At 38.1% G+C, this 107,662-nt stretch overlaps 1 protein-coding gene across 1 annotated transcript; it reads right to left on the bottom strand.

Moving 5' to 3' along the window:
* Positions 1–23,940: 23,940 nt before the first annotated feature.
* AHRR (aryl hydrocarbon receptor repressor) lies at positions 23,941–83,497 on the bottom strand. The gene is made up of 10 exons (XM_010214312.2): positions 83,431–83,497; positions 77,343–77,524; positions 51,610–51,710; positions 33,801–33,890; positions 32,075–32,204; positions 30,577–30,710; positions 29,023–29,222; positions 27,934–28,052; positions 26,876–27,017; positions 23,941–25,057 (listed from the first exon to the last, which is right to left on the bottom strand). The coding sequence occupies exons 1-10, from the start codon at positions 83,490–83,492 to the stop codon at positions 23,941–23,943; spliced, it is 2,277 nt and encodes a 758-aa protein (XP_010212614.2). The 5' UTR covers positions 83,493–83,497.
* Between the last annotated feature and the right edge of the window lie 24,165 nt (positions 83,498–107,662).

Raw genomic sequence — 107,662 nt, forward strand, 5'->3', positions numbered from 1 at the left:
GATATCTCCATTGGCAAAAACTGAGGGAGGGAGAGGCTGCATAGGAAAAGAGCCTGATTTATAAGTACCTGGCCCTACAGAAAGTGGGAAGAAGTCACACAAATCCTCCAGATGAGGTAACGATACTCAGAATTCAGGATTTTACATAGCCCTAGGGGAAAAAAGAAATTGAAAAAAAAAAATAAAACTCACTACTGACAGAGGCAAACAATCCCTTTGCAGAGTTTCACCCTGTAGATGCCTTTTTGCCCCCCTCCTCCCATGAATGCACACTTCAGGCAGCATAATGTGATAAGAGAAATGCTGTGTGTTTGAAATCGGCTAGTACAGAAGTTGGCTATGTCTGTTTGGTAAGAAAAAGGGCATTGGGCAGTGGAGAGAAGTCTGGGAAATCAGCTGAGGAAGTGATACCTGTATGCCAACAGCCGGCCACGTTTGGGGCTGCCACGTGGCAAGCCCCATCCCAAATACCACTGCACAGGTTATACACTGAAGCTCTTCATTTCCAAATTTTGCAAAGATAGATAGCCAAAAAGAGACCAAGAGAAAACAGTGTTGCAGCTTGAACTCTGGCTCATCCCTGTGACTGAAAGGAACTGAGAAAAGAATTGCACTGCAGATAGCAATTGCACAGTAGGAATAAAGAAGACCTGGAGCATATATTGCAAGATACCAGGAGCTTAAAAGAATATGTTTAACTGCAGATAGTAATTGCACGTTAGGAAGAAAGAAGACCTGAAGCACGCATTACAAGATAGCACGAGCTTAAAAGAATATGTCTAAAGCCAGCTATCCATAGTGTCACGTCAACTTAATGTTCAGGAATGTAGGAAAAAGTTAAGTATGAACCACTGATAAACAACATAGACTGACCGATGTTTTATTGTATGTCATTTTGATTAACTAACCTATCCCTAACCATTACACAGAACCCCAGAATGGTTGAGGTTGGAAGGGTCCTCTAGAGATCATCTAGTCCAAACCCCCTGCTGAAGCAGGGACACCTAGAGCATGTGGCACGGGGTCATATTTTATCTGATTCTCCTATAAATCCTAATATAGAAATTAGAAATTTATATTTTTAAATTATATTTATATAGAAATTTATATAAATTATAGAAATTTAAGTCAATTTTTAACAGGTTCATTCTACACAATAGGATTTAAAAGTCTGCATGTATTTCCCATCTGTCTCTATTCATTATCACAAAAGTGAAAACAAGTAAAATAAATAGCTCTGGAGGATTTTTCTCATGGAACAGCACATTAAGCCCAGATAGCAGCATGGCTCTGACATTCTCCTTTCATTCTGCTAAACAGAAATACAGTGTATCAATTTCTAAAAAAAAAATTATATATACACCTACATATATAATAAATTTTTAAAAAACAGTAATCATAAATTAATTGAATTTACCTTAAATTTTTGTGAGGAAATTTGAAATACACCTGTATTTTCAATAAATATTCTTCCTAAATAGAGAACATAGAAGTAAATCTTCCTTTTTTGTGGATGGGAGAAAAGGCTTAAAAGGGTGATTAGCTTTTGCCTGACATCAACATATTTGAAAATATAAAAATGGTTTATCTACAATATACTAGGACATAACAAATGGTAATCGTGGTGATCAGTGGTGCTAAGTCTAGTTGGAGGCCTGTAGCTAGCAGGGTCCCCCAGAGGTCAGTCCTCGGTCCAGTCCTGTTCAATTTATTTATCAATGACCTGGATGAAGGCACAGAGTGCTCCCTCAGCAAGTTTGCTGATGATACCAAACTGGGAGGAGTAGCCGATACCCCAGAGGACTGCGCTGCCATCCAGAGGGACCTGGACAGACTGGACAACTAGTGGGTGATGAAAAACCTCATGCAATTCAACAAGGCCAAGTGCAAGGTCCTGCACCTGGGGAGGAATAACCCCAGACACCAGTACAGGCTGGGGACTGACCTTCTGGAGAGGAGCTCTGCAGAGAGGGACCTGGGTGTCATGGTGGACAACAAGTTGACCATGAGGCAGCAGTGTGCCCTCGTGGCCAAGAAGGCCAGTGGGATCCTGGGGTGCCTTAAGAAGAGCGTCTCCAGCAGGTTGAGGGAGGTGATCCTGCCCCTCTACTCAGCCCTGGTGAGGCCACATCTGGAGTATTGTGTTCAGTTTTGGGCCCCACAGTACAAGACGATGTGGAGCTTCTGGAGAGAGTCCAGCGCAGGGCTACAAGGATGATCAGGGGCCTGGAACATCTGCCCTGTGAGGAGAGACTGAGAGAGCTGGGCCTGTTCAACCTGAAGAAGAGAAGGCTGAGAGGGGATCTGATCAGTGTCTATAAGTACCTCAAGGGAGGCAGTGAGGAGGATAGTGCTGGCCTCTTTTCAGTGGTGGCCACTGATAGAACTAGGGGAAACGGCCAGAAACCGAAGCATCAAAAGTTCCCCATGAACTTAAGGGAAAATTCCTTAACAGTGAGGGTGCCAGAGCACTGGAACAGGCTGCCCAGAGAGGTTGTGGAGTCTCCTTCTCTGGAGATCTTCAAAACCCGCTTGGATGCAGTCCTGTGCCACGTGCTCTGGGTGACCCTGCGTGTGCAGGGGGATTGGACTAGATGACCTCTAGAGGTCCCTTCCAACCTTAAGCATTCTATGATTCTATGATTCTATGAAATGCATTAAAAAAAGCTTACTCAACATATTCCATCATGTGTAAGTTTGTGTTCCATCTAAACCTATTAAACAATTATACCCTACCTCCCTTTTCCCTTGCAAAAGCAAAGAGAGAATTAAACACGCTCTTTCCTGAAAGCCAAGGTGGAGATTCTTGAATCTATTCATAATTCCAAATCAGCTGCTGTTGCTTCTTAATATTTTTCTCTAGTTTCATTGACCAATGTCTGAACACTGAGTTCTGCAAAGGGGAAGCAGAAATACTTTAAAGTTACTTTATTCTTTAAAAACATTTAAATATCTTAAAGTTACATAAAGATACTTTGGTGTCCAAAAAGCAGCTCTGTTGCCCGGCACGCAGTGAGCCAGTAGTCCCACACGCACGAGAGACGTTTGCTCATTTATTTCCGAGTTGCGCAAGGCCAGGTGCTCGGTGGTTTCCTGCAAATTGAGCACCCACTCCTGACTTTCCAAATCACAAACCATCCAATCAACAATAACAACAACAACATAGTATTTGCGCAGTCAGTAATCATCCCTCTAGCACTGATTGATTGGTAATTTTACACATAATTTTGTGTACTCACTGTGCCCGTTCTTACGCATGCTCAGGGGAGGGGTCTTCACCTGAGCAAGGGTCTTTTTCACCTAGGAGTGTGATTTTTAGTACTACAATAAAGGCAGTTCACTTAAGGATACATTCCACTTGTCGCTGTATTTTGTGGTTGGGACACAAAGCCCCTCAAAGGTGGCAGTTAACTCCTTCTGGATGGAGATGTTGATTGAAATGGACTCTGAGCTGAGTATACTGTCGCTGCAGTACACAGCCTGCTCCTTATTTTAAGCAACTAACTTGCTGTTAACAACTTTTGATATAATTCTTTTACATGAGAACTAAACACAAAATTACTCAGAAGGGCTGAATAGTAGAGAGCAGACTGTTTTGCGTGGTGGTCATTGTGGGTGTATCCTTTTTCATAGTCTATTCAAAATACCAACAACATCTTCAAACATCTTACCTGACCTTCTGCATTGCTGGTAATCTCCCTATGAACATCTCCCAGAAAAGTAGTAATTATGTGAACTCCAATTGCCTCTGTAGTCGCACCGCTGTTGCTCAAATGCTAATACGACTTGCCAGGGTGACTCCTCAGAGGAGAGAGCAATGATCCAGAATGCCAGGAGTAAGCTATAACTTGAATTTAATCCAGCAAAACATTTGGACCCAGCCTTATGTTATAGCTGCACTAGCTTTTCTAAGAGCAAAGTCCATAAAAATATAACTTAGAAATTAATGTTGTCTTCAAATGAGCTTGATCAGTAAACAACAACAACTTCACAGATTCACAGCTTTCTACTAGGAAAACTGCAGAAATGTTAAAAAATACCAAATTCTGATCACAATTATTTTACCTATGTACGAAGAATTCTAGAGCTTTCTGTTTCCAAATGGGATTGTGTGGGAGTCATCGAAAGGAGCAGGGACTTAAGGTTTAGGACCAGAAGCCATTTTATTGAGCATCAGAGCAAACTTATATATTCTCCGAATATGTGAGCATACACTGTCCACGCGCTCCCTCCCCCTGCCTCCAGCCAGTTCCTTGACTCTATTGCTATCTGGGTCCAATCCTGCTAACGGACAACAGGTAACCAACCAGAGATCGGTGTGTCCAGCCTGAGTTTTAGGTTTCTCTATCTGCTAATCTGTTATTCCTAACTTTCACAGTTTCTCACTCCTAACTTTCACTGTTCCCACAACTTCCCACAGTTTCTCACGGTTTCTCAGTTTTCCACATCTCCCCGTTTTTTGTTTTCTAGCACCAGGCATAGTTAAGGACCCAAAGCGCAAAAGCCAAGGAGTTGGCTTTGGCTACGCTGTAAAACCTCCCAACAGTTCAGCAAGTTCTTCTTCTTTCCTTCAACAGTGGTGACTAAATTCGCATTCTTCTTTAGAACAGTTGTTATCGTTCTTTCCGCTAAGGCACATATCAATTGTATGAGACATGGCAAATACATACAAGGGATTATGATTACAGTTAGTACTATACATCCCATTACAAATATTCGTTCAAGTCCAGTTCCCCAGGTGTGCCAAGGTTATCCAAACATTCTCTCGAGGTTGAAGTGGTGGTGCTGGCATTGTAGTGATCACTTTGGTTGCAGCAAGTCCATAGAGGATTAGTCCTCTGATGATTGTTGGAACTCTTCCTCGGGATCTTCTGCTCTCTCCACAGCCGTTGGTGTTGATAATGCCGGCTTTATCTAACGCGCTGGTACCCAACGGTTTTGTCTTGCAACATGACTACAAGCATACCCTCGCCCCCAGGTTATTAGAGGTCTTCATTAATTTTACGTAGATCTTGTAGTAATCGCGATTTCCCGCTTTTCTTTTTAATGACAAACATAGGCGTGTTCCACGGGCTGGTGGATGGCCGAAGGTGCCCTTGACGTAGTTGGTCTGCGACAAGTTCGCGAAGGTGGCGCAGCTTCTCCGCACTGATCCACCCACACTGGCTTGTCCGTGAGCCACGTGAGGGCGGCAGTCAGCTGCGCGTCAGTGGCCCGTAGGTAAAATGCAGTGTCCTCACGCGAGCACCCCCCCCCCATCCCCCGCGCTTCGCGTCCCGTTTCCCCCGTTAGGCAAAATTCGCCCATCTCGATGAGTTAAAGAGCGGCATTGATGTGCGTAATGCCTTCCCTTTTCACAGTGGGGCAGGGTCCTGATGCCGCAGGCGGTTTACGGCGCCGCGGACAGTCTCGCTTAAAGTGACCCATTTGTCCGCACACATAGCAAGCCCCGGAACCCGCCGACCGAGTCGCGGCAAGAGACGCATAAGCACCGGCAAGCATCTGCAACGGATCACCCGAGTTATCTTCCATTTCCTGCCCTGCTGCTTCTCCTATATCGAAATCACCGTCCTGCAACGCCTCACGCCTAACCGTTGCCCACGGATTCTCGATTCTTTCCCTTTTACGATCCCCACCCCGCTCCACGGGTGGTGGCACCACAACCTCCTGCAATCCCCCGTCCGGGGGGAGGGGAGGCCGTGTGTGAAGACCCGAGGCTGAGGGGGGGCGGATAAGTATGCATTGGTGGATAGCGGTCCTCCGCAAAGGTGGCAAAGATAGCAAAGATCCGCCTTGAATCGCTTGGAGCGGGTGGGGGAGGTGGGAACCGTGCTCCCTTCTATCCCTGTTTCTGATGTAACTGCATATTCTTGCAATGCCTCACATACAATACGCCACGAGCGCAACAGTGATGATGCTGTGAAATCCCCTCGGGTAGCCCAGTCCCACAAAACATCACCAAACCCGTCCCAAGCTCCGGGATTGCATATTGTTGTCTCACTTAAAGCGTTACAATTGTCTAATCCCCATTTTAAGAGACAGATCAAATCCCCAGTTTGGATATCCTGACCTCTCCCGGACCTATCTAAAACATGCTGCATAGTCTGCAGTAACTTTTCCTGCTCCTTTGTCATGGATCCCCCCATCGTCCTTGACAGCTAGGCTCCCACGTCCCAGTGCCAGAGCTTCCGAGGCTCGCACTCTAACCGCGCCAAAGCTTCCAAGGCCCACAATTCCCAGTACTGGAGCTTCCAGGGCCCGCAATTCCCAGTGCTGGAGCTTCCGAGGCTCGCACTCCCAAGTGCCGGAGCTTCCAAGGCTTGCACTCCCCCGTGGTTCAGAGCTTCGTTACCGTTTATCAGTTGCAGCCACGCAGATGTTGTCCTTCGTCTGTCCTGTCGTCCGTCGTCCTGATCTTCCCTGTTTGCCTATCTCGGTCCCTGTTCGGGTGCCATTTGTGGGAGTCATCAAAAGGAGCAGGAGCTTAAAGGTTTTAGGACCAGAAGCCGTTTTATTTAGCATCAGACCAAATTTATATATTCTCCAAGTATGTGAGCATACACTGTCCACGCGCTGTCCACGCGCTCCCTCCCCCTGCCTTCAGCCAATTCCTTGACTCTATTGCTTTCTGGGTCCAATCCTGCTAATGGACAACAGGTAACCAACCAGAGATCGGTGTGTCCAGACTGTGTTTTAGGTTTCTCTATCTGCTAATCTGTTATTCCTAACTTTCACAGTTTCTCACTCCTAGCTTTCACCGTTCCCACAGCTTCCCACAGTTTCTCACGGTTTCTCAGTTTCCCACAGGATTGTTCTGTAGAAACATAGCAAGAGGAAGATAAAAATTGAAGACTTAATACTGCAGTATTTGTTGCATCATTTTGCAATCTTGTAATCTTTTCAGTCTTCTAGCTGAAAACAAAGATAGTACTGTTGTGTCGCAGCAGTCAACATACAACCTTAACATATAATCTTAAGCCCTCACTAGATAGCAATTAAGCAACGGCTACTAATAAATACAACAAATACTTATTTCCGTTATTGGGAAGAACTTTCACTTCTAAGCCATACAAAGCCATACAGTTACTACAACAACTTTATAGATGTGCATACTAATGGCTGGGAGTATTTAAAAACTCTACGGTATCACAGTGGCGGCTCGATTAAGATCCTTGAATTCTCTTCCTTGAATCTGCTTTGGGCAGCTAGTCACATACACACAAAGAAACGACACCTTCAAGGTCAAACAACAGGTATCTGTTTTGATATGTGCTGCCTGGCCACGCACATCTGAAAAAGAGATGTCTATACTATGCATAGACATCTGAGGCAGTGAAATACCTTTACAAGACAAAACAAATAGTTCTGGATGGCACATTAGAACAAAATAAAGTTGCAATGATCAAAATGAAATAGATAGCAAAAATTTCACTAAGTAATCTAAATCAGGACATCTTTGCACACAGCAATTCATGTTTAGGTAAAGGCTGTAGTTAGAATGGTCTTACCTCTCAAAGAAAACCTTAAAAATCAATGGTTGAGTTGAAACCAAGCCGAAGTATAAAGACAGCTTCTGATATAACTCCCTATACTTAAATATTTCCTACTACAAACGCATCTTTTCAATGGTAAGATAGTAGGAAAGCCAAGAAAAGTCTCTGCTTCAAAAGACATTTGAAGACTAGTGAAACAGGTTGTAAAACAGCTAAACGTAGCAAGCCTGAGATCATGTACATTGCCAAACTGTGTCTTTATCAGAAAGGAAAGTTGTATACATTTTCTGATTCAAGACTGATTCAACTCAGCATGCCCTAAACAAATGTGACATTGCATATTTTCCTTGTGTTCCTGCCAGTCATCACTCAGGGTCACATTATCCAGTTTGTAAATTCTTTGGTAAATCCACACAGGCTGTTCCTGTCACCTCTGTCCTTCATGTGCCAGTAAATTACCTCCATGAGGACTTGCCCCATAATCTTCCCAAGGTCTGGGTCAGCCTGTAGCTATCTGGATTCTCTTTCTTAACTTCCTGAAGACACGCATGACATTTGCTTTCTTCAAGTCATCAGGAAGCTCCCTTCATCACCATGACCTTTCAAAGAATGAAGAGCAGCCAGCTTTCTCAACACCAGATACATTCTATCCTGTCCTGTGATCTTGTACATGTTCAGTTTGTTATTCCTGCTAATCTCATCCTGAACTGATCCTGCTCTACTGCACATAACATTCTCCCCTAAACTTTGCAACTGCACGCAAAGATCCAGGAGCAGAGTTTACCAATAAAGACCAAAGCAAAAAAGAAAAAGTGAAATATCCCAGCCTTCACATGTCTCTCATCATGAGACTATTCGCTCTATTCAGCAGTGGTCCCAAATTTCTCTTTTGCTGCTGTAATACTAGGGGACTGGAGCATCTCTCTTCCGAGGAAAGGCTGAGAGAGCTGGGCTGCTTTATCCAAAGAAGAGAAGACTGAGAGGGGATCTTATTAATGTATACAAATGTCTTAAGGGACAGCATCAAGAAGATGGGGCTATTTTCAGTAGAGCTCAGCAACAGGACAAGAGGGGATGGGCACAAAATGAAACACAGGAAGCTCCACCTGAATATGAGGAAAAATTTATGACTGTGAGGGTGATAGGGTACTGGAAGAGGTTGTCCAGAGGCGTGGTGAAGTTTCCTTCTCTGGAGATATTCACAACCCACCTGGGTGTGATCCTGTGCATCATACTCTAGGTGACTTTGCTTGCAGGAGGGTTGCACTAGATGATCTCCAAAGACCGCTTCCAACCTGGGCCAATCATTCTATGATACTGAGAGAAGCCTTCGCATTGCCCCTACATCCCTTTAACTTCCAGCAAAACTTGGTCTCTCTTAATTCTACCCCAAATACTTGAGCAAAACAAATTGCTTCTTTGTAGTCTGTCTCTGCTTCTACTGTCCGTATGCTTCCTTATTGCATATAAACCTAACTTTGGGTTCCCTGTTAAGATACACTGCTACACTCACCCATTTTCTTGCATTGGTCATTTTTGTACTGTAAAGAGGTTTTCTCGGAAGGGTGATGAGTTCTTTTGGGCTTCTTTGCCTGATTACTAGTTTCCTGAAGAAGCCAAGTTTGTTCTCATGAATTCCAGGATCGTTAGTCTGATACTTGACTTTCTCATTCCCTTGATGATTTTAAATTCTTATCATCTCAGGTTCATTTTAACTAAGGCTGCCATTCACCATTACATTCCAGACCACTTTTGCTTTCTTTGCAGGTAGCAGCAGAACACTTCTTGTTGGCCAGCAGAACACTTCTTGTTGGCCCATGCAACAGCTGCATGAAAAACTGGGCTCAGTTCGCATTGAGATTGGTTGCATCTTGCCTTGATGCTTTCTCAGCAGACGTCAGGGTGGCTAAGTTTCCCTCCAAAAGATGGAACCCTCAGTTGGAAGACTTCTTCCAGTTACAAACCCTCTTCCAGATGGCTGGTTTCAGCCTATCTGATCAAGTGGAGGGACACACAGCTACCATGATATTCATCTTGTTGGCCTTCTCCCGAAGTCCTGACTTACAAGGTCTCAACAACCACCAGACCGTTCAATAGCAAAGCTCTATGCAGTCACAGTGCTCTTGCATACAGACAGGCATTTCCAAGCAACAGTTATAACTTCAAGGACACAATAAATAGATCAATCTGAAAAGCCCCATCTAGAATAAGGAAGTAAATATTTGGGCTTATTTCCAAATTGCAGCTGCTCTATAGAGCAACATTAAAATCAGTTTTTGGAAAGGAAAATACTGGCATAAGCAGAATTCAGAGACTAAATTAGGCTAGAACTTCATATGCTTTAATACTACACTGTGCTTATACGTACCCTTACGCCTCTTAAAAGAGTTTATGATGACCGCAAGCTCATCAACTCTCTATTTTGAGGAACTGGTTACAGAAATTACATTATGATGACATTTTTACTCTGAAGCCCAAAATAAAATGCCCATAATCTTTCTTCTTTAGAGAGTAATGAAATACCAGATTTTTTTTCCTTAATAGAACAAACCAATCTCTTCCAAGTCTCTTATCTATGTATAAAAATGCATAACCATAACCATATCTCAGTTTGGCCAAATATGGGTGCTAGATCTACTTTGTCATATGCGAACTGTTACTTGCTACCAAGTATGATCCTTAATTATATCCTTAAATTCACTCCTGTGTCAGAAGGGAGCTTTGGACTTGGCCCAAGTGGGAGATTATGCTCTGTCACTATGACATTGCATAGAAACATACAGCTGATAGAACAGTAAGCATGAGCTCCTTCTAGATGAATACTTTCTAGAAATTATTATTTTGTAGTGGACTTGACAGTGCCCTTACCATCTAACCAAAGTACAAATTACTGTTGAGGGATATAACACACTTGCCAATTAACTTCACTCTTGATCTTTCCCTCCAGTTTTTCATATCCTGCAGCAATGAGTGGAATTGTTCTTTTTGGTGTTCTGCTTGTATATCTGAGCATCTCTTTCAGTTCTGCTTGAAGTCAGTAGGCAGTGATATCAAATAGTTATTTCCATACAACCTCCTCCTGTCTTGCATTACACAAGGCTGCCTACATGAAATGTGGCATCACTCATTTATGCCAAGAATTCCTAGGATTCTGGATCATCTTTTCCCTGGAATTCTTAATACCTCAGATTCTTCCAAAAGATGACCTCTCAGTACTACACTTTGGGAACTGTACATTAAAGATTCACATGCGAAGAGACGTGTCTGTCCAGATTTGTATAGACCAAGGTAGTTAGATCTTACAGCACATAGACCTGCTCTGCTAAGAAGCTCTTTACAAAGATTCTGACCAATATTGTTCAGAACACTGTGATGAGGACTTACAACATAGTGCTCAATGTTGTAGAAGTTACTCAAAGTTTAGTTTGAACTGAAAATTAATGGGTCAGATTAGAGACTAACAGAGCTCAAAAAGGGTTTTTGCCACCTTGTTTTGAAAACCATCATATCATGAGGTACAGTTCATAGAGGTCATCATATCCATAGGATCATAAAGTGATTTCCTATCCAAAAAAGTACCACTGTGTTAGGAACCTACAACACAATTCATCCTGGTCTGTTCTCTGTTGAACCTAAGTAGTCTATGTAACCTTCACCCATTTCCATTAAACCACCATAACTTCCATAAAGAACAAATTGTAGCACGTGGATTCTTCTTTTAGTTGGCAGTAAGCAGCCCATATGTAGTAACAAGGGATATAACTCAAATCTACTGTATCAAGATGCAATTTTTGTGTATGGGCGTTAGTTTTGCCCTTGCTCATGCCAAAGGACTTGCTAAAGAACCTTACCTTCCACTTTTACCAGTGATTCAGCATTCACTTTACACTTTGTTGACTGAACAGAGATGGAGACAGCTGTATAGATTTTCAGAGAAATTTACTTCCATATTAACATACTTTTTTTTTCCCCATTTACTTAGTCAATTTCTGTAGTTATCTTAAGTATCTCCAGAACCACAAACCAAGAAATTAGTAATGTCTAGGGAACATCATCAGTCTGACAATTCCCTTCTTCTTGCATTTCAAATGCGAGTGGAAGAATCTCTGAAAATAAAATATTTTGTGTTATTACTTAGAATTTTAATGTGTTACATATCACTAAAGCCCTCTGAGTTCATTTACTAATTCAAATCAGACCAAATATCAATTATATTCAAGTAATTCATAAACTTACATGAGGTACTTTGTCTTATAGAACCTTCAATCTAGGAAGAAGAAATAGGTTTGTATTAGATTTTCTGATTAACATTTCAGAATAATAACTGGTCTAGTCTTCACTGGAACTCTGTTCAGAAAATGGGCGTGTGCTTTCATTTTTCCTAGAACAGTGTAACCTACCATTTTATAGGTATATATTTTTGCAGAGGGAATTTACTTGCATATAAGAAAATTCTGAAGTTGAACAAACTAAAAATTGTTAAAGTAAAAGTAGTAAATTTCTGCAATGCTGAATTCAGACTGTTTAAACATTTTCTTAACCTCTCTGGAAAATGAAAAATGTTGCATATTTTTAAAGAATTACAAGTTGTTTCCTACAAAACCATTAGAAAGAAAGAAAACAATATAAATCTCAAAAGCAAAAAGATATCATAATCAGAAAGAAATTTGTCTATCATAACTGGAAATCCACAAAGAATTACAAGATGAGAAACCACAAGTATCTTTGTAGAGGTGAATTCTTCAGGAACAAGTCATCTAACAATGTGTAGAAGAGATGACCTTTACAGTGCTCAGGATAATAAAGGCAAACTTTAAAGAGGTGTGTGCATATAAGATAACCTAAAAATAACAACATAAAATTAAATTGTGTCTAAAATATAATCTTTCATTTCAAAAGAAATAAAAAAGCATACCATCTAGAAAACAACAGCAACAATATGTCACTTAAAACAAACAAACAAACAAAAATCAAAACAAACAACAGAACAACAACCTTTGTATTTACAGAAGCGATATGTTCAAACTGTTTACCTAAAAAAAAAATTACTCAGCATTTTGAGAAGCAGCCTCTTTCTAAGAGCAGCATCAGGGTGCAGAATTTATTTCAGGTTAGTGATACTGACATCACTAACAAAGCTAATCAGTCAACATACGGAGATAAAACTTTTCAGTATTCAGAAGTAGTCTGGATAAATATTTTTGATTAATCCTGCTTTGAGTAGGTGTCCAACAACTCAGTTAACCAAGAACAATACAAAAGCTCTGTACATAAACGCAAGCATTCCTGCAGATCTGACTGATAGAATTTCAAGCCTCATTAGGGCAGCTTCTCTTAAAATAATGCTTTTCAAAGTAAAATTTAATGGGAAACGCAGGCAAATGAGATCAGAATCATTCCACAAATGCAGGAATTCTTCTAACCTTTTTCTTGGCATGTTGTACAGTGACTGCACATCTCCTGATCTTTAAAAATAAGGAGTGGTAGGAAGCTTTTAAGAACCTCTCCTTCATTCCCTACAGATTCTAGATTCTTAGCTTTCTGAACATCTCTGCACTGGAAGTCCAACAGGAAGGGATAAACATACAGTGCTTAGGCAGAATGATGAGGCTTAGGAGAGACAGAGCTATATCCTATATCATAGAATCACTGCACCTTCATTCATTGTTACATCAAAGGGGTCAGAGAAACAGTGTAGGAGGTCATCCACATTCCATTAAGAACAGCTACACATACATGAGAACAATTAATTTAAGAAGATTCATATGCGCAGGTATTCCTTACTATATTCAGCTAAATTCAGCAGTTCAGATTTGTACTGTCTGCTCTTGATCTACTGCTTCACATATTTAATAGGTGCATTAGAATACTATAAAAAAAATAAATAAATAAAACCTACTAGAACAATATAAATACAATACAATAACACCATACAAAGAATGTAACACATTTTAACTCAAAAGTTTCATGTTCTACAGATGATAGAACTTTTAAAATTGCCATAAAAACCTCCCAGATTTAAAAGCCAGCAAGTAAAGTCTACGTATATGGCAATCAAATTCACCACATTGCAGACAACTAACTCTTACAGGGCCTGGCCAAGTTCTTCACCACATTAACAGTCTCTCTCACATACAGGTTTGCTCTACCACAGCTAAACTAGTACCACACAAATTTCTATGAGCATAGTCCTAGTACCACAAGCTCATATTTAGCCTATATTCTCAAAAGATATCAAGAAATTTACTCACTTCACAATAATATGCATTTTTTTTCAGATTCCAGCTTAGCATCTTTGCTTAATTTCTTCGTTTACACTCATCCTGCAAAACTAGATACATAGGAAAATGAAAGTCTACTTCTTGCTTAGGTATTACTTTTCAGGAAACAACTTGGGAGCAGAAAGGAAGGAATTGTTACTTAGACAAATCACATACGGTAAGCTGAATTTTCCAGAGGAAACATAAACTCTTTCATCACTAGAACACTCCGTAAATGTGGCTCTTCATGTTTGCCTTTCTGAAAACACTTCATGGAAGCGCTGAAGACAAAGCACCCGATGCTGGCACCTCCCGCTCTGAGTGGCTGAAGAGGCAGAGGTGCCTCCGCGGTGCCTCTCAGTGGGTGATTCAGCGGGCAAGGAAACCAGCTGGAGCCACGCACATCCTGAGAGAAGTGGACAGCGAGAACACCCAGCCAAAGCTCAAGCCCACCACATCTGGCACCTCCTTCCACCGCTCCTGCTTCCTAAGAGCAAGGTCGCTAAAAGTGAAGCACTGGCAGGAGTGCCCACCTCCCGCATGCAGAGGTGTCTGTCCCAATACACAAAAGGAATTGGTTACTGACCAATAACTGTGTACTAGCCAACCAGAGGCAGAAATGGGGCGAGGTGAATTGTTAAGGTAACTCTCTCAATGAGCTGCCCCTTTTGCGCATGCTCCACCCACCCCCACTTCGTCTCTCTTTCTCCCCTCTCCCTCGTCTCCCTCTTTCTCCTCGTACACCCTCCTCTCACCCTATCTCTCCCCCTTCTTCCCTCCTCTCACTTCTCCTCTCTCTCTTCCCCTCCTCTTCCCCCCTTTCTACCTCTCTTCTCTCCTTTTCCTCCTCTTGTCCCCCCTCCCATCTTCTCTCCTTCCCCTCCTCTCCATCTCTATCTTGTCTCTACCTCATCTGTCTCTCCTTCTCTTCCCCCTCTCTTTCTCCCACTCTCTCCCCGTCTCTTCCTCCCTCCTCCACTCTCCCCTCTCCCCCTTTCTCTCCCCCATATCTCTCCCCCTTTCTACCTTCTCTCACCCTCTGTCCCCCTTTCCACCCTCTCTTTGCCTCTCTCCCTCCCCTTTCCTCCCTCTCCCTCTTCCCCTTCCCCTCCCCTCTTTCTTTTTTCTCCCTTCTCTCCTCCATCCCTCTCCCCTTCTCCCCCATCTCTGCCCTCTCCCTCCGCCCTCTTTCTCTTCTTCCTCTCTCCCCTCCTCTCCCCCTTGTCCCCTTCCCCTTCTCTCCCCTCCTCTCTCCTTCTCCACCCATCTCTCTCCCTCTCTCCTCTTTCTCTCCCTTCCCCTCTCCTCCCCCATCCCCCTTCTCTCCCCATCCCCCTTCTCTCCCCATCCCCCATTTCCCCCTCCCCTCCACCCTTCTCTCCCCCTCTCCTTCCTCTCTCTTGCCCCTCCCTCTCCTCACTCTCCTCTTCCTCCTTCCCCCTGTCTTCTCTTCCCTTCCCCCGCTCCTGTTTCCTTCCTCTACCCTCTCTCCTTTCTCTCTCCTGTCTCTCCCCTGCCACCTCTCTGTCCCTCCCTATCTCCCTCTCCCTCTGACCTCCTCTCCTGCCCATCTTTCCCACTCTCCCCTTGCTCCCCCCCCCACCCCTCCATCCGCCCTCTCCCTCCTCTCTTACCTCTCCCAGCTTTCCCCACTCTCCCTCCACCTCTCTCTCTCTCATGTGCGCTCCCCTTTGCCTCTTATGCTCCCCCTCACCTCTCACCCTCTCTCACCCATATGCCTTGCATCCTGCCTCCTTCCCATGCAATCTCCTCTCAGGAACGCCTCTCACCCACAGTCTCTTGTGTGTGCTCCCCTTCTGTCTCTCTTGCACATCTCTTCTCCCTCTTGGGACCTCTCCTCTGTGTCTTGCGCCCATCCCTTCTCCTCTCTCTTGCATTCATCCCCTCCTTTTGTACCTCTCTCTCACATGCATCCCCCTCCTGAGTGCGGTGCCATGTAGCTCTCCCTCTCTCTCTCTCTCTCTCTCTCACCTGTGTGCCCTCTCTCTCATGCATGTACATGTGCTCCTCTCCTTCTCATGCATGCACCTCCTCTGTCTCCTTCTCTTACATGTCCCTCTCAGAAGCATATGCCCCTTCTCACTTGCCGGTCTCTAGTGTTCCTCTTTCTCTCCCCTTAGGCAGGCTTTTCTCCCCCTTTTGCACTTGCCTCTTTCTCTCCTCCTCTCACCTATAACGTGCCTCTCCCTCTCTTTCTGGTCCTTCTGCCTCTCTCTCACCTCACACACATCTTGCAGCTTTGAATGTGTCTGGTCAGTGAAACATTAACTCCTGCTGGGGAGGATTGAGAAAAAAAATAATCCTGCATGGTTTTAATTTAAATGCAAATATTTATTTTAAAATGTTTTCATTTTACATTTCATACTGATAATAAATGCAAAATATAATTTAGGAAATACAGTTGAAAGCGGACTGAGGAAACAGTACAAAAAAACAAAAAACAAAAAAACAAAGTGCACCTGTTTTAATAAAATTCCAAAATATAAAACCCACATTTTACTATTTCAATTAGCCTGCTATTGATATATTTTGAAGCCTATTATAATTGTTGTATACAAAGCAGCATAGTTGATAGGGGTAGGTTACACATTGTGAAAAGAGCTGTCATTCATTTTGCCCTCTTAGGAGTTGTTTGGTTCACTGCCCCAAAAGTAGCTATTTACAGTAAAAATTTGTGTGCCTGCTATCTGCTTGCATAAATAGATTGCCTAAATTGCATACATAAATGCACACATGCACAAATTGTTGTATTTTCAAATCATATGGATGATTTTATGTTGTTCTCTTCAGAAATGTGACCTTAAAAGCAATTACATCAATAATGTTAGTAGATGGTCAAGCACTTCTTCTATGGTCTTATTTTCAATTTTGTTACTTTGCAAGGGAGCAGGTCTGGCACTTCCAACGGGTGGATTAAAAGCAGATTTTTGAAGTAGATTATGCCCCTTTTCAAGGTTTCAAGGTACTAATACTTTTAATGTACATTTCTGTAACAGTCAGAGTTCTTCCCATGATGTCAGACTAAAACTTCATAGTTGTTCTAATCTCAAAAGCTAAAACAGACTCACTGAAACACTGCATTGTAGTTTTTGCATAATGCTCTCATACCCTTCTTTATAAAATACAAATATTGAAAGTGCACTTGCACAGCAAAAGATTAAGCAAATGTAGAAAAAAAAGAACCAAAAGAGAAAATGGTTTTCTGGATTTTTGACACCAGGTCTAAACACAAAATAATTTGTCAGTACATATTTGCAGAACTAAACTGTTGGTGGTAACTCACTTTCTTGGCAGTACAGCTTCCTTAACAGCATATATTCCACTAGCAAAGTTACTCTTTTTTTTTTTTTTTTTTTAAGTCTAGGTGTAGTTACTCTAATACTTTTTTCAGTACCTCTGTCTTGTTAAAGGGGTGGAGGAAGTGGGGGATTGCACTTTTGCATAACATTGCTCTTTTGGCAACACTTTAAAGTAGAATAGAGGGAGGGCAGACAGTACCATCCTATAAAATTACAGAGGTAGAAAAGGTGCAGTTAAGAAAAAAGAAGAACTCTTAGATAGATTCAACCAACTTTAGGGAAGAAAATGTTCTTCGATTATGTTAAGAGGCTGCTGAGATATATTGAAGAACCCTTTCAGAAAAGGGAAAGTTATTGACTATACAGAGGAAATATCTTTTTATTCATGATGAGAGTAGAAAGGAGATTGAATACTCCTACTGAGAACTGAGATGCCTTTTGCCATTTTCAAGTACTTTTGTAGAATTTTTTTAAAAAATGTCACTGGTTGCCTTGAAATATCCTCATGTTATAATAAGAGAATAATAAGATAAAGAAGGGCAAAAGCAATAGGTAACTTAAAAAAGAAGAGGAAAAGTGGCAGAATGTGAAATTAATATTTCTCTTCTGTGTGAGATGGGAAGCTCAATGAGAACTTTGCCATAATCTATTAATTAGTTAAATACATAATTTGATGACACTAGCTAAGTAGCTGATGTTTAGGTTACATTACATTGCCATGTTTTTACATTTTCCTCATTCTAAGACTTTGGAATAGCATAATTCTGTTAATATAAATATAAAACTGCAAGATTTTATAGTTACACAGCTGTCAGTGGAGCCCTGTAGCATCATCATGTTCAAGATGCAGTGTTAGAACACTTTATGAATGATTTGGCAAAAATGACCATCAGAAGAATAGTTAATGCAGAAGCTGTTTTTATGTTTTTCTTTTCTTTTCTTTTCTTTTCTTTTCTTTTCTTTTCTTTTCTTTTCTTTTCTTTTCTTTTCTTTTCTTTTCTTTTCTTTTCTTTCTTTCCTTTTTCTTCTTCTTTTTCTTTTCTTTTCCCAGTATTTCCAAGACTAACCCCAGGTATGGAATAGGAGCACTTCATGCATCCTAGAATGATATTTTCTGTCTACAACTAACAGAAAGTCAACAACTTAGTGTTGAATAACCTCAAAACTTGTTTTCAAACAATTCTTTTTGGCCTGAAGAACTATACAAATTTACAGGAAAAAAAAAAAAGGATTTTAGGTTACAGAGTTACTGACGATGGATGTCGAAAAAATGTCATAGAATGCATACACCTTGACAGCTGTAGATCTCACAGAGCGATTCTCCCCACTCCACCTCAAAAAAAAATTATCGATGATCTTCTTTTATTTCTCACCAAACTCTCTATGCCAAAAAAGCAAAAACACAGAAAAGGACACTGATCTCTATATGAGTTTTTTGATCAATGATGATTTGTCCAGTACTATTAACTTAAATATACATTTCAAACAAAAAAATTAAATTATATCTAAATTCAAACTATGTTTAAAGAAGCTCAAATTGATCTCTGTTTAATTCTTAATGTAATTTGCATTTGCATAACACTTGAAATATTGTTACATTTTATTTTATCAATGTGCATTCTATATAACCAGAAAAGTTGCTGATCACAGTTACTTACTTCAGATACTAAGGTATCTGAGAAAAATTTTATGGGAGTAAAGCCAATATAAATCTAAAAAAAAATGTTGAATATTAATATTAATCTTGATAATAAGATTATTAATAAGAATGTTAATCTTGAAGAAACATGGTTACTGAAATCAATGGGGAGTACATAGTTCTTGGGGAAAAAAAGTGACAAGATGGTCAAAGAAAACAGAAACAGAAGGAAAAGACATAGTACCTTGTTTTCGGTGGGGTGAGAGTAATGTAGGGAAATGTTTTTTATAAGGACGAGAGCATATTGTCATATACATACCAAGTATAAAAACATATTTATCATTATGGTAGGGACCATGAACATAAACTAGTTACAGCCCTCTTGCAGTGAAGCTGAAAACCTTGCAACTGCCACCTGAGCTTGGCCACCTTGCAAGCTTCATGTTACAGAAGTCTCAGCTGTGCTGTGATTTCACATGACACTTTGCAAGGATTAAAAGGGAGGAAAAGCCTCCAGGCCTCCTAGTGAGAAGTCTTCTACAATGTGGTTTAGTTGTTTGTAGTTTTTAGATTTTTTCCTCAGTGTAATCAGAGAGTCTTTTCTTTCCATTTTGAATATTCAAGACAGCTAACAGAAACAAGGGAGGAGTAAAAAACCGGGGGAAAAAAAAGAAATAGAAGAAAAAAGTCCCCCAAAATTCTATTCTTCCATCATTCTGGGTTAGGATTTTTTAGTGACATCACACTCTTGTGAAGGAAAATGAGTAAGCTATTCTTTTCTCCTCTTCCTAAGGCAATGTATGTATTCATAGAGGAAAATTAGATCTTTTTACTATTTAAGTTGAAATATCGTACATTGTTAAGGCAAATTAATGGCTTTTGTGAAATAAACGGGTGACTTTGTCTTACTTAAATTCCAATATGGCTTCAGCACAAAGGAGTTAAGGAAGGCTTCCAGACAACAGAAGCAGATTTATCCACACCTCAGGTGTGGTGCCCTCAACCTAAATATTTTAAACACTAGGAATATCGATTGCACATGACATGTCAATCTCAACACCACATCTAAGTTCAGCACTAAAGGTCTTACTGTATTTGCTGACACATTCATGTCATACCTCCATACAGAGGAGGCTTGTGTTCTAAGGATTTTAAGAATGCATAATGTATTCTAATGAAGAGCAAATAAAATATATACTTTACACTACCATATTACAATTGGGTAGTGTGAAGTAAGTCTTTCCTGCAGAGAATGTAGGGACAGTCCTTAGATCTCCCACTTCACTTCTTAAATCTGCAAACTGAGGACCAACCAAAACCAGCTCATCCCTTGTATGCTCCTACCCACATTCCAGAATTTCAAAACAATGCTCTATTTTGTTTTCCAAAAATTCTAAAATACATTACTGATACTGTTACATACTGGAGAGATGCCTCAGTTTTTAGCCATAGACTCAACTGCATCCCAGCAAATTCACAGGAAGAAGGAAAATCCTCTCTTTGTACTACACAAGTTTACCTCTCTCTCAGACTGGGGCAGGTTCTCAGGTAAAAACAATGGCTTGCAATGGTGTACTTCATTTGGAGTCATACTTGTACAGTGCTCAGCAGCTGTCCACTTACAGGTAAAATTAGGCCAAATTCTTAAGCGAGCTTCAGTACTGATATTCTCTGTTTTCTGTGGATTAAGTAACTCTTACAGGGAGACACTTTTCAAAGATTTTAGAATTCTTCACCTTCCATGCTGAAAAACAACAACAAAACCCCCTAAAAGCCCAAAATAAGGAGTTAATGCTATTTCAAGCTCTGGAGAATTCACAGCTTAAGAAGTTTGAAAGCTGTACAGAAGTCAAGTAGTACAATGTATCAGGCACACACTGGAAAAAGAAAGGCATTTCCTTTAGCCCGAATACCCTTAGTTTGAATCAGGCAGCATCTGACCAGCTTTTGTGTCTGAATTTTTTTTTAATGTTGTTAAAATAAATATATTGGGAGGCTCCTAAAACAGATTTTGCAGCAGTGCTTGGGGGATGCAAATACCAGCTCATTAAGCATAAAAGCTAAAAACCACTGATTGAAAACATCTTAAATCCTACTTCTAAATGTTTTGAAGTTTTTTTTTGTTTTAATAATGCCAAAACAACAACCATTAGGAAAAAGTAGCAACTTAAAACAACTGCTCTGCCTTTGATGCTGTATGCTGATCGGTTTTCATAGGTTCATTAATGTCTGCAAACGTTTTAAAAAGATTAAATCAGTGATAATTTAACAGAGTAAAATATAATGTCAGATATCAGTCCAGACTCAATCCAGGGTGCACTTTGTGCATTAAAAAAGATGATATCTTTTGGGATATCTATAGGAATTATATCTGTATATTAAAACCAGATAATAAGTTTTTTTTTCCTTTGTTTTTCTCTGTTCTTTCCAAGTGGTGCAATATGCCAAGTGCTTATAAGAAACTGATCCTTGTTCACTTGTAACAGCAGTTAGTGACTGTCCAAAAAGAATAAAAGGTGCCAATCTTTTAATAAACTTATTTCTTAGACAACTGCATGAATATGTGCGATAACTTAGAACAGAAAGAATTCCTTTTTTTTTTTTTTTAATGAGACCTGAGATTAAAAGCTTGGCAGCAAAATATATGGAGTAAATTCAAATATATTGCATAAGATAAGTTACCTTGTATCTTTCTTGGATTCAGACTTTATGGAAACATAAGGAAGCTAACATTTGCCCAGGCAGTAGCCAACAGATGACCTCTTGTTTTAAGGTAAACATTCATTCATCCTCCTAGAAGGAAGTTACATCTCACACAGCTGATCAGTTTCCTTTTTGTACAGAAGCTTCAGCTGCCCTTAGAGAGGTGCATGGTAGTGCTAGACCAGGCCCAGAAACTCTGAGTCAAAGAGTAATTAAATGAACAGCTTTTTAGCAGTCATGTTGGCATGCCCTCCACTTGACCCTCGCCACCTATCCCCATGCTACACTGACTCCACACTACTCTGCTGCGCTAGCACATGTGTGTAGCTGCACAGCAACTGGATTGGAGAACGCAACATGATTCATCACACAACTCTATGAGGTCCTATACTGTCACAGAAGCAGTGATGACATGAAGAAATAAGCACTGCTATTACAAACTATGGCCTAAAAGATGTCTCCATAACAAGTTGGCCTAAATGTCTGCAAGAGTCTAGAAAGAAATACTGCTATTATTTTTGTAAACAAGGCATTAGCAACAGGGAGATTTTGCAACTCCAATGAGTTATGTGGGGCTATATACTATATACAATACAGTAGTATCTGATTTGCTTGCCTAGAACCATTTGTGTGATTGATCTTAACTTTATGTAACATGAACACTGACAGACCAGTGAGGTTCACGCTATCAATCAGCTCCATCTCTGAAAGAGGTCGGATGTTACATTACAGCTACTGGTAGGAGCATTACGAATATGAGGGCTGTCTCAAATAAAAGGCAGCATGTAGCCAACAAAGAGTAGATTCACCTGAAACAGAAACAAGACTTCCTCCTGAGTTAGGTACAATCAGATTAATTAGGACAGATCTGAGCTCTCCACTCTGGCCTTTCCGTGGGGAATTTTTGCAAGACAGTCATCAAAAGGTGCATGTGTAAGTTATCTCAGGCATTTCAGTGTAAAGTGCAGTATTTGAGATTAAACTGTTGGTCATAAGCACTTAACTGACGTGCAGGAGAAGTATATTTTTCTGCCAACTCTAAAGTACAGGCAGGAACCTCTATCAAAGAAAGACAGTTGTGGAGAATAGCAGTCTCCTGGGTGCCATTCCCTCTGCTACCACATAACTACTCCACTGCATGAAACCTATGCTTATCCCATATTTTTACAGCACTAAGGAGAAGTTTATGCAACTTTGCTGGTTTGTAAAGCCATGTTCTCAGTGGTTAGTAGATATAAAAATGAATACATTATGATTATTTATAACATTTTGAAAATGAAAACATTCACTGAACACATTTTTTTAAAAGCACATATACATCTAAGCTTTTAAAGACTGTTTTTATATATGTGAAGGTGATGTGAAATTAAAATAGTGCAATCTTAAAACAAAAGTTAGTGCCTGAGTTTTAAACAGCAAAAATGGAAGTCTTGGGGAGAGTGAGTTCTTAGCAGAAATATAATGCTATCTAGGTACAAAGGAAAACATGGATCTGTTTTCAAAAGAACCAACATGGTTATATCCAGTTGGCTCTCCATGATATTAACTTTTTCACTGGGGACTGAAATTATGAACCTTTTAAAAATACCTAATTTTAGTGTGGGACTTTTGATGTCTGGTGACAGTAACTGGCTGCTATCACTCAAATTAAAAAACACTATCAAATTTTAAAGTGCATTTCCTTTGTAACTGTTACAAATATTATTTCCCCAATTATTTCTTTCTGTTTTTTCTTCTCATGCACATTTAACAACATTTTGTAAATCATTTATAAAAGTGGACAACACCCCATTATTCAGTCTTTCAAACACCAACATGAAAGACTTAAAAATGGGAAAACGTGTACTAAAACCTTACTATTGTCAGGGAAAACAGGGAAAGACTTCAGCACCTGAAATAATGTTCAATAAGTTTTATTAAAATTATTTGATTTTAAATTGATGGTAACATTTCAAAATAAAAAATTGCATCTGGGAAATGTTTGCCTGTTGTGACTAATGCTGAAATAAAGGAGAAGCTGATGCTTCTTATTGGAGAAGTTAAAAGTAATGCAAAGACAACTAAGGAAAATTTTGACTATATAAAAGACCATAAATATATTGTCTTTGCACAGAGGCATCACAGCAGCTTGTGGAGGCAGGAGAGAGAACAAAGGCAAGAAATAGAAATAGCCAGACCTCGTTAAGAAATTTAGATTTACTGTAGACAAGGAGGTTGATATAGGCAAATCAGCAGGTACATCTGTGCAATTACTAATGATTTTTCTGTATTAATTATTATTTTTCTACATCTGAGGTTTTATCTCTCAGTGTTTCTGAAGAGTGCTAAAAAATGGCAGTACACAGGGGTGTGTGAGTAGAGTTGTGTGTATGTGTCTGTATTTCTTACATACGCACACACACATGCAAATACATAAGTAAAACCTTTCCACTGGCTTTTAAATTTTAGTAACTCACTTAACCCAACTAGGAGAGAATCTACAATTTGTTGCCTTAATGTTATAAATATTTCAAATGTAATAAAATCTACTGTAAAAATGTACATTCGGTCGTTTTATGAGGCATAGGACCTGCTAATGTATTTTCAGAGAAGCTCCTATTCACTCCATTCTGTCCATTATCAGACAATGGTGGAGAATCCAGGGGCTCACGCTTTATTGCTTGAACCAAGCAGGGATTTTTGAATTCACATTGCATTTTTAAAATCTCATTATTCTGCTCTTTCTCTTCCACTGAATTTGGGTTACAGAACTGATTGTAGAATTCGGTATGTGGTCGGTCCGGCAAGCTTTCCAAACACGCAGAGTTCGGAGGGCAAAATGGAGCCATCTCCCTACTCCATAAGCCCTTACAAGACCTGCTCAAATTTATGTTGTTGGGATGATTTGTTACAATGCATTGCCAATTATGCTGTGTATAAACACAGTGCCTTGGTTTCTGACAAGGTGAAATTTGCTCACAGAGGTCCGGTTCTGTTTTAAGGTGCACTATATTGGAATAACTGAACAGCTGCTTTCTTGCTGTGCCACTGTCATCCAACCAGGCTCGATTTTGTGATGTCAAGAAGTTATCAGCAATGTTTTCAGAATCAGAATCATACTCTGTTTTGATAGGCATATCAAACGGAAACACTACATCACAAGGAGACCCTGAGGATATTAATGATCTCTGTAATTTCATATGATCTGTAGGACAGTTCTCTATATATCGCTGTTGTAAGCCTGAATGAGATTGGCAGCTTTCTGCACTCCCCCAGTAAGAAGGGCAGGTGGATGCAAAGCTTAAGAAACTTTGGTCTTTGTTATATAATGATCCAGCTCTTCTGTTTGAACATGTGTTCATTCGTTGATTTATAGAACAAGGGTTTGAGTTCCTTGGAGTCCAACTGCTGCTTGTGGTACAGTTGTTTTGAACACCTAAAAACGATGTATTAGAACTGAGAGGTTCCTCTAGCACAAAACACTCATCATTTGTATTAGGTTCAAACTTCACTTTGACATTATCTTGTTCATTTTTTACTGCTGTCCAGTTAAGATGCTTCAATTGGCCCAGGGTTTCAATGGCACTGTTATAAGAAAGTCCTTCCAGGTTTCCTTTCAAACTGGCAAAATTGCTGGGTATCTTCCGTTGCTTATCTTCTTCCCTTTCAATAACAACAGAGAAAAGGAGTCAATCAGAGGTTTTCTGTGATATTAATAGAGTGGTCTGACACACCTTACAATGACATTTGTCATTAACTTAATATGAGACTATCACACTGTGGTCTATATAACATTTATATTTAATCAGGAGAGAAAAAGTAGTGGGCATACACCTGGGCATGAATGTGTACACAACTATCTTTTTGTGGCACTATTTTGTTTAAATTATAACAGGTAATAGGCATCTTTTTCATTTTGGGCACATATTTCACAAAGACCTTATATATTATAGTGCTCTGCATGCAGTTTGGTATTGACACTCTCATTCTTCTGTTAAAAATATATTTAACAAAGAATCATAAGAACTTTCTGGTTAAAGACATTTGTGTAAGAACTATGGTGGTCCTCCACTTTGAAAGCACAGTCAGAGGAAGGGAAGAAAATGTATCTATAGTTAAAGTAGTCAAAATTAATCAAAAGGTTTGACAAAGAAAGAGAATTGCTTCAGTATCTATGCTACCCACAGCATTCTTGGAACTTCAACTAATCAGGCAGGATCAATTTTATAAACCACACTGACTATGAGGGCAAGAAGTGGTATCAGAATGAGAAACTTGGCATGAAAAGATGAGGAATTAATGAGGGTTTCAGATACCCTTTTTTTTTTTTTTTAGTTCATTGTCAGAAACTCTTTTCCTTGGTTATGGACTCAATGTGCAAGAATTTCCAGTAGAGGGAGTCCATTCTCTCCACAAAGAGAATATCCCATTTTAACAGATGTGCACCAAGTAAGGAAAATATCTGATTTCTTTTTCTGCATGAGATATTAAGTATTTTCAATCCTCTGCTCAATATTATTGAAGTGTGATCATCTAGAATCTCTCAAACAACACACGTTCACTGCAGAATGAGCTTTTCAGAAAATCATCTAACTGCAAAACAATGGATTGGATAAAATGAAAAAGCAATGAATGCTTACATCTCAAATAAAGATTTTTGCAGCAAAAGAGTATCTAGCAAACATTCTCAAAAGAATATATGTATCCAGGAAGACATTTTAACAAAAAGTATTATTGTGGTTAAAAACAACAGGGGAAAGCTACCATGAGAGTAAAGGCAAAGGGTTCCACCACCTTCAGGAAGGAGGTCCTCTACTATTCACATGAATCCTAGGAGATATGCTGTCTGCAAAAGATACCTGCTTAGAAGTTCAAAGAAATGGAAGAGTGGGGATGAAGAACCTATTTGGGAGGAAAGGAAAAAAACAGATGGAGAGGTCCCCTTTGAATTCAGATCCACGGATCTTCCGCTCCAAAGCTTAGAGCCTACAATCACTTAGAATATAAGCATCCCTGTCTAGATTATGTTGAAAGGTCTGCAACAAAAAACATGAGTTCAACTGTCATCCAGAAAAATAAAAAAGAACATTATCCAATGTTAAAACAAATTTAGCTGCAAAATAAAATGAACCCCAAAATAAGTCTTTGTGCAAAAAAATCAAAAGATTCTAGTAATCAAGCATTTTGTTTTTGGAATACTCTATTTTAAAATATATGTGTTTAACTTTAGGGAAAAAGAAAATGAAGGTAGACATAAAATATTATTCAGGATTTTAATAGACATTTTATATGATCCAAGACAAAAATGTATGCAGGAGATATTAAATTTTTTCTATTAATTTTTCCATTTATTAAGTACACCAAGCTCTTCTCACACAGTTCTTGTCTTAGGCCACTGCAATTCTTTTAAAGATCCTAAACAAAGAAAATTTGATTTTTCATGAAATATGGAATTGTTTTGGCATGGGAAAATGTACTTACTTCAACATTTGCTGTTGCGCAAGGATATACTCTGAAGAACCACTTCGATACAGAAGCTGAGTGTTAGCTTGAACCCAGAACCAGTGATCTTCATTTGTTTGTACTTTGACTACAGAAATGCCATTTTCTCCATTATTCCTTGCTATACAATTTAAAAGAAAGTACATTTTAATACGAAAGTACATTTTAATACAAGCAGTATTTAACAGCTTTGGTGAATGCTCACTGATTTTTTTTTCTGTTTTAGAATCATCACAATAAAGGACAAACCAAAATATGTCACAGAACTAGGCAAACTATACACACACACACTCACACACACACATGCCAAACCAAACCACACCAACGAATAATCAAACAAACAAATCTAACAGGGCAGATAGGAACCCTCAAACCGTAACCAAAGGTTCATTATCATTTTTCTCTCTTCTCACTGGTATAGTGAGAAAATATTAATAAAAAATGGCACTACAATAGGAATGGTTTTAAAGAAGTAAAACATTTCAAGCTGGTGCAACAAAAATCTCTATGGGAGAAGGATTTGCTCATTGGAGAAGACTTACCATCATAGTTACCTCTTGCAAAATCTGAATTACAGCATAGACTCTTATCAGACACAAAAACTGAAAAATCATGAGTCAAAGACATAAGCAATTAATGAGTTTTAAATATAATAAATAGTAATCTTCCTCATGTTTCCTGATCCTTGGGGGAAAGTGACATTTGTGTCACATTTTCCTCAAAGAAGTATAGGTCTTATCTTTTATTATGTGAAATGCAGTGCTGTAATTTTAATAAAGCATATTTTGTACACTTTTGTTTATTATCTTGGCATTTCTGAATTAGGCTGATTAGTACTACTGTCTTTTGAAGTGGACAGGTTTTTATATAGAAGGGCAGTTTGAGATTAAAAAGCAAAACAAACAAACAAACAAACCCACAAAAACAGAGATATAAAGCACTTGGACCAAAATATTAAAATCTTAAGAAATGAAAAGAAAAGGCAAAGTTCTGTCCCCATAAACTATATATAAGCCAGAAGTACTTAGAAAACACACCTTTGACTTGGTTATCAGCACTCTGTAACACATTAGGGAAAGCTGCACCTTCATGATGACTATTTCTTCCATATATTTCTGCTGCTTCATATAGAGCTGAATTAGCTTTTGAATTGCAGCTACAGAGGACAAATTATGAAAAATTCTGTGTCAGTGAATGACAATACAGTAAATTCACAAACTGTGAAAGATGTGATATTCAAGCCATCAACTATGAACAAATACTAATGTTTGTCTATGTTTCCTGCATCGTATGGATGCTCAAACTGGTGTATGACTGGAATTCTGCATTTAATTATGAGGAATAGGTATGTTTAGGAACATTCCTCTCACCACTTAGTATTTCCAGAATAGCTTTAATTGAGACAAACATTATGCATATTTGTCTCTGCCTATCTTAGGCAGAACTATCTTAGGTCACTCACCAGCAGTACAGTCAAGAGTTAGCATGCAATAATCATCATGTGATTTTAATGGATCTCTTCCAATCTTTAGTTCTAAATGCACAGTATGGCTGATAAAAGGTACAAAGCCTGTGAAACTACTTTTCAACTGTTTATAAAGACCAACAGAAAATAAATGTCTACGACTTTCCCCACCATTTCTGGCTAGCACACCTCAGGCCTGAACTAAACGAAGCACCACAGTTAAATGCATACTTCATTCTTCTCAGCTATTAAATTCTAAGCCACAATTCAGTCAGTTAACAAAATTTAAAGCACCTCTCTTCTAGAAGCTGAATTTTGATCATTAGCTAATTTCATCCAGGCTACTGAAAAGCTAGCAGGTGGAAATGACTTTTGGTCATTGCTGCTCGAACTCTGATACAAAAACCTGCATATTCTTTTACATCAGACTCCTAACAATTTAGTTCTTGTCAAAAATATATGTGCTAAAATCATATTAGATGTGTGGGTAGTAACTCCACACATACACAAGCATATTCTGTTAAAAGTCACTGTGATGCTGTCAGTCACACTGATAAGCATTTTACTTCACAACAATAGACTTTGTGGCTGTTTACATACTTAATACGCATAAAGCCCATACTATAGCTTGCTAAATACTAAAGGATTAATTTAAAAATACTTTGTATTCACTCCTGCCGCATCATCAGCTTTTTGTTTTGCTTTCACAAGCAAGCTCTTCATCCTCATCTCTGTCACAGAAGGGAGAAGAAGTGGCACCACTATGCAGAATAAGGACAACTGAGGTGGTAATACTGTTCCTGATGAGGACTTCTTTCTTTGTCCAAAGAGAAACTTTAGTTTGCCTTGAAACTGCATTGTCTGTATATATATATATAAAACAAAACAAAAAGTCATAAACATAAATGTATAAAACATTCTAACATTTTAACATTGTAATATTGAAAATGCTAATAAGATATATAGACTGTGATGTTTAAACTAGTGATTCACACATTTAAGCTGTAGACTGTAATGTTCAAAGCTAGTTTTGAAACAGAGAAAAGCCTGGAATTTCATTATTTTCATACAGTCTAAACCACACAATTTCAGAGACATGGTGAGTGGAGGCACTACCAACAGTAAAATGTGAGATTTGAAGCTGTTTTTTTTTTTTAAATCCTATATATTTAAAGTAGAAGTTCTGCATTATGTTCTGTTTACCAAGACTAGAAGCTTATGATGGTGCAAACACCTATTTCCTGTACACCTGAGTTTGAGGTGAGAATTATTTTTTTCCATGCTCTGTTCTCTCCAATAAGATGATTCTTGCACTTGGTCTAGGAAGTATATGGACTGGCACAACCAACCCAAGGGCTGTGCTGGAAGACACCAAGGGAAAAGGCAAATATCAAAATATTGAGACACACAGTACATAGCTTGGAAGGAATCATCTATTCCTGTTCCAAATCACCATATAAGCAAAAGGCAGAGATCTGCAGAGGATGTCTTCACAATAGGCTCTACCCTCTCTGACCAGAGCTCTCCTTCAAAGCAAGTTCCTATAGAAAGCTCTGTGTTACTGTTGATACTAGAGAAGCTAGTCTGTAGGGTAAATGTGACCAATCTCATCATCCTTTCATCAAGATGGTTTATGCTGCAGTTCTGTTTCCTTAGCTTGCCTGGTTAAATATGGTCTCTCATTTTCTTTGCACATGACTTATTTTCTATACAAAGAAACAAGACTTGACTTTATTACAAACAAATTAGGAAGGGATTTCTAGAAATAAGCCACTCCTAGCAAGAATAATTAAGCAGTATATAAGGGATATCCTAATCTGTTTTTTATTATAAAATGGTCCTTTGCGAAAGTGGAAAATTAGTAATAATAATTATGGTTCTTTAAAGTGAGTACTTCACTTGTGCTTAAATGTTAAAGATGAAAATCAGCTGGCCTCTTATGTCCTAAGCCTAGTACAAATGGAGGACAGGTGCCATCCCCAAGACCATGAAGGATTCTTCCCACTTTCAATTTCAAATATTACAGCCTTTCTTTTCCTTCTATCATTCTTTACATAGAATCAATGAATATCTTTATGTGTTTCTTGCTATTCAACAAATTTAAAATGTGTCTTCAACACCGTCCACAACATATGTATTTATGTTCAAATATCTTTCACATGAAGCAATTTAAATCTGTATGTTATGACAGTTCTGCATGTGAAATTATACTTACAAGAAAGCCAGAAGTACTGTCCAACAAGCAACGAACTCGACAGATGAATGAACGAGTTAAGAAAGAAGAATAATCCGTTGTTGTGCTGTCATTATCTTGTGCTTTAAACAATTTACTTAGAATATATTCTTCTCCTATAAACAACAGTGGAGGCGATATATGTCAGATTACACACACAAAAAAGAAAATCTATTATATCTTCTTAAAAAACTGTGATGGGAAATGCTAAAATTGTTTTATCGAAAGGAATATTAAATTAAATCATGTAAATAAACTTGCATATGCTCTACCAAAAAATAAAAAAAAAAGAAAAAAAAAGAGAGGCTTTTTAATGAGATTCAGGTGAGTTCTTTCGGGAACTTTGAATTTTTTGTTTTCTGAGTTTCTGTGATTTTCAATGTTGCAAAGCAGGATAACAGATGTTACTGCTTCTGAGATCAGAGATAATACACTAGAAAAAGGAAGAAAATACAGAATAATGCTAACGAAGGAAAAGAACAAATTAACAGTGGCTCATTAGTTAATGTTCAGCTGTTGCCTCTTTGATTTTTGATGAAGTATTTGCCAGTTTTGGACTCCAGGTGCATAGGTTTTGAAATACTTATTTCCCAAAGGACGCACACATGTATTTGCCAGAGGTATGAACACAGAAAATGAATTTTTATGCTAGACAAAAGTTAGGACAAAAATTCTAAATGTTTATGACTTTTTATAATTTAAAAAATTTCATGCACATTGTTCCATTTGTTTTCTCTTTTCTTATTGCAAAATTTTGCAAAGTTCCTCAGGTTTCCGTAAGGACTAATGCAAAACACTCAAACTTTGAGAGATTCCTGTGTTCCTCATGAATTCATAAAGGCTATGAAACCAATGTTTTCTCGCAAGTGTTTTTCCCCATCCAGAAACTAATTGCTTCCTCAGCTTCTGGTGAATTGCATACATTTTACTGAAATCAATAGTTCTTTATAGATTAAAAATTTTCAACCACACTCTATTATCTGTAGTCACAATTCCAGCTTTAATCCTTTTGTACAAGGGGGAAGCTTTCTGCACATGTGAATCTACTATCCTAGGAATATGCAGCCTCAGGAGAAAAATACTGCTAAACCTTCTTTTGCTTTGGAAGTTTCCTAGCCACGTAAATGTGCACAGGAAACCAAATGGTAGAAAGTGATATCACCCCTATCGTATTGTACAGAAACTTATTGAATGGGGGTTTCTCACAATTAAAAGATAGCAGTGTCTTGATCAGTGTGAACAAAAGGTTGGTAGGATGAACACTGATGATGTTCATTCTGTGTGATGGTAAAATATCCATAGGTACATTACAGAAAAATAAAGGAAATACCAAGTACCAAGCATCATACCACACACTACCTTATAAGTGTCAGGGATCAGGAAGAAACTTAATCTATGGGGCAGTAACTTTATAAATGGACACTATGCAGCCTTCCACTGAAGAATCTGACTTGGTGTGGAACTGTAGAACTGTGCCTACCTGTTTCTCTCTGCAATTGTTGTCCAGATAACATCTGGGGAGGGTTCATGGCCCAGTGTAGTTGTCTACAGAAATCCTGGCGATCATCCACATGAATGTAATCATATATGTTTTGGTGCATTACATCAGTCTGAAACAATTGCAATAAGGAATGTTTAATTTGTAAGCGTGGGGGGGCAGAGATGTATCTTTTGGTTGATACTTTCCTTAAAATAATGGCTGGTGGAGAATATCTTCAGAGCAAAGTTAACTTGAGGAAAGTTACTTCAGAGGCCCCTGTTTCTCTTGTATGCATTTTGTCTTAACATCGAAGATAATTATTTTTATCTTTTTTTTAATGTTTGTGCCTATGCAAATGTGAGTAATAACAAAGTCCAACCAGCAGACAGTACTAATTGTCTCCCTCAGAGACTGATATTGGGACCAATACGGTTTACTATCTGAACAGGTAAAGGGACAGAGTGCACTCTCAGGAAAGTTTTAAAGGGTACCAACTGAGGAGGGCAGTTGATATGCTGGAGAATGGAACTGCTATGCAGAGAGACCTTGACAGGCTATAAAAATAGGCTGATAAGAACCTCATGAAGTTCAACAAAGGAGAACTCCTGCCTTTGAAATGGAATAAACCCATGCATAGAACAGGCTGGGAACCAGCTAGATAGAAAGCCATTTTGTAGAAAAAGGCCTGGGACAAGGCAAGTGGGACAAGATGTTGAATACAAGTGAGTTCATCCTTACAGCAAAGATGACTAAATTTCTACTGGGTTGTGTTAGAAAAAGCATAATGAGAAGTAGTTCTTTCGCTCTACTCTGCGCTTACAAGACTATGTCTGGAGTACTGCGTCTAGTCTTGGGAAATAAAGATACTAACACACTGAAGTGAGTCTGGAGAGTGCTACTAGTAGGTTTAGAGAGATGGGACATATGGCTCATTTTAAGAAGGGAGAAGAATTGAGTTTGTTCAGCCATAAGAAGAAAAGGCTTTGGTGAGAATTGTCTGCATGTACCTAATAAAAGGACGTTTTGAGAACACAAAGGCCGCCTCTTCACAGAGGTGCACAGTGGTAGGACAGGAGGCAACAGACAGAAGTTGGGAAATTCTGACTTCATATGAGGGAAAGCATTTTTACATTTAGGATGTATGGAACATGGGAACAGGACTGTTTGTTCTGTTCTGCACTGTTTCGCAGATGTTGTGGAATCTCCATCCTTGGAGATATTAAGAACTTGACCAGGCAAGGCCCACAACAACCTGCTTGAACTGGACCTGCTCTGAGCAGGAGGTTGGTCTGTATGACCTCCAGAGGTCCATTCAAACTATATCATTCTGTAATTCTATAGCTTTACAATATATATACTATATACAGGCAACCAGTCTACAATAGAAGCATTTTATACTAGAATTGAAAGGAAACATTTTGCTAAATCTTATATTTATAATAGATCAAACTTCTATTAACAGAAGTTTTACAACAGAAATCAACTCTTGCAACATTACAAGAAATTAATCTTAATCTATGAGCTCCAAAAAAAAAAAAAACCATAGCATAGTTAAATAAGTTATTTTCAGTTATGATTTATGTCTAAGCAGCAGTATAAGGACATGGCAAAACAACACAAAACACAGTACTGGATTTGAGAGAGACATTTAACAGGAATGACTACAATAAAGTTTTTACAAACACAGTATATATTAGATATTCTAAATATTTGTTAATATATTTACCTGATGAAAGCCTAGATAATCCACAATAGTTGATGATGCATAAAATATCATTCCGTCTGCACTCACCACCAATGCAAAACCATTCAGTGACTAAATAAGGGAAACAATAATTAAAAAGGTAATCATAATTTAAAGACATAAATGAGTATACAGTTTATTAATTGCATATATGTTCTAGTCAGTTCTCTTTTCAAAATATTTCAAATATGAGTGTAATACAAATATGAGCAGATCAGACTATGCCAAAGGTCCACCCAAACCCATGATCTTGTCTCCAATAGCAAATCCCCAGGAAAGAGTACAAGAGAAAAAGACAAGAATGTAGTGCTATTTTTCTAGATCATTCTTCCAGCCATCCACTACTCTAGTGCTTTCTTTGTCTTCATATTTTAATTTAGTGGATTTTTCTTCCCATGATTTTGTTAAATTGCATTTCAAAACCACACCAACTTTAATACCCCCAAAATCTTGCACCAATGAATTCCACAGCTTGTGTAAGCGGTGTAAAGTAGAAGAATGTGAAATTAAAGAACTTTGTTCTTTCTGAGCCTGCTGCTTCCTATGTTCATTTGACATCTTTTAATTATTTTACAGGAAGAGACAATGAACAACTGATATCTATTTATGTTTTCTATATGGAAGAGATATGAAACAATTATACTGCACAGAATATGGGCTTCACATTTTTATGGAAGCACATCAGAATTTTATATAAATTTAATAAAATAAGGTGCTGTGAATTATAATTTTAACAGATGTGTTGTACACTGACTCAAATTTTCACATTTTTCTCAAATGTGATACCAGGCTTCAAAGTTCTATCTGAACAGCTCACTAGTTCAATAGAATCAGAATTTGGGCCTATGATATGTTGATTTTATAGAATATTATCTTTTAATTGCAGAAGAAAAGAAGAAATACATATAACATAAATATAGCCTTATTTTTGGTAATTAGGAAATAAATTGCTGGGATTTAAAGACCATAAATGGTTAGAAGATATGTATCCTATGTGTTTTGCCTGAACTAAATCTCCTTTCTTAATGAGTCTAACGAGTCTGACTATATGAGAAACAAGTTTCTAGTCCAATGTTTTGTATTAAATGTGTAATAACATACTTACTAAATATATTCCTATTCATAAAATGAACATAGGGGCTATAGAGATATTGGGTTTCTTAAAAATATTGTTGTAGTATTTCTGTACCTTTGCAGAAAGACTTTTATTCCCTAGAATGAACTCATGGATAACAATTTAGAACATTCTCTTTTTCCCTTTTAACTTGATTAGTGGTTAGGGTAACTAATTACAATGTAATTGAAATATTGTTATTCTCTTAACAACTGAAACAGGTATTAATTCATGTAAGTTTAGTAATAAGAGTCACCTACTTTTCACTGCTTTAATTTGAAACATTAAATTCTATAACAATTGCTTTGAAAATATATGTATTGATACATATACATAATACAACAGGCTTCAACAAGAAAATTAAGTAGGTGTGTTGTATTTTCCTCGTAGTATTGGCTTTGAAAAAGCACTTGTATTTTATAGTATGGCTATTTTCTTAAGTTCTCATAAAATAATTTGTAATATAGTTATATAAATAGTTATATAAATGCAATGAACATAAAAAAATAGGCAATGACTATTTCACTGATATAGACCACTATTTTGTCAGGAACACATCTCAAATCACTATCACAGAGTCAGTGAGGCAAGGAAAAAACAAGAAAAATCTAAAATTAAAAGTAGAAATTAAATATATTACACAAATACTAACATTTCTCATGCTGCATGCAGACTGATAGATTTTGCCTATCCCCACCTTAAAAAAGATTCACTAACATATCTTTACTACTACAGGCTTCCATTCCAAGGGAGATTAGATGATCCTTGTATGTGATAGTTTTGAGATCTTTTGAGATCACCATTTAAAAAATTGTTAATGAAATGCTGCTATATTATTACTATCTTTGTTTTACCTTTCTCTCAATTTATTGTTCTGGTGACATGTATATTAATCCTGAAGAGCAATGAGAGGAGATTTTCTATTGCTCGTAACCACTGACGTAGTTGTGTGTGCTTCGGGTTCATAAATAAGGACCTGGTTTTCAAGATTGCTTAAAGCTTGTTCCCACTATGACAATGATGGGAAGAATTTCAAGAACCCATTGTTCAATAGTTGACCTCCTCACATGATTTCGTCCCACTCATAAATGTAGAGCATCTTTGGAAACTTGACACAGCAGGACCATATATAGCTAGCTATACTGTTGCTCAACAAACTTGTAAAATGGTGACTGGAGAAGAAGACTTCAATGGCTTACGTAGAATCATAGAATGCTTAAAGTTGGAAGGGACCTCTAGAGGTCATCTAGTCCAACCCCCCTGCACACGCAGGGTCACCTAGAGCACGTGGCACAAGACTGCATCCAAGCGGGTTTTGAAGATGTCCAGAGAAGGAGACTTCATAACCTCTCTCGGCAGCCTGTTCCAGTGCTCTGGCACCCTCACTGTTAAGAAATTTTTTTCCTGGGGAACTTTTGATGCTTCAGTTTCTGGCCGTTTCCTCTAGTTTTATCAGTGGGCCCCACTGAAAAGAGGCCAGCACCATCCTCCTCACTGCCTCCCTTGAGGTACTTATAGACACTGATCAGATCCCCTCTCAGCCTTCTCTTCTCCAGGCTGAACTGGCCCAGCTCTTTCAGTCTCTCCTCATAGGGCAGATGCTCCAGGCCCCTGATCATCCTTGTGGCCCTGCGCTGGACTCCCTCCAGCAGCTCCACATCCCTCTTGTACTGTGGAGCCCAGAACTGGACACAGTGCTCCAGATGTGGCCTCACCAGGGCTGAGTAGAGGGGCAGGATCACCTCCCTCGACCTGCTGGAGACGCTCTTCTTGATGCACCCCAGGATCCCATTGGCCCTCTTGGCCACGACGGCACACTGCTGCCTCATAGTCAACTTGTCGTCCACCATGACACCCAGGTCTTTCTCTGCAGAGCTGCTCTCCAGAAGGTTGGTCCCCAGCCTGTACTGATGTCTTCGGTTATTCCTCCCTAAGTGCAGGACCTTGCACTTGGCCTTGTTGGATTGGATGAGGTTTTTCACTGCCCAGTTATCCAGTCTGTTCAGGTCCCTCTGGATGGCAGCCCTCTGGGCTATCGGCTACTCCTCCCAGTTTCGTATCATCAACAAACTTGCTGAGGGAGCACTTTGTGCCTTTATCCAGATCATTAATGAATAAATAAAACAGGACTGGATCGAGGACTGACCCCTGGAGGGCACTGCTAACTACAGGCCTCCAACTAGACTCTGCGCCGCTGATCACCACCCTCTAGGTTCTGCCATCCAGCATCTACCCTCAGAAGAGGGCTTACAGCAACTGATTTAATCAAATCATTGCTAACCATGAGCCAGGTGCAAGTATAGTTAAAGTGGAGTCAGCTGCAACAATAGCTAGGGGAAAACAGTGTTTAGCTTCAGGTCAGCCCAATGAACACAGATCCTTTCCAGAACAAAGGGGTAGATGGATTAGTGTTCATCACTAGTTATCCCTGTCTACTGTTGAATGGTTGTTCAATCTGCTGTTAGAAATAATGCCCAAGTTTATCCTAGCACCTCACTAAACGTAAGAAATTGTGTCAAGATTTCTACATCTTCACATCTGCGCCTTTTCCCTGTACTGAGGGGAGCCTCTGTAGATGGCATCTGTCACATCCATTTACAGTAACTAGCGGAGACGAGAAAGCATTTTTGACATCTTGTCTCTCTTGTACTCTTCTTCACAACAATGAAACTATCACTTACATGATGCTAGAAATTGTATTACATTTGCACATCTGTCAAGACCTGTAATTTGGACAGATTGAAAATTTTCACAAAGATAGCCATATAACATTAAAGGGGACTCCTTTAGACAGGTGACTACTGCTGTTAATGTGCACACTTCAGGAGACCTTCAGTTTATTCTACACAACTGGGACAGCTAGAAATTAAGAATATTTGTTAAATGTTCATAATGCATGAATAGTTAATGCACCAAACCATATTTTAGAGGACTTACAAAATTACTGCAAGATCACAGAATCTCAGATAGTATCATAGTGACAATCATTAAAATGTACAATGCACTTCCCATTGTCTTACAGGCATGCTGTTTTTATAACACCTTTAGGAAATAGGGGGAGCATCTCTCTTTGCTAAGTATAGTTTTTATAACTCAAGAAATAAATATCCAGATTGTAAAATGAATCTTCTGCATCTGATATAATGGGTTTAGGCTCATGTCTAGGCCCCTAGGAGATCTGTCTCTACTTTTAAAATGTAAAACTTGCTCCCACACAATGGAATACAGTCACAGAGCAGGAGTGGACTGGACCCAGTGCAGCAATCTTTAAGAAGGGTTAGGAAATAAGACTCTGCAGCTGTTGCAGCTCTGTAAAGCATGTGTCTGCCAAAGCCAAAGAGAGGGTAGCATAGAGAAGAGCAGCTTTTCCCATTTGAGCCTATCCCATGGTGTAGAAATACTGAAAAGCCTAAGTAGGGCTCTTGGATTTAGGAGGAAAAGAAACATGTATACACACATAAAGATTTTACTGTAGACATTAGAACTTTTGCAATGAAAAACAACTCTTCTAATCTGTAAAAGTACATGGTTGTAAACTGGCATTCATAAGTCATATGGATTCAATGACAGATGGAATTTAAAATCCAGGATAATAGCTGAAACATGTGCAACGGACTTAAATATGCATTGTGAACATTTGTTTGTTTGTATATGGCTTTTTAGAAACACTTACATGTGTTTCCTACACTGTATTTTAAAAATTAAATCACTTTTTTTTTTTCCAAATGGAAAAAGAGTTTGGCACCAAACAGGCGTCTGTGTTCTTCTGAAAAACATGCACATCCAATTATGTACTCACGAAAAGCTGCACCTGCTACTGAAGCAACAACAACAACAAAAAAAAACAATTAATCTGTCAGTTCAAAGAAAGTACAACATTATTCTGGTGCCCGCAGTAGCTGTAAGATGAAAGTTATCAGTTCCTTCCATTAACAAAAAGGTTCTCTGGGAATGAAGGCAAATATTTTGAGGAAGATAGGACTTCCTTTGGCAAGATCCTTTATATATCCTGATATTTCTTAATGGTCCCATAGCAGAAAATCAGCCAGCAAATACTTCGAAGATATTTTTGTCAAGGTCACGACATAGTGAATATAAGGGAAAAAAAAAAGAACAAGTTCCAAGCCACGTTTCTCTTATTACGCTTCCTTGAAATAAAGGAAAATTCACAAGCATTAGGTCTCCAGAGACCATGTTGCTATGGTTGCTAAAGTACAACAGTCCAGTCTTGCAGCCCTGCCTTGCTTTGAACAGATTTTCAAGTCACGCAACTTGGGTACCAAATTTCCAGGGTCGGCTGGCTTGCAGTTTATCTGGAACAGTTTCATTTAATAGTGTATTTCTGCGTTTTGTATCCTATGCAGGATGGGGCCACTTGCTGCTGATTTAAATAAGCAGATATTTAAAGAGAAATAATACACCCATTTTTGTTTCTCACACTGATTATCTTATGAATATAAGGAGGAAAATACAGACAGTTAATGTGTCTTCTGTCTTAAACTGTATTGTGTAATTAACCAGTATTTCCTTTCACTTCTGCTTTTAGGATTCACAATTGCTCTTCTCAAAAAACATTCAGGAATCCCTAAGATTCTCTTAATAAGCCAAAAAATTAACTGTGAATTAAAATCGAGTATGTATAAAGGACCATTCATTAATATTGCATCTAGTGACATCAGAATATGGCCTTTACTCAACAAATACAGTCTTTTAGCCCTAAAGACTTATTTTGTATCTACAAAGCAAGTTCAAAGGAATATTTGTGTGATTATTCAATGCAAGGGGAAAGTGGCAAAATTGTTACCACCATTCGGTTTTGATCAAAGACTTGCATATACTGATTAGTTTTTAAGCAAAAGGAGCCACAAAGCAAACAAACTTCTGTTGTTTGAGCCAATGAAGGAAGTACATCCTATGGGTCCAAGCCTAGAGACATGGGTTTATGTTGGAAGTCTTTTTGGAGGGAAAATGTTATATCAGATTGGCTTTCACAGACAGCTGCATGCAAGACAGTGGAAATAATGAAAATAAGGATGAAATTGCAGTGGCAATTGTTTCTTTTCAAATACAAAGAAATATGTAAATATGGTCATTAAATACCTTTCATTCTTGGTAACTATAAGAATACAGATAAAACTACATTCACTTTCCTTCTAATTTCAAAGTCCTCAAAGACAACGTTGAAATTCACAATCTAGTACTGTGTTACTCAGAATAAGGTCAGGCAAAAGTTGCAAAGCATCATCCACATCCTAGGAAGACTTTGAACTCTAGCCCTCACATTTACTATTGGATGGGACAACCGTGCCTTCTGAAGGGTGGGGAGGACCATGTGAAATTTCTTATTCTTACAATTCTATTACATCACTTCAATAGAGAAATTAGACCAACTTTAGAGATTGTTTCTATATATGCCTTATTCTAATGAGGGAGTTGGATCCTCAAGAGGTAGCAAACCCATCCTCAAGGAAGTCAGTTAGGAAAATAGGAGTCATTGGGCTCTGGTAATTGTGAGCTATAAACTTTAAAGAAAACATAGCAGTTCCCCAGAGATTGAGACTGTAATGTATGCGCACATATAAATGCATTTCAATATTGATTTGATACGCTTTATATGTATTAAGTATTGGACACACCAAGTACAAATTTGCTTTTAGATGCACAACTTTGATGGCATGATGGACAGCTGTAAATATAATTTTCCTATCTTATACTTTCCTTCCAAGATAAGCTTGCTTAGTCAGTGTTAACTAAGCTTGCTTGGTCTATAGGGTCTCTCTTACTACATGATCAAGCTGCTGGCCTCCAGTGGGGCCAAGTCCTCAGAAACAACCATTCTGCCAAAGATGACATTGAGAAACAGATTTGACTCTAATATAGTACATTCGAGAAAGAGATACATGCCTGTTGAAACCAATGATTTTTACAAGTACTAAACACCAAAAATTAGATTTCAGACTATCCTATGTGCTTCCAGAGCAGAGCAACATTAACAACTAATAGATTAAAGAAAGTCAGATAATGGTAAGCTTTTTTATCTGTTGCTGCAAAAACAAATTCATAGGTGACACCACATACTTCAGTACAAATTTATTGGTATGGTTGTAGAAAAATAGAAAATAGAAAATTACTATTAAAGCAAAAATTTTTGGCAAGACTTGGGGGCTTTTTCTAATTGTGAAAAAACATGACTCTCTTTTTCATATTAACAATTAGGGTTTTTGTATCAGAAGTGAGTTTAGGAATATTACCTGACATTAACTATGACATTAAACGAGGAAAGGGACTATTTATAGTAATCTAAAGCAGCATTTCAAATTATGAATTCTACAATTTTCAGACAAAAAATACATCTTGTTTATTAATACATGAATGCATACCTGAATTCATACATACATGAATGATGATTGCATATGCTAGTCAGTACTTGGGTGAATAAGATGTCTTTTACAAAAGCAATTATCATAAAAGGATACTAAAGTCTGATGCAATTTTGTGTATCTTTTTCATTGAGCTTCCTTATTAATAGTGATGTTGAATATAAAAATTAAATGTGTGCTCTTCCAGTAATGTAATCCATTCGTGGAAACAAATGCAGCTAGGTAGCCTTTGTACAATTTCTAGAAATATAGTAAGATTACCCATTATTTTCCACAGCAATAATAACTGACTGAAAAGTCTTGGATATTTATTCAATATGTTAGACAGTTAGATATATGTAAGAATCAAATGTCTGGATTTTTTTTGGAGTGCTTTTTACATGTGAGTATATCAGGTACTAAGAGAACAGGCTCTCATAATGTTCCATCCATAACTGACTTTTTATTCATACTTAAAAGCTACAAACTAGTGTGAATGGCAGACATCTCTTACTGTAAAAAATCAAAACCTAAAAGAGACAACACTGCCTATATCAGACACAATAGAGCCTATATACTGTAAAGAAGCAGAATGCACTGTCCTAATTGCAGAGCATAATTTTTCTGTGTTAGTATTTATTACATTTTTTGAGACAGAAGTATTTTTGGAGGGAAACGGAAAGTAAACTAATCTGTACTTCACATGCTGTTCAACAATATATGTTAAGACATCAATGTTTTTAAAGATCCTTGCAAGACAGTGGAGTTTTATAGAGTCTGGTGTCGCAGAATTTGACTTTGGGCACAGCCTTACTATGCTACTGTACATTTTATGCATGTTTTGGAACCCAGGAATACCCTGAATAAAACATACGCTGTCGCATATTGTCAACAGGTGTTGATTCTCCTATCAATCTGTTGCCTATAGACAAGCAATGCCTTCACTAATCTAAGTATAAGGTAAATGTCAGTGGCAAAGAAAAATTGTCTAAACAGCAGCAATGGCAGTTCAATAGAGTCATAGAATTGTTAAGGTTGGAAGGGACCTCTAGAGATCATCTAGTCCAACCCCCCCTCCACATGCAGGGTCACCTACAGAATGTTGCAAAGCTTACGCTTAAACCGAGTTACAGACAAGTGCAAACCATGAATCTTTATGGATCTCTTCTTTAGTCCGAGCAGACACTTGCCAAGATGATCATCATTTCTCTTGAAATTTCTGGGACAGGAGCAGAACTATTTGAAGGATCCCCATGCGATCCATCCTTCTTTCTCCAAATAAATACTGTGTACTTCCTACTAGAAAATTGTACATTTAATTTTTTCAATACCCCTTTTTTCTTCAATTCAATCTACCATATTCAAGTTTTACTAAATGAGGTAGGCAAAAAATAAAATTGAAACATTTTCTAGTGAAATATGTATTTTTTCTTATGAAATCTTTATACCCCAAAAAAAACATACAATCATCTTGCATGAATCTGCTTTACACAGTATCATTCCACCTCATTGAGATAGTAGATAGGCTTCTGGAGGGCAGACTTTGGACTGTTTAGGACATTGGTTGGTAGGGTCCTTCTTTGTCTCAGTCTTTAACACAGAGATAGTTATCCTCAAAGTACTTGTGCCCCTGAGCAATTGTGAGCAGGATAAATGCCCCCAAAATTCAGAAGGAAACACTCTGTGACGTGCTACACCACCTGAACACTCTCAAGTCTATGGAATCAGATGGGATCCACCTGACAGTTCTGAGGGAGCTAGCAGAAGTGCTCGCCAAGCTGCTCTCCATCATCTATCAGCAGTCCTGGTCAACAGGGGAGGTCCCAGACGACTGGAGACTGGTCAGTGTGACACCCATCTACAAGAAGGGTTGGATGGAGGATCCAAGGAACTACAGGCCTGTCAGCCTGACTTCGGTACTGGGGAAAGTTATGGAGCAGATCATCTTGAGGGCGCTAACACAGTATGTGCATGACAACCAAAGGATCAGGCTCAGTCAATATAGGTTCATGAAAGGCAAGTCCTGCCAGATCAACCTGATCTCCTATGACCAGGTGACCCGCCTAATGGATGAAGTAAAGGCTGTGGACTACTTAGACCCCAGGGGTGAGTAAAGAGGACCAGATGGATGGCTGGTCCTCTTTAGTATCTTTTATCAATGATCTGGAAGAGGGGATTGAGTGCACCATCAGCAAATTGGCAGATTACACCAAGCTGGGAGGAAGAGTTGATCTGATTGAGGGTAGGAAAGCACTACAGAGGGATCCAGACAGGCTGGAATGATGGGCTGAGGCCAACTGTATCAGGATCAACAAGGCCAAGTGGCAGGTCCTGCACTTCAGTCACAGCAAGCCCATGCAGCACTACAGGCTTGGGGAAGAGTGGCTGGAGAGCTGTGTGGCAGAAAAGGATCTGGAGGTGTTGGTCAACAGCCGGCCGAACACGAGCGAGCAGTGTGCCCAGGTGGCCAAGAAGGCCAATGGCAGCCTGGCTTGTATCAGGAATACGGTAGCCAGCAGGACCAGAGAAGTGATCGTCCCCCTCAACTTGTCACTGGTGAGGCTGCACCTTCAGTATTGTGTTCAGTTTCGGGCTTCGCACTACAAGAAAGACATGGAGGAGCTGGAGCGTGTCCAAAGAAGGGCAACGAAGCTGGTGAAGGGGCTGGAGCACAAACCTTACAAGGAGCACCTGAGGGAGCTGGGATTATTTAGTTTGGAGAAGAGGAGACTCAGGGGAGACCTTATCACTCTCTACAAATACCTGAAAGGAGATTGTAGTGAGGTGGGGGTCAATCTCTTCTCCAAAATAGCTACTGATAGGACAAGAGGGAAATAGCCTCAAGATGCTCCAGGGGAGCTTCAGGTGGGACATTAGGAAGAATTTCTACATGGAAAGAATGGTGAAGCCTTGGAACAGGCTGCCCAGGGAAGTGGTAGAGTCACCATTTCTGGCAATATTCCAGAAATGCGTAGATGAGGCTCTTAGGGACAGAGTTGGCATGGTTGCCATGCCATGAGGCATGGTGTTGATGGTTTTATGGTTGGACTTGATGATCTTGAAGGTCTTTTGCATGAAAAGAACAGTATATTATGATTAACTTAGTTACTTGAATGCAAGTAACTGATTATATCCCAGGGGATCTATAAGACATGGAGGTTGAATATATATTGAATATTGGAGAGTATACTTGCCAAGGATTAGTTTTGAAGTCAGTGGGGGAAAAAAAAAAAAGCTAATTTAGTTGAAACAGGAGAATACATTTTGTTGTGGAGGAAATCACGTGGTCTTGGGATTGTCTCCAGAGTCACTGAAATAGCATGAGGATAAAGAGAGGAAGTGTTTGCAAAAAGTAAGTGAGGGTGGAGTTTGCTATAATGAACAGTCTGGAGATAAGAGCAGGAGTTCAATAATGATCTAAAATTCAGATTCACATCTGGTCTATGTCCAAAACTTATTGATTCTTTATGTATAACAGTGCTAATGAACAGCTTCTCCATTCACCAGTACATCTAAAATTCTCAGCTAGGCTGAGATGTGTCATATCTCAAGCACTGAGACATTTCTTTCTGCCCTGACGAATGGAAGCTGACTGTTCTGATACTGACCTGAAAAAACAATGATGTTGGCTGTCTCTCCTCTCTGCCTGCCTGGGTTAGCTGTTGGTTCTTCTTTCTCTATCACACTAAGCTTCAGCTGCTTATGCTGATTTTCAGTTCATTCATAGCCTCTTCCTCCCTCAGTTATAATTGTCCATTCAATGCTGAAAAAGCTTAGTACTGACTCTGATCTGTCCTCTGTGTTATTCTCTATCACTCATATGCAGGACTTGAAAACAAGCACTTAATCCTGCCTCTCACATTTCTGAAAGATTCCATACAGGCATATATGTCCACAAATGTACTTCATTTTTCTCTCTCAAACTCTTCCTTAAAATTCATGCAAAAGTTCTGATAAACGTCAAGCTGCTTACACAGTATAACTTCTGATATCACAGAATCATAGAATCACAGAATGCTTAAGTTTGGAAAGGACCTCTAGAAGTCATCTAGCCCAACCCCCCTGCTCAAGCAGGGTCACCTAGAGCACATCGCACAGGACTGCGTCCAAGCGGGTTTTGAAGATCTCCAGAGAAGGAGACTCCACAATCTCTCTGGGCAACCTGTTCCAGTGCTCTGTCACCCTCACTGTTAAGAAATTTTTCCTTAATTTCCTGTGGAACTTTTGATGCTTCAGTTTCTGGCAGTTTCCTCTAGTTCTATCAACGAGTATCACTGAAAACAGGCCAGCACCATCCTCCTCACTGCCTCCCTTGAGGCACTGCCTCCCTTGAGGTACTTATATACACTGATTAGATCCCCTCTCAGCCTTCTCTTCTCCAGGCTGAACAGGCCCAGCTCTTTCAGTCTTTCCTCACAGGGTAGATGTTCCAGGCCTCTGATCACCCTCGTAGCCCTGCGCTGGACTCTCTCCAGCAGCTCCACATCCCTCTTATACTGTGGAGCCCAGAACTGGACACAGTACTCCAGGGCTGAGTAGAGGGGCAGGATCACCTCCCTCGACCTGCTGGAGATGCTCTTCTTAACGCACCCCAGGATCCCATTGGCCTTCTTGGCCACGAGGGCACACTGCTGCCTCATGGTCAACTCATCGTCCACCATGACGCCCAGGTCTTTCTCTGCAGAGATGCTCTCCAGAAGGTCAGTCCCCAGCCTGTACTGGTGTCTGGGGTTATCCCTCCCCAGGTGCAGTACCTTGCACTTGTCTTTGTTAAATTTCGTAAGATTTCTCACTGCCCAGTTGTCCAGTCTGTCCAGGTCCCTCTGGATGGCAGCTCAGCCCTCTGGGCTATTGGATACTCCTCCCAGTTTTGTATCATTAGCAAACTTGCTGAGGCAGCACTCCATCCCTTCATCCAGGTATCATGGTTACCAATTTACCTCATTGTTTCCAGGAGCTCTGTTGTCTATTTGAATGCATCTGGCCTCATTTTGTGCTTAGATTGTAAGAACTGGAGGAAAACGACCATGTCTTTTTCTTTTGTTATGGTGCACCAGCAAAGTTAATCATGCTATGGTATAACTAAGAATCCTAACCATCTTGGCAACATCATGATCATTACAATAGTAATAATAATAGCAAGAACTGGAGTAGAGATAAAATGATATTCAGCAGTCATAAGCTTTTCTGTCTACGTTTGTTTGAAAAAAAAAAAAAAGGAAAGAGTGAGAACATTAGTTATTTGTCTAAAGGGCAGCAGAAATGATATATTTGTGCAATGCTGTTCCCATGCCAAATCTTTCAAGTCTGAGTTTCAAAAATATGCCTGTTCGCAAAGAAAATAAAGGCCAGGACCTCTGAAAAACTCATTTGTGTATTGCCTCTCCCTGCCAGGAAAAAAAAAAAAAATGAATGCATGCATGTGATAAAGATGGCAGGTAACTCCTGACCCTATTTATCCTTTTCCTATGGATTTATTCTCTGTAAGTCTTCCCAAATGACTAATCTCATCTGAAATGTCATCTGAAATACTGGGAGTATGTTCATGCTTCAAAACAAGAAAGCAAAACAGTTATTTGGGTAAATTCTGAAAGTTGTATTCACTGCAAAAGAAATTGTGACTATGACTGCTTTGTAAGAACTTCTAAATTAGTAGCCATATTTTAAACCAAGATATTACAAGGTAAACCACTGTACCAGACTCTAACGTGATTTATTTTAGAAGGACTGTGCTAAGACAGTCAACATTGCTAGTAGCTAAAAAGGAACTCAAGACTAGAACAAAACAAAAACTCTTTCCCTATCAGCTTTTGATTTCAGAAGTCTTTGCATTGATCATAGCCCCCATGCAACAACAGACTTTTGTCTGAAACATTTACAAGTCCAAATTAAGAAATAACAGGAAGAACAAAATCTCCTGCTCTCGGACTGAAATTCAAGCTAGAATACTTTTTCAAGAACAGAATTTTATCAAGAACTAATTACTTAAAGTTTGAAAGAAGGAAATGGAATTACACTAACAAGTTTTAAAAAATATAGGAAACCAAGTAGGAAGAAGATTTTCTGCATTGTTTCCTTATGTAGAGTGAAGAATAGCACCAATAAGATGTTTTCTAATATATCATTTTCCAACTCCCTCGGAATGAAACTTGAACTGCAGTTCAAATAGTTAATAGAGGCCACATGGAAATATCTTTCAGTGCTAAAATGTGGATATAGACATCTCTCCTCAAAGTAAAACCCATAAATCTTACTATTTGCAGCCATTTTTAAAAGTAACTGTATAATGTTAAGTAATATGCTTCATACTTGCACTGTATCAAATCCTGTATCCTTAACTTAGCTAAAAATGCCCCACGACTTTTGCTGGTTTTGAGTAAGAAGACTCAGGCTCTATCTAGTATTAGAACTAATGAAAAAGTTCTGACATGATAAAAAGAATAAGGATTAGAGTCATTAGTGCTAGAAAAATGGGGTGGGCTCCAGAAGTATGGAGTGGGATACAAAACCAGGGAGGCGCAGATGTTCTAATTCAAAAAGTAGGTGATTCAGGCATCAATGGAATACCATGGAGACATTCCATGGGAGCCTGTTATTACTCCAAACTATGTAGAATAAAATAAGCAAAAGGTTCTTTTTTTTGTTAGTGTATAGACATGCTGAGCCTGCACAGTTACTCTTCTAGGGTACAAATCAAATTAAGCCTGAAAGGTTCCTTGCATTTCTTGCTGCCACATTTCATTTTTATAGTGAAGTAGTAACCAAATTGATACCTTATTATTCAGTCATATGTTTCTATTTCATTTTAGTAGGAAAAGGTAACTCGGACATGGAAATAGCTAATTATCACTCCTCAGGAAGGGCAAACTTACATTGAATAATAAAAAACAGGATAGTGTGAGGATTGCTATCTTCACAATGACCATAAAGAAAAACCTGAGATAAATCCATTGAAACGTGATTCTTATATTACAAAACCTTAAGAGTATAGGACTTATGGTGGAAATCTGTCTTGGACCTGTGTAAAGAGCAGGGTGGAACATCCTGCAAACAAAATGCACCTTCCCTGAAGGAGCATGAATGGCTGGTGAATATTCAACTGCCTAAATAGGCTAGGTCTGGCCTTTATCAGTATTCATCACAGAGATGGGGCATGACACAACCAGCCAGTCTTATTCCATTAGCATCTGTTTGGGAATTCCTAGAACATCCTGACTGCATTTAAAATGAAAATAAATTTTTCACAATATGAACATAAAACACCATTTTCACACCTGAAAAGAATTACATCCAATATGTCTGGAGACCCAGATATCATAAATTCTATGCTGCAGATCCAGCAATGGAAGACAAGTGTGCCAGATGAGACACAGAAGAAATAGAAGACAGAAATACCACCAAGATGTCTCTTTCCCCTGAGTAACAAGGACTGAGATAGAAACTTGAACATCCATGGTTATAATGAGCAAAAGAACTACAAAAGCAGCTGTAAGGTGAAAAGTTAAAGTGGCAATGTTGTCAGGATGGTGGTTAATAAATGGGTGATGATTATGCAAGAAGCAGTATCAGTGATGTTAAAGGATGGGGGCACTGTCTAACTGCACATCACTGAAAAAAAAAAAGAAAGAAAAAGATCGAGAGAGTCTTCCTCTTCTCAACAACAGAGCAGTTAAGATGGTATAACATATAGAAATTGCCCAACAACCTTTGGGATGAGACATGACCTGCCCATCAGTCTGGACTCCAAATCTTGACTTAAGATTGTGAGTGCTGCATAGCTGGAGGGAAGAACAAAAGCTGGCTAACAGCCACAGGATGAGTACAGGGATCAAGACTATAGCCAAGATACCTGCCAGTGACTCATTCTAATTTTTCCAAGTCACAGTTTTATTTTATTTCTCCATCCTACCCCACACCCCATAAATTCTCTCTCGATTTATTGACTGCCAATATAATTTATTTTCCTACTTTTCTGGTTAAGGGTTTGGGTGTGTGTTCTTTAAGTTTTCAGTAACGGGCTTCAGAAGCTGAATGTGTCCATTTTTGCCAAAAGGCATGTGGCACAAGGGTTGCAAAACCACCTGCCTTGGAAAATATTTAGAAAGTGCTAAGTTAAAAATCATTATTGCAAAAATTGGAGCCTAAAGTCTTCAAAGAAAGACTGTAAAAATGGAGAGTGCTGGGAAAGACCATTAATGCAATTGGGCTTTTGACATTAGACCTTTCCTTGCCATCCCTCCAAAAGGAAACAGAGGGATGGCAAGGAAAGAGTCTCCTATCCAGAAATGTTTCCAAAACTTAATTCCCTGGGAGAAATTAGTTATTAAAATACCTGCTGTGCTCCAATGAAAAATTCTTTGATAAAACTGGTATCATTGTTTATTCTATTATTGCTGATGAAAGCTGTTTGATTATAGCTGTAAAAATATTTCTATAAAATCTTAAATATAAACACATGTTATGATAGAGGCCTTTAAAAATAAAAAGCATTTTAAATGTACTTTAAAGACAGACTAATTCTATTGTTTTCTTTTAAGCTGAAAGGGGAAGTAAGTTCCGAGACTACAAAGGCAAAAATAAATTATTTATTAATAGTGATAGTTCTTGTTACTCCATTCTTCCATATATAGAGCAGGATCCATCTCCATCCACTAGAAAAAACAAGTGTCTGGTTTTCCATGAACATTTCAGTCAGAAACAGCATTATTCACACAAATTTGGGGATTCAGATTAATTAAGTTTGTAACAGAGAAGCATCTAGGAAAGTTACACAGTGCAAGATAGTATTATGAAAGAGAAAACCCCCTTTGACAGCTGCAAAAATATCTTTTGAGACACAATAAATGGCTAGATTCACAAATCAATATACATATACGACAACCACCAGTAAGTCTGCTGGCTTCTTGTGAGAAGGAATCATAAATGAAACTACTTACTTAGAATACCACAGTCCCTAACCGCTAACAGTGAATTTGGCTGAACAACAAGAAAACAATTTCATTAACTTCCATTCTCAGTGAATGGATGTTTCAGCCAAATTCAGTAACCAGAGAACACTGTCAGCAAGTCTCAAGGAAAATATATCCTCTTATTCTTACTGAAACATGTCCATTAGCAGAGTTTGTAAAAATATTCATATTAATATGCAACTGATCATTCAATTAATGATTTGAATTAAGTATTGCCCAGCATTAAAAATCTCCTATATATTCAAAAGGAATGTGACTCATAGGGCAAGCAGACTGTAAGTATCTTCAGCAATATTAGTCTCTTGTAATGTACTTGAAATTATTATCAATGTTCTCTCCATGTGCCTGTAGCAGCTGCGTTATCGTTTAAAGATCATTTATGATTACAACTTGTTGATATGTAATATATACAGACTGAAGACAGGGAAGTGTCATTAAAATTTAGATACTTGAGATATTTATCATTATTTTGTTCTGTACTCCCTATTATTTAAGAATGGTGATTACTGCAAATAATACTTGACAAATACCTAATTTTAGCACTAGCACTAATTAGATATCTCTACATTATTTGCTTTGAAATACAAAACAAAGGTCTTCTGAAGTATTAAGAGGAAAATCTGAATGCCATTTTTTATTCCAAGGATCGGAAAAACTTATGATAATGGCTCCCATGATAAAATGTCTTTTTTTTCCAGTTTTTTGCTGGAGGTTACTATTTTATTTACATGTGCCTCAGAGCTGTCATTAAAACATGATGTAGAACATGAATACTACCCTATCCAAAACATCTCTACATATTTTAGTCTTAATCAAATGGCTATTTCCAAGGATCCTCAGTGTATAAAAGGCATTGTTACATCATGAGGTTAAAATTCAGATGTAAAGGAGATGGGCTGCTGTCTTCTAACTGGTTCAGTAGCTCACTGCAGTATTAATTCTGCAGTCAGATTAATGGATCCAAGTCTCAGTAACAGCATGGCCCCTTTATATGCTGCTCTGCCAACATAAAGTCATTCTACCGGGGATAAGGAATACATAGAAAGAAAAATTTCTGTATATGCAGCTTCCCTCAGAACATGGAGTTCAGAGAGTAGAATAAACTAAAATATCCCAGAATAATCTTAGCTCAGACCAGTGACTAGATAAGTTCCTGTTTGTACCTTCGAAATACATGCCAGTTTTTGCTGTCAGTTTTGCTCTTATAAGAAGTGCTCACAAGTTTGATTCTTGAGTGACTCATACCAAGATGAAATATGTACTCAAAGTTGCCTCAAAGGATTTACTCAAGTATATCACCAAATTACATAAACTATTTAGAGCTAGAAAAGACAGCATTTTTCACTCACTTCTAGTAGAAGTCCACCTTCTTGTACAGCAGTGTTGTTAGATATATTGTCTTCTTTTATTGTTTGGTCACCTTGCTCCTTAAAGTGCTTTTCTTGAATGGCTGTTGAAAAGAGTTATTATCAATTTATAAATCATACTGTTTAGGGCCACTTGACTAAAATCCCTGTTTTTATTCACTTAACATTGTATTAATTTAATTGGGAGTTGTCTTTATGGTCTAGATGTCAGTTACAGAAAACTTCCTTTTGTTGTGAGGGAGATAGATACATATTTGTCAGTCCAGATGTTTTTTATATGAAATATCTATCACATTTTTTACTGAACACATTTTTCCCATTAGTGTGCTCTACATAAAGCAACAAATAAAAACCACAGAAAAGAAACAAAAGAAAGTTAGCAAGATGTTTTGTTTATAAAAGATACATGTAATTACAACATAAAGAAATAGCAATATAGTTCAAAGGACCAGGTACTGTAATAAGTAAGTTACTTATTGTCAGTGGTGACCTTCTTGGCATTGGATATTTTCACTCTCACTTAATCCTAGCCATTACTATGAGTCCAAGACCAATTTTAAGATTCAAATGAAGAGGCTTATATACAGTTTTTAGCTGATCCTTTATCATATGAAAATCATGAAAACCTATCCCTATAGATTAAAGTTGCATACATTTTTCTTTCTGATAATAAGAAAAACCTTAGCATGAATCAAAACTTCTGTTGACTACCCTTCCTGCACACGGTTTATCATTACTTGATCTGAAATATCTTTGAACACTCAGATTCAAGTTTCCATATGGTTGTATCACAGGGAGAAATCTCTGAAATCCAGTCTCATTTCTGGGGATAATGAAAGAATTTCTGAGAAGATTGAGTTGTTTGTACACATCACGTGATACTCTGGGCTTTTGCATCATTTAGGGAATGTGGAGCATGACAAGAATATGTCTTTATAGTTTGGTCAGTAACAGTTAAGGAATAAGCTTCACTCTTACTACCCCATTCTTGTGACTAACAGAAGTGGATCATAGAAATACCTCAGATAGCAAACAGAGACACAGTTTTCAGGTTGTTCTGCTTTTCACATAGAGAATGAGGGGGGAGAATTTACCAGTGAGATTAGCTGAGACATTTGATACTCACTGTCCATTCCAACTAAAGGATAGCTATAGCAGCCCCAGCCCTGGATGGTTAGAAGTCCAAAAACCAGTGGAGAGAAACAGGAATACTTTATATCAAATCAAAATAAACAAGCAAGAAAGATTCTAATACTGCTGGGCTTTTTGCTAAAAGTGATGACAACCCGATTTAAATTTATAGTAAGGCACCAAATTTTTGAAAGACCGATTTTTAAATAGCTTGAATAATATTTGTTGAAAATGATTGAGGATATGATCTAAATTGACTCTCTTTCAAAAGGGCTATGGATAAGAGCCTTATTAACTTAACAGTCCACTGATGGGATGCCACAAAGACCTCTCAGCATTTTATAATTGATGATGGCATCACAGCATCACACTGACTGAATATTCATGTGTTTTTTAGCTTACATTGTAAATATTTGCTGTCAGTGATAATGTAGGTCATTACCCCAAAACACTGTGTAATTAAATGTAATAAATGTGTAATTAAATGTAATAAATACTTCCGCTGAGCATGGGAAAATACATCAAGAAAATATGAAGTTGCCTAAAACAGATCCCTATGCACATTTTCCAGGCAAAACAATGTTGTGTTTCAGCTTTGTAAATTAGGGTCATATAAATGGGATATAAAGAATCTTAATTTGCATTTTCATTTTGCTATAATATTTGAACTACTTGAAAAAGGTCACTTTTCCTTTTCATGATCAGCCCAGCCTTCTGCTATGTTTGTCCATAAGAACAGACATATGGTCAATCATAGCAGAGTGTTAGACATTTGCGACAGCAATTTTTAAAAGCACAACCTCTATTCCAACAGTCTCTTCTAGAATTTTCCCCCCTCAGAAAACATATTTTCGTAAGTCCTTACACAGTGTTTTGTAGTACTTGTACAGGTTAAAGGACAGACAGGGAGGGGTGAGAGGAAACAAAGGTTTATTTTTTTGAGGCGTTCTTTTGGTTTGTAAAAATTCCACTACTTCTAACTTCATCACTAGTGGAAACTATTATTTTATCCAGCAGAGAAGGCCAGAGCTCCCTGCCTGTTTGTTAGCCTTCAGGCTCACGCAAACACAGCAGCAGAAGTACAAGGAATATTTGTTCCACAGCTTGTCTGCCTGGTAGAAATTCCATCTCCAAATGGAAAGTATTTTAATGTTACTTTGCTGATGACCAGAGTTACTTTATCTTAGGCCCCACACATCCATTTCATAACATACTGTACTCACTGGTCTGAACTGTACCCCTTGAACCATGAAAGACAAATGATCCTTTTTGTGCCAAGAGGACAGGAACTTTTGCTATTTACACCTGAAGAGCCATTGCTGACAGCTTGTCCTTGTTCTACCTCCATGCACTAGAAATACTATATTAATCCCATTAGGGAGGAGAGGGGGGCTAATTTTGCAGTGATAGCTCAGAACAAATATTAATGATGGTGACTGCAGGTCACCTGAAGAAAGCAAGGCAAAAATATATTCAGATCCTAAAATGGAATGGCCAGGAAAAAAGGCAAAATATGACAGAGTGAGGAGGAAAAACTGCTCTCACTAGGGGGAAAAACAGGAAAAAGAAAACAGAAAAGACTAATGCTATCCCTATCAATACTAAGGGGACATGGGAGAACTGAAGGAAGGACCTATTGATTATGACTGGTTATTTGATATTACTATCTGATTCCATATTATTATCTAAGGCTCCAATTCTGAGACCACTGTGATCAGATTTAAACATGCTATAAAATGGTGGCCCTGTAGAATGAAAATAAAATCTACAATGCTCAAAACAAACAAAAGAATGGAGAATTCATGAGCAATGTCTCTAGTAGGCAAGTAGAAGCAAACTGCAGAAAGTTTTGTGAAAATATCAAACAGCAAAGGATGACTTAAGGACCTGAGGGAAGAACTTTTGGCTGCTGGAGGATCCATATATCAAGAATAGGATAATAAAATAAATTGTATTGGAGGCAAACTGATGAATACTCTTGTCTATACAAAATGGAAAGTTTCAGCATTATGGAGCCTTGGACTGCTTACTAATGGAGAAAAAGTTGTTTAGACTGGATTGTCACCAATTCAGTGTATAGCACTCACCTACTAGGTTCAAAACTGGCAAATCAAATGGAAGCAGGAGTAACAGCAGCTTTTTTCAATGCCTGCACTATGTGACCTGCACTTCCAGAATACAGAATAAAACAGAAGATGGAGCTGTTCTGCCAAAGAAGACCAATGACTGTACTGATACTACAGAGTGACAAACACAAGACACACAATTATAGAAATTAAAAATTTTGCAGGGTCACACGATCTAGTGAGCACAGTACAATCACAGACAACACGAAAAACCACAGGACCAGAAAGGCTGTATCATTCAGAAGGACGCCACAAAAGGTGGTGGTGGTGGGGGCAAAGAGAGGAGAAGGGAGGAGAGGGGAAAACTCAAGATTTGAGGACATTGTTCCAATGATATGGAAACAGCAAAAGCAGTGGAAACCCTATACATACATATATATATATATATATATATGTATATATGTATATATACACACATGTAGAATTAGAATGGACAGATAGTTAAGGAAAAAAAAGCCCACAATAGAATGATAATGTATATTAATAAACTATTGGACTGTCCTACATAGTACTGTTAAACTACAGTCATCAACTGAAATAATCTACATAATCTACATAATCTACAGCTGAGCCTTTCAGTGTAACATTGTCTCCAGAATACTGCAAAAAAACCTGAGATCTCCTTTAAGCCTCCAATTCTGCATTACTATCTAAATTTATGAACCACTAGGCTTGAAAGTTAAATCTGCAACATAGTAAAGAACAGAAAACTGTCTGTTCTGAAGAAGCATAATGAAATCATCTTAGCTATTCCCTACCCCCATATATAATAGAACACTTATTCATTGTAGAACACTATAATTCAGAGTGAGGGAAATAAATAAATGGGATTATATTTTCTGAAGTGTCTCTGTATCCTTTCTTTCCACCCTAGTGCAATATTTTCTTCAGAAAATAACGAGGAAAATGTCCTGCCAAGCTACAGTCTGTAACAAAATAATTTATGGTCGAACTGCAGAGACTCCCCTTTAGCTAAGTAGCACACATCACCTCCTACTGCTCTGACAAGGCCCAAGTGAGATGAGTAGCGAAGACATTTTGTTATTTCTTATGCAAACATCTTGCCTGGGTTCATTTGGATTATCAAGGGACAATTCTCTCTTCTTCAGAAGGTCTTCAGACCCATGAGACCATTTCTCTCCAGTGCTGCCCAGGACATAAATTGTTTCTTACAATACGCAGGTCAAAATGCCAGAATCTAGCCAAATGTACATTAGATACGATTACAAGCCTTACTTTCAGTATCTATTTCTCAAAAAGAAGTGAACACGTGGTCTGTCTTCCTGGATCTCCTAGATGCACGAAGAATCCACTATATATGTTACTCTGTGTGCTAAGATAACAAAATAAAACATAACAAAGCAGGTAGGAAAGAGCTGTATGAGAAATTCTGTTAAACTACAGTCATCAACTGAAATAATCTACATCCTCTTGTAATGCTGCAGACAACACGAAGTGACAATAAGGATAGCACTCCTTATACGTACTGGAATAAACAGAGTTACTATGCATTCCCGAACTACATGAAGGGAACATTTTCATTCTGAAATGCCGCATCATACAGGTCACATTATGCTTCAGGAAAGAAAACAACAACAAAACCCTTTCTCTGAATAAGAGAGTGTAGTTATGTTGCAGAGGCTACCAGAATGCCAGCTGAAATTATGCTAGCAATAATGTAATTTTTTCCCTCTCAAATTGCTTTTTCTTTCAGTCTGCTTCTTCTTAAGAGTTGCTTTGAAATCTGACTGCTCTTTGAAGTTTCTCAAGCACAGCACGACATTTATTTAAGGTACAAACTGAACTGTTTTCTTTACAGATCTCATCACCTTTGTTTTTTTTTCTTTCCCCCTCATTTTCCAGTGAGCCTAACATATTTTCCATGCACAAGGGGTATTAAAGAGATGGCATTGCCTGACAGTTTCGCTCTCCTCCAGGCGTTTTTACAGCATCCACTTTCTGGACAGCCTTGCGTGATTAGGGCTTACAGCTATCTTGGCTGCTCGTGGGAGGGAGCTGGGCAACGAGCCACCTACTCCACTCAAACTCCACCGCCCCCCCTTCCGTCACCCCCTTTCCCTTTGAAGGAAACCCGACGGGGTGGGGAGCAGGCGGGCAGGGCCGGCCTTTCTGCAGAAGCGGATTGCTGACTAACCAGAGCTCTTCTGTCACGCAATGGAGCCGCCTGTCAGTCTTCCCCTGCATCTGACAGAGGCCTGGCACAAGCTCAAACCATTGCGTGCAAGCAGACAAGCCACATTACCCTATGAAATATTTCATAATAACAACAGCTGTTAAATATTGATGACTCCTGGCAAACACTGAATGCTTTTCATGAAGGTTAAGCCTTCATGGAATGGAAAGTAATTTCTCATTAGATATTGTATCAGATACCTGGAAATTGCCTCACAAAAGCAAAGGGGCTTCAAGTAAGGAGACAGAAAATAACTCTCATTCATTAGGGAGAAAGTAAAAAAAAGAAAAAAAGAACAGCAAGTCAGAAGCTGAGGAATACTTATGTGAAGTAAAATCTTTTGATAAATACAAAGAAATGCTTCAAGAAAGATCATCAAAATACTTGGTTAGATTTATTCCACTGGGCTGATTTTGGATTTATAAATAGCTGCAAATGAGATAAACTTTGCAAATGAGATAAACTTTGCAAAATGATTGTCCACTGCGCTCTCTGCATTGGAGTGCACACGGAAATTACTTCTACAGTAAGTACGTACAACAAAAGAAAGAAATGTCACCTTCCTATAGCTTCCCTTTTAACATCAATCCTGAGAGATCTGCCTAATTGGGAGGCCAGACTTTAATGACAGACATTAATCAGAGAGGGATTTCAGACGCGTAAGAAACGAAGAAGGGCTGATCTGGACCCTTGTGCATGTCTTCATATACTCTACTTCCGTTCCCAGAGAAACTCATCCCATCATTCCTCAACCTGACCTCTATAACTAAGCCGTTCTACTATTTTCCGTTTGACCTAACTGATCACCAGCAAGGATTTTTAAGGCAGGGGCCATTCCTATATATATATTTTTTGTTTTGATGCTTTGCTTTTATGTAGTTTGGAGCTGTAACATCTTTAGGCCATAACATCTGAAGGATTACAGCTCTAGAAAGCTTTTGCCTTCATGCAGAGTCTAGTTGTGTACTAATTATACAAACTTACAAGTACTGTCCAGAATGCACAGGTACCTGCAGCTTCATATTGCAAAATTTGTCTCTTCATATGACTCAAAAGATGATCTCCCCAACAGACTTTCCCATATTTATGCATTTGTAAAGAAGATATTTTAAAGATGAGTAAATGTTTGAGGGATCTGGTACTGGTCTGTCACTTGGTCTGGTAGACTACATTGGTATAAAGAAACTCACTCCTTCTAACCTCTCCTAAGACATAATATTTATTCCAATAATTGTCTCTCATTATTTCTTCATCATTCCATATAGTTATCATTTGATTTGATTATTTTAAATGTAGTGAACCTATTGGGGAAACCTGTTGACAAGGAACAGACTGGGAACAAATCTACTGACAGACTGGGGCGTCCTGGTGGACAACAAATTAACCATGAGTCAGTAACGTGTCACTGTGACCGAGAAGATCTAGATCTAGACTAGATGACCTTCAGAGGTCCCTTCCAACCTCAACCATTCTGTGTTTGTCATTTTTTGATACAGCTTATATTATTTCTTTTTTTTTTTTCCAGGGCTATTTTTTTCACTTTTTTTATTCTTCCAATGAAAATAATAACCAGTGGACTTTGGAGTCTACAAACAGGGCAGTTGCCTTATCAGTAGAGACTAAAATGGCTGTGACTGCTCACTGTGGGAAAGAGAAGGACTAGGGGGGATAAAACCACAGTTTACAAAATCATAAGTCAGAATAAACTAAATGCAGAACTGTCATTCAGCCCATCCTACAGTATGAAAACTGTCGAAAGCTCAATGTCAATGGTATGATACTGGTTTAAAGCAGATGAAAGAAAGTAATTCTTAGGCACCAGGTTGTGAAAGAAGGCAGTACATGTTCAACAGGAATTAGACAAATTCATGGGTAACAAGTCTATAAGGATTTTTGGACTTAAGGATATAGGACTAGTTCTTAAATTCTTAACAGCTGGGCTCCTGATAACTTTAATGTAACAACTGTGGATGCTAAGCGTAGAAGAGAGGAATGGACTGTGGAAAACGGTCAAGCACATGTGCTCTCTTTATCTTCATTTTTTGCTGTTAGAGATGACAATACCAGACTAGATGGTCCACTCGTTTGATGCAGTAGTGCATCATACATTTTTATATTCTCACTGCAGTACCACAACCCTGTCCATTAAATCTGCTTCACATAGAAAATAAACAGATCAAAAAGAGATCATTATCTCTGACACAAAATAAAAAAACACATCTCAGAAGTGACAATAATAGAAATCAGAACCTTATGATAATGCTTGTAGGACTAGATTTAAGAATATATACAGTAAGTGCAGCCAAGAAATTGTATGAGAAAGCATGTCTCACCTTTCTTGATTAAATCAATCTTAAGAGTGACTGACTTATGTGAAATTTACATTATCTTTGCTGTTTTGGAGTTAAAAAACTCTTTTTAGGACTATTCTTCAAAGAGACTATCCCTCTTTAGTTTCCACTACTTTCTACTGCTTTATAACACTCCTGTCCCACCATATTTTCCTACCTGCTAGCTCCAAGAGGTAATTTAAGTCAGTAACTCTTAGAATAGAATTGAAAAAGCATATATCAGTAGGCCAGTACATCAGTCAAGAGCTTGTTTAAAAATAGCCAAAGCACAAGATCTGGAGAGGATAAAGGGAACATTTAACATGATATAAACACTGCATCTAAAATATTCACACTGAGAACTTAGTGCACAGGATGCACCTATGTTACACAGAAAACCAAATCTAGCTTCATCAGATTTAGAATTAGAAATATAAGAGCAATTCCTTGAAATACTGCTTTATGTAGGAACCATACTGCATTCAGTAGACAAAAACACAGGCACATTTCCTTTTTGGAGAACTTTAAGTAAGCAAAGATGATTGACAGGAACCTTTGAGTCAGATGCAGTCAGATACCCAAATAAATACACTTCACAGAATATGAGGCAGCAAACCTGAGTTGCTGTGGTTTTTTTTCTATCTGTTGAGACTGCCACCATGAGATTAACTGTATGAAGGGAGACTATGGCTTGAGAGATTAAATGAACATAACAAGCTGTGGTAAAATAATACCAGAAAGCATGTCTTCAAACTCTGGCTTTTCCACTTCAGGATATAAAGAGAGGTGTTGAAATAAGAGACAAAGCAATTAAAATATTGTTTAGAAAGAGCAGTTACAAGTTTTTTATTTTTTCAAAAAAAACCTTTAAAAAATCAGATATATTTCAGCCATTTTAGAATATTGAATAAAACGTGAAAATTTTACCTAAGGGTTAAGAATGAAGTTTAAGTTAACAACTGCAGTCCAAACTTCAACTATCCAAACTCTAAATTGGTAATGTTACAATCCTCGAATGTTTATTATATCTTCTAAACATTAATAATTTAAAATATGAATTTAAATTTTAGTTCTGCAAAGTCATGCAAAACTGATGGACCTTGCACCTGAGATCACTTGTAAAGTCCTGCAGGGAAGACAAAATGATCTGTCCAAAAACAAATTGCTTTGCAGAACAGGAACCTTCTGCAGAAATAGAAAATACATGCACACACTGTGCTAAATTATTACAAAAACCTTCATTTTTCACTTCCTCATGACTGTTTTGCTTTGGCTGTTTTCACAGAAAGGTTTCATGTTCAGAAGGGGGATACTAAGCAGCTTGTTAGTAGGTATACAAAGTTTCTTCTCCTTATCACTAGAGAAACTAAAGTTAAAAAAATGACATATCCCTAGTTCAAAGGCCAGAATTGGAACCTTCAGTATATTTAAGCATAATCAATAATATTTTCTTTAAAAATTCAAGAAAGGTAGTATTTTTAATTTTACAGTCTAAAAATGTAAATTGTAGTCTTGCATTTGTTTGCTTTTCAGTTTTTAAAAATAGAGAACACAGAGAGATATTAAGAACTGAAATGTAGAGATAAAATTAAAAGGCAGTCACACAGTTCTTATTGGACTCATGCCATGTGACGACAGGAACAATCAAGCAATATTTAGTATTTCAGATATAAAATTCTATATTAAAAAATACTATATATTCTATACAAAATTCTAATAAAGTACAGTCCTTTCTTCACTTTCAACTCCTCTACGTATGTGCCATTGACTCAAGCAGAGAAGTCTGACATCTTTCTAGGAGTTGGATTTCTGATTCTCCTATCCTGAGCCATAGCTACCTAAGAAACCTACCTAAGAAATTATGTCAATAAGGACAGGAAACTTGTTTCCCATTCACAAAATTTATAAGGTTGTGGCTTCCACTTTCAAGACAAATATATTTAATTACAGCTTTCACTAAGTGTCAGCAATAGATGAATAGCATAGAGAGAACTGTGATATTTATCTGACTTCTTGTGCCCATGCTTTTTATTCTGTTAGGTCTTTTAAATGAAAATCAGTCATTTCTTACCTACCGATTCATTCGATCTGTTTTGCATCCATTGTTTAACATAAACATCACACTATACTGGTTTTCCTTCAGTGCTATAATAAAATGTTCAGTGCATCTACAGTGAATATTCTGCCAAAATCAGTCTAAAAACCCTGAAGTCATAATGTATTAGCACAATGCTAAGGAAATACAGAGCTAAGGCAGAAAACAAACACTGCAATTTGGAAAGAGCAGAAATAAAGGCTATGATTTCATGTAAACATTATTTAAAACTACGAAAATTAACTGAAAAAAATCATACTCTAGAGCTTCATTTGTTTCTAAGCATAATATTTTTAAGTAGAATCATTAAAGGTTAATTTCTGAATGTTGCATCCAAAAGAGGATTTATAAGCAGAGAGCATTTTTTTTTTTTGTCATGTCTGGGCAGATTTGCAGGGAGGAGGCTCATTTATGCATTGCTGGTCTAACAGGCAACAGAGCTCTATTCCTCTGATCAAGAGATCACTTTCATAACCACTTTTCTGAGGTCACAAACGAGTCTGCTGCAGTCACGCAATCCCTTGTCTGGTAGAGTTTACTACAGCAATACAGGTTCACTAAGAGCTTTTAAAGAGGCAATACATCCTTTTTTTTTTTTTTTTTAAAAAAAAACAGGTATAAGGCACGCACATGTTATAATATAGGCTTAACTGAAACTTGTCGTGGGACTATTACACTTAATTTCAACACTGAGCATAACAAAAAGTATACTTTGGCATTTTAGCTGCATGAAACAATATTCCCATAGTAGAATTAAGTTGAACGCTGAGATAAATAGCTCTAGATTGCTTTTCAAATATTTATTCAACCGTTTATTATTTTAAAGGTCAACATCTACCAATCATGTGGTAAATCACTATAAATTATGCTAATTAAGATAGTGGTAAACAGTGAAACAAACATTAGATTCAATAAAAAACACAGGTAAGATTGCCCTAAATTTGCTGGCACAGTGTTAAAAACAGCAATGATACAGAAATGTAAGTTCAGGAAATGGATTTACTATCAAACATTTATACAGTATAAATTAATTTCTAGAACAGAAAATCATATTTTATATTTCAGCCAACAAAACATCTCACAAATGACCAACATACCAATCTGTTGTATGGGTTTGCCTTGTATGCAGTAGTTGGAATGTGCTTCCTGAGGGGGGGAAATTTGAAGAAAAAAGTTAAAAATATTCTTCTTGTTATGGTAAGTCAGCCCTGCCCAGTGAATGGGGATTTTGGCCTTTTCAGTCAGGTAGCATTCTGAAGACAACTTTGTGTTTTCCATTATGCATTATTTGCACTGATTGTTTGATGTAAAGTTTGCAAAAGTTTCCAAATTATTTTGGAGCCTGTGGGCTTAAAAAAAAAAAAAAAAAAGAGGGTGGATATCTCTCTCATTGATTTTTAGTAAGGATTGGTGTACAGACACATTTCATTCAAAAGTGACACAAACAGGCTTGCCCAGACTAGCTTTATAATCCCTCCTAATTAAGTAAGAACAGTAATGAGGTCATTGTGCTAAACCCATTGAGGACTCACAGTACTGATTTAGGTGACTAGTTTGCACACACTTCTATCACTTCATTGCTATTTTTAGCCAAACTAGCAAGATTAAAGCTAATGCAGGTTCACCTACTCAATCTACAGCCAGGCTTAGTGACTTTAGAGCTGTATCCACAGCCCTTGTGTTCACCCAAAGTGATATTCAGGCTTCACCTTGCTGAGTATCCAGCTCAAGCTCTGAGAAGTCCATTTCCATCTGCATTGACACTGCCGTTTGAACAAAAGACTATCTCCCAGTGTAGCTTTAGTATGAAATTAAGAGTTCTTCAGTATCAGCCTTGTCTCTGCTCCATGTCCTACTTGTATTTATGGGTAGAATTAGACTGGAAACAGGACAGGTAATTGTGACATTGCTGCTTATGGAACTCACTATCAGAGACTGAGACACTCCCTATATAGAAGGGAAGTGGAGCGAGTCAGTCTCAAACTTAGATGCCAAATACTGTCACAGTTTCTATGAGTGGACAAAGTGCTGCGGGCAGTGGTGAAGTAAGGTGGTGATATTTATAAATTGGAAGAGTTGAAATGCTTAGAGTGACCCTAAGAGTAACAGTATCAGTGCAGACAAGACTTCAGTCATTTCTGCAAACAGGTCACGGTTTCAAACATTTCTGAAACACGTGATAATTTTTGCCCTCAGCTTCTAAGGAGACGCCTGGCCATCTTAGGCACTGGTAGCCAATACCAATGCCTAAGCACCACTTTTCTAGATTTCTAAAGAAATAATTGGTCAATAAGAATCGATCAATTTTAAAGAAAGAATTAATAATTTAGTATAGTGAAATTATGTCAAACAATGATCTCCATTATGCCATTTTCCAAATAATTATTGAAACTTCTTATCATTTTCTTCACAGATCTAATATTTTATATCTGAGAGTCACAAGTCAGGACATTGCCTGTATAACAAAGAGAAGAGAATGCAGAGTTATATGGATCAGCTGCAAATCTACCTTTAAGTTCTTTTTCTAATTATCTGTGAAATTTACTTCACTTGAAAATTACCCAGAGAAGAGTGATCCAACTCACTTATACTTCAGCTAATAATTCAAAATCAAATAATGTAAACTAGCATAATATAAATTGTTATATTGTCAAACTTGTTAAGGATTTCCGAGAAACTAGGTTAAAAAAATTGTTTCAAGCATGCTTAACAAGAAGCTTCTAACCTCTTCCACCTGCTGCCACATACTGCCTGTTCAGCTGTCTTTCTACCATGGTTCAATACCTTCCATCTATTTTTTTTTCTGGCAGTGAACTTCTCTTTTACAGTAATGTAAAAAAGCATTATTTTACAGTAATGTAAATCAAGTTCTAGCCTAGACAGAACTGCAATATTCAAGTAAAAGGGAGATTAAGGAAGACAGCAAACAGAGAAAATAGTACAGAAATACATTTAAAATAAGTCAACAATTTGTTGTGACTGAGCCTTCCTTAAGTGGCTGTGCACAAAACATGCCATAGCATTGCCCAGCTTGCAGAAACAGAAAAAAAAAATCAAAGAACTGCAGTATTCTGCTAACGTCAAAACAATACAGTCAAGAGTCTATAGATTTAAGACAGGACTGGGGCCATGCTGGAAATAGGGCTATTGGAACATTTGCCTCATATATTTCCAACTGCTCAGATGTTCCACACTTGACATCAGTTGTAAGACATTGGTTGTGGCAGTCCCTCAAGCTATTCTGACCCCTGGGAAGTGCTAAAGAGGGCCAGGACTGCCTGGCATAGATGAGGCATAAAGGTATTTTGAAACACTAATTGTCTCTTCTCTCGCTCAGATCCTGTGCCAAGTTCAGCTGAGGCGCAGGAATTCATCTGTGGTATAACAATCATTTTGTATATTAACCCAATGAGTTAAAATACCATCTGAGACCAACATGTAGTTAATTGCTCTGAGAACAAAACTTTGAATTTCCTGACCTATTTAAAGTTTGAATTTCCCATTAACTCCACACTCCCTTACTAACATATGGTATTGAGCATACAGGATATAGTTTCACAATTCCCTGCATCAGAGTGTATGTGAAGAGAACATGATGAACTGAACTGCTTATGCCCAGAAACTTGCTCTTACATGAAAAATGATAACCATTAAATATATGAATTAATATGCCCTTGTCCCCCTCCCCCTTTATGCAGATAATCTTTCTGATTCAAACTCTTATGCCAAAGCCATTACTACTACATGGGGAGCTGAAAAAGCACTGGTTAGCATAGCTGACTCATCAGCTGACTAGCCCATAACATTAGCCACAAAGGACTGAGAATGCAGGCGGTGGCATGAAGTGTGTGGGTGGAAGCAAGAAATAAGCAATCATCTGGCAGGGAGGGTTGGCAACAATTCATTATTTATCCCCCTGCCCCCTCCACCCCACTCTAAGGCTTCATCCTTCTGCTGCAGGGTTTTTCCTAATTTTGACACTGTGGCAGGGCTTTATGTAGGGGAGGGAATGAAAGGTATCTCCCCTCCCTGTGGCTCAGGCAATGAAAACATCAGCAAACTATCTGTGCTCACCACACCCAGACCACGTAGGGCAAAAGGCTGTCATGGAGAATGGAAAAGAGGTTTGTCTGGTCCTTCTTTCACCCAACATGAGACAAGAACAATGTATTAACTAGCAAAAAAAGAGAATGTCTCTTTCCCACCAAAGTCCATTTGCCAATAAGGTGAACAGATGGTTCTAGAATAGAAGAGGGTAGATGAAAGAAAAGGCCTTTAGGGAAGAAATAACAAATACAAGAAAGAGAAAGATGTAGCGAAGAGGGAGAAAGGGGTGAGGAAAACTATATGGAGAAAACAAAATGGAGGAGGAGGATGAGGTGGGTTATCTCAAGTAAGGCCTCTAGAAAAAAATAAATGGAAAATATTTCTCAACGAATTAAGAAGGAAACAATAAACTAAAGATACTGAAACACAGAAGGAAAGTCACCAAAGCAAGCAGTAAAAGCATATACAGGTAAAATAAAATTGACAAATTTAATTGAAGCTTGACATGAAAGTATTCTGATAAAATGCCTCAATCCGATCATATGTCTCTCATTATCTCTGGGTAAATCTGAGTTCGTTTTTCAGCATTCCATCTCTCAGCATCCTGCCACCACTGTTAATCTGGCAGCAATATGACTAGCTAGAGCTCAATCTACCTAGCATAGAACACTCTCCACTAAATTTCTAAAGCAATAAAGGTGTGAGTACACACTTTCAATGATGTTTTTGCTTTGATTCCTAAAATATATTTAACATAACACTTTTTTTAAAAAAAAACCTTTGGGCCAGACTCTGAAGAAATGACTTGAATTGTACTCCTACTAATGGTAAAGTTAAGTAAAACACAATAGGGAAATAAGGACTCGAGCAGTTGTCTTTGTACTTCCTTCCTATCCAAATCTTTTGTTTTCCCTGAATGGGCCTTTTGCCCACATTTTATCTACAGTAGGACTTTCCTGGCAGATTGCCCCAGTGGGAAGATCAGGTTTCTCACTGTCCTCTTTATCCTTGGAAAGTTTCCCAATCTCCACTACAGGCATTTTAGGGGACATGAACATACAGCTGAAAAGGTTTCCCCAGCATGGTTTCTGTAGGCTGCTATAGGCATCATTTGACAGTGGGCCAGTGAGTCACAAGATTGTAGCTTACCATTGAATCTTTTTTTCCAGTAGAAGAAACACAAATGGCTTCACATTAATAAAATAAAATTAAGTTAGGTTTGACTAGATGAAAACGATAAAGAAACTTGTTTTCCAAATGACTTCTTGAAATTTAGTCTCAGTCTGCAGGGCTGCCATAAGAGCTAGAGCTCATAGACTGTCCAGAAGCTGACCTCTGAAGAGAGTAGTTTTTATGCCAAAGGTGATTCACATTGGGGGTTTTAAAGGCATTATCAGTTATCACTGAGATACCTAGAGGGACCCCAGGTCCCTTTAAGGGACCTCTCAGATGTGGTGAGACTTCTCAGGTGTGACTGCTAAGAAATCTTTCCACTGATGTTATTTCTGCTTTCCTAGTCAGAAGTCTGCAGGGATAAATTTAGGATCACTGTACCCAGATCACCAACACTTATTCTTAGTTTTACTAAATTTTATTGGTGCTTGTTAACACCAATACAAACTTTGTACATTGTAATACCTTAAAACTCCCTGTCACGTCACAAGTACATATTTGTCTCATAAGAAAGGAGAACTTGTCTCTTGAACAGACACATAGAAAAAGTCAATTTCTAGGATGAACTGTCATATAATTCTGATGGCTCCGAAGAAGCAATGAAATAGCTCAATTCCTGTTGATCTTGTACTAATTTGAGAGCACCTTGCATGGCTAAGCCACTAATAACTATGAAAATTATTACTGTAATGTAAAATACTGCTAATTTCATCACACCAATATTACATACTTTGGGATACACAACCTTTTTTTTCTCTACATGCACTAATGTAGATTAAAACATAAAAAGTATGAAGAGAATAAATGCTGACCACATTTTTCTCCACATACTGTATCAGCAATCATAACAGTGTTTTGGCATATTTTCCATATAAATCCTTACATTCATCATTTCAAGATGTAGTGTTTGGGGCGGGGAGGGGGACATTACTTATCCCCTCAATAAATATTTCTACAAAATATTATTTATTGGGTCATTCTTTTTTCCTATCAAGTTGGTGGTGGTCATTTGATGGCACAATACCACTTTAATAAAATATTTGGAATGAAATTCAAGTTTCTGTGACAAATTTCCTGTTACAATTACATAAAAAAGTAATAATAAGACATGTGGTTAGCATTTTCTGTACAGATATTGAAAGAGTAGAGTAGTTAAGATGGATATAAGAGGATTATGGGTTGTAACTGTAAAGAAAATCTATAATATGTTGGGTTTTGATTTTGATTTGATCTTTCTTTGCTTTCAAATTCCTTTTCTCTCAACTTCTTTCAGCTGCTTCCAATACATAAGTAGCCAATTCATGTTGTAGATAAGTGGAGATAGCTGACATTATCTATTACAACAAAACCTACAGGCAGTCATTTACTTCCTTTACAGACCTTCAATATGATAAATCCCATAGAGATATAAAGAAGGAAAGGTATAACTAGACCCATTTAAGGGATTAGTATGGAATGTTAGGGACACAGTAAATCCATGTGATCTGTGTTTGGCAAGACTATTATATAGCATCAAACTAATAAAATAGCTTACAAACTTCTTCGAAGGAAATTTTAAAGTCTGTTAGTAACTTCCCAAAGAAGCATCTGATCTTGTTTACTGATTTGCATTCTGCTTCCACTTATACTGATACAGATGCCAAAACTTTAGAAAATTTATCACTTGTGTTATTTACCTGCTTGCATGAATATTTGTAATGAAATTAAAGCTAGGTTTATAAATGGAAAATCTTCTGTGCCTACTCTAAAAGGAATAATTCATTTGATGGTGATGAATGCTCAGAGAACTAATATGTTAATTCTATATTATAGAAGAAAAGCATCTGTTAGTAAGTTGGGGTTTTCCTTTAAATAACATTAAAAAAAAACAGTCTAGGCCAAACATAATTAAATGAAAACAAGTCTTTTATAGTAATCAACTAAGCCCAATTATAGGATTAATCATTTTCAAAATGAGGCAAGCTTTGCAGAAACAGTGATTATTCCTTGAGCCGAATGAGCTCCTGTTCCAGCGCAGAAGCCACCCCCAGCTTGTCCTGCTTCCTCAGTCAGGTATTATGGCAGGTGAGGTCCCTGCCCTGCAGCCATGTTACTGTGCTTGGTTCCCCCTCCTATATGCAGCTGCTGGCCCTTGCTGCTCCCTGACAAATACTTCTGATAGTGGATGCTGGAACAATGGTGATGACAGCAACAGAATGATCAAAAAGTTTAAAGGAAAAGAAAAGAAGCTCTGATCTTGTCAATGGATAGCTTTCAGAAAAAGATATGCCAGACTATTTTGCAAATTACACAGCAAGGAGACTGAAAAGAATGAACTGAAGAGACTTTAGTTTTCTACATGGATGTGAAGATTTGTCAGTCGTCATATACACAGTTATTGCTGCTTGATGGTCACCTAATAATATCCTGAATGCTGACCTCAAGTCCTATTCAGAAAAGATGTCATTTTAAGTACTGCATGATGCAAAAGGCTTCCCAGTCATTGGCAAGCATTTCTTGAGGTAGTAACTGGAATAACAAGAGTTGCCTATCTGAATTCTAATGACGTACTTCATTTATTGCTCATGTTTGATTTAGTGTTCAGATATACTGATTTTAGACTCCAAGCACAGTATGCAAATAAAAACCACACACCCTAAGTACATTCAGAAAAGTTAATAAAAGGCAATCAGTAAATAAAACTTAAATGGAATTTATCAGGACCTAAACACAATCTTGAAAAGACAGAATTATGAAAAACACTGTGGCCACTTAGCCTTACTTTGGTATCCATTTGTGTCTGTCTTGAGTCATTCCACTAGATCATTAACGCTGCTAGAGATGGAAATAGATTTGGCACCACAGAACAAAAAAATTGTCCCTCAGTGACAAAACATGCACTTACCAAGCATAAAATAGGAAACAACAGACCGATGCAGAATTGCAGAGGGAACAACAAAAAAAAAACAACCCCAAAACAAAAAACAATGAGCTGATAATTATCTACATGATACACAATAGTCTCACAGTACCAATGGCATAACAGTAAGACTTTGGGAAGCGAAGTAAGAAAGAAGTGCTTTAAGTCAAACTATTGAGATAAGAAAACAGATCTGTGAGTGGTTAACAGACAAGTGACAAAGCAATTCTTTGAGAATCTAACAAGCAGATGATGAAAGACGGTTAAGAATCTCCTTTAAATTTTTATGCCTGCCCTTCCTTCCCATCCTTCACTCATCTACCGCCGCTCAGGTTTACTGCAACCAGTGAATTTATCTTTACGCATAACTCTTTCTGTATTAGGTACAATGCCCAGTAGAAAATCATGACAAGGAAAAGTGTTGGTAAGTACAATTTAAAATGTTATCATTTTGTCTAGTGCAGGCACACCTTTTCAACTACACATTTCATGTGCCCTCATGCCCAGCCATTGCAAATGAGGCATATAAGACAGCATTTTAGAATCTCATAAACTGACTTTTATAAAGATACTACAAAGTCAAAAAGTTCTTTAAAGCAAATCTAAATGACCATCTTTACATTTGAATGGCAGATTCTTAATTCAAGATATTAATGGCTTATCTTTACAAAATTCTCACTGGGGAAAAGACTCCTGACTATGTCTGTGCAACTCTGAATGTGTGGTCTTCAACAGTTATGACAACTATCACATGATTTTCACTCACTTCCATCCACATTACTTTTTGGTGAATGGTCTGAGGACTGAGGTCTGGACTTTGCTTGATAATGTGCTAAATGATAAAAAATGCTAAAGCAAGTAGTATGTATATACACTGAAATGTGTTCTGACCTGGTACGAGCCTACACTTGAAGCTTCCCATCTCCATGGAGAACAGGTTATCTTGAGGTCTGCCTTGGCAGACCTGCCTAGCTGTACTAGCACAGGAGCTGAAAGAGAAGAGAGCTGGATGATTTGACAAGCATCAGAAAGGTATGTCTGTGCTGGACAATAATAGACTGTAGTGCAAAGAGCTCTCAACTAGCTCCAGAGGTGTTTGTTTAGGCATACAGTGTCTTATGCTGCAACATGGGGATAATGGACAGGAGCTTGAAAAAAAGTGGCTCATTTGGAATAACAAGTTGCTGGTGCATTTACCGGTAAACTGTGCCTCTGAGAAGGAATAATTCACGTGGGAATATCCCTAACCTGACATAGTCACTCTGCTTCCTGCTATAGGACAACAATGAATTTATACCAAAATGAAAAACTTGGCAATCCAGGACAAAAAAAACCTTTGGGTGCGCAACTTTGCAAAGGAAATTCTGAGAAAACAGAGGATGGAAAGGAGGGAAACCAGGAAAAAAGGGAAGCTTGATGACCCCTCTAGTTCAGCTGCAGAAGAGAAGTTTTGTTTCAGTCAGGCAGCACTCAGAAAGCATGGCAGTACTGGGCACTGAAGATGGTACCATTCTTTATTCTCCCACCAATCCCAAGTTTTAACTTCTAAATTTTCTATGTCTTTTCTATGAGTGGCCTGCACATTTCATCAGAAGCATATCTCCAAGCTATGCAGAATATGGGAACTGCTGCGCCAGCTGTTAAAACTACACAATAAATAACACAACAGCCTCACAGTCTCTTCTTAGGACAGCCTAATCTAAAGAATCTTCAAGTGAAACTCAGGAATAGCCATAGATACAGTAGGAGGAGATGAAAATTGGTTATTGAGGATACTGAAAATCAGACCAGCTGGGAAGAATCCTTTGTTGCCATCTTCTAAAAGGGATAATTTCAGTTTCCATTAAAGATAAACATCAGTGGGAACTGAATCACACCAAACACATAAATGAGCACAAGGAAATGACCCACTAATATAATGCTAAATCAGAAGAAAGAGGGAAATCAAAGTATGTAGTTTCTTGTCAGAAGTGAAACATATATACATATATATATATATATATGAAAGAGACTGAATAACAGAGGAGAAACTGGTTAGAATGCGAAAAAGCAGCCTGCTGAAAGAATTCTGGACTTCCTAGTTGCTATAGGAACAGAAATCAAAAGAACAGCAAAATGAAGACACTGGGAATAAAAAAAAAGGGGGAGATTTCAGTAGACCTGCAGAACCAGAAGGCAAAATCTCATAGGAAAGATATCTAATGGAAGCAAGCTTTGGCAGCTTCCCTTAAATCCATAAAAATCAATATGAAGGCAATAAGAGCAAATTATCCCAGTGAAATATGGGAAACCTAATGAAAGACTATCTTAAGAAAGTAAGTTCTTCTATGACGGGAATCCCACAAAGAAAAAAAAATCAAAATGAAAAACTGTCAAATATTAAATATAAATAAAATAAAGCACAAGCATATCAGAAGAAAACAGAAAAGATAATGTGCAAAATAAGATGTAGTAAGAAAGGGAAGTAGATGAGATTATTAAACTTCAACGATCTGGCAATAGTCCTCATATAGGTCTCCAACTGCTATGAAAGGCTGAGGTAGCCAAGTACAACATCCATTATGCCCATTCTAAATATCCAGGACTGTAGTTCAAGGTGAGTTCTTGTTTCAGAGGGATGTGCAAATTGTTTCATGAATAGGTGTAATTACAGTAGGGTACTCACGTTCTGGATGGCCAGTTTGCAAAGGACAACTGTTCTGCAGGTTATCTCAAGGCAAGTGCGTGTTCCTGTTGTGCTCCACAGGAGGTGAGGGAGGGGGACTTAGGTGAACACATGATGCCTCCAAAGGATGCCTAGTAATATGATTGCTGTTCCCTATTCTACCTATATGAGATGACCAGTATGTTTACTAGATGATAATACACACAATCACAGAATGGTTGAGGTTGGAAGGAACATCTGGAGGTCATCTAGTCTAGGTCAGTCCCCCCGCTCAAGCAGGCTCAGCTCAAGCATGTTGACCTGGACCCTATGCAGATGGCTTTTGAATATCTCCAAAGTCACCTCCAGGGTGACCCCTGGGAGACATCACTAGCTACAGGCCTTGAATCAGACATTGTGTCACTGATGACAACCCTCTGAGCTTGGCCATTCAGACACTCACTGTCTCCTCATCTAGCCTGTACTTCATCAGCTTTCCTATGAGGATATTACAGGAAACGGTGTCAAAAGCCTTGCTGAAGTCAAGGCAGACAAACACTCACTGCTTTTCCCTCATCTACCCAGTCAATCATTCTGCCAGAGAAGGCTATCAGGTTGGGAAGGCACGATTTCTCCTCGGTTAATCCATTTAGACTACTCCTGATCACTTTCTTGTCCTTCATGTGCTAGCTGCTCCATCACCTTTCCAGGGATTAAGCTGAGGCTGACTGGACTGTAATTCCCTGGGTCCTCCTGTTCCCTTTTATGAAGACTGGAGTAACCCTTGCTTTCTTCCATTCTTTACACAACTCTCCTGATTGCCAGGACCTTTCAAAGATGACTGATAGCTGCCAGCTCCCTCAGGTCCTCCAGTTTGCTTAAGTGATCACAGAATCATAGAATCATTATGGTCGGAAAAGACCTTCAAGATCATCAAGTCCAATAGTAAGCCCTTCAACACCATGCCTGCTAAACCATGTCCCATGTCAACAGGGCTGCTGCCCCATTCAGGAGAAAGCCAAATTTTCCCTAATCTTCCTTTTGTTACTGAGGTATTTATCCAAGTCCTCTTGTTGTATTTGACATCCCTCACCAGATTAATCTCCAAATGGGTTTAGCCTTCCTAGCCCCATCCCTGCATACTTGGACATGTTCAAATATTTCTCTAAAATCTTTATAGATAGAATATTTATGCTACGCAGTCTTCTATTATTTCAGAGTAGCTACTGAAAGGACACCTAGTGGTAAGTAAATGAGTATCTCTGGAAACCACTGTAATTTTTGAAGGCATATCATTTTAATTACTGTTATAGTAATTACAAAAGTGTTATTGCAGTTGAATTGGCAATGTCATATTATGAATATATATGTTAAATAGCACTTTACATTTTTTAAGAAGTGCAAATAACATTTTTTGAAATCTTAGGCTAAGGAATGTAACCTTATTTTTCTTAAAATTAAAAGAACAGTATTTTTAAGGATTTGAAAGATGCACATGTATAGATTACAATTTTGAATGTCCTGGATTTCTACTGCATCCATTTTAGGAATATTGGATGGATGAACAGAACTCATTAAAGATATATCTTTCTTTATATTCAAGCTAAATTTCAACAAGTTTATCACTATTCTCTGGCCCCAATGTGCCACTTTAAAATATCCTAAATGACACTCAAAAAACCCTTTCACAACACACTAATCTCTAAAGACATATAGCCATAGTGTATAAATTGTACAACATATTGGAACTAATTCTACTCTTTTTTTTTTTTTTAAGGGGGAGGGAAGGGTGAGGAGGGAAAGAGTTCCATAGAGTCTTACCAGTCACTACCTGAATGGGTGTATTCTAAATCCCTTTAGATATACTAACACTCTTTTGACCAGAAGATGCCCACAGCAGAGAGCAGTATTCCAGATGGGAGTCATGCTGGCCTCATGCAGAGAGGGACTGAGGGTTTAGTGAAATGCTGACTGTGGGTAAATAGACCAAAATCCACACTTGGCTTTCTTGTTATCTCCACATATCATATTACAAGCATAGAACAACTTGCCGACCACTCTATTGCCTCATTTATTGTTTTCATGTTCTATCTTCTAGTTTCCTCTCTTCCACTGAACATGTATTCCTCTGGATTATTTTTTTTCCGGGTGAGTTAGCATGGATGGTTTAGGCCAGTTTTACCAGATACGTAATTTTGGCATGAAAAATTTTGTAACATCTTTGTATACCACTGGTCAGTTCTTATCTTTAACAGTGTTTGTAACGGTACTCAACTCAACTTAGTACAATCCTTTCATTTAAAAATTAAAAAACAAATAAGATATTTCTGCTCTTCCATGCTATTTTATCATAACAAGGATCTAAACAAATGGGATTTTTGTTTGCTTTTTTTTTGGTGACTTTTAACCAAATTTTGTGCTTAGAAAAAAACCCAGATTATTATTTCTCCAAATACAACTACAAGGAAGCAGGCCACAAGATGATGCCCAGGCTGCAGCTCCTGCTCTTAAACATTAGCACCCATTCCTTCTCCAGCAATTTTTCAGCTGCTCACCTCTCCTTCTCTCCACCCTTTTGAACCTCCAGTCTGTTCTCTGTCTTAAAATGGCATGTAGTTTCCTTCCTTTACTATAAACAATGCTTTCTGTAACCTTAGTTTCATGATGTAAACATTTAAAAATAAGAATGGAGGGAACAAAAACTGTGTTTGATTAGGTAATTTGGAGATTAAAATAAATGAAATCTCTTGCAACATGGAACACTTTAGAGTAACAAAGTCTGACTTTACCTGTTCTACTTTTATCCACCCTTTGAAAATAAAAGGACAATAGATCTTAGAAACTCAGACAGAAGAATAGTAAAGGCAGCTGTATTCCATGTGAATCTAGAAGAATCAAAAGCTCAGAGGGACATTAACTCTCTTGTATGTGTTCAGAGGGAAAGGGAGAAACTCAAGGAGCTGCAGGATGGTGAGGTAGAGCCACAGTTAACACTGGAGGCTTAGGCTATCAATAATACCACCATCTGTAATGTGATGCCAGTTTGGAACATGTCCCACAGATATGAAAAATTATTAGGGCTCCCCTATACACACTGTGCATAACAAAGAATCATAACAGGAAGGAGTAGTAATAATGAAAGAAAACTAACATGCATAAAAAATATCTTTCTTCCTACAATCCACATGTAAATTGAGGTCAATTATATTCCTTCAAGCAGGCATACATTTTCTTCCTTCTTATTTTAACAGAAGGTCTCCGTTGCTACATTCTTAATCTGTGTTTTGGTCTTTTGAATATTTAATGTTTTCATTGTAGATTCTATTTCTCCTTTCTCTGTCATATCTTGAACGAATGCAGAAAGATGCATGGGAGCTCTGTGCCAACATGTGAGATAAAGCCAACCCAATAAAACTGAAATGCAGCATGCCAGTTGGATGGCAGGATAGAACAGGGTAGAAACTGAGGGTGAAAGGCAATATTCTATTCTTCTCAACAGCTGCATAAGATAATGAGGCATTGGAGCTTCTGAACATTCCCAGGAAAAGTTAATGAAAGACTCTTCTCTCACCATTCCCCTCCCTTCGGCCATGAATATTTCTCTGCATTTCCCTTCACATATCGATTGCAGAAAGGATTGTTCAGACTCCCATAAAAACAGTGACCTATTTCATGACCATTCTTCCAGGACTATATAAGCCAAGAGAAAAATGTCAGCTTTGAGGTAATGTTTCTCTGTCATCTCTGTGACTGAATATAAATCTGGTTTGTATGCAGCTGTTATATAGTGATACACTGAAACAGAATTTCATTTGCAGGCCTCTATGGTTTATGCTAGCTTACGACATAAGATATGAAAAGGGGGAAAACAGCTTTGTCAACATCAGTGTTTGTGCCAAGATTGGATAATGTGACCATAATGGAAACAGGCCTGTAAGAACGCTAAAAACGTTGCATAGCAGAATGTTTCTAAATCACGTAGGGCACTAAGGATGTACTACTACATGGAGATTAATATAATAGTGGCTTGAGGTGCTGATAAAATGTTGTGAGACTGTCAAGACCACAAACTACCTGACAAAGTGAACTCCAATTTCCACAGAAATATATCAACTTGCCTACTTGTCAGGCATTTTTGTTTGCGTCTAATTTTAACATAAAATTTATATCTGTTAGGAATTGAGATAAGAATGAAAGAGAAGTAATTAATATGGGCCTTCTGTGCTAAAATCGAGCATTCACTGCTCGATTTACTGTATTCACTGATTCTTCATATTTTTGCTATCCATTACTGCATAGGCATAGAAAAAAAAAGATGAATAGCAGCACCGTGAGAATTTTATTCTGTAGTTTTTTAAAAGTAGAGTATTTGGGCATGGCAACATCGTGATACTTTCTGTATATAAATGGATGAAATATCCAAGCACTTCATTAACAGAAGAAACTAGAACTGTCTGCAGATTTGGAATAATTCTTATTATGTACCTGTCAACATGCACATTTTGCTTTGAGTATATGTGTGCCAGACAGCTACAAAAACTAAGTGTAGCTTATTACAGCTTTAGTCAACACTTAAAGCTTCAGATCTCACTTATCCTGTAAAAGAGACCCTTTTAGACTTCCAAGCAAGCCTCCGTGCTGTTAGGAATACACTAAATATAAGTAATATTGTAGCTGCTTTGCTTTCACAGTGCATTTAAACAGATATTTTAAACATGAATGATAACAGCTTCAGAAATGGATTTTGAAGAAGCTACAGATATCACATTTGCCCTCAGCCTCTTTGCTGGTTTGGGGGATTTACAGTCATGTTTTCTCGTCTTCTCAAATACACCGGGAAGGGGGCACAGTTTATCGCATTGTGTGGTATAAAACACACAAGCAGCATAAGAGGAAATAAAGAAAAAAATTCAAAGCAGCTTCCCATACACAAAATAAGTTCAGTAATGGAAATTTGATCTTATCTTCCCTTATCAATATAACATTATATTTTAAATTTTACTAATGATTGGTACGAAGCAGTGATAAATTAAAGGGAGACTTTCAATGGAATATTGATATGTTTAAGAGACATACCTTGAAAGAAACTTTTCACTCGGAGATAGCTGACACTAAGGCGCAGCACTGAAAGTTTGTCCAGCTTGGATATAATGTCAGGTGGAAAAGGCAGGAGACTGGCCAGATGGTCTAATTCAGCATTCAGACGGTCCCTGTGTCTCTTCGAAGGATTCGATTTTTCATTTCCAACTGCAGGCCTTCTGTGGTGGAGAAAACATTGTGGATTACCTGTTATACCTCCACATAGAGGTGTCTCACCCAGACAGTGAGACACTATCTGCAATTAGTTGTTAATAAGCATATTTACTTTAACTTATGTGAAAATCTTTAAAGTCTTTATCCATTGTCAGAAAGATATTTTTTAAATTTACCATTCTGCATTTGCCATTGTGCAAAGAAAGGATGTCAGCCTCTCTTTTCATATCTTTCCAGTGGAAAGCAGATGGGAAAATTATGTCTTTCATTCAGGAATTTCTCACTTCAGGGGAAGGAGAACTATCTTTATGTTTAGTGAACACAAGGAAAAGAGATTTCACATCCATATTGTATAAATTAGAGTCAGAAGAGCAGAGGAAAATGAACCCATTGAGCACCCTTGAAGTCTCCAAAGCATCATACCAAAAGCTCCAATTTTACCTTTCTACAACAATATTAAAGATAAGATAAGATAAGATAAGGTTTCCCTCTTAAAGAACATTAATACTTATTAACAGAAACAAACATTAATATTAATGAACATTCATATTCATTAATAGAAACAAAAAAATTATAGTAGATATTTTCTCCATATAGAAATATGGAGAAAGCAATCTATAGAGATTTTCTGTTATTTCTATTGGTATTGGTATTGGCTATTCTATTGGGCCCCTGAAGTCCAGACAAATGAAGTGCAAATTCTTTTCATGCTGTTAAGATACAGCTCTGTTAAGCTGTTAAGATCCAGCACTACAATGAGGTGTTCAAGCACGGACTTGTCACTTAAGCAAGACACTTGTTTAAAGTTTGTTATCTCCAACACACAGGCACTGCTGGACCCAGCAGTATCAACGCTATGAGTGGGCAGTGTACCACATGCCTTATCCTTTCCACCTTCTTGCTCAGTATTAAGAGACCTCAGGCTCTGTATGTTATCCAAAAATAATCCACAGGTCTTTGGAGCCATAAGCTACACAGATCCATAGATCTGAGAGGAAGTAAAACTGCCCAGTGCTACAGCTGAGCAAGCATCTCCCAGGGTATCTAGTACTGAGTATGCTGGTGCTCCACTCTCTCTCCCATAATATCTATGTTCAATTTCTTACTACACAGTGTATTCCAGTGTTCATTCTCAGGTGCTTTCTCTAGAATAACAATAAGGGACATTTAGAGAAAAATCAGGGAGAAAAAAGAAGAAAATACTACAAGGAACTTATTTAAATGGGAAATGATAGGTATGGAAAATACAGCAGTGCTACCATTTTCCATTTTCATATAATGAAAGTCAAGGATAGTATCATTATGTAGCATAGCTAGTGGCCAAATGAAGAGCCAAAGCAAAACTGTAGTTATTCTGTATACTTTACTGCTGTGTTTCCACACTCTGCACACTGTACTTTTCAATCATAATTTTAAACATTAGCTTTTCAGACGGTAGTTAGAAGTGTTAAATTAAACACACTTTGAGTCTTCCCTTCTTATAAATGCAGTCTTGATTTATCATTGTAACTGTAATTGGAAAAAAACGTTATGTTTAGGAAAAAGGTCAATGTTTTGTACATGTAATTGTGATTTTGCTAGCTAAGTGTAAACATTTAAAACAAATTGGATAAGACAATATTTTCACAAGATTTGAGAACCTTTATTTCATTTTCACAGGACATGAATGAAAAAATGTTCAAGGCAGTTCTCAAGGAAAACGTGTAATTCCTACTCTTGTGTTCCAAACAACCCTTCATTAATACAATATTACTTGTTTGTTTCAAAGATAAAGAGGAGATATTAATATTCAGGGCTCAGTAAATAAATTCACTCTATCAGAGCAAAATGTTAAAAATATTAAATCAATAAAGATTTTTTTTTCTTTTCCAGAGTAAAATGTTTTTGCAGAAAATGGTGCATTTTTTTTGAGGAAATCCTGAAGCTTAGCCATCCTTGCCATGCCGTAAAAGCATATCTGACCCACAGAGAGCAATAAATCTGTGAGAGTAAATAAAACTCAGAGTTCAATAGAACCTAAAGGACATAAGCACATTGCTCTCTACCTCTGAGAAACCAGAAGCAATTTACCAAAGAAAAAAAAAAGAATAAATCCTGATAAAGAAACTTACACTGACTGGAGTTCAAATGGTAAAAATTTTCGAGACTAACATGGAACATGAATAAAAATTGCTCAAGACTATTTGTCTTATAATAGTGACTGTTCAACGTCAAAGAGGCATGGATTGAGGCAAGTATGTAGACTGTGTTTGTATTGAGCATAAGGATTAGTTTTCTGGAAATTACAGGGAATGGTGTAGAACGAATGTGACAAAAAGTTCAAGATGGCCTCTTCCTGAAAATTCAAGGAAATGATTCAGTAAGGGAGTGAATCCAAACAAACAAGAGTTTGATGTAAATGGAAATAAGGTGCCAAGTGGATGAGATTTAAAAACAACACAAGTTTCACGGAAAGACTAACTTAGCTATCAATAAACAGAAAGTGGCAAGCAGGAAAATTCTCTAATGAGTTGTTTTGAGGCAAATGGAAATTCTTGCCCATATTCTGAGCAGGAAGCAGATGCTACTTGTCTTTATGTAGAAACAATGGTTCTCAAACTGTATAAATCATGACTTAACAGCGAGGCCATTTTGCATAGCACTCACTCCCCTACGGTATCTCTTTTACTCGTTAAGGACACTTTACGACGATAAGCAGAATGTGTAATTAAAATAATAAAGCTGGCATTTCCCTCTTTGAATTGTTTAACTGTCCAAATACTTGTTTGTAATAATAAGGGTATATACCTGTACAAAACCCAGTCCCTAGTCAGTAGGAATATTGTGCAGGAGCTGAAGCAGAGAACATTTGCTATTTTATTGATACATACGCATTGAGCCATTTACACTTTAATGATTCAATATGCCCATGACACACAGGCTGCTGCTCGTGTAAAGCAGTTTGGTGAGCCTGCAAAGGAATTTCCTTCAGTTACATCTCTTCAGTGTGTAGTATCTACTCTTTTATTTCAAACACTACCTCCTGAGGGAGCTGCCAAAACAGTTTAAAGAAAACGTTCACTCTGAATTTTTAAAGTATGCTAAAGTGCTAAATCAACAGATGATCTAAACTAAGAAAATCCAATCATTTAATGGCAGTAAGCTTTCAATAAGTAAGGAAAAGGAAGAGAGAATGAGATACAATAGATAAACTAGTGCAAACTAGCAGCAAGATGACTATCATAAATGGTCTGACCAGCCCTCACAGTTACGTGCAGTTCTTGATCATTACATAGGTATCCTGGCAGAGCTGAGCTTAAGTGAGCTGCGTATGCGCAGATGTTCACCATCTCCCACAAGTTAAAAGGACCAGATGAAAGAAACTTCTTGGAAGGAAAGGGGATACTTTTCCACCTTCCACTTCTTATCAGTCTTTCCAAAAGACTGGGAAAGGCATTTCCAAAAGGGGAAAGCAGAACTGGTAGTCATATTGGCACAGCACATTCATAGAGCAGACTAGGGGTGAAATAGTGTGATAACAAGGAAGAGAAAGGTCTATGCCTTGGGAAGACTTAAAAAGGCAATGAAGAAGCAGGAAAGAGCTGCTTCTCCTGAGGTTTTGGTTTACCCTGGCATTGACACGATTCTGACTTAACTGGGCAGTTTAGAACAGTTCTAGATATGCTCAGAGCTGGGACAGCTCTGAGCTGTCTTTCAAGAGCTGTAAAACATTAAGAGAAATGTTTTCTGGAAGGAGAGAGTCTTAAAAGTTGCCAGGGTTTGAGATTATGAAGTGGATAAAATGTTCAAAAGGTTACTGTCCTGAGGCATTGTCTTATAATTTTTAATATAAATTTCAGCATAAAGACAGTTTGGGGTTAAAAGAAGATCTGTTTAACATTTAGATGCTTGAATTTTCAATAAAATGTTAAAGAGTTCCACAGGAAAGAAACACTTGGTAGAAAACATTTCCTTTGCTCAAAACTCCAGTTGTCTGTCTGAAAAGCACATCTAATGGAAAATCTTCAGTCCGCCTGAGCTTCAGCTATTTGAAGTAGTTCCATAAATGCCAAAAAACCTTTATTGTAGAACAGCTTTAACGGGGTTTGTTTGGAAGTTTTCTGTGGCAAAAGAAGAGCTAGGATTTATCATTTATTTGTATGTATGAAAGTAGAACTTAAACCCAATGTATTGTCTGAAGAATGGAAGTCTAAGGAACATAGTAACCACTAGTTCTATGTAGACAAGAAAACTGAAGTATATCAGAGTCCTCCTGTAATACAAGTTTTTCACACATTCTTCCATAGTTGTGGTTTTCTGCATTCTTCCACAGATCTTCATATATTGTATTTTCTAACATATTCACAATTTTTAATATACTGTGCCTGACGGAACATGAATGTAATTTTCTTAACACTATCATTCTGTGATATCCTGAATTCGAAGGCAGTTGCCAGATCACCACAAAACGCTCCTGAGGACATTTATGTCTTTTGTTAGCAAGCAATTTTCTCTGCCATTGCATCTCTCCAGAAGTTATCGTAGAGATAAGTACTAGCATATATGCTCCAAACATTAAATTTAATATCTCAAAGCAATTCCAACTCTGTTTTCTTTCTCACTAAGTTTTGATTTATAAATAGTTCTGCACAGAGGTAGCTTCATGTCCTGAAGCAGCTTCTTATTTTATATGGTTAAGAAGTTAAATATCCACATTCATATTCAAACAGTAGAGCAAAAATGTTACATACACATTGGATCTAATAGTCAGGTGTTGCAGGAATAACCATTCTCTTATTTCATTATCTTTGTCTATTGGAATTCTCACCTACAGTGTGTTTTACATTAAAAATATATTTTTAAGTGAAAACAACTGGTTTATGTGTAAGTACCAAAATTCAAAAAGGTTAACAAATTTCATTCAAACTTGCAGAAAAATTGCCCTTTGACCATAGACGCATACAATTTTAAACCAACTAGATTATTTTTAGAAATTTTGAACAACTGAAAATTGGGAAATTCATTTTAACAACCTTATTCTTAAATGGACCGTGAAGCCTACCAGTGCTTATTTAAAGTTTTAACACACCAAAAGTGTCTGTTTCATAAACATATGATTTAGTATAACATCAAAGATATGACATGATTATATTTAATGACTTCATTTCACAAAGCTGTTTATGATATCTGGAAATTGCTTTACACTTGAGTGGCAGCAACCTTTTTTTCCTCTTATTTCCCATCGCCTTTTTTTTTTTCGCTTTGCCTTCACACATAAAATTCCTCTCTCCCGTTTTTTTCTTATAATGAAAGTGATTCCACAACAACTTGAAAATGATACGTTTTTATGCAAGAATTGATTCACCACTTTGCTTTTTCAGTTGGCTGACCTGACCCACTTTTCAGATTTGCACACACTGGACTTATTTATGCCCCAAGCACGCCTCAGCCAAGGAAGGGAAAAGGAGGGGAGCACAACACCAGCACACTGGTACTGGTTGACACAGAGCTTCCTGAAAGTCCCCTTGAGCAGGACTTAGGGAGCACAGAAACACGGAGGTGGCAGACACTCACTCCAGCCAGTTGCCTACCTGACACTTAGTCCACCATTATCCACTCTTCATCTTGCTGTTACAAGAAAGCACTGCCTCTCTCGTCTCCTTATATAGCACTGTAGTAGACACTGTAGCCATGTTGACCATACCAGCTATACAGCTACTGAGATGTAGAGATGGCTTGACCCATGCTCAGTCCTCTTTCTGGAGCCAGGCTTATCTGAACAACCAGCCTGCTGCTCCCCTCTCATGGGGAAGATCAGGATTCTCCTGCATCAGAGGACTATGGGAAGAAGGCATTTCTATGTCTGCTCTCATTTCTATCACGCATATGTCATGGGAGACATAATTGCTTCCTAATGAATATGATACTTAACTGTTTCTGAATGGGTTTCCTCCTTTTTCTCCCAGCATATAGGCAGTCCCCTGGAGGAATCATTGTTTTGATGCTGAAAGACAAAAGAAATAAGTCTTAGTTCAGAGGTTTCTGTGGCCTGTACAAAATAACAATATGGAGAAAGTTCAACTGTTCATCTGAAGAAAATGGGAACAAACAACAATGCCTAAAAACACAGTGGCATTAGTAAATACAGAAATTTAAGGCGTATTCCAATTTCCTACCTTAATATTATTAGAATATTGATGTATTCAATTTTTCATATTTTTAAATTAAATGTATTATACACAATACAAAAAATGGGTATAAAATACATCCTGTTTACTCGATATCCCAGTATTTTTTTTCTAGGTAGGTTCATTTTTAAATTCAGCTAAATACATAAAAATGAATAATACTGCCCATCACTTTCTGCAGGGAGGATTTCACAGATCTTTAAATACACAGAAACATTGTCTACTATAACCAAAACTATGATAAACAGGATGCAATTATTCAAATTAGCCTTTGTCCAGATCATCACATTTAGCATCTTCATTTTTAAGGAGTGAATGTAAGTCCATTGGCAACTCAAGAAGTGGCACGATGTTGGGGTTAGCACTAAGAACATACTCAGTGTATTTCTGATGGAGGTAGCAGTTTTCAGACCATCAATAACCTTTTCCAGACTTTCAAGAACCTTATTACTGCTAGGCATGTTAGCCTTAGAGATATTGCAAGTTCTTAAACAAATCATTATGGTCAATCTGTTTAAATCTGCTGGAGAAGAGTTGAATATTGAAATCTCTTGATTTTCTATGGGAAAGAGTCTTGCCATGTGGTTTTCAACAACTGGCACACTCTGCTTCAGAGGTTACTATATCTCAACAGCATTTGTTGCTGTGTGTAAGATGCAAAATAAGAGGGCCTCATGCCACTGAGTCAAAAACCATGGAGCTGCAGGCAACTATGTCCTTACTGAATTTCATTTATCTAAAATTAAGCTAATTAACAATCTGTTTAGAGGAGTTTTGCTTTTTATTGAGACAGCTACAGATTTCAAGTCTCTGATAACTAGAAACCTTTGCTTGAATTTGTTCATGTTCGTTTTATGCCATTTGTTCTTATGCCAACATTGTCTTTTACTTTAAATAGTCCTTCCTCCTCCATCGTGTTTACTCATTGGCATATTTTAAAATATCAGTCATATCTTCAGTTGGCTTCCATCTTTCTATTCTAGCAGAGCCTAAACTCTTTTATTCTCCTCTCATGTAACAATCTTTTTATTCTCCCCATCACCTTAGTAGCCTTTGTCTTTATTTTCCCATTTCATGTAATCTTTCTGAAACATGGATAAACACAGCCATGCACAGCATATTGAATAACATCTACAAGTTTTGCACACACATAGGCATGTATTTAATAAAATAAAGTATTAATTCTTTATTTATTAGAACTATGTCACAATATTTGTGTGATTGCATCTTTCTTTTCTACACCCATTATCAACTCTGTGCCTCACAGTCATCCCAGAACCACCTAATATACACAGTGCTTTACCTTCCTGCATAACTGCCAACAAATAAATGTACAGACTGTAAGGGAAAATCTAACTTTTAGGACCCAAGTGTCTGGCCATTTCTTATATAAGAACTCAATTTTCTGTATTGATGGTGCCAGCCACTAAGTTTGTTGGTACACTCCTGGTTTTATATGAAACTTCTTAGTAAAAATAAGATTGTCTCTAAAACGATACTTGAGGAATGGTGCCTGTAGTTTCCCTCCTACTCAGTATTTTTTTCAGCACAAGGTGCTGTTATCCTCCTTTGATATAGTTCATTTCCCCATCCTTTGAATTCTTGCACTAATCTTTAGCATCAGTGTATCCCTTCACTAAATCCAAATAAATTAGGTCTACTGCATTCTTCTATCCTAGAAAATCAGATATCGTATCAACTTAGGTAAAGCTTTTTTCCCACCTTGGTTAGGTGATTTGGTCAGATGAGGCTCACCTAGAAGTTCATTTTTGGCAACAGTCTTCCGGACTGATTGTATTCCTCTAGCTGTTTTTCCACTCCAGTAGAAAGCTGAAATTGTGTGAGCATGTTCTGTGGGACCTTATATTTAAACCTGTGTTCTTTATAATGTAATATTTTTGTTTTCTAAGTCCTTCCTGCCCATAATATGAATCTATGACTCATAGTTTATTCTTCAAAACGCTGAATCACGTACTAGACTTCCCTTCTCTTGCAAGCAAAAGCAAAATAGGCAAAATTAAAAGAGGAGAAAGACTTGGACAGCATAATTCAACTTAAATTGGAAAGTTAGAAGTTCATTTGATTTCCTAAAAAGAACAACTTAATTTTGAAACTCACTCTGGTTCAGGTGATAAATTTGGGACAACAAATAGAAATAAACCAAAAAACCCCAGGAGATAAAAATTGAAAATCAGCAAATGAATGGCAAACAATAAGGTAGAATTGATGACGTGTAAAACGTTGGCAGCGCCAAAGAGGAAAGCTAGTACATTTTTTAGAGGAGTATTCTAAACAAATGAAATCCTAAAAAGTGTGTACAGTGCTTATTTGATGGAGATGGCTGTATGTTAGGGATGTAGGAAAGGTAAATATATTAAATCGACTTATTTATAATCTGTTTAAAAAGGAGGATCATGCACTTATATTAAAATAGAATATACCAAACACTCTTCAAGGCTTTAAATAATGGAGGGACTTTCTACAAAAATAGGATAAAAACACAGCAATAGTGTGAAGCAACAGAACGAAGCACTACATCATCGGCTAAACACTACTGTCCTAGATACATATACAGTCAAGAGTTGCTTCTGCTACTACCATTAACACAAGCAGTAGCACGCAGATGAAGTAAATTTGAGAATGAACAAACTGGAATAAAGGGTAAGTCAGAAGGCCTTGATATGTAAAGGCCATATCTGTAATATTTTTTAAAAAGGTGAACGAAGCTGGGAAGATGCACATATTCGTGGTCAAGTCTGGACCATGCCTTCTTCTAATTGTGTGCGCCACTGTCTGTCTTTGTCAGACAGTGTTTATCCCTTCACTGCAGGAGGCTAGCTGCTCCTTGCAGGACTAGCCTGCTATCAGAGAAAAGGGAAAAGGCTGTAGCGGTGACACTCAGCTGATCAGAACAATTCTGCTATTTCCTTTCTCTTCTGTTTCTCCTTCTGTTTTTCTTACACTTGAGAGGCCTCCTGTGCTCTCTCACAGTTTGAGAGAGGAAGAGAAAGTCCCCAGAGCAGCAGCCTTCCATTCCTGCAGCAGCAGAGAGTGGTTGTGCAAATGTGAGGAGCTTCGGGAGAAGAGCAGGGACTGAAAGACACAGAGCTGCAGGACAAGAAGAGAGCAGGTGTGGGCCATGATCATTCAGTTTCTTGTATCAGATGTTTTAATCAGTATGACATTAAGGGAAAGGAATGAAGGGACTGAAGAACAGCTGCTATATGACAATATTCACAGAGGTCAAAAATAACATTCTAGCTAACTGCAGGATGGTGAGACTAACACTCATATCAAACAAAATATCAGAAAAGCTGATAAATGAAAGATGAACAGTATCACTTAGTAGAAGTCTAAGGAATATCATCTTTTGGAATGACAGTACAAGATTTTGATTAAAAAAAAAAAAAGATCCACAATAAAGTATTATAGAGTACAATGTAAGCAGATAAAGAATTTGTCAACTAAAAGAACCAAAAAAACCTAAGCATTGTGAAATCATTCCTAACTAGAAAGGTCAGATCTTACAGGTACGAAGTTCCAATAAAAAAAATGGTGATAAAATTTTTCACAGTATACAAAATTTAGAAAAATTGTAATATTTGGTAATGTACAAAATTTTTGGTACAAAATTACCATAATTTGGTAATGGTAAGTGCCCTGATATTGTCCACAGTGCATTGTAATACAGCTAACTGCAAAAACTTTTAAGTCAGAAAAGGGCATGCAAGTCACTGCTATGGAATGGGGACTGCAACCTGTAAAGCGAGGGACACTTAAAAGGTAGGGACCAAAGTGGACAACGAATAAACTCCATACTTTGATCTCCCAGGGAACAGTTCCTGCAAACTAATGCAGTTGCCAACGTAAGTGAAGTAATTTTACCTCTGTTTATAGATATGATTAGAATGATGCTGGAACCGTCTGTACAGTTCCTATGTCAGTATCTTAAATAATGTTAAAAATTGGAGATGTCAAAGAAAGGAGCTATAAAAAATATTTGTCGGTTGAGGACACTGCCTGTCATGGAAATACATTTAAACATCAAAAAGAATCAGGTGATTTGACCAACATTTAAGTATTTTCAAGAGAAAGGCATAGGTGCTGAATTATTTTATCTATCTGAAACATAACAAGCACTTAAAACTAGGATCTGAAGCCAGTTACATCCAAACAAGAAATAAGACTTGAATATCTAAGTATTGGGACAAATAACAAATGATTTAAATGGCTCAATCTTATGATGTCTTGAAATCAGCTAGCTAGATATCTTTCTGCAACAGAAATTATGGTTAAAGGAAACACAAGCAGTCTGATTTAATGCAAGCATATTCAGAAAAATGTGGTAACTTTGGTAGTTACAGAAGGTCAAGTTACATTACCCAGTGATTGTTCTTTTCATTAAACTTTATTATTTCCTTTCTGAATGTGATCACATATCAGGTATTCAATTTATGAACTACTCAAAAGGGTTATGTAGAGAAAAGCTTTGAAACACAGGTTTAGAAGAGACTGTGGAAATCAAAATGTTAGGTTCTTATTCCGTCTTTACCACAGAGCAGCCATGGAACTCTAAAAACAAAGAACAGGTAATTACTAAAGAACAGTTTCTTTTTTGTTGTTTGTTTGTTTGTGTTTAGCATTAACTCTGAAAAAAAAAGGATTTCTAATAATGATGAATAATGAACAGGAATTTCAATGAGATATTGTGGCTGATTTGGATAATGAGATCTGCAGATACATTAACAGGAGATGTTTGAAGATGGACATTAGAGTTTGGCTGGCAAGAAAAATGACTTTCTGTGTATCATTATTATTTCTTAAGAGTGCAAAATACTAAGAGCCCCAATTGCAGTGCTGAGCTGCTCTCAGGCTGCAGGAATGATCAACCAGTGAAACCTCAACCTAAGGCTTTCTGCCAGGTAGAGCTGTCCTAAAGCAGCATACACAGAAAGTCTGCAATCACCTGAAACACTCCTTCAGCTATGCTGAAGATGGTAAACATCTGAGTGGATGATCAGGTAAAGTATTAAACGAAATGGTGTGCAATACTGTACCCAGGTGAAGTCTCCCTCACAGTAAATAACTAAGTGATGTGAGAAGCAAACATTTCAGGGTAATGATCATGCCAAATCTAAGAAGTTCTAATTTTCAGAATTTGAGACTAATTGAAGTCAAAAAAAAAAAAAAGCACAACTATTACTATAATTTACACGAGACTACAAGAGACATTCCATAACTTCATATCTTCTTTTAAATAAAGATTTTTTTTTCTTCAGAAAACAATTATACCTCCATGGTGAATAATCTGTTTAAGAATGACTGGTGGTATATTTTAGACATGGGATAAATCAATTGATCACAGTGGCTTTTTCTATCCTTGAGATATATTAAAAACACTTTGCTTTTCTGCCTTGATCTCCACAAAAATGAAAAATGAAGAAGGTATTCTACAAGTACTGGGGAACATTTATGTGATGCTTACAGCATAGCTCAGGTCATCTCACATAACACATATAAAATCTCTTTTAACTTGCTTTGAGAGAAATCTGTACAAATTTGGCTATGTTTTAAACTTCTGGAAAATAAAATACATTTTGTATGTGCTCAAGACAGGTGCAATCTGACAGTTAACTTTTCTATGGATTCCACCTGAACTGAGCACAAGCTCCATTCCTCCTACAGGGAGGGGCTTATGCATCTTGATGTATTTTACATGGTTCCTCTTGGAGCAAAAGGGGCCAAGCAACACTTCTCCTCTTAGTGTACTCCCCTTTCTTGGGGAGTTCTCTGTGCTCCTGCCACTGCAGCCCACAGACAACTGATTGCAAGTAACCAACCTGAAATGCACTAGAATGTCTTGTTTGTCATGAGAATAGCTGCAAGATAGACTGAAATGATGCATGGAGTGGATGGGAGTGGACTGAAATGAGGTCAGGCCAAAGAAGCCAAGAATAGATGGACACTTGTAGGGGTGAGAGCAGAAAAATTTGTGACCAGTGAGAACATATTGTCCTCAGAGCCTGGAAGAAGCTGAGGCTTAAAGAGATGCAATTTCCCTCTGTCACCAAGGAGTAGCTCTAAGATCTGCAGGCAAATGATGTGCTTCCTAACACTCCAGAGAGTGACCATCAGGGAGCACTGCTTTCAATTTAATAGTAAGACTTTAAATAACCATTCAAAGATTAGCATTTTTTGACAGAATTAAGACTGCCTGCATCTTCTTAATGCAGTTTCCCGTACAGATCTCCTGCAGCCTCCTTTGCAGTCTCTGTCCCCATCACAGGAAGAAATCTGAGTGAACAGAGGAGAACTCCTGGCCTCATTCAATAGCGGACAGGCAGAGCTTAGAGAAGAAATCAAGGTTATGCAGAGGCTGTACAATCTGTGTGATGCTGAACAGGTAAGCGACGCAAGCAAATTATGTCAAAGATATCAACCTTTATTTTCTAAGAACCTTGATCTGATTTCTAAAAGTGGTGTACGTTCACTGCTGCAGCTGAAGGCAGAGAACATTGTTCTGAATAAACAAACGACTGTCTTCTGAAATAAAACAGGTCCTAAATGTGTAGAATTGCCTGAATCAGTATAGATCTTTCAGATTTAGCTCTGTGGCTGAGCTCTTCATCTGTAAAATATGAATACTAATAGTACTATGTCTTAGCAGTATTATAAAGATTAATTCAGTAGTGGGTTTGATATACTTGGATATTGTAGTTACAATAATCACAGAAAAGCCTGTGCCAAAATTAATAGCACTGTGTTCAGAACAGGATTTGAACAGTGCATCAAATCGAAATGGGATCACGTAGTGAATGAAGATAATAGAAACAAAATATTGAATTTCTACCTCACTGAGTAGTGTTCATCATGTAGAGATATGCTCTGTGGAAAGAATAGCTTGAAATTATGACATAGTGTAAGATCAGGTTTACTGTGTGTCCACATAAGTAAGGAATTAATGTTCCATCTTTAGTTCTGTCATCTAATATGCAAGTAATTGACTTTGAAGTGTAATACTTCTTTCCAAAACATGAGTATGCAGTTATAAGCATATTCAGAAGTCTTTAGCCAAATGGTTATTTCAACTCTTATTCCTCCCTCACAAACAAGTTAGTTTAAGGACTATGTGATTTCATTGACCATTCTTTCTTTATTTGTTTCTTAGGAAAGTCTGAAAGGAAGTTCAAGGATCCTTTTTTGACCTATAAGAATGTAAATAACTAGCTGTAAAAAAGCTTTGGAGCAAAATATGGGTTTTAGGTGTTGTTTCAAAAATCAAGCTGGTTTTAGAACAAACTTCTAAAATGTGCATCGTATTACTTCAGGAAGGATATGGACCATATTACATTTAAAAGCACAGAAAGATTCAGATTGGACCAGTGCCTGGTACAATCTATTAATTAGTGGATTGACATCTTTTTAGGCCAGGCTGGATTTAATCCTCCATTTATCCTTGCCACAGAGTGTCAGAGAAGAATAAAGACTAAAACCAATAAGACAGGTCTATGAAATATTTCTGCTATGGATGTGTATGCGACCACAGGGCCTTACTTTAGACTTTTTTACACTATAGGTAATTTAAGTTCTTGGAATAGCTTTACATTGGCAATGCACCACATATAAACGTATACATATCTTCTTATGGACTATATATATATGTATACATATCTTCTTTTTGGATAGGTTCTGGTTCAGGTTTAGCTCTGTGCTATTCATGATTAGACTGCTATCGTCACTTAGTAATCAGTTTATCTGATTCATTAGTTTTTCCACACTGCTCTGCAGTTGTAACTGAAGGATAAATGAAGGCTCTTGGATGAAAGGGAGTGCCATGTTGCTTTGTATTGTATCACTTTTTTTGTAACATACCCTTGTGACTTAACCTTGGCTGTTTTTTTATGCTTTTCTATCCTCATGCCTACTCCCATGATCCAGCATAAGGTGCTACATGATCCAACACCCATATGCCATCCTGTGTGATGTGAAGTAGAGCTAAGTAAGCAAGCAGGTAAATCCAAAAACTGCTGAACTTTGTCGGTTCTCTAAACCCTCTCTTAAATTTACCAGCATTTCTGGGTATTACCTTCCTAAGCACTTATGTTTTAATGGCTTGTCATTTCACCAGATTTAGTTAATCTGGATTTTAGATATTTTGTGTGTGTGTGAAATAGTAAAAGAATGTATAAGAAATATACATAAGAAAGTATAAGAAATAGTATAAGAATGATCTTTGATAAGCCTACTTATCACCGTGTAGCCAAGAGGCCAAACTAGAAGTGTGTTGCACTTTTCACTTTTAGAGCAAATATTAACAATATGATGAGAAAACTTGAGTTGTACAAAGGCATAACTAAGAGTTCACAGGTAGACTACAGGATTGAGCAGGCTAGGCAGCAAGAGAGACACAGTAGGAACATTTCTGAGGCATTTTCTACTGCAAAGCCAAAACAGCTCGAATGAAGCAGATTTTTTATCAGGGAATGATTGCTTATCACAATCAGACAGATATTCCAAAGTAGCCAATAAGCTGGTGATCTCCTTCAGGGAATGGACCAAGATCCAATTCCAAGACCTTCAGAGAAATCAATTATGGCTATTCTCTTGTTTCTCTCACTTCTAGTCTCTTTTTTGTAAAAGGCTTCTTGAAAGTTTTTAGTTTCACTCTGGCACAGAAGCGCAGCAACAATGCACAAGTCAGAAGCTGGATGTAAATATGAATGCAAAATCACTGTAGACAGAGTCTAGAAAGCAAAAGAAGTGACCATCTCTGACTCACAGTAGAGCATGAATTTGCAGGAGATTCCTTGACACAAGCAGAACAGCACAGTGGAAGTTCCTCAAGAAACAACAACAACAAGGAAGAAGAGGACTGGACCTAAGGCCAATAAAATGGAGATTGCTATCTTTATTATTATAAAATTATTATGAAATGCAAGTGTGTGTAGGAGGAGGAGAGCAGGGAGAAAGATGCCTTATAAACCTCGATGTAATGACAACTTGTTGGGAAGTTGCAATCCTATTCCTCTCCTGGCTCTGCTCTTCTCTTCCTTCTTCAGTTATGCAGTCCGACAAAAGGAGAAGCAGAGGAGAAAACGTCAAGCAAAGCATAACAATGGTTAAAACACAGCTTAGAAATGTGAAGATCCATTGAAAATGAAAAAAAATCAGGAAAAACAGAAGTTATTTTCGTCAAAGCCTGATGTGGAAAAATGAGAATGCAAATAACTGAAATGAAACAGGAAGTATTTTCTTAAAATTAGGTGATTTATGTTTAGTTTGATGCTTAAACTGATATTGTTAGTGTTGTTATTGCTGCATTTTAGTTCTCTAAATGGTTTAAGAAATATTGCAGCATTTGAAAGAAGCAGGTCAAAGTTTAGAAATAACACACTCAGAGTCTGGCTGGTATATGAGTTGTCGGTTTTACTCCATTCTTCCAAGTCTTCAATTTTATGGAGTATACAAAAATCAAAATGCAAAGTCAGAAATTCCTGTTCTTTCAGGAAGAGATTATGAATAGAAAAGTCAAAAAGAAAACCAAATGTAGGCTACTGTTCCTGAGATTATAAGGGTACCTAAGCAAGTTAAACTTGTTGAAAGGCTGGCTAGTTTCGTTTGCTATGACGACAAGCTGTATCTCATGATAACTCACTCCTAAAGAGTCTGGCATTTACTGTGAGGTTTGAAAGCATATTCAAATTTACTGCAGACCTTTAACTATGGATGTATAAGATTTTTCTCTACAGGAACATGAATTTCTCCTCTGTCAGTTCACCTATTCTCATGCTTTAAGATCTATAGAAATACCTATTCTTTTCAAAATTGTTAGGTAACAACTTTGGCACTTTCTATTGTAAATACATTTCCCATTTTAGAAATATGTCTCCAAAGGGCTAATATATATATTGAAGTTATTTGCAACAGAACTCAATCTTTCAATACTATTTATAAGTGTTGCCACTCTAAAGTAATGAATATATAGAAATGTATTCTCATCAATAATCCCAGCAGTAGCATTTTCTATATGCTCACTAAAACCTTCATAATATATTTTTAGATTTCTGCAATCATTTCAGTTTTTACTAGTGAGACATGAAGATTGGAAAAAAAATCACTTTTTGTCTGTTAAACCACTCCTGAGAGATTTTTATACTTTACAAGCTTAGCTTCTGTGAGTACCCCAGGGATATTATTCCAGCATTTAATTATTACTAAATACTTCAGCTAAGGTTCTACCTAGGCTAAGTAGGTTGAAAAGATTATTCACATGTCTTACAGGGAACACTCCTATTTTTACACCCTACTGTTATGTTTACTGTTTTCACAACAGCATGATATTATTGACTCATGTTTATTTTGTGATCTACTAAATGTTCACATTCTTTCTCGCTTGTAGATATGTTGCCCAGCCAGACATTCCCCATGGTAAATAATTGAGTAAATAATTATTCCCTATTTTTGATAAACCTTTGCACAGACTTTACAGATCTCTATGCAGTCGGTTTTCTTCAGATTGTTACTCTGTCAAAATAACTCTGAATTTGCCTCATGTCTTCCAAGGTACCTGAAACACATTTTAGCTTGGTGGTGCCTGTAAGCTGAATGCTCACATGCTCTAGACCATCATTTGAGTCATCAATCAAGTATGCAACAGCTTTGAACTATATGGACCGTATGATAGACCCATATGGATCCCTGACCTGAATGGAACTCTGCTCACTATATTCCTCCAGTTTGACAGCAAATCACTAATATCTATATTCTTTGAGCACAGAGCGGTATCAGCAAATTTTGTGTGAGAATGACCTTAATGCAAGGAATAACAAACACACAAACAAACAAACAAATAGTATTTGGGGAAGGAGTCTGCATTTGAGGACAAAGAGATGGAGACTCAAGCTGACAGAAGTGAGTAAGAAGTTCATCAGAAAAACACATGTTTTTCTGCAAAATTCTGTAAAAGACAGTGATGCCAAGAATAGCCTGCTTTCCAAACAATACTGCCATGGCTGTGAGATGAGAGCATAATATTTGGAGTTTCAGGAAGGGAAAAGGTTCGAGAGTCTACTCAGGATCATGACTCTTAGGGATCAGTATACTATGAAAAGTAGCAAAGAGCTGCTCGGAAATCTAGACAATGAGTCACAGAATGCTACATATTTAACTTTGCTCTATCTCAGGTCCAACGTTACAGGAAAAGAATAAATCCACTAACACTGGATTTTTGCAGCTCTAGTGAGTGACCGAATTTGACTGAATTCTGGTTCAACACAGCAATACAAACATGTTCCTTAAGTATTTCTGTCCTCGGGGTGTTTAGCTGGCTGCTTAGTGAGCCAAAGTGTAGAACACCTTGAAATGGTCGCACCTTATGCAGAAATTATGGGCTAAGGTTAGCTTTTGTTGCATTTCTAGAACAATATGGGGCAGCCAGTGTGTACTCATGCTTCTACCCAGAAGCAAGAGTCTGCATAAGGGTTATCTGCCATTAAAGAAAAAAAAATCGTCTTGGTACACATAAAGCTGCATAGTTGCTCTTGTGACCATCTTATCTTTTGAGCTCCACATGTTTGTAGAATTCTTTATATGCATTTCTTAGTATTGATTTACATAGAGGCCCAACAAAGAAACTGTTTCTTCCAAAAGGAGAAGTTCTTGCTTTTGCTTGCCAAGTACAACTAGATTCATACCTTTAACAGGTATCTTTGACATATAACTGACCTTTTTGTACCATCATACCAGCTGGTAAATGACAGGAAATTAATTTCTAGGACCAAGACAACTTTTCCTTTTCACATCCTTCTGCTACACTGCCCCAGTCTGAATATCAGCTAGTGTCACTGTGCTAGTTCTGCCTTTATTGCTTGTCATGAGCATGCAGTGATGGTGAAGACCACCAGTGAGTTACCACAAACATAATACTTAAATAGTAACTGGGTAAGAATATTCATGTTTACGTGTTCAGGTACTTACATCATGGTCAGTACACAAAATGTCTTAGCTATGTCCTTAATACAAAAGTAACCCAGAGTTAACTGCTATTCAGGTAACCTTACTCAAGTGCCAGAGTTGAGCAAAATGACACTTGTTTTCTTCAGGGAGATTATGTTAGTGGTTCATGAATTGTGCTTATCTGAGCTATAGTTTATTCCTCGTGTGTAAGTTGACTCAAATTGAAAACATCACTACACTTCAGCAATGACTTCTTCTGTGTGGACATAAGTCAAATTAGAAGCAACATCTGAGTTAGAACTCCAGTTATTCCATAGTGAAGAAAAACCCATGTTATCCAAATTCATCTCCTTCCAAGGATTCAACTTTATTGGTTATTCAAACGTTACTGTAACAGAACTTGGCTGACACTTCCTACCCAAACTTGGCTATTCCTTAAAATATTTTTTCCAAAATCTTCTTTGTCCTAGCTGTTTCTGTGCACAAAGAGACACTCCCATATCCTTTACATTCCATTTGGAGCTAATTGAATTCACATGTCAGCATGAGTCAGCAGTAATTACCAGGAATATTAGGAAAAGATTTGGCACTCAATCTTGGTTATTTAACAGCAGAACCCCCATGTTCAGTGGTGTCTCAAGTTAAATCTAACTCCTTAAGAAAAAAGTCCTAAGTTCTAGTTCAACTACATAGAGGCAGTTTGTGATCCTATCTTTTAAGACACACTTACAGAAAAGCTATCTAAAAGGAAAAAAAACACATCTGAGCACTAAATCCTCCACAGTATTGTTTGTATCTGTTCATATACTGAAACTGATAAATCAATAGTGGAATGGTTGGCTGTTTTTTGTAAGCATCAACACTGCAAAAAAAAAGTTTATAAGTCTACTTTCTCATTTGTAGTCCTAGGCAGAAATCTGAATCAATGCAAAGTTGAGCTAATAATGCACCTCTTTCTTCTATAGCTTGTTTTGAATATAGATTCTGAGACTACCACAGCTCAGATTTTCTACATGCAAGTGCATGCGCCTTTCCACTTCTGGCTGAAATAGTTCAGTACACCTTCACTGTCTGGACCATAGACCCTCACATTTCCAGTGCGTGCACAGGCTGAAGACTGTAGCTCTTTACACCCTGTCCAAATGTTGACTCTAGAAATCTCATTCTCTCTTTGAGACCATCGAATGCCTGAATATACTTTTATGGACAACTAACGAAAACACGGCATTGCCACAGACATAAAATCATGCAGAGAAGGAGTAGATGCAACAATAAAAAGTGAGGATTGTCTCGGTCTGTATTCAGTCAGGGGTGCCAGCAGGAGAAACAGTGTTAAAGTTACTATCAAAACTTCAACTGATGATTCTGCTTTTTGCATCCGTATTCTCAGGTACTTTATTTTTAAATAATATAAAATTTGGATTGCTATTTAGCAGAGTCATTTGCAAGTGAATTAGATCTAGTCAGTCATTAAGTCTCTTAAATAAGTGTAATGATTTAATATTATCCCTGGATAATAACACTCTCCATGGTTCATATAGCAGAACTGTTTTATTTCATCTAATGCAAATATACATGTATCAACGTTCTTCTCAAAAGACTACTACTGAGCCCAAAACGATCATTCAATTTTATTTAAATCTAGTCCTGGTTGTCTTTTTGAAAACTCCAACTGCCAAACAATGTCAAGCATATTGCTGTATTGCTGGGTGAATTTTCCCTTCCCTTCCCTTCTCTTTCCTCAGTCTACCTCCTAAAAACTTATTTAATGACATACAAACATTTTTTTGTGCTCATCTTCAGGAAAAAAATAAGTCTTTAAATAATATACTTTGGTCTCATGCTAAACTACAGATTCACTCAAAGATGTACAGAATTCTCACTTACAAAACAAAATAACACAACATCAAAAAATGCATTGGAGACAATTTCCATGCTTCACTCTTCCCTTACAGATTTTTCATTACAGTTCCGTCACAGTTCATGTCAAACTGAAACACGGAAAGAATTTTTAGTTCCCAAGTTATAAACCGCTGAAAATACATATTCCCAGGGGAAGTACGGACTGACCCATAGCGTTGCCCATCCTATTACACACATTGTGAGCTCACTTGGGGCTTGTATTTCAATCTATTTGATTACGCGAAACTTTATCATCTCACTTGCTTTTCCTCTGAAGTTCTCCCAAGTCATCAGCGCAAGGGATGAGTGAAGCCAAATATAGCAAAGGAGCCATTGCAAAGTCCTATGCTAACTCGCTCATAGCTTTTGAGACACTATTCCATGCATCACCCATCTTGAGGGGCAGATGGGAATTCAGGGCTTCTTGAGGCATTTGCATGGGAACTGTCAAGACAGCTTGGCACTAACACAGGCAGTTGGCTCTAATAACTGAGGTGCGTCCTGCACAGCTGGCGCCCGGGGCTGTGGTGACACTACCTCCGGGATGGCCAGGGAGAGCACTGGCATCCCAGGGCTGGGGGGAGACCTGGCTGGAGACGTACCGACACGGCGGCACCCCCGCAAATCCCTGGGAGAAGCCTCGCCTGTCCGACACGAGCTCGCCGGATGCAACAACTTACCCCACGGTCCCTGCCACAACCCGGGCGCAAAGTTTCGCTCCGCGAGGAAGAGCCGCGGCGCAGAGCGGGTGACCGAGGAGCGGCCGCGGCGCCGGGGCGCGTTGCCGCGGCGCGGCGGGAGCGCGCAGCGGGGATGGAGGGCGCTGGGGGTGGGGAGGATGCTTGGCCTCCGCTTCCCCTGTGATTCAGGTGGCGGGCTGACGGGTGAGTGACAAGGCGAGCCTGGCGGCTCGGCGCTCGCACGCGATCCCCAGCCGGCCGCACTGCCGCGCGCCGGCGGCAGAGGGCGATGCGGCGGCGCCGCTCTGTGCGCGCGGCCGCGGCGGCGGCCCGGGACGCCCTGCGCGGCCCTCTGCCGCCCGCAGCCACGGGGCCTGCGCCCGCCCCGGGCCCGCTGCGCGGGGGCCGCAGGGCGCGGGCGGGCGGCGAGGGGCACAGCCGGCGTGGCCGGGCCGCTTGCGTGGCTGCAGGGACGCGCTGCCCTCGCGGCAGCGGTGGGGCGGCATCACCTGAGCCCTAGGCACCCGCTGCCCTGGCACATGTCTCTTTGGCATGACCTCTGCTCTGCCCTGGTCGGGCTCGAGTGGCACTCCACGTGCTGGGGTCCACGGCCTGCCCTCGGCAGGGTACACAGCCCTGTGAGGTGCCCTGCTGTTTTATTCCCACAGAAGTTAAAAATACCTTGCCTCTCCTTCGCTGCCTCTAGGATACCTTGGGTAGCTCTATCCGTAGTTCTTCCCAAAGGGGCCTTGCATCCAGCATGGCAACTCAGGCCTTCCCTCTCCCCCAGGGCAGCTCATGCTCAGCTGTCCCTGCATGCTCAGCTGTCCCTGCCTCTGGTTTATGCCCCGTTTGGTTTTCTTGATGTTTGTGCTCTTGCATGGTAGAAGGACATCTCTGTGTATCAACAAAACATTTAAATCAAGTCTGTATTTACCAGCTTCCCCAGGAAGCTGAGTAATAGCTGACCTGAGAGCAATTTCTCCCCAGAAGCTTTTGCTGATGGTTTTCTAGTTTGTATAGGAAGTGCCACAGTCAAGGAGCAAGGCCTGTTGTTGGTGATACTAGATGCCTAGAATTAGACAAATATATATGAAGATGCTATTGCACTAAAGATTTGCCATTTAAAGATGGGACAAGGAAAAAGCGCAGGCTCATATGGAAAATCCAAGGTAACCATATGCACAAGATGATAAACGTCTCTATCTCAGAAGGGATGCAAGTCCCTGGTTATGAGACCCAAATGCTGAACCCCCAGTGGACTTCCGAGTCTATTTGTGATAGGGAGTGTACCACTCCTCCCTTGGCTGGTGAAGTGCCATCTCAAATGCACATGCTGTTGTAGATACCAAGTAGACTACTTGGCTCTAGATACAGTGCCGTAGTTTCTGAAGACCTAGTTTGCTTAGATATACCTCTGCAAGCAAGCTTTCTAGGAAAGCTGGCAAGGAATAATATATAGAAAAGCAGAGAACCCAATTTTTCCAAATAAATGTTTCACTCATAAGCAACTTTATTTTCAGGTCACTTGTGCTACAGAGCTAATGAAAATGCAATGCCCAGGCATAAGTTTACTGGGGAAGTAAGAGAGAATTACTGGAGTATTAGAGAGAGCTTGAACCTCACTTTCTTACCTCTTTTCCTGGTCAGTACTGAGAGGATGGCAGTGGCTACACAGTATTGTGTGCTTCACAGCTTCTGAAGTAGTTCAGGACTATATCTCTTTGTAATCCCCCCACAACCTGACCTCAGGAACACAGTTAAGTCCTACATGTGATCTCCATCTTGCTTTTGGCAGGAAGACTTCTTTTTGACAGAAGTCTTTACCCTTATAAAATATTTTCATCTCTCTTGCCTATGTTCTCTAAACTGTGAGGAAGCCCAGACCTCAATTCTGTTGAGCGTATGGAGCCTGAACAGGTCAGCTTGGAGGAAACCTATTGTTTCAACAAAACAGAACCAGTCAGCGCTGATGTCTGTTCTGCTACGTCTTCCCAGACACAGCCTTGACTGTAAAAATAGATGCAATCATCCACATGAACCGTTGCAATTGTAAGTGGCATTCAAAAAACAAAAACTGAATTCATAATTTGACAAATACATATCCCCAGCTCATAAGGATGTGACACACTGGCAATGTGTCTATGCCAAACTATGAATTCTGTTATTTACTTTTCTTATGAAAATTAATATTATTTCTGATTGCAAACATCATAGTAAATTAATGTACCTATTCCATATCATACATTTTCTGAAAGACATTGTTATTGTCTGCTTTTATTACACTCAAAGAATTATGTAAATTATAGCAGTTCTAGGCCACAATAAGTCTTTTGGGACTGTAGTTCGTACTTATGTTAGGAGGATTTGCCAGCATAACTCTACCAGCAGAATCCTATCTGGCAGAGACTAGGCCTATGTTTGGAAAGAGCAATCAAAGGCCATCAAAACTGAATAGCTCTCCATTAGATGGAACAATGGTGCTTCTGCTGCCAGGCTATTGACACTGAATGATTTCCTCATAAGAGAAGTTAGTGTGGAGGAGGAGCCCAGAAAGTACTGGATCAAGATGGCAAAGCCATGTGACAACTATTGTTCATAACTTGTCATCATCACGATTGAAATGCCATGCAGAAGCAAGAGCCATAGAGGTAAGACAGTGTAGAGGGACATCAGTGCGTGAAGACAGAGCAGTTCTTTGGGCATAAAATATCTCTGGTTTAGAAGTGGTGTAACAAAATTGTGTTCCAGTTATTCTACAAAGTCTCTTAGAAAATTAAATTCACAGGGAATGTCACTGAGCTAGCATGTGTCCAGTTTGGAATTCACACCCTTTTGCACATTTGTGTGTAGATATGTCGAAAGATGAAACTATGTTTATTTCAGGGAACTTATTCCACTCATGGATGAATAACCCCGTCTGTAGCGATAGAAATTTTCACCGCATTTCCTTTGCTCACTGATTTTTAAATTTGGGTAAAGTATTACATTTGCCAGTAAGAATTGTTTTTCATAATCACATTCTGCGGGCCATTTATACCATATATGCAAATCTTTTTTTTTAATGCTAGTTAGACTTAAAGAACAACTGCCAGATAGTTGTACTTTCCCTCTTGGGATTTTAATTCCTTACTTGCCCAGTTTATATTTAAAAATATATTTAAATAAATATATTTAAAAATATATTTAAAAATATAAATATAATAAAAATATAAATATATAACAATATATAATATAAATAACACCTGTAGTATAAATAATATATAATATGTAATATGTAATATATAATATGTATATAACATATAAAATACAATAGTATATATAATATATATGTATACATATTATATATATAATATAAATAATAATATATAGTATAAATAAAATATAATATAAAAAGTGGAACAGTTATATTTTAATAATAGAAGTAAGTTCCATCATTCACCCCAGAGGCAGGGGATAATCAATCTCCCTACTCCTCTCTACTTTCTCCTGTGTAGAGGTTGTTGATTAATCTGGACATGATCTGTCAAAGCGTTTAACAAAGAGCATAAGCATTTATGTTTAAACATGCATCTAGTGCTTTGCAGGACTGAAAAGAGGCTGTAAGGCTGAGATCCAGCTTATCAGAACATACTGATTTTGCATTGTTAGTGTGTTCCTATATAAATTAATATGCACAAACATGCACGTATAGAGACACAGAAACAGCTGTAGTTTCAGTGTACGTAGGGTAGGAGGCTGGAGGACTGCACAGTCTCAATTGCATTGTGTGATCAGGAAGGCAAATGCTGCATAGTGCTAATAGCAAACCCTGAGTCTGCCTGGTGAAGTTGTCCTGCATACATTCATGCACAGATTTGCAGAGGAAACTGAAATACTGGTATGTTTTCTTCTCATGCTCTATCTGCGTGGTGGAAAATGCCAACATGTTTGTTCAAAGTGCTCATTTTACCTAGGCTTTCACCCATGCCTTATCTTTCAAAACCATATATTATTAGTTTCCTCCTGCTTCTCATATATCTCGACTTTCGTTTCTGGAAAATAATTGCAGACCTTAGTCTTAATCTGCCTTCTTATGGTCATCATTATTTCTGTGTCCCTACACCTGCATAACATACACATGCAAAACATACATTTCACTTCTAGTATTACTGCTTTTCATATGTAATTGGATTCTCAACTTTTTTTGTTTATTTTTTAACATTAGCTATCATTTTAGACTACCAGCAAGAGAGGTGATCTTGTGAAGGAGAGTAGCTGGAAGTCAATCACATTTTCTTTTTTTAAAAGACATGCAGGCATACTCTGTTCATAAACAGAAATGTTTGCTACTGAAATCACACTGGTTACTTCTTCTTTCCATACTGCTTTTATACTCCTTTAAAGAACAAAGTGATTGAAATATACTAGGTCTCCAGATTGCCAGATCTAGCAATTTCATATTACCTGATTTTATTTATTTGAATGGAGTTTTTTTTTTCAGAACTGTCATATCCTATTAAAGTGTAAGCAGTTTTGATAACATTCTTGTTAAATTGCAAGCAGTCCTTCATATTTAGTCTTTGATCTGCTCAGCTGCTCATAATAAATGCGTAAGAAGTCAACTGCAGCTCAAAAGAGCAGTTGATGACCAGTTGGTATTTATTTTTTGATTTTCTAGATGTGCTTAATTAATAACTCTTTACCTCTGTGTGCCCATCCTTCTTATTGTTTCTATTAATCTTATCCGACTATGTAATACAGCTGTGAAAAATAAGTCATCTGAACCACTTTTGATTCCATTTTCCTCTTCCCCCTCCTCAGAGGGCTGGTGGATTGGTAAGACAGTGGATTGGTAAGGCTGTTGTGCTGATACGTTGTTGAAAGTTTTTGAATGCCACAGTAAGGATGCACCACTGGCTGAATGCATAGACTGTTGCTTGCTTGCTTGCCCAATGAGCAAGCTTCCCATCGTTGGAACTATGTGGAGAAGAAGGCTGAAACAGCTGCTATATCCTGCTGAGAGTTCTGGCAAAGAAAAATGCAAGAAGGAGCTCAAATAAGAACAACCTGGAAGGGACCGTGACCTGGGTATTGAAACTTGCTTGCTTTCATCTCCATTCTCTCCCACCAGATGGAAAGCTAACTTAAGCCAGGGGTGGAATCTGGTATTTCCTAGAAACTTCAGATTAATGCCTGGAGAATGGAACCACCTTTACAAGTCATTAAAGAAATATGGAGACAGATAGAGGTGAAAAAAAAAAAAGTATTTTAAAGTAAATTCCGAAACCTCAAAAGTACAATGAGTGTTTATAATAGGTTGCTTTTTACATACTTGTGTGATGCTTTTTGAATGATTCTGTGTGTTTCAATTCTGTTTGTAACAACTCCCCAAAACCTTCTCATCTAGAAGTCATTATGAATTTTTGAATAAGAGCAATATGGAAAGAGAAATGTTTAGCATATTCATATAGAGACTGGAAAATAAGAAGAAAAGATGTTAGAAATCTAAATCTAAATGTTTTTTTCACAGCATAAGCAAGTAAAAAGAAAGATAAGTAAGGTAAAACAAAAAGTTTAAAAAAAAAAGTATTTGTAAAAACACATTCCAAGAGATTCCGAAATATGACTTGTTGTATTATTGTTATATTATTACAAGTCATACAGATAGCTAAACAGAATGGTTTTCCTTAAATATTAAAAGAGGATGCTCGGCAGAATCGAGCCCCTGCAGATCACTATTGTCTATAAAAATCATTAAATCATAAAATACAAGATCGTTAAGTATCTTCATCATGTCAGTGATTTAAGTCAGTACATTCCATGTGGTTATCTTCCCTCACACAAGTCAGTTGTTAAAAAACAAGCAGTAAGTCATACCCATTCTTTTGTTTTAATACTGAAAATAATATTTGTTCTTGTAATCAAATTTATTTAAGACGTATTGAGTGCAGCCGCAAAACATTCTAAACAGGCATCTAACTGAGAAAGACACAAGGGACGCACTTGGAAGGATGTTTCTTACCCTGTAGTTACAACAGTTTGAGGTGCATAGAATCTGAAAGGTTACTTCTGTGAATTATTTACCAGCCAAATTGATAATCTAGATCTTTAAGCCCAAAGGAAAGTGCATATGTATAACCTATGCTGTAATAAATATATATTTATAGTAACAACTGAATAGATAAAAACATGCTTATGGCACAGATCTGTAGCTGAAATTACTGAATTAAAAGTTGTGCAATCAGAAAAGTTATTACAGTTCTTATGATTTATGTGCAGAGAAAATATCACTATATGAATATGTGGATAGAACCAACTCAGAGAAGAGGAAGCTTTAGATCTGAAGTCACTTTCCTCCCTCAAGTTGAAAAAGAACCAAGGCAGGTGAGTCTTACCACTAGAAAATGTGTAAATGGTTTAATCCCTTCTGTGCTGGTAGAAATAATGTTTGGGAACTCTGTGGTATCTGTGCCCATAAAAGAAGAAAACAGGAAGCAGATGACATTATTGACAAAGCCTAGCCTGGCAGAGCTTAGCTGTTCACCTTTGTGAGCTGCCATTACACCTCTGTATCATCTGGCATTTTAAATGGCCACATTTCATGCAGCCATCCCGAGTCCTTCTGTCAGGTTTTGAGGCACATTTAATATTTTCAGGTCACTCCACTGTCATTTTGGATTTTTATTCTTTAATTTCTTCTTCATTCTTTATGTGTCTTGAGGACATCTTTGAAAAAATGTGCAGTTTATGACCGAGGTTTTCCTTTCTCACAAGCAAGCCATTTTGGTCTTCTTTTCACCCATCAGTTCAGTAAATTGCAGACACAGGTGTGGGTTTCAAAGTTATATTTGTCAGTGCAAAGTTCAGTTTGACAATTCAAAGTTCATGACATAGCCAAAGTTATGCTTCCTTGTCTTTTACTATCTTCCTTCATGTGCTTTATAGAAGATCTGAAATAGACCATGATACCTTTACTACCAAAAATGCACTGCCAAGGTACGTACTGAAAAGTCAATGTTTTTCTGAATTCATTTCCTTTAGCAATCAAAATCCAGCATTTACTTTGTAATTGACAAATGGTCAGGTATATGATGGTCAGCCAATGCTTCTGTTACTAAGATTCAAGACGTGGCAGGATGACCAATGAAAGTTGAGTATGCAGCACTGGAAGAGAAAAAATAGCCAGTTAAGAAAGCTATTGCATGGTAGCTACAGTACCATTGAGCATGTATTGATGGGAGATTGAGTAGGACGCTATGTAGTTTTGATTTTGGTGGATTTTAGGGACTGAAGAGGAAGTAGATCAGAGTTACATTAGTATTGAATACGCAAGGATTTTGTTAGTAACCACAAATCACATTTAACACATTTAAATGGGGAGTTACCTTATTTTCTTGTTAGAGACTTTAGAGGCCTTGCTTCAAGGCAAATGTTGACATCTTTTACAAAGACGAGATATGTAGTAGTAGCAGGCCTGGTGTTAAATATCCTGAAAATGTTACATATGAGCCTATAGGTGTTTTATGTGACAAGTCAGCTGAACTGGATAACACTGCATCTTTATATATTTCTCCAGCTCTGGCCAACACAACTTTTCCCTTGCTTTCATAAATACTCAAGTTAAACTGAGGTGTATTGCTGTCCTTTCCCTAAAATCATGAGAGGCAGAATTTTTATGGAAAAGAAAGGAGGAGACACAAGCCAGAAGAAAAAAAAGCTGAGATTGCATGCGTAGCAGCCTGGGTAAGGACTGCCATTCAGTCATTTTCATCAGTTGCTAATCCCGATATTCCAGTAAAGGCCAGAGTCCCTGCAGTGAAAGAAGGAACATCTAGACTTTCCCTTAGGAAATCCATGCAACTTTTCTGGCCCTTTGTAACTTTAAAGTCAGCATACTAACTGCGGCACAGAGTGATTCTTACTCTTAGTGTTTTCTGAAACATTGTGGACAGAGCAAGTGGAGGGTTGGCTGGTGATAGAATGAGATGATGGGATGACATCTTCATCTCTGAAAAGTCTAGTCAGGCTTCAGGTGTCTGATGTACTTGCTCAGGAAAAGTCATCAATCTCTTTTCCTTGGCACTTGTCATCCTTCACAAACATGTCTTCTGTTGGCTATACCTAAATGTATGGGTCTAAATGAGTGTACCGTGCAAAACCTATCCACTTCCAGAGCGGGGAAAGATCATGGCCTTTCCAAGAGAGCTATTTGCTTCTAATGCTGTTGTTGTCCACCTTAAAATCCTTGATGTTTGCTCTGCTGTATAGTGTCACATCCTGAGTCGTATACAGCTGTAACAGTGACAATACTGTCAGGGTATCAGCTTGTGCCTTGATATAGGACTGTCTGTACTCTTGACCCTCGAGGCACATGGAACATGGTGACCAGGTATGGCACAGGGATAGTTGAAAAAATATCAGATGTGTTTGACAGAGTCCTAGAGCATGCAGGTGCGGCAAGACAAAAACATGTCTCAGAGCATTAAGGTGCAAAGGTACTGTCTGCTCACTTCGACTGCAGAAATATTGGAGACATAAAGGTTAGGGACAATCTGGACTGCAGTAACCATGAAACAGTGGAGTTTAGAATCCTGTGAGGAAAGAGCAGAGCAAAAAGCAGGATCATCCCCCTGGACTTCCAGAGAACAAACTCTGGCCTTTTCAAAGACCTGCTTGGAAGGATCCCATGGGCCCTAGAAGGAAAAGGAGACTATGAAAGCTGGTTGATATTCAAGGATGTAATGCTTCCAAGCTCAGGAGTGTTCATCCCAATGAGCAAGAAGTCATGCAAAGCAGGCAAGAGTCTTTCATTGTTGAACAAGGAATTAACAGGCCCTGGGGATCTGGGAGCAAGTATGAAGAAAAGAAGACTTTCTCTTGCTGGAGGAGGATCAGGTTAAAGATCACTTAAGCAAACTGGACATACACAAATTTGTGGGGCCTGATGTGGGGCCACACCCATAAGTTATGAGGGAACTGGCAGCTATCATTGTGAGCCCAGCTTCAATCATCTTTAAATGGTCTTGGTGATCAGGAGAGGTGTGTGAAGACCAGAAGAAAGCAAATGTCACTCCCATCTTCAAAAGGGGCAACAAGGAAGAGCCAGGGAACTACAGTCTAGTCAGTCTCAGCTCAGTCTCTGGAAAGGTGATGAGATTTCCATTTCCCTGGATACCATTTCCAAGCACATGAAGGACAAGAAGGTGATCAGAAGTGGTCTAAATGGAGAAATTATGCCTACCCAACCTGATAGCCTTCTCTGATGGAATGACTGACTTGCGTAGATGAGGGGAGGGCAGTCAGTATTGTCTACCTTGACTTCAGTATGGCTTTTGACACTGTCTCCTATAATATCCTCATAGGCAATGGATTTAAACTTTTAGACCCTTTGCTCACATTGTTATCTGCCTGCATTCTAGAGCAGCTCATCCTGTAAGCTTGATTGAAGGATAGAAAG

Source organism: Tinamus guttatus, unplaced genomic scaffold (genome assembly GCF_059628265.1).
Source record: "Tinamus guttatus ecotype Peru unplaced genomic scaffold, ASM5962826v1 Tinamus_guttatus_pri_ptg000409l, whole genome shotgun sequence".
NCBI lineage: Eukaryota > Metazoa > Chordata > Aves > Tinamiformes > Tinamidae > Tinamus > Tinamus guttatus.

What these genes read in the sequence shown, in the direction of transcription:
- AHRR (XM_010214312.2), bottom strand. Translation starts at nt 83,492, where the DNA reads ATGATTCCTCCAGGGGACTGCCTATATGCTGGGAGAAAAAGGAGGAAA. An exon ending in GCGGCAGGAGTGAATACAAA is followed by an intron (nt 28,053 to 29,022) that starts GTATTTTTAAAT and finishes TGTCCTCTGTAG; the next exon opens with CTGCAATTCAAAAGCTAATT. An exon ending in TGCTGATAACCAAGTCAAAG is followed by an intron (nt 27,018 to 27,933) that starts GTGTGTTTTCTA and finishes TAAATTGTATAG; the next exon opens with CAAGGAATAATGGAGAAAAT.